At 38.8% G+C, this 143,044-nt stretch overlaps 12 protein-coding genes, 1 non-coding gene and 1 pseudogene across 14 annotated transcripts in view; 8 read left to right on the top strand and 6 right to left on the bottom strand.

Annotated features, from left to right (window-relative positions):
• The window catches only part of LOC102700605, a 9,237-nt gene extending 6,822 nt beyond the window's left edge, over positions 1-2,415 (bottom strand). The window contains exons 1-3 of the mRNA XM_006650222.3: positions 2,078-2,415; positions 1,055-1,289; positions 720-889 (exon numbers count right to left, since the gene is read on the bottom strand). Of these exons, the coding sequence (XP_006650285.1) occupies positions 720-889; positions 1,055-1,289; positions 2,078-2,301 (629 nt within the window). The 5' untranslated portion in view covers positions 2,302-2,415. The remainder of the gene's footprint in view (positions 1-719; positions 890-1,054; positions 1,290-2,077) is intronic.
• A 5,845-nt stretch (positions 2,416-8,260) lies between these two features.
• Positions 8,261-13,018, top strand: LOC102708324 (peptidyl-prolyl cis-trans isomerase E). The gene is made up of 3 exons (XM_006651520.3): positions 8,261-8,600; positions 8,834-9,097; positions 12,575-13,018. Exons 1-3 carry the CDS (start codon positions 8,561-8,563, stop codon positions 12,787-12,789), a joined length of 519 nt encoding a protein of 172 aa, XP_006651583.1. The 5' UTR covers positions 8,261-8,560; the 3' UTR covers positions 12,790-13,018.
• A 17,230-nt stretch (positions 13,019-30,248) lies between these two features.
• On the top strand, positions 30,249-32,721 carry LOC102700879 (UDP-arabinopyranose mutase 1). Its single transcript, XM_006650223.3, has 4 exons — positions 30,249-30,682; positions 31,524-31,774; positions 31,869-32,037; positions 32,146-32,721. The coding sequence occupies exons 1-4, from the start codon at positions 30,341-30,343 to the stop codon at positions 32,476-32,478; spliced, it is 1,095 nt and encodes a 364-aa protein (XP_006650286.1). The 5' UTR covers positions 30,249-30,340; the 3' UTR covers positions 32,479-32,721.
• Positions 32,722-33,527: 806 nt separating this feature from the next.
• On the bottom strand, positions 33,528-33,599 carry TRNAD-GUC. Its single transcript has one exon. It is a non-coding gene; the product is annotated as a tRNA-Asp (tRNA).
• A 119-nt stretch (positions 33,600-33,718) lies between these two features.
• On the bottom strand, positions 33,719-41,422 carry LOC102701153 (ultraviolet-B receptor UVR8). Its single transcript, XM_006650224.3, has 9 exons — positions 41,156-41,422; positions 40,429-40,699; positions 39,734-39,927; positions 39,601-39,648; positions 36,617-36,689; positions 36,189-36,360; positions 34,805-35,236; positions 34,477-34,668; positions 33,719-34,170 (listed from the first exon to the last, which is right to left on the bottom strand). Exons 2-9 carry the CDS (start codon positions 40,679-40,681, stop codon positions 34,095-34,097), a joined length of 1,440 nt encoding a protein of 479 aa, XP_006650287.1. The 5' UTR covers positions 40,682-40,699; positions 41,156-41,422; the 3' UTR covers positions 33,719-34,094.
• A 238-nt stretch (positions 41,423-41,660) lies between these two features.
• Positions 41,661-46,424, top strand: LOC102701428 (uncharacterized protein YwbO). The gene is made up of 8 exons (XM_006650225.3): positions 41,661-41,805; positions 43,969-44,105; positions 44,189-44,311; positions 44,395-44,438; positions 44,516-44,641; positions 45,721-45,805; positions 45,898-45,954; positions 46,082-46,424. The coding sequence occupies exons 2-8, from the start codon at positions 43,974-43,976 to the stop codon at positions 46,169-46,171; spliced, it is 657 nt and encodes a 218-aa protein (XP_006650288.1). The 5' UTR covers positions 41,661-41,805; positions 43,969-43,973; the 3' UTR covers positions 46,172-46,424.
• Positions 46,425-52,454: 6,030 nt separating this feature from the next.
• Positions 52,455-54,200, top strand: LOC102701707 (60S ribosomal protein L15-like). The gene is made up of 4 exons (XM_006650226.3): positions 52,455-52,511; positions 52,617-52,783; positions 53,480-53,677; positions 53,761-54,200. Exons 1-4 carry the CDS (start codon positions 52,508-52,510, stop codon positions 54,004-54,006), a joined length of 615 nt encoding a protein of 204 aa, XP_006650289.1. The 5' UTR covers positions 52,455-52,507; the 3' UTR covers positions 54,007-54,200.
• A 3,046-nt stretch (positions 54,201-57,246) lies between these two features.
• LOC102701988 (E3 ubiquitin-protein ligase At3g02290-like) lies at positions 57,247-60,068 on the bottom strand. The gene is made up of 5 exons (XM_006650227.3): positions 59,857-60,068; positions 59,457-59,752; positions 58,426-58,795; positions 57,975-58,084; positions 57,247-57,854 (listed from the first exon to the last, which is right to left on the bottom strand). Exons 2-5 carry the CDS (start codon positions 59,547-59,549, stop codon positions 57,822-57,824), a joined length of 606 nt encoding a protein of 201 aa, XP_006650290.1. The 5' UTR covers positions 59,550-59,752; positions 59,857-60,068; the 3' UTR covers positions 57,247-57,821.
• A 13,993-nt stretch (positions 60,069-74,061) lies between these two features.
• Positions 74,062-76,478, top strand: LOC107303782. The gene is made up of 2 exons (XM_040522721.1): positions 74,062-74,598; positions 75,902-76,478. The coding sequence occupies exons 1-2, from the start codon at positions 74,062-74,064 to the stop codon at positions 76,196-76,198; spliced, it is 834 nt and encodes a 277-aa protein (XP_040378655.1). The 3' UTR covers positions 76,199-76,478.
• A 4,121-nt stretch (positions 76,479-80,599) lies between these two features.
• LOC102708046 (nucleolar protein 14) lies at positions 80,600-87,147 on the top strand. Its single transcript, XM_006651519.3, has 14 exons — positions 80,600-80,936; positions 81,030-81,164; positions 81,409-81,547; positions 82,375-82,457; positions 82,541-82,600; positions 83,167-83,358; positions 83,770-83,898; positions 84,198-84,854; positions 84,932-85,124; positions 85,210-85,403; positions 85,569-85,673; positions 85,751-85,893; positions 85,975-86,253; positions 86,371-87,147. Exons 1-14 carry the CDS (start codon positions 80,685-80,687, stop codon positions 86,633-86,635), a joined length of 2,826 nt encoding a protein of 941 aa, XP_006651582.1. The 5' UTR covers positions 80,600-80,684; the 3' UTR covers positions 86,636-87,147.
• Positions 87,148-88,161: 1,014 nt separating this feature from the next.
• On the bottom strand, positions 88,162-91,203 carry LOC102702453 (ACT domain-containing protein ACR4-like). Of its 2 annotated transcripts, none has more exons than XM_006650229.3 (8): positions 90,894-91,203; positions 90,440-90,512; positions 90,237-90,282; positions 89,950-90,064; positions 89,764-89,843; positions 89,067-89,666; positions 88,855-88,959; positions 88,162-88,762 (listed from the first exon to the last, which is right to left on the bottom strand). In XM_006650229.3, the coding sequence occupies exons 1-8, from the start codon at positions 90,901-90,903 to the stop codon at positions 88,430-88,432; spliced, it is 1,362 nt and encodes a 453-aa protein (XP_006650292.1). In that variant the 5' UTR covers positions 90,904-91,203; the 3' UTR covers positions 88,162-88,429. The 2 variants fall into 2 exon arrangements, with proteins under 2 accessions (XP_006650292.1, XP_015691101.1); XM_015835615.1 differs by lacking the exon at positions 90,894-91,203 and adding an exon at positions 90,789-90,825.
• A 14,451-nt stretch (positions 91,204-105,654) lies between these two features.
• On the bottom strand, positions 105,655-108,296 carry LOC102707760 (annotated as a pseudogene).
• Positions 108,297-114,094: 5,798 nt separating this feature from the next.
• On the top strand, positions 114,095-118,412 carry LOC102702736 (isoaspartyl peptidase/L-asparaginase 1). Its single transcript, XM_006650230.3, has 4 exons — positions 114,095-114,397; positions 114,483-114,716; positions 115,245-115,331; positions 117,705-118,412. Exons 1-4 carry the CDS (start codon positions 114,236-114,238, stop codon positions 118,191-118,193), a joined length of 972 nt encoding a protein of 323 aa, XP_006650293.1. The 5' UTR covers positions 114,095-114,235; the 3' UTR covers positions 118,194-118,412.
• Positions 118,413-126,285: 7,873 nt separating this feature from the next.
• On the top strand, positions 126,286-135,405 carry LOC102703018 (protein DEK-like). Its single transcript, XM_006650231.2, has 12 exons — positions 126,286-126,411; positions 127,186-128,160; positions 128,249-128,282; positions 130,826-130,902; positions 131,617-131,676; positions 131,783-131,893; positions 132,010-132,087; positions 132,224-132,274; positions 132,511-132,892; positions 133,459-133,568; positions 134,786-134,816; positions 134,919-135,405. The coding sequence occupies exons 2-12, from the start codon at positions 127,210-127,212 to the stop codon at positions 135,083-135,085; spliced, it is 2,052 nt and encodes a 683-aa protein (XP_006650294.1). The 5' UTR covers positions 126,286-126,411; positions 127,186-127,209; the 3' UTR covers positions 135,086-135,405.
• The last annotated feature ends 7,639 nt before the right edge of the window (positions 135,406-143,044 follow it).

Raw genomic sequence — 143,044 nt, 5'->3', positions numbered from 1 at the left:
TCCTGATCTTGTGAAACAAGATCCAACAGAAAGTCATGCTTGTATATCCGATCTTTAGAGAAAAAATAAGAGCATAATCGAGCATAGTTTTGAAATAGTAAAAGTTGGAAAATAAACTATCCCATATTCCCATGCATTTACGTCAGATCTAACTTATGGAATAAGTATAGCGTGAACTGATGGTTAATGTTTTGAAGGGATCCCAATTACTATCCTACTTAAAATACGCATACTAAATTCAGAATATAAACTAACAAGTTAATATTTATTAACTGATAGAACAATGGTATCTCCAAATGAACAAGGATGTAAAGATAGGCAACAGATAACTTGATTGCTACACAACCATTGGACTTGATAACAGAAATTATCCCTCTCTTCTTATATAATAGTATGTAACATGGTGCATTAATCATTCTCCAAACTCGTTTACATACTATGGTACAAACATCTACAGTGATCATGCCACAAATATCACTCCTTGGCCCCTGCATTAGCAGGTACAACTTTGAGCATGTGGAAGAGTAGTTAAGAAGGGGATCTACTACATCAATCTTAACAAAACATGGTGACACTCTGTTCAATGAAAAGTAGAAAGGTAACATTTATTGTAAGGTTGTAACAGGTTAAACATCTGGAAATAAAAGCTACAGTGATCATGTGAATGTCTGAAACAACAGCAAGTAAAATTGAATGGACAGACCAGTAGAGAAAGTGACCTGTCCAATCCTGTAAGGTACTTATCATATACAGGAAATGTAAGCCGACCTCCACTTGAAGATGAAAGTACATCAAACAGATTTGAAAATGTTACCACATCAGCTATTGTTGGAATTGCAGGTGCTATTCTTGAGAAAGCCTCTAAACTAACTGTGCTGTCTACTTCTACCTGCAATGGAAGGAAGATGAGATTCAACATGTAGAAAGATTCTTAAAAACTATTAATATGAGAAAGAAACATGGGACAGATTATTCTAATGCAATCATAACAAATTATATAAGGGTGTAAACAAAGGAAGCTATCTACGAAAGTAAAGAAAGGAAAATGTTCAACCTTGACAGTGAGCTGGCTTGAAGAAGAGGGAACTTCCCAGGCCAACATCATATCAAAAGTCAGGCGATGAAAGCTTTTGTCAGCAAGATACCCTACAACTTGTGAGGCCTGTGCAAGTGCCCTAAAACAACAATATTCCAAAAGATTTCTTGCATAGTTTCTTGGTTGCTTTATGGAATCAGATGCTTGCATATCAAAGTCATTTTGTAGGTCATCTGTGGAAACGCCAAGTATCCTGAAATGTAATTAACACAAAAGGCAACTGATCAGCACCTAAGCAAAGCAAAAGTGGCATTATGTAGTTTTTGCATGAAAAGGGAAATTATTTTACATGACATAACAATATGGAGTAGGAAACATTGCACAACCATGCCTGTGTGCTTAACAAAGCAAGACCAAATGCAAACATCATATTAGTTCCATGAAGCATAGAATTCTCAACATGTTCCCCACCAAACTAATCAAAGAATTACAAGTCATTCACTCGAAGGGCATAAAATATATTAGCTCACACAAGGTATTCCTTTATAAGCAACCAAAAATCTTTAAGAAAACCCAGTTCATGGAGACTTGAAACAGCTCTACGGTTATGATTCTATACTATATGAGTCTGTGGTTCACAAAATTCCCAATAAACTAAGAAGCTACCGTGGGCACAACAAGCTACATCGCGCACAGCAGCTTTGGACTCCATAAACCAAGACCGCCGTTCTAGATCCAGCACGAACTCACAGGCTTTACACGACATCGCTACCACCATACTCTTATTGCTCTTCAAGCAGATTAAGATTGTGAATCATAATAATGTCAGCTACTGATAAAGCCACAAAAAATAATTGCAGATTTTCTGAGAATCGTCACATGCTTTGGATTAGAATCAATTAGCCCATGTAGGAAATAAATTAGGAGCAAATGAAATCCCCATAGGGACAACATTTACCCAGCCCAGAAACTAAGAAATCCCAAGGGGGCGAGGCGGATTGAGCACGAGGCAATTGTAAGGACCCCGCCGCCATCCATTACCGGGAGCAGCTAGAGACGATGACGTTGGCTTTGGGGGAGAGGCCGGGGACGGTGGCCTGCTTGCCGGAGGAGAAGGAGGAGGAGGAGGAGCTGGCGGGGTCATCGGCGTCGTCCGCCGGCGAAGCCCCGGGGGGGCGGGGGAGGCCCCAGTTGAAGGAGCCGTCCCGCACGAGGCCCTCGAATCCCTCCATCAGCAGATCCCGCGTCCGGCTCATCATCGCCATCGTCGCCTCAGCCGCGGGGGTGGGAGGGGGAGATCGCGCGGAGGCAGATCAGATGAGCGTCTCTCCCTCTGCCTTCAACCCTTGCTTGCTGGTGTGGTGTGGTTTCTCTTTCCTTTGCCTTGCCTTTTGGGCGTCCAAGTACGTACGGCCAGTAGAGCATTCTAAAAATAGTGCCAAATTTTCTTTATTAGGAAGAGCTTAAAAATCAGCCAAATTATCTCGTAGTTGTCTAAATTCGAGTTCCAAAAAAATTCAAAATGTGCCTAAGATCAACAGTGTGAACCGTTATCAACTAATTTTTTTATGTTATCATTTAAGTCATCCAGTCACGCACATCACGGATCATTCTTGGTGGACAAGAAATTACCTCCACAGAGGAGGGCTGCGCAAGGTGTGTCTGGTACGTGATTATCCTCGGCTTGGAAACGAGTTCTATTCTTTGAACGTGTCTATTCTCTAGTCATGTTCGTGGATTATCTCTAGCAAAAGAACCAAACAAGCCATCAAGTATGGCATTAATTAAATATTAATTATTTTGAACTTAAAATGGATTGATATGATTTTTAAAATAACATTCATATATCTCTAGTTATTATAAAAATAAACAGTATTTCCATCATCCATCTTCCCACGCGCTCGCTCATGTCTATCAGTACACTCGTCTAATTTGCTTTTACACCTAATTATGTAAGCATAAGTTCAATAGGAATCGCGCTCAACTTGAGCACAAGATGAGCCCGTAGCTCAATGGATAATGTGCTTCGCTACGAAGGCTAGGGTCGTGGGTTTGATCCTAGCAGGTAAGGTTTTTCAGTGACACAATAGTTGTTGCTTAGATCTTTCTGCATTACACGTGAGGTCATGGGTTGCAGACCTTATTGAAAAAATAGCTTTTGTGTTTTTTATCTATACAAAGAACTTTTTTGTATTTGTTTACACATTCTTATTTTTTAAAAAAAAACTTTTTGTATTTTTACACATTCATTCTTATCATTTATGTAGAATTTTTTATTTTGTTACTTTCTCCTTTTCTGTGTTTTCTACCCAATCTCAAATATTTTTTTGGTTTTCTCTATACAGAATAATTTGTGTTGAAACTTTTGTATTTTTTTATAGTCTCATTTTCTGTGTTTCTTGATACAATCTAAATTTTAATTTTTTTGTATTTTCTACGCAATCTCAGTTTCTTTAAGTTTTTCACTACACACAATATTTTGATTTATATTAATTTGTTTGCATCAAAGAAAAAGTCAACGGAAGTAGGACTTATAGAACTTGATTAAAAAAAGGCATAATAGGGTTTAGTACATGTTTCTCAAATCAATTGTTTATTGACCACAGTTTACTATTGCCGACTCGACACACCATTTATTTTCAAATTTTATTTTAGTTCGGGCAAACAAAATTTAGTTGACCCGGTAACGCACGTACATTTTTTCTAGGAGTTCAGGAAATGCGCGAATAAAATTCAAGAAAAGATCTCCATTATTTTAGTGGATTCAACCGCAGCCTATGTTTAGAAAGGATGTGCCTTAAAAACAAGTGTTGAACTAGTTGATTTTATGTATACACAAGTTATATCCATATAGTTCTATCAATTAATTGATTGATTCGTCTATATAACAAGTGCAGATCAAATCAACAAAACCTTACATAAATTGGCAACGATGTTGTTAACCTGAAATTTCCCTATATGCATAGTACCATTGCTAGCTAGACTTATGCATTGCTACTAATGTATCTTTTAGATCGAAGGAGAGCGTATAGGGGGACGGTGGCTTGACGTGACGTGTGACATGAGTCATCATCACTCACTATTCTAACAACTACTAGATGAATCATCGTCTAAAGACAATGATGAATTCATTCTTACCACTGCACAAATCGTGCATAGCATCCCTATGCCAAGAAAAAGTTGGACAAAAAAACCTAGGCTCGAGCCTGACATTTCTAGCAAAATTAGAGCCTGGACTCGGCTCGAGCCCAGGCCTTTTTGGGTTTCGTAGGCTTTCTCGGGCATTTTCAGGTTTTTGGGTTTCAACATCCTAGCCCGGTGCATGGTCGGGCTTGGGCTTTTCAAGTCGGGTCGGGCCGAGCCGACATAGCCGGGCTGAAGTTGAACAGGCCTAATCATTCTCAATCTATCAATGCACCAAAACATGGTGGGTCCATCGTTGGACACAAAGTAGTTAATCGCAGTAGCTTACTTCTGGGATTATCCTATCTAAGGTCCAGTTACTCCAAAGACATGTTTATACTCGAAAATTTTTATTTTATTAATCTTTTGTTGTATATGTATTTCTTATTATACTTGTATATGCAGGTTTAGAATGAGTCAGCATTTGTTTATTCGCACAATGAACATTGTAAAAGCACATGACAAATATTTTGTACCAAAGAGAAATGCCGAAGGTCACTGCAACCATGCATCTGTTATCTTATGGTGTTGCAGGAAATGTTGTAGATGATTATTGTGGTTTTGTAGAAAGTACCGCTATAGAGTTTGACAAGCTTCGTCAAAGTTCATTGAAGTGGTCTAACGACTCGATTACTTAAAATTGTAGAGGAAAGATGGTTTACTGATATGCTTGGTTCCATGGATTGTATGCAATGTAGGTGGAATTACCCGTCTACATGCCAAGGTATGTTCATCGGCTGCTCACACGAACCTACTGTAAATTTAGAAGTAATTGATTATAAAGGTCTTTGTATTGGCACTTTTATTTTGGTCTACTGAGGTCTCATAATAATATTATAACAACTCGCCCTTTAGAACCATGTAGCTTGGGCCAACCTAAAAAGGTGGACCCACTTATACATACCAACTCACTTACACGTTTATTCTCGATTCGTGTAAAAGTATCAATTTGGTAGTGATATGGTTGGAGGAGTGATGCCTTATAATTTGGTTCCACTCTTGTTAAAGTAGCAAAGTGGTATTAAACATGTGCACACAATTCTCATGGGTCAAACATGTCATATCTTAATTGGGTCATGATATCGCAAACATCAGTGTGCTTCACTGTTCCCCACTTGATGCTAAGCTAGCTAAAGGCGAAACTCCTAGAGTGAATTGTAGCAAATGGTCTTGATTATACGATTGATTACTATTTTGCTAATGGCATATACCCATCATGGGCTAACCATTCCGCAAATGCCACTCCGCAAAATTGATTTATTAAAAAGACACTCCCAACCGATGCAAACATGATATTTGCCATTTCACTCAATTTTCAACATTTTTCGCACTTGGGCTAACCAAATTGCCCCTTGCGTTGGGTTAACCAAGTTGAGGGAGAGCGCTCGGCCTTCAACAGAACACCGTCGACGCGTGTATGCGACTTGTCGTCCTCCACCACTCATCCTTGTGTCTCACTCTTCTCCAACCAGCCCGTTGCATCGTCCTTTCTCCTTAATCCAAAAGAGCCAAGGAAACCATAGGAGGAGAGCTATAGTCGCCCTACTCATTTTCTATCTTGTCGCTAACTCGGGAGAAGAAAGAGGTTGCCACTGCATGAGTGGCTCAGAACACGAACCCCACAGTAGTTGCTCCAGAGCAGGGTGGTTGCTCACTGTCGCGAGTTGTGCTTGCGCCCATGTTCCGGCCACCTCGGGTCACCATTGTTCGAACCACCACACGACACCATCTTCACCTTAGCTCCAGGAGAAAGAAACCCCAAGCCCCATGCAATGCTGAGCCATGAGCAAGGAGATCAAAATCCATCTTCTTCCTCTCCGGACAATTTGGTGCATGCATCACGCAACCGCAATTGTTCATCGCTATTGGCAAACTTCAGTCCACCACCAAACCTCGCATGACCGAGAATTGGTTAATCTCATTGATCCCTCCTTTTCTTCTTTTAGTTGTGCCCCCAATTGAGGCCACAAGCGCCACCAACACCAGCGAGATCGCCGTCGATCACGCCATCCCCTGCCTGCTCTGTTCTATCTAGCTCGACGCCTAACGACTCTCCGTTGCTCACTGAAGGGGCATTTTGGTCAACCCAAGCAGAGAAAGAAGAAATGGCAAAATTGGCTAAGCATCGGGTTGATATCGATTGGGAGTGACTTTTTGACGAATCAATTGTGTGAAGTGGTACTCCAGCGAAACCCACTCTTCGGAGTGGCACAATGTCTGATTTCTCCTCCGCCACACGTTGTAGGATACACTGCGAGTTGTAATAGATTCAAAATTTGAAAATTGAAGGGAAAATTTTTGCGAACTCTAGCTCTTCTTTAATTTTTTTAAAAGTTTTACTTTTTAAATCGATCTTTATTTTAAAATCCTCTTGGACCTATGTCCATTTAAGGATGGCAATGGGTAAATACCCATCGGGTATTGCTATCCCATACCCATACCTACTAGTAAAATTTTGTACCATTAAAATACCCATACCTATCATGGGAAGAAAACTTCCCCATACCCATACCCGCTTGGGTAAACCTTACCCGTCGGGTCACCCATATACCCGCAAAAGTTCAAAACAATCTAAATAGCACGGTTTCCATATAGTATATTGCATGGACGCTAGATACTTAGGACATCACACATTCATATAGTGTGGTGAAAAAGGTATGGATGGTTTAAATACCTATGGTTTTGGTTAATTTGATATTAGGCCATGTCATGTATTTAAACTTGCGGGTATTTATTACCCATGGGTAAACGGGTATAGGGATCATAAGAACATTTTCGTACCCGTGTACCCATCGGGTGAAAGTATTTGCCCAATTACTTACCCACGGGTAATATATTTAACCCATACTCATACCCTAATGGAGTAAATACCCATCGGGTTTCGGGTCATGGGTCCCCGTTGCCATCTCTACGTCCATTCATCCATCCATCAATATTCCATTCATTCTATCAATTTTCTATCCACAAATATTCCATTCATCTATCAACTTTCTACCCACAAATATCTCAATTATATATAACTCCTCCAAATAATTTTTCCCCGAATCCTTACACCTCCATAAAGTTAATGAAGTTCCATTTGGAATCTTTTCAAAATTCCGATAAAAGTTAATTAATAAATCCCTTGATTTCCATGCGAATAAATTCATTAAAATTTTATATCCTCCCCTCAAATTCATGTGCACTGTCTGTGTGTGCATGTCGATGTCTCTCTCGGACAGCATAGGCCTAGATATGTAGAGCGCACTACATTGGAGCTTGTCACCATGGATCAAGTGGAGCTATATACCTCTCCGTGTCGGAGCACCACCTACACACTCTTAGTTGTCCTGCTTCTACAGAAGAAGCTCATGCAGGGACTTATGAGGCGCCGTCGTTGCTAGCTTCTTCCAAACTTCATGACTCCACCACGGTTAGCTCTAGCACCGATCTCTAATATACCAATAAAAAATAGGTATGGGAGAGAATGGGTGGAGTGATTGATAGGTGGGCTCTCCTATATATTTTTACTTTCTATTATGACTGCTGCCGCGCAGACACTACTCTAGGAAAAACCACCATCAAAATCGTTTTGCATGGTTTTAATAGTTGAAAGGATCAATTTAGCAGGTTTTACGGGTAAGGGACACGAATCATATCAGACCTATATTTGAGGACGTCTAAGGTCCTGTTTAGTTCCACAAAGTTTTTTCAAAAGCATCCCATCGAATTTTAAACACCTAAATAGAGCATTAAATATACATAAACATTAAAACTAATTACACATTTATGGGGAAATTGTGATCTTTCAATCTAATTGGTACGTGATTAGCCATAAAGTGCTACAGTAACCTGTATGTGCTAATGATGGATTAATTAGGTTTAAAAGATTCGTCTCATAGTTTCTTGATGAAATCTATAATTTATTTTATAATTAAACTATGTTTAATATTTTAAATATGTGTCCGTATATCCGATGTGATGTTTTTTTTAAAAAAAAATCAAACCGCCAATATCGCATAGTGTCTTGGGCCGGACCGGGCGTAGCCGGTCGATGAAAGCCCGTGCCGCAAACAAACATCGATCCTTCGGCCTCCCCGTCGCCCCACCCTCCGTCGACGCTCGTCTCCTTCGCCCGCCGCTTTGCGCCGTCGCGCTCGCGCCGATCTCCGTCACCGCTAGCGGCGGCGCCGGCGTCCTGCTGCTGCTGCTTCCGCCGCATACTCTCGCCTCGCCTCTGCCTCTGACTCCTTGCCCCCAAGTCCATCTCCTCGCCCCCTCGACCTCAACCCCGCTCTCCTCGCGGGTTCGACGGCCGCCTGCGCCGATCTCCATCCCGCTGTCGCCGCCGCTGACGGAGCCATGAGCCAGCAGCCGGTGCAGAAGAACACCCTCTACGTAGGTACGCTTTGGCACAGGCTCCTGCCCCCCGAGCTCCTCTCCCGTTTTCATCTTTCCGCGGCGCGGCGCCCCCCCCCCCCTCCCTCCCCCCACCTGCTCGACGAAATTCCTCGTCCACTGATTATCTCGCCGCAGAGGCGAAAGGCCGGCGGTCTTTCTTGGCGACCGGCGGAGTAGCACCGTAGTGGTGAGCTGAGCTGAACCGGGCTCGTTTCTTGGCTTGCGGTGGCGCAGGTGGGCTGGCGGAGGAGGTGGACGAGAAGATCCTCCACGCGGCGTTCGTCCCGTTCGGTGAGATCAAGGACGTCAAGACGCCGCTCGACCAGGCCACTCAGAAGCACCGCTCCTTCGGCTTCGTCACCTTCCTCGAGCGCGAGGACGCCGCGGCCGCCATGGACAACATGGACGGCGCCGAACTCTTCGGCCGCGTCCTCACCGTCAACTACGCCTTCCCGGAGCGCATCAAGGGAGGCGAGCAGGGATGGGCCGCGCAGCCAAGTATGTCCCGCCTCCTTCTCTGCCATTGCTTCTCTAAACTTATACTGCATTGCTCATCGCTTGCCCGCTTACTCACCTTGCTTAGAACTGCTGACTTTGACTACTTCGTTTTGGCTTAAATGTTTGATTGCAATGTGTTGCAAATGCCGAAATGTGCCATCCAGAGTGTAAAGTGTGAGGAATTGCTACCGAATGTTGATTGTAGAGCTGTGTTTTTCTTGATCTAGTAAGAGTAAACAATGGCTAAGGTTTAGTACTTTATCATGATTCTTCCATTTGCTTCCATTTCTCGTGATTTGTAGGGTGTGAAAATTGAAAAGCTTACACATGTTGAAGGTCCATGTTTCTTCCATAATTTAACCAGTAATCATTTCAGTTCACGATTAGGGTATTGTAAGGGCAGTACACATGTTAAATGGATCACACTAGTCTGGTACTAGTGTGTTACCGTGACTAGTTTTTGGCAAAAAAAAAATGTGTGTGTGTGTTGGGGGGTGGCGGGTTCTGTACGTGTTTTGGTCATGAGACCATGAGTCAGTACGTCATGACGGGAGTCGCATATAGTGGCAGTCAACTCAGGGGAGTAGCACATCCCACATAAATCACTTTTCTGTTGTGCAAGTCTAATGATTTCTTGTGCTGAAATTCAGTCCCTGTAGTCCAGAAAATTGTAGTTCTTACCATGATTTGTATTTGCAAAATTGGTTTTGCTGTACTGAGGTTTGCAATGAACACTTAATATTTGGTAGTACTGGATAGATGAATAAGTGTGTTAGCCTGCTACATGCTGTGCCAAATTTTAGAACCTTGTTTTTTCTAATAGGGTTTGGATGTTTAAAACACTAGCCCTTGCTTGGTTCGGTGGAAATCGCAGTGCTAAATGTCTCAGTTGTAACCTATATCACTACAAGTATTTCACTTTGATTCAACTGTACCTGTGCTGGTGATGATAGAATTGCTGGAGGAGAAAACAAATTAAATTTGTAAAAAGAATATGAGCCTTGTGTCTTCAATCTGTGCAAATTACAAAACTGTATAATGTAAGAAGTTGTTCAGAGCTGGAAAGTTTGGTCTTTGGTTAACATGAGGATATGCTAATAGCCTATTAGATGAAGTAAAACTGATGCAATTCTTTTTTCCTTTTAGTCTATGATACCTTAAGGGATTTTTTTAATAATTTTTTATAAGTCATGTGATGTATTAGCTTAGGATTCTTCGGAGAAAAATTCATAAGATAGTAAAACATCAAGGCTGTTCCTAGAATTTGAAAATTGAAATGACAGATAACAAATGGCTACTTAGCCTTGCCTACTATTGCACTCTATTCAATAGAATAGATTAGGTCGTCAACTGTTTACTGTCTAATGGAAACTGGTAGCATATAAGCATGTTACCTTCATCCATACCAATTGAACCCAACCACCACTAAAACTATCATTGGTATCATAGTTTCATTAAATGGCTTGATAGTATACTGGACTGATTTTAGTGGGTATTACAATTATTTCATAAGTTGCTGTCTACTAATAATTAAGAAAGTGGATACCCTCTCAAAAAAGAAAAAGAAAAGGGAGAGGGGGGGCGGGGAGTGGATACATGATTAGAGATTAGACTGGATTGGAGAAGGCTAAACTTTGTGATTCCTATATAGTGAAAGCACGTCAAACAACTATGAACTATTCCTGTAGTAATTAACTTGATGGTCTTCCTCCAGGACGCACAACCCTTCACATTGCACTGGTGCTACTCTTAGAGACTTAAAAATATTCATAATACAGACACAAATTGTCAAATTGAGATTCTCTGTTTCTCACCATCTGAAGCCATATCATGCAATTTCAGTCCCTTTCAGAACGAAGGGATTTTTTTAGGAAGCCCCAACATCTAGTGAGAGTGGATACTTCTTTCACTATCAAATTACTAGACAGCTGCTATTTTTCAAGAACGGAGCTGAATTTGGCAAGTTTGTTATGAAAATGAAAAGAACAAGAACACCAGTAACTCTAGAATCTATCGTCACTATCTACACTTTGTCTCAGGGATATTTCTGAATCACTGTGTTGGTGTGTCCTTCAAAATAATTTAACAAGCTTGCCACAGAGATTATTGCCATGTGTTTAATCCAACCATCAGTACTTAATGATCAAAACATTGTGCTCACTGAACTGTATTTTGTGTATTTGAATGCTTAGAAGAATTTCCTTTTTCCTCAAACAACACAAGTCATTTTGAGTCCATCACTCTCATCTTTTCACTTCTGCATATGCTTATAAACCAAAATTTGAATTTTCAACCTTAAATTTAGAGTTGATTTTGGGGGTTTTCATCATAGTTTATTTTTCAGCCTTTGCTTTTAGATCGCTAAGAGCACACATATAAAAGTTTTATTTATAAATTATTTTTTTGTTTGCAAATATGCCTCAAACAATCATCCCCCATGTCTTTTAGGTCTTCCATATCTTGCTCTTGATGTTTTCTGAGTCCTAGCTGTACATACTACATACTAGCTGCACTGAAATTCTTTCTTTTCATCTTAATTTTCATTCTTGCATTAGTCCTGTCATGTACCAACCAATAGGCCCATATAGAAGCAGGAATCCTACCTACCATCTAGAGGTCCCTGCTAATGTTCGAACAGGAAGTTAGTCTCTCAACATAAAATTGAATTGTTAGGTATTTCCTTAATTCTAGAAATAATTTTCTTATGGGTCAAGTCACGCCATGCATTATTTATTTCATTAAGCTATAAATAGATAGGAGCCACTAGTATATCCCTCTCCTTGCCCCCCCCCCCCCCCCCGGTCTTGTAGTGTGGGTACCCCAGTGGTCCCCACCAAGCCACCTGGGTCTAAATCACTCTAAACGCCTTAACTATGCAGTCTCTCTTCTTGTTAAGCTATAAATAAATAACAGCATTAGGTATCTCAATTAGGCCTAACAACCCTTATCCCTACCATGCACATTACAATTTCACAGTTTCTATTTAGGAGAACTACTTCAAATCCCTGAAAGCATTCTGCCTATAGCATTTGTTTCTTCAAAGGCTTAACAAATGATTTGTAGTAGAGAAGGAACTAAATTCTGGAGCATGGAATGGTGCTAACTGCTAAGGACTTTAATCATAGTATTATGTTTCATAGATCATACTAAGTCAGAACGCTTTATACATGATTTAGGTATGATTATTATTTGCTTATACACCAGTGAATCCTGTATGCCTGCATTGTGATTTACCTTAGCTAAAAAATCACGAAAAGAGTATAAACATTTTATCACAATATCATTGATATAAACTCTTCTTATCCTGTTAGGTATGAGTCAAACGGACATTTGATATGTCTGAATTACCTGTAAATTTGATAATGTGGTTTGATTCTTATTGTATGTGGATAACCCCTTTGTTGTGTGTGCTTCTGTTAGTAGTGCTAAACATTGATTAATGGTAAAATGCTGACAAATTTATTTGTCTCTTTTCAGTATGGGCTGATGCAGATACTTGGTTCGAGAGGCAGCAGCAGGAAGAAGAAATGCAACGCCTTCAGGCAGAGCAGCGTGCCGCAATGCAGGCAGCAGAGAAGCTGCACAGGGAGAAATTGGCTGCAGAAAAGGAAGGGGAGAAAGAAGAAGATACTGATGCCAATGCAGACCCCATGGCCGCAGCAGAAGCTCAAGCCTTGAAGCAGAGCTCTTAAATCCTGGGGTATTATTGTTAGATCAAGTACTGCAAGCATGTCCATTTGTCAAATGCGTGGTATTCCAAATCCGTCGGTGCAACTAACATGCTATTCTCAGGGGACTTGCAAGCCTAGTTGTTAAGCTGGAGCTAGTCCGATTCTTCTTGCAGAGATGCTTCTGTTCATACTGGCTGTGTACCACTAGTAACATGGATTTAGGGGCTATGATAAAATGGATTTGTGTTTAGCTGTACTGTCACATTTCACAGGTGATTTGCATCTCATCTTATTCTCTGAATATGTATTTTCTCTTGCAACTTCACAAGTAGCAACAATGCCACCGTGTTCTCTTATGCATGTCGCGAAGGGTACTGACATTGAGAATTACCTGCTACCCGTGGAAGTTTCTGCTGCTGCTGGTTTGGGGATTCTTGAAGACTGCATTGTAGTTGTTTATTTCTGTATAAACATAAAAGGCATAGAGCAGCAGTCCTTTTTCCTTTTACCCCACGGCATCCCTAACAGCTTATCTAAATTTGATAATCCATATCTTCATTTGGATGAGCATCTAAAATACTTTTATCCTTCGTATCACTTTGTACTCCAGCAGATCATTTATATATGACATTCTCTATATCTTTTGGAGGATTGGAGAGAGAACATCTAAATATAGAGTTTCTCTCTCCTAATATATAATATAGATGACGTTTAAAAATAGATAATTAGATGGATGTTCTGCTGGAGTTTAACTTTTATCCTTCATCCTCTATTTCTAGGATAGAGGATAGGATGGAGGAGCTGTTGGGGATGCTTTATGTTTTACTTATCTTCATTACTACCGTTCCTTTAGAATGACACCATGCTTTGTGTCTATTTTCAAAAACAAAATCATGATGTTTACATGCATTTTGATAAACCAGGTGCTTATTAGTGTCGAGGGGTAAGATAAACTTTTACACCGATAACGAACGACAACCCACCACCACTGAAGGCGATGGCGAAAAGGGAAAAAATGGCGTTTGACGGCGTAGTATAAAATTGTCTTTGTTGATATTTTTTTAAAAAAAGAATGAACATTTCTCAACAGCACACCATCGTTTTTCCCCCTTTGGACGACTGGGTGTCCAATCATTCAATTTTTTTTTTTTGAAAACGACCAATCATTCAATTTGAACAGTAAGAGGGTATTTTGGCATAAAACATATATGCAGCTACCATTTTTTTTTAAAGAAAATTGGGGCATCATATTTCGCCTTTGCCCCCAAAACCATAAATATAAAAATTTAAATCCTAAATTATATCATCGTTAATGCAAAGAACAATGTATTACCCATAATTGGATTCATTTCTGCCACTTGCATGCATGAACCATATAGGGCCGGGTACCATCTTACTGCCATTTTAAGTGAACAAAATATGCCAGTATGTCCTGACTGGTACTTGTGTGTCTCTTGGAAGTATGGATTGTGACAGCTCAAAAACAATCATGCAGCTTACAGCAGAACCATGACGTTGAGGAAGGAGCAGTGGTTTGAGACCCCCTCCATCTACTATCCTACGCCAACTCGATGGATCCCGGCAACAACCAACATAGATCCCAACTTCCTGCACGGTCGCATCATGGAGCATTAACACATGCAATTCAACTACTCCTGGTAGGTGCTTCCTTCACAACAATAATTTGCACTAGATAACTAATGAACTGTGAGGGCGCGCACAACTGTGCTTATTAGCTGACTTTTTTAATCGTCACGTGCTTATTAGCTGACTCTTTTAATCGTCACGTAAGCAAATTTGGTAACATGGAGGAAAGAGAGTGAAGGAGAGAAAATCTGTTGTCATGTTTGGCAATGGCTTAGAGTCGACTCTTTGCATTTATTAAAGAAAATTTTCTTGCATGAGATGTATAAAAACAAAACTAGCGTAACAAAAAATATTTTATTACATTAATGTAGAAACCACACCTGACTCTACCTTTGTACATATTATTATAAAATAGACTCTTGTTACTGACGTGGCTTGAGATAGATATCATAATGAGCTCTACCATTGAACATGCCCTTAGGGGCTCACAGAGTCACAGTGCAGGTCCAAGGGTGGTTTCTATTTGTATTTATTGCTCTGTCATGTAAGTAATTTACTGATGTGACATGTTATTTATTGAAGATGAGACAAAAATAAAGAAATTGGTTCTAAATTAAGACCTAGTGTCTTCCCATAAAACAAGATTGCATGTGAGAAAGACAAGTGTGTTATGTGATAATAAGATATACACAAGTTGTATTGTGGGAGATAGTTTCAACATGATGTCCTAGAGTAAGTAGTTTCTAGCACTGTGAGTGCCCTTAGGGTGTAAGGGTCTAATTACGGGCTGTGTTACCTCGTCCTCTTGTGGTGAGTGTGGCTATCATGGTAACAATGAAAAGCAGATAAAATTTATCAGAAATTTAAGTTATTTTTAAAATTTATTTGAAGTTGGTGTGGTTACCATGTAGTATTGTCAACCCCACTCAACTGCTAATGCATCTTGTTTTTTTTCCTTTTGCTTGATGATTTACTACATTTTTGTGACCGTTGAATACAAATTTAATCATTTTTTTATAACTTTATATTAGATAGAGTAAGTGTAGTTTTCGAACACAAAAATGGTGATAAAATGCTACAATTCAAAAGGGGAAATTCCTATCCAAAAAATTGAACGATCTATTTAAAAGGAAAGATATTTTCTCAATAAGTACACTAGGAAACATATTTCAGTTTGCTTCACCTTTTTATAGAATACTTAAATCTAACAAGTGAAAAAAAAGTTACGTATTGTTCTAGAGCTTTTTAACTACGATCACTGAATTAATTTTGGTCATGTATGTTGTGGTAAATGTCATGATTTTTGTAAAATTTCCTTCTTTATTACCATTATCATTCATATATTATTTTGCATTTTAACTTAATTAATTAATATTCTCTCCATCCCAAAATATAACAACTTTTAACCTTCAAACTTTATCCAAAAATAAACAACATTCCCATCTATGTTCTCTTCTCAACCTATCACAATCTTTCACCTTTTAATTTCTTCACATACTTTCTCTTTTTAAACAGTCACAGCCTCATGTTGAGTTATACCTATTTTCAACCCTATATCTTTTTATATTTTGATACGGATACAGCAATTAATAGCCAAACCCTGCAAACTAATGGGAAAAAAATAGCATATTGTACTAACGGAATAGTGCAACAAGATGTTTGCATGAATGGAGAACGAGAATAAGATGAATGATCAATCGATGGTCCAAGGCATCTGCATCTCGTAGCTAGCCATATCGGAAATATTCAGAACCAACAAGTGCGCGAATATATAGAGCAATGTGACGACCTACGAGGTATCCACCAAGTCAACTACAACTTAGATGCCGATCAAATTCATTAAGCAGACCAAAATGTGACGTTTCTACACATTCATGTTCATTTGAGTAAGGGTGTGATGGTACTTTTGAAATTTGACTATTAATAAACTTTTGTTGTGAAAATATAGAAGACATGTAGCCTGATAGTTCCCGCGCTTGACTAGCACCTGTAGAGGTGAACAGTACAGTGAATTTGTATTAGTTTTTAATCGTTGGATCAGAAATAGATGGATCAGACCTGACTGCTACAACACTACTACAGCGATAGCACAACACCAAAAAATACTGTAGCTACAGTATTTACATCACTGTTCGTGGAATTTTCTACGGTTCCACTCATATGAACAGTGATGCTCTGCTGTAATGCAGAAGATCTGGACCCTAGATCATGAGTTCATCTTACCACGACGAGTTTTAGACTTGGCAAAAGATGGTACTCGCTAGCCCTCGAAAACACGGGTTAAGAATCGATCTATAGAGAATGGTCCCTTATATATGCAGCTGAGACCTCAATGCATGCACGGCATAGAGTGCGAGTCCGCGTGTGGGGGTCCAAAGTTTGTGCTTTTTCTCGGCTAGTTTGGTTGAGATTTTTTTTTCCTCAATGAAAAACTGTGGAGGCGGTCATCGCTCGTCCGTCAAGTTTTGAAAATAAAATTTAAACTATTTAGTTTTTAAAAAATAGTACATACATACGAGTCAAAAAATATTTCAATAAAATAAATACCTATTTTTATGTATTTAATAGAAGATTACGGTTAAAAATGGATTATTTAAATGGAGGCATGTTTAGGTAGTAGTGCAGCGAGCAGGCCGCGACAACTTGGGATCTATGCTTGCACACGCTCCATGCAGCCTCCCATCGACGAGCCGAGTTTTAATCAAAAGGTGTCGGTTAATATAAAACGAGCTGGTCGTCGGTGTCGGTGGCAATCCATCAATCATGCATGTTCAGCTGCTACTGCTACCGCATCGCTCACTGCAAAGCCAAAAAAAAAATAAATTAATTCATCGCCTCAGCTGTGCGCCTCTACATCGCGACTGCGTGGTTTTTTCCCTAAAAAAGCGGTTTATTTATAAACGAAAAATAATTTATATATAAAAACTTTTACGTGTAATTCTTAGAGATCTAACGAGTGATAAATTTTGATTTAAAAAACCTTTAAAATTAGCTCTAAATTTAATATTAAAAATTTTAGCTTATAAGTACAAGTAGAAGCGAAAAAAGAGATCGAACACGGATCTGCTAGCTAGCAGCATGCAGCAGCTGCTGCGATTATTCCGACGGGTGAATCGATCCATCCACGCTGCTTAATTACCTTACAGCGTGGCCGGAAAAGCGAAAGAAAGAAAGAAAAAGGAGAAAGTTGCCTGCAGATCACCTACCTAGCTTAATCAACTGCCAGCTGATTGATTAATGGAATTAGGGAGTAACATGGCGTGTAATTTTAGGTTAATCTAGCTCATGGCCTCGTCGGAAAGGGGCCGGAGCATGCAGGCACGTGCCGTGACCTGTGAGAGATCAATACCATCTTATCTGTCAATCGGAAGGACGGAGAAGATTAGATGGAGCAGTAGCTAATCATTCAGGCCTCAGCTAGGTTGATCTTATATAAGTATATTATTATGTGGGCAATAATATATCGACATTATTCTTTGTTATTGATAATTAGTCTTCTTCTTCAACCACGTTTATTTCAGTTTAGAATTATTCTAATCTGGAGCGTAGAAATAATCTAAAATAAATAATTAGATTATTCTGTCAGCTTATTATAATTAGCGATGTCGATTATCGGTGCACGTAAAATCGACTAATTAACGAGAAAACTGAAATTGTTCGATACATTACTATCAGGAAAAAAGTCCAATTTCGATATTTATTCTTTCTGTCGACCGTGGGAAGGTGTTTTCTTTCTCTTTTTTTTTCTTTTTTGATTTGTGTCAGCGATTCTCTGAATTTATTTTCTCCCATTGACAGAAACCAAAAAAAAAAAAAACTGAACAAAGAAAGAAAAGGGGCTATGGCCATTAAAGTGTACTATATATCCCCATTCTCTACAGCCAATCAAAGCGAGCATGAAGAATAAGAATTTTGTTCTCTTCGATGTATCCTGTGCCTAATTTCAGAGAGGGGGGATCAATGAGCGTGAGTGAATTAATTGAGAAGGCAGTGGGAATCTAGATACATATATACTATATAGATAGATATAGATCTGTACGTAATTCTTGCACAAGATGGAGAGTGATTTGCTGGAAACGAGCTAACGAGATGCGCGGCGCTACATTACATGACAGAATGCGCGACCTAACTAAACCATCTTAGAACCCAGATGATGATAATAATAATAATAATAATAATAATAATAATAATAATAATAATAATAATAATAATAATAATAATAATAATAATAATTGGTTGAATGATCGCCAAAGGAAAAAGGGTAGAGCTCGCACGCCATGTGGTGTTCCTGTTCATCAGTTATGGAGTAGTCGGCTGCTCTTGTGCAAGCAAATTAAACTAATCGAGCTACTTTTTTTTCTTTGTTTGTTTGGCTGCTCTGGGTCTGGCTAGGTGTGGCGTCTACCAGCGATGGCGATGGCGACGGTACGCACAGGCTGGAAAACGCGGCTGGAAACGGAGCTGCACTTGCATCTGTCGCTGTGCCCCTCAGGCGGTGTGACCGTGTCAGCCTTTCACTTTGCCTGCGTCAGTCAAGGCCACCTCCCGTTTTCTTTGAACGCGTTCGGCAATCTCATTTCCATCCTAGGATTCCGCTCGTTTTTTTTTTCCCGTACACACGTTTTTCGAACGGTTAAACGGTATATTTTATAAAAACTTTTTATAGAGAAATTGTTTTAAAAAATCATATTAATATTTATACTTTGCAGTGTATCCATTTTGCTTTTAGAATGATCATTTATCTTATATAAAAATTATGTGTTAATACTAAAAAATTATAAGCCATACTTTAGGTACCTATAATTATAAAGCAATTGAAACAAAATAAATGATATTATGCGACATCTTAATAAAATACACAATCAAATGTGCATTCAAAAGACAACCACGTTATTTGTATAAAAAATATATAAAATCCATGCATGGAGATGTATGTACCTATCCCGGCAAATTTATTTTTTCAGCCGGAAATGTAACTTCAAAATATACTACTGCGTACTTCCTCTATCTAAAAAACGATTTTCTATATTTAAATATGTACATACGCTGTATACAGATTCAAACCTATTCCAAAGTTTGTTTTTATTTTTTTCAAAATTGGAAAGAGTACTGTAATTATTTACTGCATTAATGTTAGCATAATTTGAAAATAATCCCTTGTATATAAGGCTTGAAACGAGCCATGCCAAGCCCAGCCAAGCTCGGTCACGAGGAGGCTTCGCTTGGCTTGGCTCGGTTACGGAAACGAGCGAAAAAGCCAACTCGGCTCGGCTCGTTTAAAAGCTCAAGCCCGCTTGAGATGGCTTGTTCTGCTAGCAACAAATAAATGAGCGAAAAGCAGTGCACGGAGGAGGCGTCAGGCCGGTGATGCAGGGACTGAGGGCAGGAGTGCCAGGCCTGCCGGTAGCGCACGGGGGAGGCGATAGGCGGCGGCCTGTCGGCGCCGTAACTCTTGGTCCTGGCGGTGCAAGGGATTGAGGGGTGAGGGCAGGGAGGCGGCGGGCGGCGGGTGCTCCGGTGGCACGGGGGAGGCGGCGGCCTGGCGGTGAAGGAGAGGGAGGCATCCCCGCGGCGACGGTGCAAGTCGTTGTCGCCTCGCCTCCTCGCGGCCTCGGCCTTGCCCCTTAGTGCGTGTGACACGGCGACACACAGCCAGGAGTCGGCCGGAGCCAGCAGCCAAGTTAGGGTTTACTATTTTACATGGGGCCAGTTAATGGGCCACCTGGCCCAAGCCATGTTTCTAACTAAACGAGGCTTGGGCTCGGCTCGATTTGGAATCGAGCCATGGAGGCAGCTCGGGCTCGGCTCGTTTAGCTCCCGAGCCGAGCCGAGTCCACGAGACCAAGCTTTTCTTCCAGCCTTACTTGTATACCTCTAAAATTTCCACTAATTATTTCTATGCTCCTAAATTTTGCTTACCTCCTCGTATACCCCCAAATTTTGATATCGTATGAGACTATTAATAGTTATATTATGAGTTTGTTGTGTAATACATTATTTTTGACTAAAATTACTTTAGATAATGAAATAAAAATATGTATTTATTTTATTTTTAAAGTTATAAAAATAGAACCATTCATACAAAGATAGGACTGACAATGCTCATGATATTTTAAGAATGCTTCTGATTAAAAAAAATCTATTGTCCTATTAAATTTCAAATAAAACTTTTAATTTATTGCATTTGTTTTATTTCTAAAATTTGTCAAAACTTTTTCACACTAATTATTTAGTCTCATATTTACATAAAATGTGCATACCTCAAACAAAATTTTCAATTGTTTTTCAAGTTTATATTAAAACCTAAATCATCGAGGGTATTAAAGACATTTATTATAAACTTAACGATGAAATAAAGGAAAATATAGGCAGGGACATAGAAGGAATCACATTGAGATTTCAGGAGTATAGAAGGGATTAGATAAATTTTAGGGGGTAAAAGTTATTAAGTTTTTAAGGATATATAGGGAATTACCCTATAATTTGTGGCCTCTTGTTCATTGGTGATACATAGTGACACTGTTCACTTGATAAGTCTCCCATATGAGTTGAAGGCGTGTTTGTCTGTCTGCAGGTCCAGCTTTGGTCGACCACATACATGAAGGGAAAAAAAAACAGAAAGGAAATTAAAGAGCCATCAAATAAATTCGAATTGGTGATGGGGCTACTGTCAACAAGCCACTGATCTGCATATAAATTCAGCTTCCTACAAGGCTGTTGATGGTGATGATTAGCGGACCACCCGTTGGTGCTATACCTGAATCATCATCACATATCAGTCGACTTAATTAACGAACGAATGGCCATTGGAGGTTAGCAGCAGCAGTCTGCATAGTGGTTAGTTAGATGGGGCTAAACTTTTTACCTCATGTCATATCGGATGTTTAGATACTAATTTGAAATATTAAACATACACTAATAAAAAACTAATTTTATAAATGAGAGCTAATCCGAATTGGTGAATTTTTTTAGCTTAATTAATTCATAAGTAGAAAATATTTACAGTAGCATCACATAACCTAATCATGGATTAATTAGGCTCATTGGATTCGTCTCGCGAATTAGTCTAAGATTATGAATGAGTTTTATTACTAGTATACGTTTACTATTTATAATAAATGTCCAAACATCCAATATACTTTAGTCCCTAGAAACAAACACTCATTAGTTAGGTCCAGCTCCGATAATTTGGCTGCCTGCCCGTTGTGACATTTTTTGTCAGCTCGACCGTTGCCACCCCTCTCCTCCCCAACGTGCGTGCGTTGCCTTTCCTTCCTGTATTTCCTCACGTATTTCTGCGTTGCATCCGTTCGTACTTTTTCTTCGGTGCCCATATTTTGGGGAGATTGTTTGGTTTTTTCAGTGAAAAAAATAAAATGACATATTTACAAACAATTTATTAATAAAACATATATATATATATTTAGCAATATTATATATATGTATTTTTAGCGATATAAAAGTTAAGACTAAAAAATAAACTATAATGAAGAATTCCTAAATCAACTTCAGATTTAATGTTGAAAATTTAAATTTTAGCTTAGATGCATAAGCCTAAAGGCGAAGACTAGGGTGTTACTTCCACCCCACAAGTCCACAGCGAAGCCCCATCCTTCTTGGATAGATGATGGATGGGTCATGAGTACGGTTTGGATTAAAATGGGCGGTGTGTTAATTTGGGTTTGAAGAGGGAACACAGTACGTTAGGCATGGCAATGAGTCAATGGCTATATTATCATATCGTAGTTAGGTCCGGTGAGGCAGAGTCAAGGTTGTTTGGAAATGTTGGACAACGGGGTCACCAAAATCATACTGGATTTTATTCAGCCAATTTTGTCCATGGAAAGTCTTGGAAAGGAGTACTATTACTTTGAGCACATAATATGAGTGAATCGGACATTTCACGGTTGAATAATGTTTTTGAGTAAGTTTGGACCAGGTAACTAACCTTTCGATTCATTTATTATTGTATTTTAGGCCACTCCTTCTCTACCGGTATGTATTAATTTTTAGATAAAGATCTTCGTATACATGTGCAATGTTTAATTTATTACAAAACCCAGTGAGAGGGTTACCGCTACAAAATCCTTAATAAGGGACACCTCGTATATGTCGGTTAATTTAAAACCATCACGTAAAATAGTTTCCACCATCCCGGACTTCATATATGGTTTTAAATATAAAGGAATAAGTCTATATAACCCCCAACATTTTGCCACCTGATCACTTAACCCCCTCACCGAACAAATCAGGTATTTAACCCTCTAATCTATCTAATATCGTTTAGATTACCCCTCACGGTGGTTTTGGTGGTTTTGCTCCTTGTTTTGCCATGCTGGTAGATTTTTTTTTGAACATGAGTTTTTGATATATCGCACTAATTCGGATGAACATGATTGCATATGAACTAATTCGGTAGTTTGTATATTGCACTAATTTTTTGCTACTCTGTTTAATGAATGATTATGGAGTATCCTATTAGCGTCATGTTTAAATGGATTTTCTTCACATTTATATTTGTTAGTACTACTAGAGTATTGGACATGTGACTTATTTCTTGCACAAATATGCAATTCAAGTTTTAATGGTAATGTTGATAAAGGAAAAAATAGTTAAATGGTACTGTTAGCTTTTAGTTTCTGACGATCCGGAAAAAAACTTTCAGTTTTCTAATGCAATGGAACTGTTAGCTTTCAGCTTTCTAGTCCATATAAAATCATGTTCAACATGGCACAAAAAATAGTGCAATATACAAACTACCCGAATTAGTCCATATGCAATCATGTTCACCCGAATTAGTGCAATATACAAGGCATCAAAAAATCATGTTAAAAAAACATCTGCCAACATGGGTAAACAAGGAGCAAAACCACTAAAACCACCGTGAGGGGTAGTCTAAATGGTATTAGATAGATTAGGGATTAAATACCTGGTTTTGGTTTGTTATGTGACGGGTTAAGTGATCAGTGGTAATACGTTGGGGGTTATGTAGACTTATTCCAAATATAAAAATTGGCACCTAAGTTCAAAAAACGACATATAATATAAGTATTGGTTTTTTTATATAATTGATATAAAAAAAAGCTAGGATGGAGATTATATTTTTTCAATTATCCGCCTCATATGGTATTACCTCTTTTTTTATTTTTATTATACTTATAAGCTAAAATTTAAATTTTTAACCTTAAATTTGAAGTTGATTTTATGATTTTTTTTATCGTGGTTCATTTTTCAATCTTAACATTTAACATTTAGTTCGCTAACAACATATATAATATATAAATATAATTTTATTATAAATTACGTTTAGTTGGTAGGCAAACAATCCTCCACGCGAGGGATCTATGAGAAGGAAAGCGAGGGTAGCAAGAGCAGCAGCGAGCGGCGGAAGAAGTCTAGGCGGAGTCACGCGAGCGAGAGGAGAAGCTGCTGCGGCGACTGCGTCCGTGGCAGCTTGTGCGTAACCGCGTGTGCGACCGAACCGCCCGCCAATTACGTCGCGCGGCGCGGTCACTGCCAGTGCCAGGTTGGGTGGGCAGTGTACTGTAGACCACCCGGGATCCAGGAGATCGATGGATCCCTCGCGTGCCCCGCTGACCAGGCCAAACAGCCTGCCATGGAACTTTCCGACTTTTTTCCCACGGCATAGTAAAAAAAAACATACTGGGGCATTGTTTAGTTCTTAAAATTTTTTTCCAAAAACATCACATCGAATTTTTGGACACCTAAATAAAGCATTAAACATAGATGAACCAAAAAACTAATTGCGCAGTTATGGAAGGAATCTTAAGATGAATCTTTTGAGCTTAATTAGCCCATGTTTAGCCATAAGTGCTACAGTAACCAACATGTGCTAATGACGGATTAATTAGGCTCAAAAGATTTGTCTCGCAGTTTCTAGGCTAGCCGTGAAATTCATTTTTTCATTCGTGTCCGAAAACCCATTCCGACATCCGGTCAAACATTTGACGTGACACTTCTCCTAAAAATTTTCTCAATCTAAGGTAGTGTTTAGATTGAGAAAATTTTTGGGAGAAGTGTCACGTCAAATATTTGATCGGATGTCAGAAGAAGTTTTCGGACACGAATGAAAAAACGAATTTCACGGCTAGCATAGAAACCGCGAGACGAATCTTTTGAGCCTAATTAATGTGTCATTAGCATATGTTGGTTATTGCAGCACTTATGGCTAATCATGGGCTAATTAGGCTCAAAAGATTCATCTTAAGATTTCTTCCATAACTGCATAATTAGTTTTTTGGTTCATCTATATTTAATGTAGGTGTCCAAAATTTCAATGTGATGTTTTTGAAAAGAAATTTGGGAACTAAACATGGCCTAAACACCGCCTGGGTTTGAGCCACTCTAGTCATCGGTTCAACGGGTCACCGATCGAATTTTTTAATTTTTAATATTACATAGCCATACCATACAGATAGCACAATTACAAACCGATTTGATTTTATAAAACCACCGTCGATTCACTCCAAAAACCATACGATTCAACTGGCTTGTACCAATTCAATTGCAGAAGGATAGTCTTTGAGCAAAACTGGATCATCAAAGTCAACAATCCGGTTTTTTTGTTCGACCATCAATTAACAATGCACAAGGTAACTAGCACGTAATCTCTCGTCTCGAAATAAAATTATTTCTACCGCCCACTATTTGTTCTAAAATAAAACGATTTCTCCACCTAACTCATCATTTTAACCAATGACAATCATTTTTCATTTAATTTTTCACCTATGTCTTTTACAATCCATTGTATATTTTCTGCCCTCGTTCACACCTACTTTCTTACACTCCATATGTATCTCTATAAATAGTTAATTTTTTTGTATGGCGAGAGTAGTACTTTAGCTAACTCAGCTCAGTCAAATAAAATGATATGTTACTTTTTACTTAGGCGTTCCCAAAATTTTTCTCCAAAAACATCACATCGAATTTTTGGACACCTAAATAAAGCATTAAACATAAATGAACCAAAAAACTAATTACGCAGTTATGAAATAAATCTTGAGACGAATTTTTTGAGCCTAATTAGCCCATGATTAGCCATAAGTGCTACAGTAACCAACATGTGCTAATGATGGATTAATTAGGCTCAAAAGATACGTCTCGCGGTTTCCAGGCTAGTCGTGAAATTCGTTTTTTTATTCGTGTCCAAAAACCCCTTCCGACATCCGGTCAAACATTTGACGTGACACTTCTCTCAAAAACTTTCTCAATCTAAACACCACCTTACTATGGTTACGTAGTTCACGTCGTTCTAGGTAACGATATAGGCTTTAAAACATTTAGGGGTTATTGTTGGGTAGTTTCATTTCGTGGAAAAAACAAACAGCATATTCATAATGAAAAATAATTTATAAATAAAACTTTTATATATATTTTTTTAGCTATCTAAGAGCTAGGGCTAAAACATAAACTTTGGTTAAAAAAACTACAAGATCAACTTCAAATTTAAGTTTAAAAATTTAAATTTTTGCTTATAACTCTAATCAGAAGTGAAAAGATGGAGGTTTTGTAAAAATTTTAAAAGTTCGATCGTGAGCTGGTCCAAACAATATAAAACTAGAGAGAGAAATTACCGTACCTAGATCAGCTCGGCCAAATGAATTCCCACCCTGCTTTTTACTGCTCCGTCCCTAAATATTTGACGCCATTGAATTTTTTATATACGTTTGACTATTCGTCTTATTCAAAATTTTTTATCAAATATGTAAAGCTATATACATACATAAAAGTATATTTAAAAATAAATAAAATAATATAAAAATAATTAATAATTATATAAATTTGTTGAATAAGATAAATAGTGTATAAAAAAATTAACGGCGTCGGAGACTACACCCGAATTTGCTGTGATCGAGCCGACCTATTACGCCAACCTAATCATGGAAGGGTTAGATTTTGGCCTTCTAGAAAATAAGGCGAACATCATATTTATAAAAAATAATTTATAAAGAAAATCTTGTGTACAGTAAATAAACTATGAAAAACTCTAAAATTAAGTTTACACTTAAAGCTAAAATTTTAAATTTTAGATAGGTAGAAATGAAAAGAATACAAGGTGTAAATGAAATTCCACTCGCCAGATCCTTTCGTCCTTTGCCCCTTTTGTTAGGTCGCATCCGTCCAATTTCATCAAAAGATTCTCATGGAATATGCCATATATAAACGAGCATATAATAATTGCTTTCTTTCATGCGCTCTTTTTAATGAAACCCAAAACCACGTATTAGGGGTTGATTGGATGAGAAACTTTTTTATTCACTTGTCACATCGAATATTTAGACGTTAATTAGAAGTACTAAATATATTTGGACGTTAATTAGGAGTACTAAATATAGATTGATAACAAAACTAATTATATAAATAGATGTTATTTTATTAGACAATTTTTTTAAGCGTAATTAATCCACGATTAGCAAAGATTTATTGTAGCATCACATTCGCTAATCATGGACTAATTAGGCTCAATAGATTCGTCTCGTGAAATAGTTTAGAGTACGTGTGGGTTTTATTAGCGGTCTATATTTAATACTTGTCCAAACCTTGCATGCAACAGGAACTTAAAAAAAAAAGTTAGAATGAAAAAAACAGGGTCCTAGTCATTCCCTCCCGGCCGTGTGAGTCTTTTACCAAAAAAACCATCTAGATAACTCAGGTCTGTTTAGTTTCCAAAACAATAATTTTCACGCTGTCACATCGAATATTTAAATATATACACAAAGTATTAAATATAGGCAAAAAAATCAATTACATAGATTGCGTGTAAATTATGAGACACATCTTTTAAGCCTAATTACTCCGTGATTTGACAATGTGATGATACAATAAATATTTGCTAATAACAGATTAATTAGGTTTAATATTTCGTCTCGTAGATTTATGGCGGACTATGTAATTTGTTTTCTTATTAGACTATGTTTAATACTTGAAATATCCAGTGCAACGACCAAATCTATAAATTTTCCCCTACTAAACATGGCATCATAACCACTCACCACTATATTTCAGGTGTGCGTATGTCAAATATCTTTTAGATAACCTTTTAACTTTGTAGTGGATAATGTACCTATTTATAACCTTAAGAATCAAATAATCTTAAGGGATTTTTTAAAAACAAAGTGCAAAAACGCATGAGTTTATATAACATACACACTCACCTATATGAATGCATACACGCACCTCTTAAATGTCTGGGCGCTAGTGGCATTGAAACGACAAACATATTCTAATGCCACGGGCCTAATACTATAAGATTGGGAACTTTAAAGCTATAACCAATTGAAAACGGATGGCTTTCGAGAATATCAATAACATCTATTACATGGTGACCTGTCTTGAAAAAATGATTCTAACCATTTTTTATTTAGTGAAGTGCACATGAGTTACTACCTCCACTCCATATCGTAAGATTTTCTAGTCTTACCTAAATTCATTCATTGATGAGTATATATAATTTATATATGTATCTAGATTCATTAGCATCCATATGAATCTAGGCAATGCTAGAAAGTCTTACATTACGAAACGAAGAGAGTACTAAACTTGTTGTGTTGTATCATGTAGGTTACAAAACTTCCAAAATACAGTTTCAGATCCTATAATTTGTTAAAACGTGTCATCCTAGCTAGGTCCAACATTGTCACATCACTTCTAAGATTATACATGACGCTTACGTGACTACCATCTCCTTTCTTCTCTCTACTCTTTATCATTTTCTTTCTATATCTTTTTGAAGGGTGTGGTCATTCTTCTCTCTATATCGTGGTAATCAAGATCTAGCCGAACATGTCTAGTGAGCTCGCTGGTGCCAAACTCTTCCCTCCCCATTTCCATCGTCAATATTGGAAGGTTCAAGAGATAAAGGAAGTTGATGTCACCACTAACATCCAATCATTGCCGTCACCATGAAGTCAATGATGTTGCATCATCTAGATCCGCTTTGCCGCTGCCTCCTCATCATGGTTGATGCCTAGATCTGCCACTCGTAGAACTTGGAATCTATGAGGATCTAGTCCTCCGCTTACATCCTTGTCCCTATCGAAGCCTCGTCCCCTCCGCCACCCCTCCTCGTCCTCATCGAGATGGTGAGGAGGAGCACTTCCTCCTAGATCTGCTGAGTCGTCAGATAAACACTAGCTAGGCTCCATGTCACCAAACCAATGTCGGGACTTGCCATTCCACTATCAGTCTTCATAAGCCTCCATGCTTCACTTATTGTGTTGGGATCATATGTCAGGAAGGCATGGGTGCATCATCATCATCATCTACCCATCATCACCATCAAGATGTTGACGCCTCATTGGCATACTCTTAATCCTCCTTGTCCCTATCAGTGCCGGCTACTCCGCATTGCCAATTTGATGTTAGATAGAACATTGTCATCAAATCAAATAGGAGGAACCCCTCCTTCTCCTTTATGGCTTCACCTCCTCCTATCCCACCTCGATTGACACTAGCTACGAACATGAGACTATTCGTTTGATGTGCACCACCATATCTTCGCATGCGTATGAGCTTGCTCACCTGTGAGACTCTTGAGAAGATATGGGGGTCAATGACGATGAACTTGTCGAAAGGTGTCAAGTGAGAGACATGAAGATGGGAGGAAGAAGAATTAAGGTGAGTGGAGAGTAAGCCCATGGGTATAGAGAGGAAAAAAAATGAGAGATATGATAGAAGAATTTCCGTCATTGCCATGTTCTATTGCTTTTGGATTGAAAAATAACACTATATAACAATTTACAGGAACTAAATATGTATTCCAAAAGTATGAGTAGCTAGATAACACATGTAAATAAGTTCAAGAACAAAAGTATGAGTAGCTAGATAACACATGTAAACAAGTTCAAGAACAAGTGTTGAACGGTTTTTAAGAGAGTATTTATTTATATTCTAGCTAAAGACAATTTCTTTCCTTGGACAATTGAGATAAGTATGGAGTTTTAAACCACGCCACTGCTATGCATTTCATTTCATCTGTATCAATCAATTACCCCCCTTATTATCTCAAATAAAATTAATTTCCCTCAGCTTAACATATAAACTTTCATCCGCCGCTTGGGAGCTGAAACAAACAAAAAATATTCAAACCTTTTCCACTCGTACACACGCTATCATCCATGCAGCACCGACAGGTCTCTCAGATCCAACCCAAAATATTTTTGGACGCATCATAAAATTCAGCCTAACACTCCTCTGACGCAAACCAAAATAAAGGCTGTGTTGTATGTCACTACGGATCATCAATTTTAGAGGTGTGTTTTTCAGATTCCTAAACAGCGCATTTTGCATAAAACATTCCTATATAAAAGTTCTCTTATCCAACCTTTTTAAAAGTGAGAATTTTTACTTTTTACTAATTAATGCAGTTATTTATATCTTAAATAGTTATCAAAAAATTAAATAATCCAAAAATCTAAAATTTCAATCACTTTCGAACAGGGACAAAACATGCACAAATTAATAGCAATACTAATAATTTAACAACTACTCTCTCCGGTCAAAAATATTTATTACTTATAACAAAATTTGGTTGGACTGCTAAAATCGCAACGAACAATTTTATGTTCAAATAAATTTATAGAACCTAATAAGTTTACATGTTTATGATACTACGATATCGTAACTTTTCGACAAAAATCTATATATAAACTAAATATTTAAGAAACAATCGATGGTCAAAATTTTAGAAATCAGATATAACCTTATCATATACTCCTACGGCAAATATTTCTAAACTGAACGGATATAATTTTGGAAAGGACTTTACAAAATACAAAACAAAAAAGGGAAGAAAAACAAAATAAACAAGTCGTCGTTCCCACGGAGCTCTACTCGTCTCTCGGGTCGGTTATATAAGGCGCCCCTCCAACACCGAAGGCCACACCCCACACACGCGCAAGCACACCAAGACCTCTTCTTCCTCCTCCACCTCCTCTGCTTGCGCGCGCGAGATCCCGGGGGGGCAATGGCGGGGACGGTGACGGTGCCCTCGGCGTCGGTGCCATCGACGCCGCTGCTGAAGGACGAGCTGGACATCGTCATCCCGACGATCCGCAACCTGGACTTCCTGGAGATGTGGCGGCCCTTCTTCCAGCCCTACCACCTCATCATCGTGCAGGACGGGGACCCGGCCAAGACCATCCGCGTCCCCGAGGGCTTCGACTACGAGCTCTACAACCGCAACGACATCAACCGCATCCTCGGCCCCAAGGCCTCCTGCATCTCCTTCAAGGACTCCGCCTGCCGCTGCTTCGGCTACATGGTCTCCAAGAAGAAGTACGTCTTCACCATCGACGACGACTGCTTCGTAAGCCCCTCCTCCTCTCCTCTTCTCTCTCTGAATTCGGTCTGATTGATTGATTGATGCGGAATTCCGCGTGGATCTGGGGGAGGGTTGGGATCTTGGGGCCCCGGATCTGGCTCCGGCTGCTTCGGAATTGGCCAGATCTGACCTCCGTGATGCGCGCCGCGCGTGGATCGGATCTGGATCTGGCCTCCATGTTGGGAGTGTACGGTTCCAGATCTTGATCCTCACTTCGCTTAGCACGAGCGTGTTAGCCCTCTGTGTAGATCGCATTGGTTGGTTGGTTGGTGGAGTTAGTTCGAAAAAAGAAGGATCTTTTTGTTTGGTTTCTGACTTTGTATGTTAACATTATACTATCGTTACTATGCATGCATCTATCTATTTCTCTAATTGATGTTTGATTTTGCCAGTTAGTTGGCTGAGATAGGTCCTTTTCATTTTGATTAGAGAAGTTCGTCCTAGTTTATGCGGTCCTGTCTGGTTCAGATGTGACAAGGTTGAGTTTTGTCATGTATTAACCAAACATAACCGACGGGTTTGGTATCGGTAGATCTGGGATAATTGGCCCAGATCTGATCTGATCCAAGCAGAGGGGTGCATTTCATGTCAATTTATCACTTATTGTACAATTTGGCTAAACCACTGTGAGATCCACAACATTTTCTTATGAACAATAGTAGGAACCAGTTTGATCTTCAATGCATTTTCTAGTGGTGCTATATTGTGATCAAATTTGTTTCATTGGTAATGTTAACTGTGTAGCTTGATGTAGTCAGATTTATCCAACTGGTAACATTGCATTTCAGATCTCCATGTCATACTAACTGGATGACCTGTCCTCTAGGTTGCCAAGGACCCATCTGGCAAGGATATCAATGCTCTTGAGCAGCACATCAAGAACCTCCTCAGTCCATCCACCCCATTCTTCTTCAACACCCTGTACGATCCCTACCGCGAAGGTGCCGACTTTGTCCGTGGGTACCCCTTCAGCCTCAGGGAGGGTGCCAAGACTGCTGTCTCTCACGGCCTGTGGCTTAACATCCCTGACTATGATGCTCCTACCCAGATGGTCAAGCCTCGTGAGAGGAACACCAGGTACTGTCATGTTCTACTTACCGCTGATCTGTTGTTCGGCGGCTAATCTCTTGCATCAAGAAGTTTTGTTGACCCCTGGTTTGCTTTTTTTCAGGTATGTTGATGCTGTCATGACTGTGCCCAAGGGAACCTTGTTCCCCATGTGTGGCATGAACCTTGCTTTCGACCGTGAGCTCATCGGTCCTGCAATGTACTTTGGCCTCATGGGTGATGGCCAGCCTATTGGTCGCTACGACGACATGTGGGCTGGATGGTGCATGAAGGTTTGTGTCTGTCTAAAAATTATTACCATGATTCAATTAGATGATAAGTCTTTTTCATTAGGCAGTTGAACTTTCCGTTTGTAAACTAATATTATTCTTAAACTTCAGGTCATCTGTGACCACCTGAGCCTGGGAGTGAAGACTGGCCTGCCATACATCTGGCACAGCAAGGCTAGCAACCCCTTCGTCAACTTGAAAAAGGAATACAAGGGCATCTTCTGGCAGGAGGAGATCATCCCCTTCTTCCAGAAGGCCACCATCCCCAAGGAGTGCGACACTGTCCAGAAGTGCTACCTCTCCCTTGCAGAGCAGGTCAAGGCGGAACTTGGCAAGGTCGACCCCTACTTTGTTAAGCTCGCTGATGCCATGGTCACCTGGATTGAGGCCTGGGATGAGCTGAACCCCTCGGCTGCTGCTGTCGAGAACGGCAAGGCCAAGTAGATTGATCCTGGGAGCTTGTATCCCATGATGGAATTACCCTTTTAAGTGAACAAGTGTTGCTGTGGCCTAGGCCCCCCCTAGATATAGCTCTTTTTGAGAAGGGAGAGATTACTTAAGCAACTTTATAATTCTTTGTTATGCTGGTTCTTTTGTAGCTGGAAAAGGATTTGTTATCATCATTTACATAATTCAGACAATAATAATTTTATCATGTAATTTTTATAGTCGAGCTTGGTTGCTAAATGGTGGTATTGTCCGAACTGCTGATTGTTCATAGTTTGCAAATCGCTGTATGCTGTTGCTTGTTCTGAGTTTATCTTTTCTGAACTCGGGAGGTTTGAATGCTAGTTTTGCCCTAGAAATGAAGGCCAGAAACGAGTATAAGAACTAGAGAAGCTGCAATGTTTGCATCGATATAAATCGCATTGTCTCTGCAACAATGGTTGAATGAATCATCAAGTATGTGTTTGGTTCGTAGCGAACGCCGAATGCCAACATAGGCAAAGCGGACTCATTTAGATTGAATCTCAAAAAGATAGTAAAACTCGTATAATAAAAGGAGAGTAAACATTGGCGAAGCTGCTTTGTTTTGTTGAGTTGCTACCTAATGGTAGTAGCATCTGGCTATGACCTTTTTGGCATGGCTCACTTGGGACACAAACCAAACGGCCTCAAAATCCTCAGGACACAGAGAAAACACATGATTAACCAAACACTCCATAGCCCCGATTAATTTTCAACTAAAGAAGAGAGTATTATCTCAATAGAATGAACTTTGAAAAGGGTGGTAAAAAAACAGTTGAACTACATAAGAAGAGATTAGTCCCAATACGAGACTAAATTTGAGAAAGATGGTAAAAAAAAATACAAATGAACTACAGAAGAAGATGCGAATACAACGAGACTAAATTTGAGAAAGATGGTAAAAAGACACGAATGAACTACAGAAGAAGAGAGTTGCAAAATAACGAAAAGTGATTAAAATGGTAAAAAAGACACGAATGAAATAAAGAAGATAATGGCAAAAGAACGAAAAGAGATTAAAAAATCGCCGTTGCCGGGGATCGAACCCGGGTCACCCGCGTGACAGGCGGGAATACTCACCACTATACTACAACGACCTTGCTGATTACATATCCTGTGAAACAAACTAATAGAAATTTTTATCTCCCTTTGTATAGATATTAGCATCCAGACCAAAAAAAATCTTCCCTTCTGAAACGGAGGTAGTAAAAGAGACTAAAACATGAACAATATATCCATTACAACACCATTCCCTGGAAACTCTCAAACTTAATGTTAATTTCAGTGAATCCTGAAACACATGCACCAAAGGCAAAGGTGCAGCTGCTCGGTGGCCAAGCATAATTCTGAAGGTTACAATCGGTTCCTAACTGTACTTAGTTCTACAACAATATTCACCTGCCTTTTCATAATGGTACAAACAGTCTCCCAATTCTTTCATACACTTGGGAGACACCAATGAGATTGAGATCTCAGTCCAACACATAATTAATTTAGAGTCCTGAGTCCATACACTACAATCACGACAACCAATGTGACTCGAATGTCAGCACATAAAAGGTGCGATGAATAGTGACTATTCACTAGGGTATTTAGGCTTTTGCCTCAACCTCTTCGATCATTTGATTTTCCAACAGTTCACACTCTCCTTGCTCAACCAAATGCTCCCTGTAGATATGCCAAAGTCAGCAGTAGAGACTAGAGAGGAAGAAACTGAGTTACTAGGCTAACGTCATAAATTAAAACAATGAAAGCAAAGTCAGCATGTACTGTGGATTTTATACTATGCCAGTGATGGAAAGACAACTATGCACTATACAAGATACATGGAAATGCATGGGAGTAGGACCACACTTAAGATAAATTATCTTACCAATGTTTCTAACTGAGCTGGAGGACAGATTGCACGAGGACTAACCATATAGTAAAACACAAGCATTACCAATTGCAAATTTCAGCGTGCGTACTACATACCTTAATTTCTCACACAGACGTGCCAGGGCATCACCACCAGTCCGCGATGCAGCATCTTCTATCAGAAGAGCATTGGACATGTTAACTGTTTCTGCCAGCTTGAACTCACACAGTTCTTTTAGAGAACATGCATCAGTTAAAACAGCTGAATGGCCACCACCTGCAGCAAGTCTCCTCACCTCTCCAACGCACCTATATTATTAACAGAACAGGTTAGGACCGAGAGTTGCAAAATGTACAAAATGAAATGTCCATACCGTACTTTGCTTTGAAAATAATAATAATACAGATGAAAGAGCATTTCTCGTTAGCTCGGTGAGGGACATACCAATCAACTGGAGAGGGGAACCAAGCATAAGTAGATTTTTCATTAGCTGCCTGGCCATAACAATTATAGCCCCATCCATATATGCGACCATCTTTCATAGACACAAGGGTGTGAGAATGGCCACAAGTAACAAGCTGGACTCCTGATGGTATGACCAGGACCGGAATGTTGCGGAGGAGCATGTCCGATCCATTAAGAGCACAGGAAAAGAAACCGCTCTGTGGTCCCAGACCCAGTTGGCCCACATGTCCTCCACCCCAAGCATAGAGCGCTCCATCATCAGTTACAGCACATGAGTGGACCCCACCACATGACACATCCCTGATTACTATTCTGTCAAGAGCAACAACACGCCTTGGGATCAGTTCCTTGTCTCCAGACTGAAGAGAGCAATGCCCAAGCTGTCCCATGCTTCCCAGTCCCCAAGTATATCTGCAAAATCCGGTGATATTTACAAAATTAAACAGAAACAATCATGTTCATGTTAGTCTGTTGGACAATGTTCCAAAATAGAAGGCTGACGATAAGCTGTTGTATCACACATGAATGAAAACAAATTCTCAAAATAATTGTATTACTAACTCTGTTTCCAATAGATTTTTCAGACAATTACATGGACTGCAATACACAGCTTTGACCACTTCTTTTATAAATTATACATTAGTAGAAGTATACAGAATAATGGTATGAAGTAATTTTAATATGTCTGCTAATTCGATTGCCATGTGATGGATCTAAACAAATTAATAAGGTGACATCTAGTTGGAAAAAATAATATTTAGACTAGCAAAACAATTCACCAAACCCATGAACACGCCATTTAACTACAGTAATACCATGCTTTCTTCCTTTTAACTGTTATAAGGGTGTAGAACAGTTTCTGTTCACAGAAGGTGTCTAATAAAAAAAAATCAAGTTCGTGTAAGTGGTATACAGTTATCTTTCTTTAGCAGCCAATCGTGCGTGAAGGAAGTAATATCCATGTCATTCATAGTTTACATGATAACATGACATCAGGAGAAAAAAAACATCAGTTTGACATTTCAATGCTTTTCAAGGAGGATAGTTATCATCTTTTATAAAGGCTTAATGATCCTTTGAGAGATCAGCTTTTGAACTGGATTATGAAACTAATTTTATTTTCTTTTACTTCTACCTTCTTGTTGTCAATTATTCTCTTTTCTATTAATGAAAAGCTAACTGCCATGGCTTCCCCTGCTGTGTCTTGTTCAAAAAACAAAAAGTCGGCTTGCCGGCTTATTTTACAGTTAGCCCTACAGTTACGCATGGTTAGTCCACTATAAATCAATTTGTTCTTTTCTCAGTTGAGAAACCACATAACTGTCACCAACAGCAGAGATCAGCATCCTTTGAGATGACTTACACCTCCCCATTTTCTGATATAGCTGCTGTATGGTACTCTCCACATGATACTCTAATAATCTTCACTAGCTCGGGGGCCTCATCAAGGAACCTTGCATAAACATTTAGTACACGAGCTCCCTGTAGCCCTTCAGAAGTACAACCTCTCCCAAGCTGACCATACTCATTGTAGCCTGGTTAGTAAGAAAAGTAGCATGTATCTTGTTAATAGCTAGAAATGAAGCAGTTTTAAAAAACTGGAGGTGGTACCCTCTTGTTCGTGTTGTGCTACAAGAAATATCATCACGTAACCAGATATCCCGTAGTCTAACGATCTAGCACTATGACTGACCAGTTGTCCATCAAATCAGCAAACATTACAGTTGCTTGAAAGTTCACAATTAGAAAAGTTTACAGAGGATGGAGAAGAGTTTCATTTTTGCACATTACCCCATGCCTGCAGCAGGCCATCTTCAGATAGGGCCATGACATGAACAGCTCCGCAAGAAACCTGACGAACCACCTGAATACATATGAAGGATATTAAGTACATCCAAACACAACACTGTTGGTAGTAAATTTAAATTTGTTCACAGTTGGTCTATAGACAAACATAACTCAAGCAATGCTAAACAGAAGTAGATCAACCAGTATATCCAAGAATAAATTCATGACAAAAATCTCAAGTTAAAGGAAATAGCAAGTAACTGCAATTCATAAGTACACAAATTTCTGCTAGATCGAAAGAAGTGTATCTTAGAAATAGTGAAATAAATGGCACTCTAAGCACACTTAGCAACCTGTTCAGTGTTCACTTCTTTTGAACCAACTGTAGGTATGCACCCAGCATATTTTGGGTTTTCTACTTCAAACCTGTTTCTTTAGAGCTTATAATGCTAGGAGGTACACATTGATGCAGATCGTAGAACCAACAAAGAAGCATACATCTACTTTTCATTAGTGAATGAACAAGTTTGTAGGCCAAAATGAAGACAAGTGAATGACCTAAATCAAAATACACTTTCAGGTATGCGTGAGAACTGAAAAACATGAGATACATGTAAGCGTATATTGCAGAACCTCGAAAGCATAAAAAACACACATCGACTTTTCCTTGAGGTTTTGTTTAGCAAATACCGGAGTTTTTACCAGTTCATTTGGATATTGGGGGCATGTACAGCTATTGGTGAAAAAGCAAAAGGTATCTCCAAAGACATTATGTTTAACCCCCTTAGTGTTAGCACTTCAGTTTGAAATTGGGTTTAGAATCATCAATGGCATTTAGAGATTTGGATAAATTGGTTCTATGCCATCGAAAGATCCTGGTTTTAGATTTTTACCATCGAAGTTCATCAGTACATTTTAAGACCATCCAAAGTTTCCAATCTTTAGATTTTTTTACCATTCCATTAAATTCTATTAGGATTTACATTGTTTTTCTTTCCTTTTATTAAATTTGATAATCTGAATACTGATTTTGCCCCTCCTGTTTCGATCTGTCCATAGCATCAAAGCCTCGTGTTTCCCTGTCCATGATGCTGCCCCTGCATTTGATGACATCTGTCTCGGTCTCTCCCTATAGCAGGCTACACCTCTTCCCCCTCCCCTCCCTCCCCTGGTTAGCATCTAAGGGGCAGTCCCTACTAGTCTGCAGGGAGACAAGGGATTTGAGAGAAAGAAGATGGTGAAAGTTTGGAAATAGGGAATTTCTTGATGGTAACAGATGGATCGAAGATAGAAGAGGAATTGAGGCTGCCATGGCTGCAACAAGCAGGAGGGAAGGGAGATGGGGGGAGATAAGGATTAGGAGGCACACTGGGAGAGGAATCATAGTGGAAGGGGTACCTCAACCAACGAAGGCAGAGGCACTTACTGGAAGCAGACATAACAGCCGAACTGCTCAATTGGACCTGATGCCTATGTGCATCCCTCCAGTGCAATCTCACATATAAGTTTGGTTACTACTTGTTACACTGTTGGACAGTTGGACATTCACTGAATAAAGCCAAGTGATTCCAAAAACTCATGCATGCAAAGATCAGGTGGTTAAGTGAGGGTGCATTTGGATGAGGTGCTTAGGAATCTCAGGGGCAGATATGTCAGCTTTAACGGTTCAATGTGATAGAATGGTAAACAACCGTAGACTGGAAATTTTTATGGTATTAATGTGTATGTACCAGTGAGCATTGGTGGTAAAAATCTAAAGATGGATCTTCCTATGGGATAGAACCAATTTTCCTGAGGAAATTTGGATTATAATTCCTCAGATGCATTGCCTTGTGGATTAGACCAAATGTACTCAAACCATAAAGGTGATTATATATATCTATGCAATGCCAATATGCCATAGAGTAATATCAAATTGAAATCTACAGACTGCTGACATAAATTATTGTGTCTACTTTGTGGCCAATGTAAGAAGGTAGCTGTTATAGGCTAGTAGGAATAGATCAAGGGATGTGTTCTTCCCAGCAGCTGGCAGCAAGGAACTAGAGGCCTGTTTGGAGGAGCTTAAGATTCTGGGAAGCAGCTGGTGAGAAGACAGCTTCTCAGAATCTGGAAAAGTTGGGTTTCCCAGCTTTTGGCTTCTAGTTCATTTTCTGTATTTTACAATTCCAGATTCTCAGAAGTTGAATACTGTTTGGAAGAGCTTATGACTTCTGGAGATTCTGTGAGAATCAGCCGTTACTAGAATCTCCCCAAACAGGTCCTACATCAACAGGGACATCGCATATAGTCAGGAACATATGATAAGGGAGTAGAGATATTCCAAATGTTTGATTGCCTCTATTAACTCAAACAATACATATATATAGGTCCCTTCAACATGCGTATAACAGGGCCCAACTAGGAAACTGAACAAACCCTTATCTCCTTTCCTAAATAACTTAAGGAACTAACCAATAGCTAGGAATCTTAAGGCTATCTTCAATGCTAAGCGCTAATACAAGTGCTTAGAAAACAGAAAAAAAAAACACCTTAGATAAGAGTCTTATATTTCAACACAAGAAGCAAGATGGGAGTTTGATACTTGTTGCATGCATGAGTGTTTGGTGGACTCATGCCGGGAGACGGGCTGCACCACAGTTCCACTGAATATTTTTCCCAATGTGCATGCAATTGATACCAAAGGAAAAAAAACTTTTGTGAATTAAGCAGCGTCGAGGCATTGATGCCAAAGCAAGCGGCAGACTCCTTAGACGGGCATCAACCAGTTTTGGCATGGAAGAAAAAATCTGATTTTTTTTCCACCTGTTTAAGCTCCACATTAAGGATGGCCTAACAGCTATGGACTATGGATTCCTTAAATATGATGACGTTTGAAAAAATCACTAGCATTGATGATCTGCAATATCTGACTAGATAAACATTACATCTCATAGATATCTACTAGAAACATATAAATGAAACAGATCAGTGCAATCCAAATTTACCGTATTTGGTGCAAAAGCTCCCCAGAATAGGCGAGGGTAATCTGAGCCCTGCAAGGATGATGCAAATGCTTAATATTTTATCAAATAAGCTGCTTATCACACATACTACCCAGTAATCATAGAAAAGGCAAACCTGATTTTGTCCCCAAACCCAGAGCCTGCTTCTTGATATAGTGGCATCATTTTCTCGAGGTTCAGCAAGAGCAGCTGTACAATGTGCTCCACAGGACACTGATTTCACAAACTCAGTTTCCAGTGCCATCACCTTTTGGGGTTCCTTTGCACTCTCCTCTGTCCCATCTCCCAACTGACCAAAATCATTTGCGCCTACGTATTTTAAGTTGGATGTGAGTGATTTTCTTCACGCACAAGACCACTGTTCTTTGCAACAGAACTAACTCATCTCACCTCTGGCAATCAAGCACTACCAACTGATAAACTGACTTCACAAACTGACCCTTACTAAACTAAGCACTTTATATCCTAGTGTTGAATTAGATACAACTTTGGGAGTCTTTGCAATCCTTTTAGAAACTACTTACTGATTTTTACTAACTACACATACAACATGGTAATGGCAGAAAAAAGAAAGTTGTAACATCGGTACAACTTATAAATAGTGTGAACACATATAATAGTACTTGCATCACTGAGACTGAGGCAAATGCCTGTACTGACATTACATCGAAGGCAAAAAATAACTCAACTATGACAATTCAATATAAACAATAATGGTATTAATAATTTCATTTGAAGAAACATCCATTCACCTAGCAATTAGCAAATTATTTGAACCTAGTGTGAACAGAAGGAATTTAAAGGACCTACCCCAGGTGTAGAGCGATCCATCAGAAGCGACTGCAGCAGTGTGCTCACGGCCACATGCAACATCAATCCACCTGAGGTTCTTGCCATCCTGCCATTTGAATAGCTTTGGAGGGAGGCTCTTGGGGATCCTTAAGTGGCACTCCTTGCCTTTCCGCGCCGTCTGCCCACTATGGTTATACCCCCATATGTAAATCGCGCTCTTTGTAGGCACTCCGGTAGCACGCAGGCCACCGAGCATTTCATCCACATCCATTGCCTGTTTGTTAAGGACCTATACAGGAACAACTCAATCAAATGGGCCGCGAAACCAGCAAGAAAAGCAACACAATGGTGTGAATGAATTACCAGATGATGCAAATTAAGCTAAAATTGCTAAACTTTGAGCACATTAACTAAAATCAGGGGTGGATTTAACATGGGTGATAGGGCGGGTGTCCCCAATGAGCTTTTACGGAATCATCAATCAACCGCGATCGTTTTCTGAACCATAGGCACACAAATCCCTGGATTGAAATATTTCTTAGGCCTGCTTAAGCTTGGATACTGCCTTAAATTGAATACCGTCTCCAAAACTGATATTTACCAAATTTCTTTCAAAGAATTCCGCATGTTTGGCGATGATAGACACAAAAAATCAAATCAAAAACATGCCAGAACGGTTGAAATGGAAACCAGGAGGGGGCATCGAAATCTAAAGAGAGAGAGAGCAACGAAAATTTGAGACTACCTGACAGGCGATGGCTCTCGATAGCTCGCCGGCGTTTCCCCTGGAGCTTATTAGCGGGTGGCGGCGCTGCTCCCTGAGAGTTCGAGACGCCTTTCCTTCTTCTCCCCCGCCGGGCCACGCGCTCCTAGCAGTTGGGCTCCTCCCCGACGCGCACCGGGTGGCGACGGCGGCGGATTGAAGGCTAGAGTTGGAGATGCGGTTAGGGCGAGGTGGTGGTGGTGGTCGCGAGGACCGGGAGTTTCTCCGGCGGGAGAGGGCCGGCGGTGGGTGTGGGGGGGGGGGGGGTGGTTGCTTCCCTTCCCTCCGGCGATTTCTGACCAAAACGGGCACCGACCACGCCGGAAGCTTCTGGAATCCCGACCTCTCGTAGGTTGGTGGTTGGCTCACATCGCCGCCCCGTGAACCGCGTCCAGAGAGACTACTCGGGGTGACGCTGGTCGCTCCATGGACCAAGCTCACCAAACACCCGCTTCCCTCTTCCTGGCTCACCTACCTCCCTCCCCTGCCGCGGGCTTCCCACCAAAGACATGAAAACGAACCGAACCAAACCCTACGAAATCCGCCGAGATCACGGGGCAGGTCGCCGGCGCCCCACCACCTCTGAATCCGCCGCGTCCTCTCCCTCCCCAAACCCGCACACGGCTTCCCAGGTCCGGATCTTTCTCTCTATTTCTCTCTCTCTCCCGCCACGCTAGTCCTATTTTCTTTCGAGTACATATGCAATCGTGTTCCCAATTACTAGCAGCTTCGCGCCAGGAAAAAAACGGCGGGTCCGAATTTCTTTCGAGGGTAGTTGCTGCTGCTGCTGCTATCTAGAGATGCAAGAAACTGTTCTCCTTTTCTTTTCTTTTTTTCAAATTAATTGATTGATGATTGATATATGCTGGTAGCTTGTTGCTACCTTTTGTGATTCTGTTGCTTGGCTTCATACCTCCAGCGTATGGTAGAGTCCAGTCCCTGCTTCTTGCTAGTTACTGATGCCAACGCTGAGCGCGCTTCTCTTCTTTTCAGAGACTGCGTATCTTCTTTTCAGAGACTGCGTATTGTCGATTTGTTGTTGATGTTGTCCACCGGTTTGTTAGATTAATGCGTCGTTTATGGAAATTAGTAAGGCATGAGTAGACAGGGGAATTTTTTTTATTTTTTAAACCTTTTTAACAAATAATTATAATTTTATTACTAAACCTTCGAGCAAAATTTTTCCAAAACTGAACTTTTTGGCCACGGTAGTGTGGGTGGCGTAGCAAGACAATGCATTCACGCCGCCAAATCGGCGTAGAATGGCGTGACAGTCTTGCCACGCCACCGACAATGGCGTGGCAAGCCGTTTCGCCACGCCAATGTTAGCGGCGTGGCCAAAAGGTTCAGATGCTGGAAATATTTTTTCCGGAGGTTTAATAATAAAATTATTTGTTAAAAAGGTTTAAAAAATAAAAAAATTCTAGACAGGGCCGGCTCTGTAATTTCGCCCTAGGCGAACTCGGTAACTTAAGCCCTTTAGGCTAAATATTTTTCACTTGTAATATATATAGTGTATAATCATTTATACTCTAAATTGACACAAATAAAAATCATTAACATGATAAACCAAGTATTAAGAGTTAACTTGAAATATAGTCTCAGTTCTAAATTTTGATAAATAATGTTAACGCTAAATTGAAAACTAAAATAAAGAAAATGAATGGAAAAATGAAGTGAATCAAAAAATAATTTATAATTAAAACTTTTTTATTTGTGTTGTTAACGGTTAAATGACAATGATTGGGAAAAAAAACTGCAATAAGAACACCTTAAAATCAACTCTAATATTATGTTTCAAAATTCAAAATTTTGTCTATGACAAAAAAGCCAACAAGTAAATGATAGAGCTCCTAATCTTAATTAATAGATAATCATCACCTAAATAGTTTCATAAGTTGATTAATCATCCATTTTTTAGAAATAATAAACATAAAAGTCAAACCACATCAGCATATAAATATAAATTAGATTGCCCCCCCTTCTGGCTGGGGCCCTAGGAGGTCGCCCCTCACGCCTAGTTCATAAGGCCGGTTTGTACTCTCTCTTTTTTGGTGCAGGAAACCTTGAACCACTTTTCATTTTAATTGCCAGAAAAAACAACATCCATGGAAGAAAGGGAGGATCTCTCTTATGCATTTAACATATATAATATAATGTAGACTACAAACACTTGGCTAAGCAGCTAGAATCCATGGCCTAAAACAAAAGGGAAATGCTAGGGTGGTTACAAGGCTGTGGGAGGACGATATAGCATGGAATAAGTCACCAAATTACATCAAATAGTTCAGGTTACATTTGCTCGCTTCCACTTCTTTTAATCAATGTCCTCATTAATAAGAACTACACCTCATGGGCCTCAAGCTCCTCGTTTTAAAAGGTCCTCCTATCACGTTCCTTCCAAATATGCCAACCACTGTATATGAAAACTTCAAGATGGTGATGATCTTCTTCAGAAAATTTCTTGGAGATTCCCCATTGCCAATATGTGTTTTCTTCCACCTCCCTAACTATTTTAAATTTCTGGCAGCCACCCCAGTCGGTGATATTCTCCCACACTTAGCAAATACACAGTTGATCATCAAATGTCTTGCTGATTCTGGTTGCTGATTGCATTGCAAATAAACTGTGTTTTGCGGCCATCTGCAGATCACTAGCTTGTTAGATGTTAGGATCCTAGCCTATATACCAGCAACCATTGAAAATACCTACTTGTTTACAGTTCTTGTTTTCCGATCAATGAGACACTTCGACCCAATTTCTGATTGGCTTCTTTATGACTTATACATATGCAGGATTCATGGCTTCAAACACTGGCAAGAAGCTCATTCAGATCGATGTGAGCTCTGATACGGTGTGCCCATGGTGCTTTGTTGGAAAAAAGAACCTTGAGAAAGCTATGGAGCAGAGCAAGGACAAGTTTGATTTCGAGGTTTCACTTCTTTAAATTATTATTGTGGTCCCGGTTCAGCCGTCATACAGCGTGAAACTAGCGTGTGTCTGCTTGCTGATTAGGTCCATTGGCATCCATTCTTTCTAAATCCGGATGCACCTAAAGAAGGCATCAAGAAATCTGATTTCTACAGGATGAAGTTTGGCCCTATTCAGTTTGAGCATGCCACTTCTCGTATGACAGAGGTTAATATGTCTGAACAATGCAAACGCAGAGTTTGTTCACATTGCATATAACGTATTCAGCCTTTTCTATGCTCCTTTTGCAGATATTTAGAGGACTTGGGATGGAATATGACATGTCTGGGTTGACGTAAGCTCATAGTTTTTCTGTTCCTTTTTTGAATGCATCATATTGTGTAGTGCACTGATACATATACTATAATACAGTGGAGATACAATGGACAGCCATAGGCTCATAACTCTTGCTCAGCACCAAGGTTATGACAAACAAAATGCTCTTGTTGAAGAATTATTCCAAAGTTACTTTTGCCAGGGAAAGTTTATCGGTGATCGGTGAGTGTGTATTCAAGACTATAAGCATGGATTTATAATCTTATTGCACTTTATTTTCTATCAATTTTGCACACTGTCATATACTCCGTCCATCCCATAATATAAGGCGCGACTACCACTAACACAAAGACCAAGAAAGAGTTATAACCACTTCCTCATTTAAATTAACTAGTTGCATGTATCATGTATGCATGCATGTAATGTGGTTGGACGTTTTGATGGTGAAGAATTTAAAATAAATCAAATTTAGAGATAATATATGTGATTAATGCAGCATGCATGCTTATATTATGGGACAAAGAAAAAAAGTAATTATGCCTTATATTATAAGATGGAGGGAGTATATTTGTGCTAGACTAGTATTGGTTTAGCACATGTGAGTAATGGGGCAACATGGAAATCACATAAATCAGCCATAGTTCATCCTTTTGTATGTATGAGGATTCAGCATAGATGGATAATACATCGTTCCTGTTGGTGATGGTACATTGAAGGGTGTGGTTTTTTACTTTCTGTACTATATTACCCCTTGAGACAAACTTGCAAATAAACATATTCATTTTATGTTGCTAAAATGAAGAACGGTGGATGAAATACTGAAAAGAAATACGCTGGATCTTTTTGTATTGGAATCATTATATAGATTATCACCGTCTACTCTCAATGCTAGTTATTTAGAATGTTAAAACTAAAGTAGGTAACATGTCATGCATTTTTCCGTTGTTACATGTGCTGCATCAGTATTGGCAAAGGAAAATAACCAGCCAATGCTTCATTCTTGTGTATTAGGGTTGTGAATAATTTCTCAGCATTGACTATACTGGCAAAGTTTTTTTCCTAGAAGTCCCTCATTTTTCAGGCACCTTTCTTTATGCAAAGTTGCAGTCTGAAATTATTACATGCTACCTATCAATTATAAATTTATTAAGAGTTTTGATGTTTGGGCAAGAAAAGTAGCTTTTATCTTCTTAATTTGCTTCAGCAAAACATGTCCACCTGCCAACCTAGCTAACCACCCTGCTTATGCTTTTATGTTGACAATAAGTGGTTTTATACAATAATTTTCCAAATTCTTGAAGGCAAGTTCTGCTGGATGCTGCAAGAAAGGTGGGTATAGAAGGAGCAGAGGAATTTCTTCAAGATCCTAACAGAGGAGTTGACGAGGTACATTTCCACTGATTTTACTTCTAGTGGCCATCTTTTGGTGATAGATGCAATCGAATCAAACATCCTAACATTTCTTTTGGGGCTAAAAGGTCAAGGAAGAACTCAGCAAATACTCCTCTGGAATTTCCGGTGTTCCCAACTTTGTGGTATGAGCGACTAATTGAATGATTATATCGGTCGTCTCTCAAACCTTTTATGATTTACCTGGTCAGTGATTGGCAACCTGTCCATGATAATCCAAACTACTGTGTTTTTTCTTCTCTTTCTTTTCAGATAAATGGGAAATATCAGCTCAGCGGTGGCCAGCCGCCAAATACATTCATAAGGGCTTTTGACGTTGCTGCAAAAGATGGGGCTCAGTGATTGTGCGTGTGGGAAACACCACTTGTTACTTAAGCCATGTACAAAATAGAATAAAAGCTGATTTACAGGAAAGAAAAATAGTTGGTGGTTTACAATTGCTGCATGAAAGATACAGCATGGTTGCTTGAACCTCCTGTAATTTGATTATGATAATATTATACACTTTCAACAGCTGCATGTAGCCATGAAAAAGGAAAAGAAAACACCATGTGAAGAAAATACATGTCGCAAGTTTATGCGGCGCACGTGTGTCTGTTCCAATGTGCATATTGCTCTTGTGTAACAATTTCAACAAAGGTACTTGACCTTTTTGTTATTGCTGTTGGAGTGAATTGCATTATTATTACCAAAGCTTCACTTTGTTCTATGCCATATAAAAAACGGGGAGGGGAGAGATGGAGAAGGCAGCTGGCCTAACTGCAAACTTCCAAAGGCACCTGACCCCCCCCCCCCACCCCCACCCCAAACGCATAACAAAATCCGAAGACATTATCAAAAGCAATTAGAAATGAGTAATTTTTTAATGAAGAAATGCAAACTTGGCGACTAAACTATCAATTCACAGTAATGTTAGCGATTCATTTCATTTTATTGCACTGTTGTTGGCCGAAATTAGTTTCCTAGGAAACTGTAACTCCGTTACGATTGTGACGATTCTTAGGGCATTCTCAGTGAATGGTTTTAATGTGTGATTTTTTGACCTTATAATGTCATTAAACATAATTAAACATATTTTTTAGAACATAATTAAACATATTTGAGTGGATAAGTGAAGCAAGTTCTGTCAATATAAAACTTAACTTTATGATTTAGTAGGATAACATATCACTTAAATAGTGTATTAAGTTACTCACGAGAGGTGATTAAATGGATGGAGATAAAACGAATTGCTCTCATTGTATGTTTCAATCATATATTATATTCTACGTAATTGTGTATATTATTGTTTATATATGTTATTTAATAAGATTAAAATCATCATAAAATTTATGTTGAGAATGACTTTACATATGTAAACGGCACGATATGTTACGGCGGCACAACAAAGACTTCGGTTGTGCAGCATGATAGGTAGGCTGCAAGGTCATTGCAGCTTGGGCAGCAAATCAAGGCAGTTGTTTTCTCTGTCGTTATAGTTTTCACGTCTCAAACATTTTCTAACATTTATTGTTATTGAGTATTTGACATTTTAATATTTGCAATTTACTGCACAACAAAAGTACAGTAAGCACTAAGCACCTGTAAAATTTACAAAAACAATAGAGGGCTGGAGAATATTGTATTTATATGTTTTCTGAATTCATATGTAAGTTATTTGGTACAGCACAACTGTTTTCTAAGTGTAAGTTGCTTGAAATACTAAGTAAATGCTATTTCTCTCATAAAACATACTAACACTACCTTCGTTGCTACTCTCTCCAACAAAAATAGATATACCATCCTTTGGACAATACCAGATTAATTTTTTAAAAAACTTTCACTCTCGAGGAATTTTATAGCAACTAGTTTGAAAACATAAAAATGGTATTCATAGTTTTAACTTTAAAAGTAATTTCATATTCTGATAAACTTAATTTTGATAATATTGTTCTAATAAAAAGTTGTGTTTAAATTTACATCTAGAAAACATTAAAGAAAAACCAAATAACATTTTTTAATCAAAATGTGTACACTATATAAAGATAAATTCATCAATTGTTCATAGGATTCAACGAAAAAGTAATCTTGAAAATAAAAGGAAAAATGGTAGCGGGATTAATTCCATATAAAAAATACAAGTTAGGATTGAAGTAGCGGTTACTCTTATCACTGAAAGCGATTAAAGTAACTGTACTCTTGTGGCATGTGCATTAAGCCACACATGAGTCTCCTCTAACTCACTGCCCTCTGACATAGATCACTAATATACGAGTCCATGTCTCCATGAGTGTGGGCCTGTCAGTCACTTAGATTTAGAAGACAATAAATTAAAGGATTTGTTTTCACCGGCCACACTTAGATGCTTAGCAACAGTTTCATCATCTTTTTGCCGCACTAGAGAATACCATGTAGGAGTGGCTTCTTCACCAAGCATCTGGCACATACTGCTAAGCATATATGGTTAAAAGTGGCTTATAAGAGCAATCACAGTACAAAACACTAGTTGTAAATTTTATATCTTCAATGTCACGAATAAACTACTGCTAAATTAAACTTTTAGTATAATTGCTGCTAATTTATATTTGAATTTCATGCTATTTATTCCTCATTATATTTTCACCCACCACCCTTAGATGCTTAGCGGTAAATATTGCCACTAATGGAATGTTGAATAGAAACCATGTCGTATACCAGATATGATTGTCTTCTATTTATTTATTTATTCACCTATCACATTATATTTTGTTCTTGTGATAATAATTATATAAAAACATACTAGGCATTGTATTAGGAATGCTTAAACGTTTAAACACTACTTCCGTCGGAAAATAGTGCTATTGTACTGGCGCTCGCTAACTTATTCCCACCATCTCATATTATGTGTAATTCAAGCAACAACAGGACACAATAAATGTTACTAACAATAACTTTAGGCATTGTTCGGTAGCGCTTTCCAACCCTATCTTTTTCATTTTTCTTGCGAACGTTTTACGAACTACTAAACAATATGTTTTGTAAAAAAATAATATACAAGAAAGTAGTTTTAGAAAATCATATAATATCCCTTTAAAGGTTTTTTATAATGCTTGATTAATCATGCGCTGATTTATCGTTCTATTCTGTGTGACATCGAAAGAAGTTCCCAACCCCTGATAAACACAATCTTAGATGTAACTCACTTAATGGGTATAATGTTAGAGGTAAGATGGAGAAAAAACAATTGAAAGGAAGTGGTTGGAGGGAAAATAATATAAGAATGCACTTACTTTGGAACAAAGCCTTGAGCATAGAAATGCGCTTATTTAGGAATTGAAAGTGTATCTGGGCCTCACTGATATGACAAAATATTGCAGGGGACTAACTCATGTGTTGAACTTAAGAACATAAAATTAGTCCCCTCATGATGTAGTGACAAAAGATGAATCTTATGCAAGGACAAGTAAGAATGACGAAGGACGGAAGAATAAACAATATCTTTTTATTTCTTGATTCCTTAGGTTCGTCATACTATTAGGAGAGGTTCAAAATAAAGGTCGCAAGCAAATCCAATTGCTCCCATTAGATTCTAAGTCTCTTTTGATTTCTTTGAGTGAAATATTTTGCACCGCACATACTTGGGGTTTTCTTTTGATCTTAGAATTACCTCTGAAGTGTCTGTGAGTGCTATCGAAACCCACGACAAGCTGGCTGTATGAGACTAATAGCTCATAACGTAGTATCTGGTCTTAATGATTGGAGTATCCGATAGAAACTCTATATCTGGCAGAGAAAGCACACCGGATACTAATTGTCATCGGACACTCTCGTGGGTGTCTCTGCTAGAGTAAATAGATGCTATCGAAGTCTTTGGTGGCTTCCACCAGAGTGTGGGCTAGAAAGATAAGGCTATGGTTTCCATTGAAGACACATAGGATTATTACTATTGGAGATGTGCATCCTAGCGGGTTAGGCATTGTCTGTGAGAATCTCATGTGTGATTTGCCTGAGAAATTTGTAGAGTCTTCCTCGCCCAGCAACGAAACCAGATAATATAGTGGATATCAGACTCACCTATATGAGTTTGTTTAGTAGAGCAAGTCTCACTGAATAAGAGTAGTGTGTTGCTTGGATTAGATCTCCGGTGGTCACCCAAAAATGGCTCACCTTAGTGATGGCTTGAAGACCAAGATATACTCGTAAGAGTGAGCTTTGTGAGGCAAGGGATCAGGAGAGATTTGAGTCGATTAAGCTTATCAACGGAGAGTAGGATTAAGAAATACGGTAAAAATCATTGTGTCCTTGTTATCTATTTGTGTTTAATTTGTGTTGAATTTGTGTTGCTATCACTTTGGCATCTCAAGACCACACTCTTGAAAGAGTGGGTTTTGGGACACTGGAATATCTGGTAATTTTTTCCGATCAAGATGGATAACATACACCAGAGACTCTAGTGATTGGAATTGGAACTCCATTGAGAATTTCACTTTCGCTGTTGAGTGTTTTTCATGTGCATATTCACCCTATCTATGCGACACTTCTTTCCTTCAAGAATATCCTCTATTTAAAACATCCTTGTGTAGAATACCTATACTAGGGTATCCATAGACTATACATATATATACTAGGAAAGCAGTCATATCTGTACCAAATCAATTAGGAGCTTGGTATTGTCCGGATTGCATGTTGCATGCACCAGGTCCAGCCGTATCCTTAGGATAGATTTTAGTCTTATTAGATTATGACTCTACTATATCTGTAAGCACTATCCCCCACTATATAAGGGGGAGAGGAGCACCCCTCATGAGGGCAGGTCATATTGAGATCGGCTATTCTCTAGTTGATCTGTTCACAATCGAATACAATCACCAAGCAGGAGAAGGGTATTATCTTGCTAGCCAAAAGTCTGAACCTAGGTAACCTCGTGTCTCCATCTAACCATCGATCTTTACGCCTCGCTAGCCACCCCATATATATTGCCAATCCAGATCATCGACACCTTGTATTGCACATGCCATTAGGATATGTCTGCGACATATTTTAGTCAGCAAAGGATGTTGTTGACTTATATTTGACAATTTCTCTTATTGAAAAATATATTTATAAATATAAAAAATATAGTAACGGTTAAACATATTAGGAGTAAATTGTATTTTGGGTCGTCTTTTACTGACTAAGTTTTGTTTTGGACCACGCTTAAACCACCTTTACACTTTGGACAAAGTAAGTTTATCATTGCTATGATTTGGATCACTCCAAATAACCTTTTTAGCCGTATCTACCTTCTATTTAGGTAAATATACATGGAATTTCATCAGTGTACCAAGCTGACGTGTTTGAGGTCCTTAATGTGTACTTGAAAAAGATGTTCGGGGTACTCCAGATCCCAATAATAATAATTTAGCTGGTCTAAAGTTAAAAAGATAGGTCTAAGGTGGTCCTAGTGAAACTTATTTACTAATAAAAGGTGGTCTAAAAGATAATTTACTCAAATATACTTGATGACTAGTCATCGTGCACGTGCAAGGCATGATAAGGCCATTACACATTAAATTGAAAACACACACTTTAATTTCAACGTTACAAGAGGACATACTTTTTTATATTTTATATACCATACTAATAATGGTAGTAGAAAAATATAATCCTAAGCTCTAGGATATTTCTAGAAAAAAATTAACTTCATGAGTAAAACAAACTGCAACTGAAGTTGGAGTGTTGGACTAACGATTGAGGATTCACTTAAACACCTTCATGTAAAAAATAGAGAGAATCCACAGCCAAATAAGAACTTGTTGCTAATTGTTTAAGACGAAATCAAATAGTAAAGTGGAAGGGTAGAGATCCAACCAAAACAAAAGAAATTTTTGGTGCCGGCACCGGTCGGGAGAGCGGGCGCGGTGGCGATGGCCTGCGCTGGGGCGCCGAAGGGGGGCGCCGGCCGGTCGGAGTGGGGCGGGCGACGGTGGGAAGCAGTGGCGGCGGCCTGCGTTGAGGCGCCAGTCGGTCAGAGGTTGGAGGCAGTCGCCGACCGGTGGGGGGCAGACGCTGGTACCGGGGTTGGCTAGGGGAGAGGGCATGGTGGCAGCTTGTGCCCGACTACGCTGGGCGGCTTGCTGGCATTCGGGAGAGCGTCGCGATTTTGGTGGTGGAGTCATGGGTGGAGGAGTCATGGGAGGAGTTAGAGGAGTTAGAGGCGATTTTAGTGGAGCAGTCAGGAGGTGTGTCCTATGTAGGATTGCAAGAGAGAGTTGTTTCAGATCATCCTGGACCATTGGATACGTACATCTAACGGTGGAACAAGAATTGAGTAAATCATGTGTACATTTATTGATGTGACCATAAAAAAATTACAACTCTTCCTTTTTATATTAGTATAGATAAAACTAATCCCACAAAAAGAATTACTAATAATTATCGTGCTTGGCCGCCTAGGAGTGGGAAGTGTGGTTCCCCTTTCCGGGAGGCCTGATGGACCTAACTCAAGAGTACCCTGCCTCCATCCAGGCCCACTTCCAAGCGCGTAGAGCCCAAGCCCATCAGTGACCCATTCCCCCGTTGCAAAGCATCCAACGCACCACAAAAACCCTAGCCCCATCCGACGGCCACCGCGCTCCCTGCTCCTGTATATATTCTCTCACACAGCGCGTCCGCCCAAACCCTAGGCTACGCCACCGCTCCACCTCTCCGCCGCCCCCGCACGCAGCCGCCGCCGCCGCCATGGGTGAGCTCCTCCCTCCGCCTCCTCGTTCTTCCTCCTCCCTCCCCACCCAACCCTCGGCGTCCTCTGCCGTCATCTTCTGATGCGTCGTCTGCTGCTGCGGTGCAGGTGCGTACAAGTACATTTCGGAGCTATGGAGGAGGAAGCAGTCGGACGTGATGAGGTTCGTGCAGCGCGTGCGGTGCTGGGAGTACCGCCAGCAGCCGGCCATCGTGCGCCTCACCCGCCCCACCCGCCCCGACAAGGCCCGCCGCCTCGGGTACAAGGCCAAGCAGGTCGGCTCCCCTTCATTCAGATCCCCCTCTTCGCTGTCACAAGCTATATCCATGGATGGATTTGGGTGGGTTTGCCCGCGGTTGATGGAGTTGACCTCGTGGTTTTCAGGTTTTGGCAGATCGTTGGTTATAGGGTTTGCTTATATCCATGTTAGAACAGAATGCGGTTTTCGTTTAATTTAGGTCGAATGACTGCCTATCTATTCCGTAGAAATGGAAGTTTTGTATTTGTACTGAGATCTAGAGTGCTAGGATATTCTTCTTCTCTAGTTTTGTTGTGCTGTTGATTTATTCCAACATGTTCCTGCTGAACTGTTACCAGAGTATCAAGTTAAATCTTTTTTACCTGTTTACTTTGCATCGTTATTTGTATAGATTTAGGTCATGTAGCTCTACAAGTTTTGCTGTTACTTTGCTTGGGGGTTGGCTTGGTACATTTGGTTGTGTAATTTACTGCATTAATTATGTACTGTTTATTAATTTTTTGGCGTTGTTGATGAGCTATATGTAGAGTATTTTCAAAATTAGTTTATCAATGATGCACTTCATGCACATGCTACTGTCTGGATCGAATTTGAAAATTTGTATGGTTCCCATTTCTTAACCAACATGCTTCATGTACATGCTGCTGTCTGGATCAAAATTTTGGCTCTGTAATCTAAATGTTGGTCTTAACTATTTGTTACTTTCCTTCAGGGGTATGTGGTTTACCGTGTCCGTGTCAGGCGTGGTGGCAGGAAGAGGCCAGTGCCCAAGGGTATTGTCTATGGCAAGCCCAAGCACCAGGGTATCACCCAGCTCAAGTTCCAGAGGAACAAGAGGTCAGTTGCTGAGGAGAGAGCTGGACGCAAGCTGGGTGGACTCAGGGTGCTCAACTCCTACTGGGTGAATGAGGTATGCTCGAGTTTACTGGGTGTCTTGCAAAGATGACATCAACATTATTTGTTTTTCATTGATGCCACTTTCGCTTATTGCAGGACTCCACCTACAAGTACTTCGAGATCATCCTTGTGGATGTTGCTCACAGCGCTATCCGCAACGACCCAAGGATCAACTGGCTCTGCAAGCCTGTGCACAAGCACCGTGAGCTCCGTGGTCTCACCTCTGCTGGTAAGAAGTACCGTGGTCTGCGCGGCAAGGGCCACACTCACCACAAGGCCAGGCCATCCCGCAGGGCTACCTGGAAGCGCAACCAGACCGTCTCTCTTCGTCGCTACCGTTAAGCTTATGTGCTTTGATGTTTCGTTGCTGCGGAATCCGTCCCTTGCAGACTTCTATAATGTCTGTTTGCACTTTGAAATTTTGGTACTTGTGAAAGCAGTGAACTTTGTAGAAGCAATGTTGCCAACTATTCTATATTTGCCTGTGATGAAACAGAAGATTGAGTTATCCAATGTTCTGTGAGTTAGTTTTTATAGTTTCTGAGTTTGCTCAAGTCATTACCTCTTGAGGAGTGCTATTTTCAATGTGTTATCTCTTAGATATGATAGATGGGAAAAACAGTATTTAAGTTAAAAAAGAACAAATATTTTCTTTACAGATAAGCTCTATATAGCCTAATTGAAGTTTTTAGTTATAGAGATAACATTTTCTTCTCAAAAAAAGGCAGGCAATGAGGTTAAGAAAGTAAAGAGTCGGATCCTCTGTAGCTTCCTCCAGAATGGGTAGCGTTGTTCCAACTACTGTTCACATTTTCAGGGGTTTCTTGACATCGGATCTAAATTATCCTCGGCGTGCTGTCTGCTCTGTGGTTTCACTCGTCCTGCCTGAAATTCAGTTGAGAACATGATATATACGGATGAATGTCGTCGTCATGTTTATACAGTTATATTGGAATCATGAAAGCTGCCACACCATGTTTGGTCAGTGTAGGATAATTTTTAGATCTCAATTCAGAATACATATTAGATGTCGAATAAGGTGCTCATAAAAAACATTACATGTAATAAGTAGTCAGGTATGCTAAGATAATGAACTAACCCTTTGAATAGGGAAAATTATGAAGCTTGAGACCAATCTGAAGACCGAGGAAATACTCGACTCAACACAAACAAATTAGATAGAAGCAATCTATTAATGATGTGAATTGGATTCACGACACCTACATAGCTGAAAAAAAAAACTAAAGGGAAGCTTGCTGGTTAAATGCATAAATACGAAGTGTGTGGTCCAAATGTTGTGTTTATCTTCCGATTTAGTAGAATGCAACTCTCAGATTTTTGTTCAAGCAAAGAGCGAATAGCCTGTGCAACTTTGAGCCTTTGTTTCAATCAATAATCAAGATAGCACGGGCGACTATTGCAATTTGCAAGTCTTTGGAGTTGAGAGCTTCATTCAATTTGAGAATATCGCACAATAGGTCTTTCACATTTGTCTCATCTTCCTTGTTAATGCCTCTAACATTCCCTTTTTAACAGATTTAGGAGTGTGATCAAAGTAACTGTGGTGTGGTTTAATAGTTGCTATGCACCAAATGGAACGCATTAGAATGTATCACAGTAACAAATCTGAATTTGACCCTCACTATGTGAGTACAACTATAAGTTGAATGTGGGTTACTTCTTCCACATCATTATATGGCTTCTGCATAACTGAAATGATTTTAAACACTTCAACCATGACCAGCAGAGATGAATTTGGATGATATATAGGGGTGTTAACGGAGTGGATTTAGACGGATAGTGACTATACCATATCCTAAGCCATAATTTTTAAGTGGATAAGGATATTTTTAGATACGGATGCGGATTGCTGTGGATGTCAGAAATGGTGTGGAGTCGGCTCAGAAACAGATTACTATAACCGGATGCGATAAGTACATACAATCAATACATTTTCATTCAATATTACATGAAAAATACTTAGGCTATTGATGTGCTTTTGATCGAGTGCTTATGGGCTAAAAACTCAAGATTATCTGCCAAAATGACTATTGGATAATCCGGTAAGAAAATCGGATAATCCGCATCCACCGGGTATTAACGATACCACATCCATATCCGAATCCACACCTCAGTATCCGAATCCGACTCCATATCCGTCAGATAGTTGCAAACCCCTACCACGTCCTCAATTCGAGCGGATTCGGATAGGATCGGATATTATCCGATCCATTAACACCCCTAATGATATGTGACTAAGAAACAAAGTTTAGAAATGAACATGTTTGAGGGTAATATCCTATACAATTACATCTGCATTCATATTATATTTCAATTCCATCCGATGCATTTGATTAAGTCAAATATAGATGATTGACAAGCCAGTTGAGGGAAAAGATAATAACCATATTCGTCCGTTCTCATTCCTATCCACCCCACGTAAAAACCATCATTTCAAAATTCAAGTAATTTCTTTTAAGAAAAACGTTTCTTTTGTATGGGCACATATAGTTCATCATCAACTTATATGGATCTAATGCAATAAAGAATACTGAATATAGAACACAGAACATTGTCAAGTTCATTTCTAGTCTTAGGAGCAGGTAGTATGATGTCACTTTATTCATTAGTTGAAAGTATATTCTGATATTCATCGTTGTAATGCTCATAATTATTTGGCTCAGATTTGCATATGTACGGCTTGTTTTTTTTTTCTTCTAACCTAATAATTGGTTGTAAATTTGCATGTATCGGCTTATTCGCTACTACCTCCATTTTATATTATAAGACTTTTTAGGTTTGGCTAAATTCATCTATGTGTCAATGTATATGTTTTTTATATCTGTTTAGATTTATTAGCATACATATGAATCTAGGTAAGATCGAAAGTTTTATAATATGGAACAGAGTGAATAGTTTGATTTCCGGCCATCTATGTTCTTCTATTTCTTTTCTCTTTGGCTATGAATGTCATCCCAAATGGGAAAGAATCACAGGTCCAGGTTCAAGTATGTACTCTGTAATAGAAAATGTTGTCTTTCAAAAAAGAAAAAAAAAGAAAACAAAATTGTTGTGGGCTGGGCTCTCTTTATAGAAAGCTTTGCAGAAAGTGTTTTAGTTAGAGAAAAACAAAAGAGGAGTTTTTATAGCATTTTCAACAACTTTCAATTCTAGACAATTTTTCATCGGTTGACCCTTTCGGAAGTTTAGAATACCAAAAATATTTACACCTTTTTATTTGGAATAATTGTACAAAAATTGAAGTGAAAACTTGTGTTAGTATACTGGGAAAATTATCTTTGCGATTACTTTTTAATTAAAGCAAAGTATCGGAAAACTTCCGAAGCACACTTGAACTAGTTTTCACATAAAAGCATTTTCCCAAATCCCCAAATCTGTCTTTTTTCTAAATTAGTAACACTTGAAGTTGCGATAATTCTCTTTTTTAGAGGTAAAGAGAGCAAGCAGGCGCAATATATTTCTGTAATGTAAAATGCAGAATGTTAGATGTCTACAGCGTAATTGATGGCAACAGTAGAAATTTTTCTCGGAGAACTTTTCTTGAGAAAACGTCCACTAAGCTTTGCCTCATCAACTAGAATCCTACCTAAAAGTACATTGAACTCCACCTAAAGAATCTATAATTAACAGACCCAATACCTATGAAGAGTTTACCAGTGTTTGATACATCATTGAACATGCATATAAAAAATCCTAGCATTTTTCTTCACTTATGATACATAATGACATGCAACTCCTCACATAATAATTATGAAGAGTTTACCAGTGTTTGATACATAATGACAGCAATAACCACAAATCTGTCTCTCCTCTTCATTTCAACAGCAAGCACATGTCCAGGCGCTAGTGGTTTTCAGAAAATTTCATGTTTCAGCATCAGAGGTAAATGCAATCACTCATACGCGCATCTGTAACACTTTTTAAATGTGAGGTTCGGATTAACACAAGCTAGCAACTTTTGCGAGAAAAGAGAAACAGAATTATCTGCTCTATAGAATCAATAAAAAAAAAAAAAAATCTTCGCGCCGCTGGAAGTTTCAGCAAACAATCTAGCGACTTAATATTCCTCAACCTATATACACAATCTACATGATCCAGTCCTCGTGGGTATCCACCATCGCAGAAATGTTGCAGCATCATGATCGTGCATCCTCCTGGAATAACATTACCTGCAGAGAAAAGTTATCATAAATGTGACAAATTATCTTTCAACAACTTAAGATAGCATGCTGATCGAGTCAAGCTAACGCTTCACTTCTCAGGTGAAGTTAAAAAAGTTAGGCAAGTACCTTCGCACAAACTGGGCAAGTTTGACTTCTCTCCATCCACTCATAAATACAACCAAGATGGTAATTGTGGTTGCATTGCAATGTGATCTTTGGATTCTCATAATGGTACTCTGCAACACTAAAAAAACACTTTAGGACACAATAACTAAAATCACGCAAGCACATAGACCTGAGGATAATTTAGTTTTTTTTTTATGATGCCACTATGACATTATGGCAACAGACTAGTCACAATGTAGTGATCCACCACAATTAAGGATTGTACATTAGCTAGAATGATGCAAACAAAATAATTGTGTATCTTCTGCAACAGCATAAGAACGTTTGAATGCTCCCCCACTTTGCTGTTTTAATATTTGCATTACAGACTTTTAAATTGTAAACATTGTATCTGCTGAGAAAAAGATAATCGTACTGTGAACCACAGAGTAGTCGTAATGTTTTCGCTAACCTTCTAGACATATTGGACATTCATCCTCAAAGTCGACAGGATCATTTACTTGTGCTTCGGCAATGTCCAGACCTCCTGAATGGTATTTTACTGACGACTCATTGTCCTTCACAGCTATGGAATTTGATATGCTATCAACATTCTTGCTTTCTTCAAGGCTACCAGATTCGTCGGATGTTGTTGAAGCTTTGTCATGCCCTACTAGTGGCTGATGCTCTGTTTGATGGCTGAATTGAGGATCATCATAATGCAATGGCATTGGTGGGCAGCGGAAAGTATCCATTGATTCCTGCTGTGTTGGAGCGGTGAGACTAATTCTTCCTTGCTCAGGTGCAACTCGACTATCCCCTCTTTGATGACCAATGAAGCCCTGTAAGAAAGCATTTAGAACAGAGTGTATGTATAGTAACATTGTTGAAAGATCAAGCATAGAGAGAACATCTAAAATAATTAACAAAGATGACAAATTGATGTATCATACTTATTTCAGGAAAAAAAAATCTAGTGCAGCATCTGGGGAATATTTACTCCAGAACATGCAGTATCTTAATTATTCAGACCCCAATTGTCTAGTTCCAATTTCTAAAAACAGCAGCCATCAACTGGTAGTATCGGCGATTTACGGATTGATGGGTTAAGGTAGTAATGCACCCAAAATTGCAAGAAACTATCCAACTAACATGCAAACAACAACCAACCCTTTCTTTGTTACACACCAACCACTACTTCCCTTCCCACCATAATAACAATGCAATGCAACTCTACCAAAAGCCACAATTTCACACACTTTGCGAAGCACATCTCAGCAATGAGGCCTGAGAACAACTGGAACACGCCCAACGCGCGCAAGATTCAAGATCACAACGCGGATTACGCACAAACCCATCACGCATACACACATGCAGAAAAAAGAAACAAAATTTTGCGCAGATTATGCCTCATCATCGTTGCTGACAGTCTGAACAAGATCGCACCCGCGATTTTCGGCGAAAGTAAACAGCCCAATGCGAGGCAAGCGGCAAGAATCATACCGTGCTGTGACCGGCGTTGAAGAGAGGCCATGGCAGGCAGAAGCAGCCGTCGCGGCGGCCGTCGTCGACCAAGCAGCACAGGACCGAACCCATCTCCTCCCCCAAAACCTTGTTCCAGCAGCACCTGAGCTCGTTCGCCGCCGGCGCTAGGAAATAAAGAAAGCGAGAGAGAAACCAAAGAACCCTGCTTCCGCCGACCCCCGATCGCAAGATTATTTAAAGCTCGATCCGCCGCTCCGAGTCCGCAATGGTTTCATTCCTTCCTTTCTCCTGACCTTCCCTATCCGCTCCCGAATCTGCAAGAACAGTCCGAGTCGCCATGATTCTCCCAATCCCCTCCACAAAAAGAAGTCGGAATAAAAGGAATACAATACAAAAAAAAGAGAAAAAGCTTTTAAACCTCGCCGCCGGCGAGTGCGCCGCGCCAGCGCCGGTGCGCTTGCGAGTTGCGACTCGAGATTAGTTTTTTTTTTCTTTTCCTTTTACCGCGAGTTCTTGGCCGGCGTCAGGGGAAAGATAAACCCCGCGGGGATCGGCGGCGCTGGTAGTAGCAGAACCAGGCTACTAGCACTAGCACTAGCAGAAGTCAAGTCACGGAAGAGGAAGAGGAGGAGAAGCCGGGAGAATCGGAGAAGGATGGAGCCGGACGGGGGCTGGGATATCTGAATTTGGACGGGTTTAGGAGGAGGCGGAGGAAGCGGAGGAGATCGGAGCTCGCACGCAACGCAACGCATCGCGGATCGATTTGCTGTTGCACCCAACAAACAATAAAAAGAGAGAGAGATAGAAAGAGAGAAAAAAAAAAGTTTAAAAGAGGCGGTGAGATTCTTCGGCGCGGCCTTTTCGGCTTCCCCCGGTTTCCAATTCCACCTCCACCCAACTGGAGTGGAGTGGAGTTACCGTGGTGTCGGCGGCCGCCCGTCGCGGCGGCGCTGCCGTGCGTGCAGCCGTCGTCGTCGTCGCGGCCACCTGGCTCGCGTCGCCCTTCCACGCCACCCAACGCCGCCCGCGGCGCAGGCAGAGCGTCGCCGGCGCCTGCGGTGGAAAAGAGAAGGTGAGCCGGGGTGAACTAGGCCGAATATTGATGGGCCTAGTTATGTTGGGTTTTCTCGGCCCATATACCTGATTATGTTGGGTTTTCTCGGACCATGGTTTCTAATGATAATTCCAACGTGAAAAACTTAGTAATAAATTAATATATGATCAATTAATTAATAGTTATAAAAATTATAAACTATATTAATATATATTTTTTAAACAACCTTCCTATAGAAAGTTTTCAAAAAAATAAATCGTTTAGCGGTCCGTGATGTCTGCGCGCAAAAAAAAAGTCTAGGTTAATAAGGGGAACAAACGAGGCCTTTGCAGTGGATACGGGTCGGTCCACCAGTTGCTGACTACTCTCATTTATTAGGTGAACTAGAGTCGATAACATATTTTATATGAATCGATCCGTGCTCATCCCTAGTTATGATACTTACGCAAAAGCAATTAAAAAAAACCATGAAACCGAACGATCCCTCTAGGTTTATGTTTGGTTTATACCACTATCATTTTAACCCTTGTTTGACGCGGCTCTAGATATATATCCATGCTAGATTTAGAGTTCAGAAGTTAAATAAAAGTGATATAAAATCTCATATTTCACTCAAATAGAAACAAAATAATTCGTCAATCCGGATCAATGATTTGTGAAGCTACCAATACCTAGCTCCAAGAATTCTTTGATTCGGATCCATAATATAAGAGATTTTGGACTTGTCTATATTCATATGAATGCTAATGAATTTAGATAAATATATAAATCATATATATTGATTAATGAATTAATGTAAGAACAATCAGAAAGTCTTATTATAATATGAGGTATGGAATAGAGGGTGTATATAACTTGTTAACTACTACTAAACATGATTTGTTTTTCAAATTAACTCATGGAAACACTATGACAAATAATAATTATTTAATTATATAGTCCACTGCATATAAATGAACTGGTTGACGTGGATAACTGCTCTTTAGTACGAATAATCAAAGTGTGAAATATGGGATTGAATTGAAACAACCACCAATAAATGGTTTCCCATGATACAAAAGAAGACGGTTCCCTACAAAAAAAAATCACAACGTACAAGATTGCTATTCTTTTGCTTAGTATTCGATTAATTGTCTTACTATAAAACAGCAGCTTTATAAGCATTTAAATTAGAATAAAGATGTTCTTGTGCTACCATAAACACAAGCAACACTAGTTCAATTCTTTTATACCACAATGTCGGAATCTCCCAATTTAAAAAACAAATGTATAAAATTGTCAAAAAAAATTTCTTTCCGTTGTGTCCAAAATAAACTTTGTGCACAGTGATGCTGGCGTTGAGTCATGGGAAAAGTTCTAACACCATTCCTTCTAATATAAATTAATTAATTAGGGCATCAAGAAAGTTGGCGTTGACGGCCCCATATAAAAGAAAAGGTGAAGCACCAATGGAAGAAAAGATTGGTCGGATTGGAACTGTTTCGATTGATTAATGCCCTGATTAGTAGTCGCACCTTTCAGGCTTCTATCTTCTCGCTTTTTCTTATTTTTATAAACCAAAATTTGAATATTCAGTTTAGATTTTTAGGGTTTTTTTATCAAAGCTTTTTTCCATTACTAAGAACCCATATAAAAGTTTTATTCGAATTATTTTCCGTTTGTAAATATATTGTTTGATTTTTTAAACAAAAGGTGAAAAAATAACCCACCTAGCTTACTTAATAAATGGTGAACCCTTCAGAATGCTCAGCCAAACCTGCAGGTAAGTGACAAGTGGGCCATTTGATATAACAGCCATGCTTCAGAAAATGATATGTCAACTCGATATTAAGGTGGTGTTTAGATTGAGAAAATTTTTGGAAGAAGTGTCACGTTAAATGTTTGACCAGATGTCGAAAGAAGTTTTCGGACACGAATAAAAAACGAATTTCACGCCTAGCCTAGAAACCGCGAGACGAATCTTTTGAGCCTAATTAATCCGTCATTAGCACATGTTGGTTACTGTAGCACTTATGGCTAATCATGGACTAATTACTCAAAAGATTCGTCTTAAGATTTCTTTCGTAACTGTGCAATTAGTTTTTTGGTTCATCTATATTTAATGCTTTATTTAGGTATCCAAAGATTTGATGTGATGTTTTTGGAAAAAAAATTTGAGAACTAAACAAGGCCTAATTCCTTCGTGCTTCATTAACCAGATTAGTAACTGACAGCTGGACCAAGTGATGTATCAACTGAATGCATATTCTTTTTTTTCTTGAGGAAAACCTCCAAGTGCTATAATTTATAGCTAGCATGCGCATTGTTGAGCTATGGCTGATAAGAAAATAAAAAGGTCATAATAGAATAATTAGAAATAATTTATGAATAAAACTTTTATAACTACATTATCCACAGTTAAAGAAGCCTAGACTGAAAATAGATTACGATAAAAAAAAACTTTTAAAATCATCCCTAAGAGTTAAGTCCCAAAATTCAAATTTACGAGCTTATACCTTTGAGATGCCAAACCATTATTTGTCATTGCTAGTACGTATTTTGTTCACCACACACAAGCCTACTCCTCGTACTTCAGTATATTGCAACTCGCCTATAGTAAAGCTAGCATCAATAATTAATCTCTCATTAAAAGGATAATCTTCTTTATTAAATATCACCACAATCAAAAGAAGAATCGATACGTAACTCAACCAATTCTCATACTGTTAATGTCTCCCGGAATAAACAAAGAACAGTTTGTTTGCTGGGCAGCTTCCATGTTACATTGTCCATCTTATTTGTTGAGACTATATAAAAATATATATGGTGATTAACTTGCCCTACTCAATTGCTCTTCTATTAAAAAAATGTCACCGTAGAGTGTTCAGATAATCAGATGCCTAATCTAATCCCATTTGGTACATTTTAGTACTCTAGTAGTGGACTATATCCACCAATCATGGCAATGAACACCTAGCTAATTAAACATACATATGCTGCTCCCCACTTAAGACCAGAGAAGAATGTCTTTGTCAGCATGCTCATAATCCACAAATATATTTCTCCCCTGTAGTATTTGTCTGCCACCCACAGTCTCCATCAATTAACTACAGACAAGTCAGGGAGGTTAATTAGACTGCGTATTAGTTCTCTCAGGCCACTAATTAACATATAGGAGAATAATTGTTTAAGAAAAGACAAGCTGCTTTCTCAGTGAACTACAACTAGCAGGTACAATGATCTGCAGTTAGAATATGTATAGTGTTGTGTATGATTCAAGTCGAGGGTTAATTGAACTTAACGCAAAGAGGCCAATATCTTAGCTTGCTAGATGCGTGCGTAGTTCAAGTGTCTTGTGAAATACCATCAAGAGTATATATCAAATTTTATTATCATTGCATATTTGCTGATCACTAGGTAGGCGAATGCACATACTCGGCCATCTCATACTCTATCTATAAAATAGATAACAAATAGTAAAAGTGTGGTTCATCGATCGATTCATTCATTATATTCTCTAATTTTAGCCATTATCCATAGAAACTCCAAATTTGGAGTTTTCTAAGTAGTATATGATTAAGGAAAAATAAGAAATTGATATATATATATATATATATATTAATAAAATAAATCTAGGCATGTGAAACACAGCTGTAATATGGATGGTTTGTTGGAGTACCAACAAATATGAAGAGATCTTAGTTGGATGTTCATTCAAATATTGATATGAATGATCAAATTTAGATTAGCTGCTAAACTTGCTCTCACATCCCAGATGTACATAACATCAATTTTTTTTGGGTTGGTCTTTTTTTTCCGCTCTTGCGTTGTGCACAAATAGTAGGAGACAATGGAGAGAGAGAGAGGGGGTTTCCGTTTTTACACTAAAAGGGATAATTTTATAGGATTTTAACATGAATCAATTTAATTCCTATAAAACTCCTCCAAAAATTCTCCCCAAAATCCACCATTCCAAATGAGTTCCTAGTAAATGTCTGGGTTTCACTTTGAGCGGTACTAACTATGAATGATCGTATATACGTACGTTGGTGAAGTATTAACTGTCGGTACTGTTTCCTCTCGTGGTTGTAACTGTAAATGTGTCCCCTAATTAATGCAAATGATTTGTTTTTTCCATCGTAGAAAACATTCTGAGGAGACTGAAAATTAGCAGCCCTGTTTAACAAAAAACAATAATGCACGATAATACTTCCACATTGCCTAAAAAGCTTGTAGGCGGTGAATAAAGTACATTAGTACATACTCCCTCCGTTCCATAATACAAGGTATAATTAATTTTTGTTGTCCCATAATATAAGACGTGTATATAAACATGTATTAACCAGCATATTTTTCATCATCAAAACATCCAACCACATTATATGCATGCATATATGTACCTAGGTAGTCCAAACGGAAAAGTTGTTATAACTTTTTCTTAGTCTTTGAGTTAATGGTGGTTGTGTCTTATATTATGGAACGGAGGGAGTTGCATGCTAGGGTTTAATTAATTACTACTTGATTTCCTATGAGCATCGGGGGGCATATTTGCAAACAAAATAATTTATGAATAAAACTTTTATATACGTATTCTTAGAGATCTAAAAAAACAAGTATGGAAAATAAACTCCGGTGAAAAAAACCATATAATCAACTTCAAATTTAAAGTTAAAAATTTAAATTTGACTTATAAGCATAAGAGAAGTGTTGGAAATATAGTCACATCTAACAACATGCTTAATATATAGTAAGCATAAACCATCATTTGATCATCATATAGCAATAAAACCATTGCTAATAGGCAGGTTAAATATAAAAACAGAAAGAACGAGAGAGCAACGATATAACCTGAGAATGGCCCTCCGCTAGTGTTTGAGGCAGTACTGGCTCCGCTACTGTTGTTGTGCGCACCGTCGTCGTTGTTATGCGTATCGTCGCTGTGCGCACCACCGTTGCCGCCATCGGAAGACATGACGAGGATGTGCAGCGAGGAGTCATGCAAGTGCACTCCCCAAAAACCTTAGCACCCGCCTACCCCGTGCAAGTATTCTGGTTAGTGGGGTTCCGGAGGCATGTCCTCCCGAACACTCGTGCGCGCAAGTGAACAGGACCGGGGAAACTACAAGAATAGCTTCAGAACTCGTGAACCAGAGAGGAGCAAAAAGAATAGAGGAGAGAGATCGCTTTTGGCCTCGGGAGGAAGAAGAATAATAAGGAAACTGAAATCACACAATTATCGTTACGGACATTACAGGAGGCAATCACGGAAATTCTAATATCATTTCCTTAAATTTCCAGTCGTTACAAAAGAAAAGCAATGGCCTACACCGCGCCACATCCCGGACCGGCTGTCTCGGCGTGCGTGTGGCGGTCTTACTACCATTTCAACCAGTCAACAAAGAGTCTCTACTAACTCTCTATTTAAGTTGAGACTCTCCACCTTAAATCTCCAAGGTGGTATTATTGTCTCTACCATTTATTGTGGGCTAATGAGATTTTAATTAAACTTAATTAGGCCTAGCCCATTACATCAAACAGAAGTAGAACCAAAAGATTAAGGTGATTATCTATGAATGGATAGTTTCCTTTTTTTTTTCTTCTTTGACATCCATCAGAATATTGTTGCCTGCCCGTGCAATTCAATCCAATCTTATCTTAGATTAGGATTTATTGCGACCGATATGTGAAGGACCGTGGAAGAAATTTATGGTTGAGAATTAAACTAATCAGAACGGTTTGTTAATCAAAAGGTAAGTAGCTTTCAGATAACAATAGCAGTATGTAACATCATTCTATCATCTGTGATAAAAGAACGATATGCATTATTAGGATATAATTAATAATCAGGATAAATCTCTATTTCGGTAGTCAAGACTTGACGTGCCCGGCACCTAACCTGATGAAAGAAAGCGACCTAATTTGGCGGTGGCCCCTAATTAATTAATTTGGTGGTTAAGTTAATTGGATGGTTTCGTTCATGAATTTTTGCCCGTTTGAGACGATCAACCTCGTATGGACCAGTGGATGTTCTTCAGATACCGCTGGATATTTGAAGTATAAAGTTTTGATATACAACTATACAAGCATAAAACACATTTTACAACTATATGGATATGAGGAGGTAGGGGTGGGGAAAAAATGACCGATCTGAGAACAGACAAAAAGGATCGGTCATCAACTCTACTAACCGAATTTAATATGGTTCTATCGGAGATAATCCTTTGTTAACTAAAATGGCCAAATGAAGTGAAAATTTTCTCAAAGCCCAATATAAAACCACCAGCCCAAGTGCTAATGGTCTAATCAATCCTCTCTCCCCTCTTCACTAGGGTGTGATCATTCTTCCTTATAGCCATGCCGGTATCTCACCCTAGCTACAGCGGTGCACCACTGCCTGCGCGGATAGCCATACCTCTACATGGCTATTTTGTGTTGGCATCCTAGTTGTGTTGTCCACCACCCAATATTATACCGCACAATCGCATGTAGACTATAAAGGTGGCCACCATCTGTACTCTACCTTTGATAGTTGTAAAGATATCCTCCACCTTTAACCTTTCCAACGGACTCCTCTCCTAGCATCTCCACCACCGACTAGCCACCATGCACCACTAGCACCATACCACACCACGTAGCCATGGAGCCGTCTATCGGTCAATAGCATACAACTATGGCCACCACCTTCACTTCGTCTCTAGTGACTGGCAATATCGCCTTCTCTGCTCTCTCCTTCGTCAATCTCTTCTTGCATCTCTGTCACCCATCTTTATTATCTATAGTTTGTATCTATTGGTTTGTTTTTCTTATATTGACAAATGTCCACACAAAAGTATGATTTTTCAATTGTATTAAGTTAAAAATAGCCATGTAGATGATAGAGGACGTTGCAGCGAGTAAAAAAAGGTCGGTAGATAAGAAATTATCATTCACTTGATAAACAGATGTTCACGAACAAAGTAGTTGCGATGTCTATCGTGCGATTACTTTGCTACCATCTCCATGAAAATATTTTTAGTTTAGTTACATCTTTTACGGTGTATTTTAGTGGTGTTTGGTGACACATGGATGGTTTATATTTCAGAAATACTGCAAAATAGGGTCTCGTTTAAACGAGATAAGTTATGTTGATGAAATTATGATCATGCTAGTACCATACTTACGTATGGTACCTTTGGGTGAAAACAGGATGGGTATTTCCCCATCTTATCCGAGGCTCCTAAGAATAACATGAGAGAGAAAAACAGATACCCGATAATTCAAAACTGAGTCCATTAAAAATATGGGCTAAGATATGGGAAGAGCTATATCACCCTCATGTCCCGTATATTAAATATATAATAAAATATATTATGAGTCCATATATAAACATGAAAATATATTATGAGTCCATATATAATCATGACTAAAATTAGTTAATCACCATTTTATGAGTTCATGGGTAATATTTTATATTTCCCTTAAAGTATCAATTTTAAATTCTATTCTTACCATTAAGAACTGTTGTTCACGGGTTATATATATATATATATATGGATTAGAGATGCAAATAAATACCCATTTCTGATAAAAAAAATCTGGTGAGATTAAAGACCGAAGAATTCAGAATAAATTTCCCTGGCTGTTCTTACCATTAAGAACTGTTGTTCATTAATTCATGAACGATCATGAGATAACTTGTTTCACCAACCCGGATTTGCTAGTACGATAATGAGCCATTTTACTGTCTATAAAAAAGTAATGGAAGATAACATATTTTAATAGTGTGGTTTAAAAAACATATTTTCTAGTGTAAAATTTAGTACTATTAGTTACTTTGCACGTTGAAGTACCAAAATTTTGACGCATCAAGATACTCTCAAAAATTGTAAAATCGCCCTGCCATAATACAGGAATTGTCGAAAAGCATGGATAAAAAAACTCAACTTTGCAAAGTAATATTCCCCTAAAAAAACTTTGGAAAACAAAATAAGTAACTGAAACATGACACTGGCGGCTTGTTTTTTTTTCTTATTTTCTTCTTCTCTGCCTAAATGATTGAGGTTATCATGGGGCAATAGAAAGCCATCTCAATACATAGCAGCACTAGGGAAAAAAGTATAAAAAGGACGAAACATTTGTCTAACGAGATCAGAATCAGATCATTGTCGGTTCCGTGATTGTGGGCTTGCAGCTGTCTCTGATATTAATCTTGCAATTAAAATTAATATCTCCTTTTCCAAGCAATAACAATTTCAAATTTGTTAGTCACCAATTCCTTAAAATTTTCATCGCATCAATTATATTGATTGTTACTCTACTTCCTGGCTCAGGGAAGAATTAATCATATCGAACAAGGTAGTATTTATACTCCTTTAAAACAAACTGGAAGTGGTGACAATAATTCGTCCACCTTATCTACTCCTATTGCAAATTTTATAAATTACCTAGCAAGCTTCTTAAAATTTAAAAGTAATCAAATATATAATATATAGCCACAAATAAAATCAAATTAAGAGGAGTATTTTCTATAACATAATGGCAGCCAATATATTTTTATTTATTTTAAATAATATTATAATATTTTTTATTCGTACGAACATTTAACTAGTGTAGCATATATATGGAAACCAATAGCTAGCTATCGCGTGGAGGGATATCATTGGATGCAAAACAAACAGTACAAACCAACGCAATTGACTGTAGCAAAAATACCGTAGTGCATGATATTTTTCGCACCTTTACTATAAATCAATTTAAATTGTTGATCATTGTAATAAATGCCAAAACTTTGTACAGTTCTTTTAACTTAGGTCATTCTTAGTGGTACTTTCATTTGGCATTAATTAGATGGCATATTCATTTGGCATTAATTAGATGGCATATCAGATTTTTTTGGATAATATGACAAGAATTTAATTAGGCAAGAGAACATAACCATTTCATCCTAATGAAAGGCTCACGGCGTTGTTTCCCAGCAAATGAGAGTCAATGGCGGACGCCAAGTGTGCTGAGCACTCAAATTTAATATTTAGCGTATTACTAATGTATAATTAAGTAAATTTTTTTATCATACTAACCATCCTAATGCCCCCACTCGATTTTTGGGCTAGGTCCATCCATAATGAAAGTCCATTGAGATCAACCTTTCTTTCATCTAGATCCCATACGGATCCACCTCCTATTTTTCTCTCATACAGCAATTACTCTCATGCAAAAATTTAAATAATCTATCAAGTCTATAAAATTATGAAATTAAATATACCACTGAGGCCGGTCTCAATGTATATTTCATAGGGATATCATTCGTATTAAATAGGGTGTCACATCAGCAAAATTGCTGACTTAGCAGAATCATTAAATAAGGGAGTTTCATGAGATAAGAGAGAAAACTCATCTGGCTCGGTTACCTAATTTATAATCATGGTAACTACGTTATGGAACTGTGCACTGAGACTGGTCTGAGAGATGCTCTTTCATTTCACAGACAAAAACTAAAACGTTCACGTTTAGAAACTGTGAAATAAAAGAGACTACTGAAAATGAAAATGACCGAACAACTTACGATCACGGCTGTGACAGGATGTGATGTAGAACTTAAAAAGTGTTAGCAGGAAGGAGACAGGGTGATTCGAAGAATTTCAAACATCACTCATCATCACTAATCAACTAGAATCTTCTATAATGTGTAATGTAATCATCCAGATAAGGGAGGGTTAGGCTGGCATGCATTATGTTACTTACAATTAGGGATATAAGTGGGCCAGCCCACGAATCTATTTATAGGCTAATTAAGTGGATAATTTGATAGACAATCTATTTAATTGGCTTATAAGCGGGTTGACAGACCGGCCTACTTATACCCTTACTTACAATCATTTATGCTCCGGTGAGAGCATGACACGTTTTCCATCCACCGACCATGAAACTTTTCAGCACTATGTCGTGTATCTTTCTTTCCATGTGTCCTTCACATAAGGAGCAAGGGCCATGTTCCTATCGGCGTTTAGATTATTATAATATAGTTTATTATTAGTAAGATAATATATATATATATTGTTTTTAGATGATGGATAATTATAATCCAATAAACTCACTAAGGGAGCTTATAAGACTTGTCTTTTTGCTTTTTTCTAATGCTTATAAACAAAAAATTTGACATTTTTATCTTAAATTTTCTTAAATTTAGAATTGATTTTATAGTTTTTCATCGGAGTTTATTTTCTATCATTGACTTTCAAATTTCTAAGAGCACGTACATAAAAATTTTATTTATAGATTATTTTTACCAATATACCGTCAAACCATTACCCCTAATACCTCGATCGGTGTAAACCTAATCTATCGTCAGTATGATAACGATCCGGTGAATCCGGCCCGATTTATGCAATCGGATATATAGCAGCGAGCATTTTATTGTAAGTACGTACGTCGTACTTGCGAGAGCCGGTGTTGACCAAACTAAACTGATGGAACTGCTGATAATGGTACTGGACAGTGGGTACAGATCGATGTGGGCAATTATTGAGAATCGATCGACATGATCACGCACGCTGATTTCCAAAGATCGGCCGTGCGTACGTGCAGCTAGTGGTTGTTGACACACGGATCTTATACTCGAGATTGCTATAACTAATTTATAGCTACATTAATTCAGCTTTTTCATTTGACATAATTGATTTTTAAATATATGTCTAATTATTTGTTTTATTTAATATTTATTAAATACACAAAATTAAAAACTATGGTTAGAGAGTCTTTTAGTAATAAATCAAACACAACATAACAACAACAACAACAATATAATAATAATATAAATATTTTGAATAATACGAATAATCAAACATAGACCTAAAATCCGATGACGTTAAATAAAAAAAGTGAAGGGAATACTTTGTACTGCTATTTTCCTTCTGAAATAGTCAAATATATATATATATATTATTTAATACTGTATTTGTTATAAAATAAGTTTATTTTTCAAGTTTAAATTTGATTCGAATTGGGAATATGAACTTCTTCCATAACGGAGGAACTACGACTCATTTCATTCCTGAATATAGGCATTAAGTTTAGGTTAGAAATTAAGTTCAAGCAAAAAGAATATGGTGTCCCTCGTTAAATAAAGGGTGGAATTAATGGTGGTTAAAAGGTAAAATGACAAGGGCTCATCCATCCCATTCTCCATCCTAGAAATAGAGGACGAAAAGTAAAATTTGAGCTCCAACAGATCATTTATCTCATCATCTATTTTTGAATGTCATCTATATTAGGAGAGAGAAACTCTATATTTAGATGCTCTCTCTCCAATCCTCCAAATAGATATAGAGGATGCCATATATAGATGATTTTCTAGAGTACAAAGGGATATGAAGGATGTAAGTGTTTTAGATGATCATCCAAATAAAGATATGGATGACCAAATTTAGATGAGCTGTTGGGGATGCTCTAATGGAAAAAACAGTAGTACTTCAATTTTTTATATCACATAGGTTTCACCTAGATCGAGACAAACTAGATGCAAGGCTGACCTTTGGGACGAGGAATATTTGCATTCAGATGCAATAGCACTCATTGTTTGTCTAAGACATTGTTTAGTTGCAAAAAAGTTTTGGTAAAAAAGTCACGTTAAATGTTTGACCGGATGTCGAAAGAAGTTTTTGGATATGAATGAAAAAACAAATTTCAGATACTGTATGGAAACCGCGAGACAAATCTTTTAAGTCTAATTAATCATTAGCACATGTTGGTTACTGTAGCACTTATGGCTAATTATGTCCTAATTAGGCTCAAAAAGTCTTTCTCACGATTTCCTTCATAACTTCATAACTGTGTAGTTAGTTTTAATGTTCATGTATATTTAATGCTTCATTTAGATGTATAAAGATTCGATGTGATGTTTTTGAAAAAAAAAATTTAGGAACTAAACAGGGCCTTGTAAAATTTGGAAAAAAAAGAATTGCATTAATTGTGATGTTCTAAGTCTACACAAAAATATGTGAGTCTAGATTTGCTCTATAGCTAAAGAAAAAAAAATCAAACAGCAAATAGTACCTGCAGAGCGTGTAAATAAGATTTGTTATTTTTATTTCTTGGTGTGTAGATTCAATTTAGAATTACATCAGTGTAGTGGCTTATAACATCATAGCTTAACTTGTCAAATTTTATTAGATTTTTTATAACTATTTAAGTTACATGCGCATACATGGATCTAGAAAAAAACTTTCTAGGCTTCGTACAAAAAAGCGTCTGGGTAGAGAGGTAATGTTCATGTGAGGTGAACAATCAATAAATGCTATGAACAGTATTTACGTACTTAGCAGCAGTGGATCCAAAATATTGTTCAGTACTATACTAAATAATATAGCGTTGAATCTCAGCCATCTGTTTTGATACCATGATTACGAGATATATCAAATTCACTATAGGACTGCAAGGGATCTCGATCGGAAAAAAAGGACATATTGCTTTGGTTGCAGATGACAATTGGGTCATGTTTAGTTCCTAAAAACTTTTTTCAAAAACATCACATCGAATCTTTGGATACCTAAATGAAACACTAAATATATATGAACATTAAAACTAATTACACAGTTACGGGGGAAATCGTGAAACGAATCTTTTGAGCCTAATTAGGACGTGATTAGCCATAAGTGCTACAGTAATCAACATGTGCTAATGACGGATTAATTAGACTCAAAAGATTCGTCTCGTGGTTTCCAGGCGGAATCTGAAATTTATTTTATAATTAGACTGCGTTTAATACTTCAAATGTGTGTCTAAAAACTTGATGTGATGTTTTTGCAAAAAAATTTTGCAAACTAAACAAGGCCTTGTATGCATATGCGTGTTGGAATAATGGCGGTTGGCTGATTGGCAATTAACCAGACCTACATACGTACACAAATGCTCATAACATGTATGACATACTACCATACAATTATGCCTTTTCAAACATTCACATATATTTAAATCGTACTCACGAACAATGTATATTACCATAGGGGCTGCCGGCCGGCCACTCTCTACCACCATCTGCGAATAAAGATAGCAACACTTATCTAAGTTAAGGTTAAATCTTGACACACTTTTTAAAGTAATCGATGAAGATACATAGAGCTTAGTTTACTGGAAGAGAATCTATCTCATCATAACTGTGACAGTAACCAAATGGGTAGTTATCAAATTTGCCTAACAATAGGCGTGGCAAGATATGGTAAAGTATGGTTAGCAACTACAAATTTTTGTAGATGTTATTTTTACATTATCTACAAAAAATAGACGATCCTTAACACATCCTAACTTCCGTATAGGTATTGTGATCGATGACCTAACACGTAATAACAACAACCCTTCTACATGCCCTGCACGTCTGGATTCGTCTTAGGGGAGTTGAGTTGATTTGCCACTGTTTTTAGCATAATTTAAATGTTCTCGAGCATAGCTAAGCGAATTGTCTTTAATTTAATTTCGCGCGCACTTTGCATATAAGTGTGCGGCCACACCGGCGCCAAAAAAGGGCAGAGGCCGGCCACCACTGCAGCCACCGTCTTGTGCTTCTCCTTCTCGATCCATTCTTTAAATCCTAGCTAGCTAGCTGCGGCGCGCCGGAGAATGGCTGGGAGGAGGCTGCCGGCGTTCTGCCGCGGCGGTTGGTCGACGGCGGCGGCGGCGGCGACGACGCCGAGGGTGATCAGGAAGCGCGTGCAGCGGGTGGCGGCCGGCTACCACCACCACCACCACCACCACCACGGCGGCGCCTCCTCCAAGCTGCCAGCGGCGGCGAGCTTGGGCGGAAGGACTTGTGATGAAGGCGGGTGGTGGTGGTGGTACGGCGTCGGCGGTGCGGACGTGGTCGGCGCCGCAGCCGGCGCGGACGGCGGCGATAGGAAGGACGGTGGCGGCGGGCGGCGCCTGGTGATGGTCGTGGCGGACGGGCGCGCGGAGGCGGCCGGCGCGCTGCAGTGGGCGCTGTCGCAGGCCGTCCGGCGCAACGACGCCGTCCTCCTCCTCGCCGTCGTCAAGCCGCCGCCGCCGGCGGCGTCGTCAGCGGGCGACGGCGGTGAGTCCTTCTGCGTGAACATGTCAAGGACAAGGTGCTACCAACAGCTCGACGCCATGAGGAGCTTGTGTGAATCAGCCAGACCAGAGGTAATTAAACATAAAGTAAACTTAAACAGCTTTCCTTAATCCTTAATTGCTACTACTAGCGTTAGGACATGTTAAAGGGCAGAACTCACTACGAATTCTTATCTAATCTAATTTAGTAATAAGAATATATTTTATAATGATACATATAAAGGTAAAATCAGATATGATTTTTTATTAATACAATAAAATATTTTTTATTACGCTATTTTTTATCCATCCACGTGCAATAAAATTTTCTTTAATAAATACTAAGAGTTGTCATGCATGACGACATTTTTCTTTCTTTTTCCACCTCTTTCCTTAATTAATAGAGAGTCAGCTAATAAACATTTTTGTGCGTGCCCTAACAATAATAACAATGGTACATATTGTAAATTTGAAATGGTGCCAATTTGCCTAATTATTTATGTGTCCAACCAAATCCTCCATATGTATCTATCTAGAACCTGTTTCAGGTGTAAATCTTGTCCGGTCATTCATTCGATCGCGAGATGCTTTGTCAGTTTAATTAGGCTTCTTAGGGTATTTCTAACCCATAACAGTAGATATAGTTTTTATAAACTTCACATCATCAAGAAAGTAGTACTAGACACTGCTCTTTCAATACAAACTACGCTATTCATAATTTAATTTAATGCCACTTATCTCACATAATATTTTGAATGTTGTATAGAAACCATGTCTAATGTGGTTTCATTCTCTTTCTCATTTATTCACTTGACACATTATCTTTTATATTAGATGATAACTTATTTAATGTTATGGACATCATCCTAGTCATTGGGTTGGGAATGCTCTTACCAAATGCAGGACTATAATGTCACAGTAATTTGAGACGGATTTGACAAGAAACAGTGATCCAAAACATGCACTAATTAGAAGTAAGGGGTAAATCTTCTCTTCAATTCAACCACGTGCCGATTGGACGGCTTTACCATTAATTGCGGTTACATGTAGTTCAGTTGATAGTTTACTAGCCAACATTATATAAAAGTTAATTTTTTATTAAAAAAATACAAAGTATGCATGATAGACAGTGATCCACTTAGCACATTTCGCGGAATGGCGGCGTCAAAAGCTATTCTGTTTCTAATTAATCAGCAGCCTGCAAATTAATATATTTCTTTGTCGTCCTCTGTCCCTTTGAAAGAAAAGAACTTTATAAACTTTTTTTTCCCGAATTTCAATCCAAAAATAATAATCTTCAGAATTTCAATTAAAAAACTTAATTTTTTTATAGTTTTTGTACACTTCAAAATTTATTTACTAGACACCACATGTGCATTTGCTGGATGGGATGCAGGTGAAGGTGGAGGTGTGTGTGGTGGAGGCGGCAGGGCGGGAGCGCGCGCCGGCGGTGGTGGAGGCGGCGAGGCGCCACGGCGCGTCGCTGCTCGTGCTGGGCCAGCGCCGGCGGCGGGCGGCCGCGCGGTGGCTGCTGGCGCTCCGGCGGCGGAGGGGCGGGATGAGGAGGACGACGGTGGAGTACTGCATCGAGCACGCGCCGGCGCCGTGCGTCGCGCTGGGCGTCCGGCGGCGGAGCTCCGGCGGCTACCTCGTCTCCAGCAAGCGGCACAAGGACTTCTGGCTCCTCGCTTAATTAATTAATTATGGTTTCTAGTATTACTAGTAGCTAATTAATTTCTGGATCGGTCGATTAGTAATTCACATGCACGATGCTTGATCAAGGAAGGTGTCAACTGTGTCAAGTGCTGAGGATGATCGAGTTTCAAACATTAGACGGTGAAACCTACGAATCAAAAAAACAGGAAATGCGATTCTGCATGTTTTTGACATTATATACCCATGTAGCTATTATGTAACAGAATTGCAATAAATATATCATACGTTCTAAACTTTAGAAGTTCTACATATTTGTCCACAAAACATGTATGCTGTGATAAACCATTATTGTCAGAATTAGTTCAGCAAATGTTTGGATAATAGTAACTGACGGACGATTTTGAATTTTTAGAACGTACTATTAGGATGGGTGGGAAAACTCTTTCAAATACATTTTTTAACTGTAAAAAGCATAAAAAAGCTAAATTAATTACTAGATTTAAACTTCTTAACTACATCATTCTTTAATGTGGTAGTGGAATGTTGTTGAGCTCGTTTGCCATAGCATGAGCAGGGTAACCCTACCACAGCTGTTTAAACGAGTCTACCTATCTTTCGTTCATATAAAAAGTCAAATAATCGTCCACCTATATCTTTCATGTAAACGGATCTTATGAGGGGGTCTGAGGGTGAATAAGCCCATTTAAAAAGTAACCTAAAGCGAAACAACAGGTAATATAGATATTCTATTAATCAGAAATGAAACTTTCCTTGAACAGAATTTTCGTTGATTCCTACCAGAATATCTAACAGGCATGTAAAACACTTCTCAACAAGACATGCAATAGATGTACCACGAGTTAAATGCACATTTAGTGTCCAGTTACATAGCGGCCACAAAAGCTAAGCGATAAAAGAGAAAGGAAATATCACCGTGAGGAACCAAAAGTTTTTTTTTCAAAGTTCAAGTCCTAAGAAGATTCTACTCTCCATTGAGGTGGTTACAAAGAGCTAAGTCTCTTTCAACCCTATTCTCTAGATATTGCATAAATACACCTATCTTTTCACTCTAGTATATCTTTCCTTGCGGAAGCGAGATCCAATGGCCTTCGCAAACTTCTCCTAGTATACAATAAGCGAATCATTTGCTCAGGAGTGACACCTAGTCGTCTAAGAGTACTTAACCTCCAAAAATAAAAGATGCACAACAAAATCCTTTAGGAGAAAGACTAGCACTCAAAAAAACAATGCAAGGACGCATAAGCACCAACACCTCCAAGAACCAACACTGACTCGTACAAGATTTAAAAGATTGAAGCACAAGTGAAAAATTCTTGAAACAAGGGTTCAAATGTGATGAGAGCAAATTTAAACCCTAGGCTTAAGAGTATTTAATAGCACAAGCAACGTTTATCGTGGGGTAGGTGGAGGCTATTTATAGCACCTCTCAAAATCTATCCGTTGGGAGTAAAGATTCCACGGAATCTCAATATTCACGACCCCAAACACCAGTCCAGAAAATACAATACATAACGGAATCTTCGTTACACAATATGTTAATTTTCAAATAGAACCAAAATTGATGGAACTAGTGAACTAACAGAACTTCCATTAAGAACTATAATAACTTCCATTAATTTTTCCAATAGAACAAAAAATGATTGGACTAGTGAAGTAACGGAACTTCCGTTAAGAAGTAACGAAACCTCCGTTAATTTTTCTAATAGAAACTAAATTGATTGGATTAGTGAACTAACCAAACTTCCGTTAAGAACTAACGAAACTTCCGTTAATTTTACCAACAAAAATGTCTTGGATCATAATGGAATTTCGACAAGTACTGATGGAATCTCCGGTATGCTAATCCACAGAACCAAGGACCATTGATCCAGGAGTATAACGCAACTTCCGTTAGAATTTTTTCTATTTTTAAACATTTTTAATAAATAATTTTATTACTACCTCTGGAAAAATATTTTCACCGTATGAACCTTTTGGCCACGCCACCAACATTGACGTGGTGAAACAGCTTGTCACGCCATTATCGGATTATCGATGGCATGGTAACATTGTCTTGCCACGTCACTGACATTGACGTGGCAAGACTGTCACGCCATGCCATCCGACTAGGTTGTGTGGTAACGTTTGTCTTATCACACCACTAACACTGGCATGGTCAAAAGGTTTAGTTTTGGAAAATTTTTGCCTGATGGTTTAGTAATAAAATTACTTTCTAAAAATGTTTATTTAATAAAAAAATCCTTCAGTTACTATTTAATAGAACCCAACTGAGCGATTTTGGCTCTTATTGTAATATCCATCGCTACCCATAGAAAATACCATTAAACACATAAAAACCATATTTCAATTATAGATGAAGGGAATAAATCACACAAACCACTTAGAGCACCTGCATTTTCCTTAGATTTCAGATAGACATCGCCTTAAATAGTATGGCTTTTCCTATGACTCAAGATCAAGATAAAAAATACTTATACCATCTTAATAGCCGTCTTCTCTTGAGTCTTAAACGAACACGCTCCATACCTTTCCATGCATACGTTCTTGTTGAAAGACCAAATTTTGCAACAACCTTTAATAAACATTAGTCCTTCCTAATTAATTGTCATTAAACATCAAAATACAAAAGGAGACCCTAGATGCACTTTCACCATGTGGTTTTTTAATACTAAAACCACACAAATAGAAATATAATATATTTGTAGTGTAATTATAATATTGACTAACATGTAGTTACAAATATAATTGTAATATATACCCCTCCTCTCTAAATATAAGCATTTCTATAATTCAAATTTTATACCACAATATAAATATTTTTACTAATTCACATGATTTCAATCATTTCGATGATTCCAAAGCCAATCAGATGCTTAGAAAGAAAATATAGTCAATTTAAAATTTTAAAATTAACCACTGAATTGATTAAAGGGATTCATCTACGCTAAACAACCAAGAAATAATTATATTTTTGAACATAGGTAATAAGTAGTATGAAATTCCCACATAACTAAAAAGTACTTATTACTCAATGCTAGTTACATTATAATATATACTAGTTACAGTGTAATTATATATTATGTTATAATTACATTCATATGATTTTTGTGAAAAAAGATCACATGAGAGATTTTTAGCAAAACTCTTGTTAAAAGTTTAACCAAGCTTGAGAAGCACAAACTACATCAGCTTCTCCCTCCCTCTTGCCCTCTCTCTTTACCCTCTCATATCTCCTTTCTTTACTCCGTATGCGTTAGCAACAAGTATGATCGGATGCAATCACTATCGCCATGCTCGCCACTCCATCCCATTGATGCAATTTCATCGGATCTATGCCTTCACCGCCTCCAAGCCACCTCAATGCTCCTCTCCTTGTTTCCCTCCACCCATCTACAAGGAGCCAAAAGGGCAACTCCTGTCTTGGTAGTGCACCATGGCAACAACCATAGTGTATGCACCGGACCACTTGTCACACGCCTCGCTAATGTCGGCCACTGCCCACACGCTTAATTTTGCCACACTAGTTGAGGTTGAGGTCGGTGACTCGGTTGCTCATGTATGAAACCATGGATGACGACGAGAGGAAGTTGGAGGGAAGTTGATATGGCATTGACAGTGGTGTCCATGATATGCGTACCTCGCGGCTGATGGGTTCAGGGGGTGGCATGCTCCGAGCAATGCGGTCTCGGCGGTGAGCTTCGCTCGACCTCACCTTCACCTTCTCTCTCCAATCTTCTCTCCCCATGAGGCTATTGAACCCCACGTGATCTCGAGCTCACTCGCTCGTGCACGTGGATGAGACGGGGAGTGCTGCTGGCTAGCCTCCACCAGATCTTGCCATCCTCCATCACCATTGAGGGCTATCATTGATGTCCGCCACCGTTCGACCTCAGCCTCTACTACCGGTGAGGTCACCACCACTTTGGTCTTCACTTCTGTTGCAACTTCTCCTATGACGAGATCGACACCGTTGTCACTCTTGTAGACTTGAGAGGAGCCTTTCATACGACGCTGAGAGTTGAGATTGGAGTGTGAGGAAGAGAGGAGAGGGGGAGGAAGAATACAGTGGCACTGGCACGTGAGTCACACGTGAATTTATTATTTTTATTTTTTGCTAACTATGATTCCATGTAGGCGTCATATCGGACGAGAACTGCGTCAATATACCACATAGGCGCCACATCAATCGAAACCGCCATTCAAACCATCTAGTAATTTGATTTGCATTGGTTTTCATAGTTAGAGGATGCTCTAATCCGATTTTATACAATTTAGGTATGCGGATGAAACTCGACCTATAGTTGAGGGGCCTAGAATGACATCCCATGGCTAAAATTGCTTTTGGGCCTGCAAATTCAAACGGGCCTAATAAGCCCATCAGCAACAGCAAAGTTTAGCCAGAGGAGGCGTGGGGGAAAGATAGGTAGACGGCGGCGGCGGCGGCTGCTGGAGAAACCTCCACTAAAACCCTAGCTTCCTCGCGGCTCCTCTCCGCCGCGGCCATGGCGAAGACGAAGCCCATGGCTGCTGCTGCGGCGGCGGAAAAGAGGCAGGACAAAAAGAAGGGGAAGGGCAAGAAGAAGGGGAGGAACGGCCCCGCGGCCGTCGCGATGAAGGCCCGCGGCGCGGCGACGGCGGCGAGCAACAACCCCTTCGAGGCCATCTGGTCGCGCCGCAAGTTCGACGTGCTGGGCAAGAAGCGCAAGGGCGAGGAGCAGCGCGTCGGCCGCGCCCGCTCGGAGGCCATCCACAAGGTAACAACACAACGGCAAACAGCGAGTGGCGCCATGCCACCCGCCGCGGCTGGTTGATTGGCTGCTGATTGGGTTGGTTTGGCGATGTTGCAGAGGGAGAACACGCTGCTCAAGGAGTTCGAGCAGAGCGGCAAGTCGTCGGTGTTCCACGACCGGCGGATCGGGGAGAGGGACGAGACGCTGCCCGAGTTCGACAAAGCTATTCTCCGCCAGCAGCGTGAGCACATGGTACGCTTCTGCTGTACGACTTCACAGTTCACCATTCAACAGCGATTGTTGGGCCAAATAATAGTGAACAAACTTGATGGATTGCAGTTACTTGTTAAAATGAAGTAATTCAGAGAGGTTTTTTTTAATGCTACTGTCCATGTAACGGAACCACATTGTTAGTAATGAATAATGATGATAGCACTAAAAATGCTATGCTTTATTACTATAGTTTGTTGAGTTCCCCTTTGTCGATGCTATCTAGGCAAAGCTGAAACGACAAAGCAAATACAATCTATCTGATGATGAGGAAGATGTGGTTGATGCTCACCGTCCTCACCCACTTTCGGGCAAAGATGATTTTGATGAAGAAGTACATCTTGATGATGATAGTGATGAAGAAGGTTTGTTTTGTACTCTGCCTTAGTGTCTCAGCTTGGTGTATAATCATTATATATCCTGCCTCCTAGATTCCTATTGATCCTGCTGTGCTGTTTAAGTATATATGTTAGACATGTGTATGGTACAATTTTGAATTTGTAAGCTAATGTTCTGTTTGCTCGCTCAAATGATGAATTTTTATTACGTAAGTGTCGTGCTGGTCTTCTGCGAGAAGAAACAGTAACTGTTGATGGTCTGCAAAACTGTCTGTCTGTTGATCATTTGTGCGGTTGAGGACATAGCCTTATTAAGCTCAGCTTTAGTTGATACTGACAGGCCATTTTTTCCCCTTACATATAGAATTTAGGTATGGATTATTTTAATGGTTCATTATCTAAAAAGTGAGTCCTGTTTTGCCTATATTTTGTAATAAACAGCTTTCCTGTGATAGGCTCGTAGACATACACTGTAGTTTTTCTCCATCATTTTATCTGTTAACATCACCATTGAGAAATTAAGATGGCAATATTACATGAAATGTGTCTGGTATCATAGTAGTCTTCAAAATGAACCTATTCACACGAAGCAATGTGCTTAGTCTATGGATTATTTCGATGGTTCATTATCTAAAAATTGAGTCCCTGTTTTGCCTATATTTTGTAATAAACAGCTTTTTGTGATAGGCTCATGACATACACTGATTTTAGTTTTTCTCCATCACTTTATTTGTTAACCTCACCATTGAGAAATTAAGATGACACTATTACATGAAATGTTTCTGGTATCATAGTAGTCCCCAAAATGAACCTATTCACATGAATCAATGAGCTTAGTCTGTTTTAATTTTCAGGCCAAATGATCCTATCGAAGAACCGCATATCTCTCCAAAGTGGTGTCGTTCTTTCAGAAACTGATCTTTCTGAAGAAACTAATGTAAGTTTTGATAGGATGATATTTTGATCCAAACTTAATCAATCTGTATCCTAAGATCTCAATTTATTTACAACTGTTGGCAGGTTCACAAGAGCAAAAAGGAAGTTATGTCAGAGATCATTTTAAAGAGTAAATTTTACAAGGTGCAGCATCTTCTGTGATTAGAGACCATTACTGTTACTCTGTTACCTGTAATTTGTTCTTGTGTAATCATTCAGGACATTCTTTGTTCTAATATTAGGTAGATCAATCCTAATGCCATTCAGCTGTTTTTTTGGTATTTGTTTCACTACGAATTTAACAAAAAATAATTTGAATTCAGTCCAGTACGTACTATTATTTTAATACATTATGCTTTATCCCTTTTTTTAGCTCATGCCTCCATGCTTTTTGTGAACTATTCTTGTAAACAGGACAGTAAAACCTGTTTTTAGATTTGTATCTATGTATTTTGTCACAGGAAAGTATTCTTGATTGTTTCTAGTAATGCTCTGTTGGTCATTTAGTATTCTGGGGGCATGTGCTATGTAATATACTCCTGTTACTTTCTGGATACTCATTAGATCTACGTTGCTGTTCCTTGGACAGTACCATACATGATTTGAATACACTATAATTGCTGTATTTTTCTCATATTCCCTGAATATTTGTGTGTGACTCGAAGAGTTTGAAGCTGTAACTTCAAACACAATTTGTCTTCCTTGTGCAGGCCCAAAAGGCCAAGGAGAGGGAAGAGGATGAACATCTTGTAGACAAGTTGGATAGTGACTTTGCAATGCTAGCACAGACACAGGCTCTATTGTCCTTGACTCGATCAGCTAGAATGGATGCAAATAAAAGTAGTTCAAGTGCGGTCCAGAAAGATTCATCTGGTTTGACAGCGAAGGAGATTTTTAATAAGGTATGGTCTCAATGCTTATTCTCCATTAGCAGAATGGGTTGGTATTTGGTGTTATGGATTTAACAGTGGGTTAGTATTATAGCTTTTGCATGCATGTCCATAAGATGGGCAATGATTAGAATAGCTTAAGTTTAATGGTTAACATTGTTAGCTGTTAATATATTTTTCAATAAATGTTGTGCTGTACACCTTATGAGTCTAGATATGTTACTATAACATGTGGGGTTTATTTTTCTTTGCATAAACTCATTTTGTACTAGAGATTATGGGCTTTTGTCTTCTTGCTCCCCTTTTATGTTAACAGACTCTCATTTTTTGGCTGTGGGGAAATTCGCACATTCTATGTGATATAATTGATGTATTTTTATTGATTTTATGATGATAAAGTTAAATTGTTATTTTTGTTGCCAGGACAAACCAGATGCATATGACAAATTAGTCAAAGAAATGGTGATGGATCAACGTGCTCGTCCATCAGACAGGACAAAAACTCCAGAAGAAATAGCTCAGGAAGAAAAAGAACGTCTTGAAAAGTTGGAGGTTTGTTTGATATTACTTTGGCATTGAATACAACTATTTTATTCATGCTTATTCAAAATTTGTCCCACAAAATTTTGCGCTGGATGCAATTGTCTTTCCTAAAACTTCTTATACCAACTTGGTGTTGGAGGCCATATTCTTTTAACATTTTATTTATGCAAACACTGCTGCAACATTTGTTTTGTGATTTAATCTAGCATATCATTAAATTTGCTCTTATAACTCTACCACATCACAAGTGTTTTTTGATTGTGAAGTACTGATGTTGAATCTCTCTCTGATGCTGGATGGTCTTCCAGGAAGAGCGTCAGAAACGAATGCTTGGAACTGCTGACTCTGATGAAGATGATGATGATGACGATGAAAAGGGTGACCGCAGCAGGAAGCTGGACAGTTCAAAACCTATATCCGGTGATGATCTTGGTGATTCCTTTTCTTTGGATGAGCCAGCAAGAAAGGAAAAGGGCTGGGTTGATGAAATTTATGAAAGAGAGGGTAAAGAGATTGGAGAAGATGCTGTAGGATCAGACGATGAAGAATCTGATGATGATGATGGTGATGATGATGATGCTGAGGATGATGCTGGTGATGAAGAAGATTCTGGCGATGAAGAGGATTTAAGTGATAATGACTTCGGTAATATGTCTGCTAGAGACTGGGAGCAAAGCGATGATGATGAGGTTGCTGTGGAAGATGAAATGGAAGGTCTCAAAGAGGAGAAAAAGATCAGTGGTAAAGTGGTGAAAAAAGATCAACAAACTTTAAAGAAAGTGTCTAATGCAAAGCCACAAGTCAAGGATGACAATCTTCCATTTGTGATAGAAGCACCAAGTAACTTGAAAGATCTATGCTTCTTGTTGGATGGTCGCTCAGAAACTGAAATTGTTGAGATTATTAGTCGAATACGCACTTGCAATTCAATAAGGCTTGCAGCTGAAAATAGAAAGAAGATGCAAGTATGTTTGTTAAATATCATACAATTTATATTGCATTTGTTAAATGTATCCTCAAGTATTCTGATCTCTTTTGGCAGGTTTTCTATGGTGTTCTCCTTCAGTACTTTGCAGTTTTAGCTACTCAGAGTCCAGTGAGATTCAAACTGATTGACACCCTTGTTAAACCTTTAATTGAGATGAGTGGGGAGACTCCATATTTTGCTGCCATCTGTGCAAGGCAACGACTTATCCACACACGTACTCATCTATGTGAAGATATCAAGGTTCCAGGTTTGTGAGCTGATAACTTGGATTTTATAGGAAATTGATTTTACTGTCATTAAGTTGTGTGATTGTTCTTAAATAAATCTTATAGGAAAAAGCTGTTGGCCAAGTTTGAAAACATCACTTCTTCTGAGGCTATGGTCTCTTATATTTCCCTGCTCTGACTTCCGCCATGTGGTAGCAACTCCAATGCTTTTGCTTATGTGTGAATATTTGATGCGTTGCCCCATACAATCTGGTCGGGATGCAGCTGTTGGTTCTTTCTTGTGTTCCATGGTGCTTGTGGTATGTTCTGCAACTCTAAATTCTTGTTCCATTAAATTTTTATGTGAATGATGAAGAACTGCTAGATAAATTTCTTCCTCTATCTCTGTCTCAGACATGAATGTCCTTTTCTCTCCTCTCTTTCGTCTGCTTATAGTCATTGTCTGCACAAAAATTTAATTGCAGGCCACTAAAGAATCTAAGAAGTTCTGTCCTGAAGCTATTGTATTTCTGCAATCCCTTTTGGTAACATCTCTTGGAGGAAATCTGGGACCTCATCTACGAAAACAGGTAAATTTTAGTTTCTGGCATTGAACATTGTTTGCCCTATGCTTGATATGAAAGCGGAATATATCCCCTTTGTATAGATCAATGATCAATTTTTGGAGCTCAAGACAATGAAACCATGGCTTCATATTCATGAAAAAGTGCATGAAGTGAATACAGTGAATATCCTGGAAGTCATGAGCATGGATTCTGACGATCCTTATTTAGCCTCTGATAAGTTCAAGTAAGGATGTGTTTTGTCTGGCAATATGAATATTGTTATTTTAGTTTTCACATCATCTTACATCCATACATTTTCTGACAGGGCTGGTCTACTTCTAGCTGTGGCTGAATGTCTAAGGGGCTTTGTTATTATACATGAAGAATTATGTTCGTTCCCTGAAATTTTTTTGCCAATCTCTTGTTTGATGAAAGAAATTATGGATAAATCAGACTTGCCTGGCTTGGTACAAGACATTTTCCATGAAGTTATTGAGTTGATTAAAAACAGAAGTGATGAAGTCCATGCATCAAGGGAGCCACTCCAAATGCGAAAGCAGAAGCCTGAACCAATCAGGCAGTTGAATCCAAAATTTGAAGAGAAGTATGTATTTCTTGGTGTTCTATCATGTGTTATCAGCATGTTGTGTTCTGCCTGATTACTTTGCGAACGTTGTTATTCAGTTGTTTCTTATTGACTTCATTTCTTCTCTTTCTGCAGTTACATTAAAGGCCTTGATTATGATCCTGACCGAGAAAGGGCACAAATGAAGAAACTGAAGAAACGCCTTAAGAGTGAGAAGAAGGGTGCAGTGCGTGAGCTCCGTAAAGATAATTATTTCTTATCTGCTGTGAAGGAGAAGGATAGGATGAAACAAGAGCAAGAGAGAGCTGAAAAGTATGGAAAAGCCATGGCTTTCCTTCAGGAGCAGGAGAATGCTTTTAAATCTGGTCAGCTAGGGAAAGGCAGGAAAAGGAGGCGGTAACATTTTCTCCCTATTTAGTGAGTGTAAATATTTTGACTATATTCGTCTCTGTTCGGTTCATTGTCATTCTTCGGTACTGAAGATCTAGAAACAGCGAATGGTACATGCCCCATTTTAACTGCCTTTTGTAACTTGGTGGACGCACCGAACTGCAAAAGTACATGGCCAGAACTCTACTATTAGCGATATGGAACATCTCTTGCATGAAAGCTACATTGGAAGAAAGTTTATCCGTCTGCAATCTCAACAAACCAACAAGGGAAAAAAGGGTTTTATTTCTCCTATATCAAGAATGGGTTGCTCTACTGTGTTATGACTAGTGCTAGCAATTTTGATGTAGCACAGCTAAGAGTTTTTGATGTATTCCCTTTCTTTTTGCACTCATCAGGTGTACTGGAATGTAAACCAAAGGACTCCTTATGTAATATTACTTAAATTTGTAGCCATTACTTGTCATGTAGTTCACTGTTTCTGAAGTTTGCTCATATTGCAACGGAAGCATTGTGTTTACCTCTCTTGCTATTGTTTTTGGTGATGATGTTCTTCTGCATCACAGAAGATAAAGATAAATTAGGCTGGACCTTTAGATCTGTTCAAATGCTGATCTGCTGTGAAGTCTGAACTGGGATGGCTTCCATGTGGAGAGCAACATCACCATCAGCACCTGCCTAGGTCTTGATGCTTACATATGCCTAATTGCCCATCATCAATCAGAGGCCACTTGTGTCCATCCACTTTGCTTACCCAATTCATGGAGAAGAGGCGCATGCGCCTAATGGCAGGCGCATGCATACACGCACCCAATTATACATTCTTTCTCTGTGCAAAGCATGAACAAAAGCTGCTTTACTGTTTGCTAATGTGATAATGTCCTGCTGTTGAAGGCTCTAGTTCTGACCTAAGCCTGCATTATTTGCAGTGTTTCCTACTACCTTTTTCATGCCTTGCACTCTAGACCAGATGTCACCAATCAAAGCAGCAATATGTGCCTCCAATCAATCATCACCACAGCCAAAAGCATCACTAGTGATGGGCATAGAGATCCCCGAAGGTGAGAAACATTCCAAACTAACTCTAATGGTACCTATTTCTTGATTCTTATTCTAGCTGATCTTTTTAAGCTAACAGGGCTCCACGTCTGCAGGTTGCTGCTGCAAAGCAAGGTGCGCTGAGGTCAGCGGAAACGACAGCGCCACGTCATCAAACGAAGAATGCATGTTAACAGCTAATGTGATGAATGACAGCGTTGCAGGTTAGTCAAGGAGGTTGATTTGCTTTTGATGCATCATTATCAGAATCAGGCTATGTGGTATTGCTCGATGCAATATCTCTTTATCAGCAAAGCTTCAGGTAAGAAGATAATAAGCATGCTTTTGTCCACTGACTTGCATCTGCTTGCCCTCCACAGAATTTGAAGCAGCCATTGCTGTCATGAAGATTCCAGTTGAAGGTGAGAGGTGAGCTACAATAATTCAAAAGCAATGGCCAAAATTGCTGCTTTTCACATGAATTTCTAAGGAGAAATATTTTTTAAATCTAACACATTTTCTCTTTATAAAACCTTATCTTCCACGGTTATATTTACATGCTTTATCTACAATATATGTACAAGGCGAATTCAAGTATATTTACACATGATGATGATCTACAAACAACCCCTACTCTACTCCAATACTGCGCCACACCACTGGAAGCCTGGAACAGAATGAAGGACCTCTCTCTTGTATTCCGAATTCTAGGGCGTCTTCATCAGCTAAGAATTTGCAGTGCTGTTTTCGGGATCAGTTCATGAGATCAGCGCATGAACATCCCGAAACTGTAGAGAGATCTCGGTCGAAACAGATTGGCGAAGAGGAACCATGTGGGTGACTCTTTCTTCTGCTGATCTGATGGCTCAGGCTGGTTTTTCACCTGAATGTTTTGGCCTATGGCTTGCCTGATGGAGTCTATGGTCTTCTGATCAACTGTCCCTCCCGCAGAATCGCGAACATAGAATGTGTTGACAGCCATCCTTCCTCTGGTGCTCACCTCTGCCCTTGTGACTGTCAGGCTGTTCTCACGGAAGATGCGGGTAACCTCTGACAGGAGGCCGACCTTGTCATTAGTGCACAGCTCAAGTTTCACACCCTGAAACAACCCAGCTGTTAGGAATGGTTCTTGAATGAAAATCAGTTCTTGAATTCTACTTTGAGACAGTGATTTTATTCAGTTATTATTACCTCAGATGCTCTCCGTTCGATAGCAGCTTCAAGGCACTGGATTACTCGCAACCTGTCAGCTTCGGTGTTCATTGGAGATCCATTGACATGTCTCACATAGAATTCCTACAAAAGAGCACCAAAGCCACATGTTTTCTTAGACTTCCATCTCATGAGAATTCTACAGGATGATTATGAGTAACCAAGGTATTTTTGGTTCAGCATATACTCACCTGGTAAGCCTGATTGTCCTTGGCATCAATGTTGGCATGGAAAACAACATAATGCAAGTCTGTCAAAGTGCAAACCGTGTCGAAAAGAAGCTTCGGACGGTCCTTACATCGGATGGTCACCACTGAGTAGTCCTTATCATTCCAATTGCTCACCGTGACATTGGGCCTCTGGGATTGATTTGGAGGATGCCGATGAAGCTGCTCATGGTCGCCATCATCAAGCATCATCTGGTGCAGCCTCCTATCGGTGTGCGTGGTGGAGGCCCCCGTGGACACCGCCATGGCCGCACCACGCGAGACGTTGCCTCCTCGGAGAAGATAGGACAGCTTATCCCGGATCCTCTCGAGCCTGCCAGTGTCCGTGACGGCCAAGCCGGTGTCCTCGTCGGTGACTCGCATCACGGCAGCAGCCCTGGTGTTATGGGTCCAAATCTCAGCACTGACAACGTTGCACTTGAGGCTTGCGAGAACCGCGCTCACTTCGGACAGGAGACCTGGCCGGTCTGTCCCTGTCAGCTCAATCACATTGTGATCACTTGAAGCAGCAACATCTACTGATCTCCTGCGAGAAGGTATGTATCTTGAATCTGCACCCAATGACTGTATATGTTCAGAACAAAAAATGATAGGTTGTCAGTCCAATTTGGGTGCTCATTCAGTAATCAATACAGAAGACTGCAAGGGATGATTATTGCACCTTACAAATGTAGTCTTCAATTCGTGCGATGGTAGCCTTGTCTTTAAGCTTCTGCCCTTCTTTATCAGTTATGTTGAAGACTGAAACCAAATAAGAGTTTGGTTAAAATAAATCAAGAAATGAAGTGAAAATGCAGGTGTAAATAATTAGTAACTATCTGGGTCTTTTTTATAGTAAGTACTTTACCGTCCATGAACCATCCACCATCTGAGGTTATATAAGCCTTGCTTATCACAAGATTCAGATCAATCAGAACTTGGATTACTTCAAGGAGTATTCCATACTCATTTGCACTGTCAACCTATACAATTACCACCAAAACCGAATCAGTAAAAGAAGAAAAATCCGTATCACAGCCATCATGAATTCTCATGAAAGAAATGGATTAGGAGTTCCCATTAAAGAAATGGGTTCAGAATCTTCATGAAGAAACTGGAATAAGAATCCTGCAAAAGATAACATAGGACCAATACCCTGACAATCGTGGCGTCGCTGCATGAATCATTATCAATCTCGATCCTGCAATCAAAAGAAAAGAAACAACCAGGTTGAAGAATCGAGAATTTATAACACTAGAGATCATCTCCTAAAAATTGAATTGTGCATGCAGGAGAGGAGCGGTATGTATGAATATATATATATATTTTGCAGGAAGCAGAAGAGCACGTGAATGCACCTTGGCGGGTTCATCTTGCGTATGAAGTTGTCGTACTCGTCGTCGCTGTCCCAGGTAGGGCCATACCCTTCATCTGTCCACATGCAACCATTAAATTTCAGTACAGTTTGTGATGAACAGCAAGAAACATGCCGATTTTTTTTTCAATAAAAGGTTAAAACTAATGAACAGTACATGAAAAAAAAGCAGATTTTTGTATCTCCAATATGTGAATAAGGAAGAGCCATAAATTTTTTTTAACAAAACGAATTGGTGGCATGTTATAAAAGAAATCAAGAACGGAGAAGAAAGAATCCTTCCCAACAAACACTGTTAAATGAAATCAAAAGGAGAGGAAGGACAGAGGTACAAGAAGTAGCTGGCCAGTCCATCAAAGAACCAAACTTTACATTCAGAGGAAACCTGGAACAAGAAAAAGAGAGGGAGAAAGAAGCCTGGATGGATGGATGGATACCCATGGACATGGCAGAGGAAGCCAAGAAACCCCCCCCCCCCCTCTCTCTCTCTCTCTCTCTCTCGGATGAACAAATGCTTCTCCTGTCCCTCTCTCTCTCTCTACTCTTGTTCCTCCTCCTCCTCCTAGGCTCTTATTTGTGGCAGCAAAAAAGGGTCGGATGGATGTGCGTGCTCCGGTGGAGGGCGGCGATCCTAGAGAGAAGGGAGGAGAGAGAGAGAACAGAGTAGGTGGTGGAGAAGAGAAGAATGGCTCTCTCTCTCTCTCTCTCTCACTTCCTCCCCGGATGTGATGCAGTGCGGCTCTCTGCTCCCCCCAAAATCTTGGCTGGGATTGGCCTGCGGGTTGTTTTACATGCGTGCAACTTTTGCATGCGCACCGCTGGTTGTTTTGGTATTTGCGTTGGAGGTGTCCAGCTCACCAAACCCGGGCAGAATCTTGAGAATTGTTTGGTTCTCTAGGGTGGAGGCTGTCCGTCATTTTGCTGGACTTTTAATATTTTGCCATTCTTCACCACATCAACTTAATTCCTCTCACAGTTATTATAGTGAGAGAGAAGTGGCAAAATTATCATAGTAAGAGAGAAGTGGCAAAAGATTTGTCACTCACTAGGTAAAAGTGATAAATAGTTAAATTTTCCTAATTAAATTTCCCTCATTTTGCCTCTTCATTCACACTGGGATGCCATTGGACGTGGTTCCTCTAGTTTAAGGTTTCCCTAAATTTAAAAATTTTAAATTTAATTTTAATTTGATTTGTGGATTTTCTATGGTAGTTTGTTTTATATTATTTTCTTTTAGATTGATGATGAGACATATATAAAGCATTTAACCATAAATTATTTTTATAGTTGTTAATAAGTCATTTCTATTTTTTGCTCCAAAAAGTGAACCGATGGAAGCGCAAGTTACCTGATTTTATTTTTTGGGTTCACATGTAAGTACTTCTAAATTTCTTAAATTAGACGATCTTGATATTAATGTTCTTCTCTTTAAACTTTGTGCTTGGAGAGCCGATATTTTTCTGGATTGTTTTTTGTGTTTGACCCTTTTAAATATGACTTTTTTAAAAAAATAATCCCTCATACACTTCATTTTAAATAAACCTTTTCTTTGGAACAAATTGCTACTCGAAGAATACGGTAGCAACGCAATGCAGATGCAATGCTGCAGCCGAAAGGTTTAATTTGTAAAGTAATTAAATTCGAATTTAGTTAAAAGTTAACATTAGGGGGGTGTTTTTCAAATTTACTAAGAAACTTCAGAGAATAATAAAAAAAACTTTCCTGATTTATATATGGCAGTTAAATTGATTCTCGTCAAGTTTGTCTTCAAATGCAATAAACATAGCAACTCTAAATCTTCTTAGATGAAAATGATTGGCCACATTAATTGATTTTCTGCCAACAATTATAAAGATTATGTTGATCTAAAATTTGCACAGGGTGAACAGATGGAAGAGGCACACAAAATAGGAAGTGAGTGAATGTGGCCACGAGAATCAGGGCAAAATAATCAATCGGCAACGTTTTTTTTTTTTTGGCATGTCACGATTTACTTCGTTTCATCCATGTACCATCACGTAGGATATGTCGATATTTCGATATATATGCCTTTTTGCCAATGTTTTTACACCCAAATGTGTGTCATACGAAAAGGAAATTGCTTCATCTGATTGGAGTGCAATCGGTCGGCCAGGAACACACTGAGCGAGAAAGCTTATGTAAAGGCATTCCCAACCCAATGACTAAGATGGTGTCCATAACATTAAATAAGTTGTCATCTAGGATGAAAAATGATGGCAAGTGAATAAATGAGGAAAGAGAATGAAACCATGTCTCATGCGAGACATAGTTTCTACACAACATTCAAGGTATCATGTGAGATAAGTAGCATTAAATTAAAGTATGGAATAGTGGTGTTTGCATTGGAAGAGTAGTTTCTAGTACTAGTTTCTTGATGATGTGGAGTTGATAAAAACTATATCTAGTGTTATGGGTTGAAATGCCCTAAGTGGGCCACCATGTCAGTGATCTTTCAAATTACTCCAATTTGGATATTGTTTTCATCAAAAATATAGTCAATGTTTAGTCTGATCCAATGGTCAATTTCGTTAGTTTTTCCGTCCTGTTGATGTAAGTATGTTTTCTTTAGTTATTATATATGTATATTTCAGCATATCCTCTGCAAGCAAATGTGTGTGTATTATTCTAGCGAAAACGACTTCTATTAACAAATTACACACACACAAAAAAAAATGTTGCTTCCATAGCTAACCAAAACAAGTGGGAGGACAAAATATTTTGATGACATATGTACGTCCCTTTTCCTAGTAAATGGCATGTAGGTCATGTTTCCAGCTTAATTAGCATACCCCTCTTGTTTCGACAACCTTGTTAAATTGCTACTCGAAGCTAGAAATATACCAAAAGACTTTCAGATCCTACGTAATCCAAAGCAGAACAATCAGATCACTTAAAAAGTATAGTATAAGGTGGAGCGGTATTTTCGTCGTACTCCACTGTGAGGGTGAATCTAAATCCCTACTAAATAGAAACCCATACGTGACAAACACCATCATGGTCATCTTTTGGCCTTTTAGAAAAAACCAAACAATATATTTATAAACGAAAATAATTTATGAATACAGATTTTATATACATATTTTTAACGATATAAAAGAAAAGATCGAAAAATAAACTACGATGAAAAAAATGTCAAAATCAACACTAAATTTAAAGTTAAAAAAATCAAACTTTGACTCATAAGCATAAGCAAAACAAAAAAGATAGGCCAAATAGCTAATCATCTAGGCTATCAAACACACAAGATGCAACGGATCGGGGGATTAATATTTGCAAACAATCTTTTTTTTTCTTATGTCACGCAGAAATGCAACTAAATCCTTTATTATCATAATCTTTTGAGTAACACCTGAGTCAGAATGCAGTCTCAGTCATCTCCCCAAACGTTCTACCCAAGCTAGTTAGATTCATTCAAGTGAGCTCAGCTGATTGCCGAACTAATTAAGACAGGTACGTATCAAAAAGAGCAGGAAATGATTCGGATACTTTCACTACGACAAAGCCGATGGCACGATATGCATGACCAGCCCATGGAGTAATCACAAATCAGTCGTATCATTAGCAGCAAAAGCCAAAAAAAAAAAAGGCTGCATCTTAATTTCCCCTCTCCCTTTTGGTACGTACTTGCCAAGGAATATTCAGGTTGACTTTTCCTTGACAAGTTGTTTAGCAATAATTAATTAGTTAATTCATCTAGGGTAGGTTGCTCGATGACAAATAACATCGTTGTCTTCTGCTAATTTAACTTGGTGGTTTTAAGTTGTTAGTGTGCCTCAGCCTCACGCTGGATTAAGCTGTTTGCTGTATTGAGATGTCTTTATTGCAAATTTTCTAACTTACTATCATGCTGTGACACATGCGCCACTCGGATTAGTTTTATCTCTCCTCTTAATAATATTTTCTGTCACTAATGGTCAAGCCATGCTGACCAACGGAAATGACGTCTTTTTAATAATCAGAAACGTCACTCAGGTAGTATTGCATATGAAAACGTCGAAGCCATTAATTGCAAAAAAATAACTTCAGGATATTTAAATACTTTAATTAAGATTTAAAAAACCCTTTATTGATCTTATCTTAGGATGTAAACGGTCTATAATTATTAAACAAAAATAAGAAAAATAGGAACACCATTGTAACGTCGGGATAGTAGCAACATGTTTTTTCATAACGCAGGTGTAGGATCTTGTATTTGTATTTTTCGTTACCAAATTAATCCACTAATCTATATATTGCATATCCACAGAAAGTATATTCCCAATTGCAACTAAGCTTAAACAATAATCAAACAAGTGGAGGAACAACTAACTAACTAAAATTCGACTTTAACAGGTTGTGTTTAGGAGTTGCAGCACGTAGGATGGAAGTTTCGTGCCCAGCTTCCACCTGTCATCAACTGGGGTGATGATGTGTATCCTATATGGTCAAGTCATAAAGTTCCTTCGATGGAGACACCATGTGAAATATTTATGATGGCCCATTAAAACGAGCGTTCTTAATTTGTCGCATGTGGCATCCTCGTCTCTCGTCTTTTTCGATTACGCTAATGCTTATAAACTAAAATTTAAATTTTTAATTCTAAGTTTAGGATGATTTTAAAGTTTTTTTATTATATTTTTTTTCTTGACTTTTAATATGTAAAAACACATATATAAAATTTTATTTATAAATTATTTTTTTTACAGATATAACGTTTCACTTATTCATGAAATAAGTGAAAAGATGGGCACACGTAATAAACGACATGTTTCTTAGCAAATTGCTCCATTTTAAACAAGTAGGTGCATACAGTTAATGTTTAATTAATTATTTCCATTATTACTAATTACAGAAAGATAAGAACCGGTAACAGTGATGTATTATAAATTTACGGGGTTGGTACACAAGAGTCAATAGACAAAAAAACAAAAATTACTGGCCATAAATCCATGATTGAAGAAAATAGTAACAGTGGTGTATTATCTTTAACTAGTCTTATCAAATGAAGATTTAGCTACTTCTTGAATAAGATCTTTGAAATATTCGGGTTCGGGCAAACAATATTAAAATTAGATTTTTTTTCTTTGCTTTCAATATTCTAGGCTGCCACAGAGACGATTTCTAAGAAACAATTTACAGCAAGATCCAAAAAATGATTCTATATTTTGCTTAAAATATAATTTCTAGATATTGAAATGCTTTTCAGAATGTAGGTGAAGACTTTGAGAACATTTGCTCATCTAAATTTGATCATCCATATTACTATTTAGGTGACCATCTAAAAAAATTCCCTATTTATATTAGTTATGACCCCAACATAACATTCATATTACATCCTGCATATATATTTTATTAATATTTTACAACCACCTCCTCTCATATTATTTTTACTCGCTCCTCTTGAAATTGGATGTTGAGATATAGTGAGGAGAGATGAACTCCAAATACATAGTTTTTCTTCCTAATATAAATGATGCTATATTTTTAGAAGATATGATGAAATATCTAATGGAGCAACATCTTTTTCCCGTATATTCTATTTTCAAGATGAATAATAGGATGGGCGATCTACTTGAAATGCTCTTAGGTGATGATCATTTGGTTTTTTAAGGGGAAAAAGCGAAATATATATATATATATGAAAAATAATTTGTGAATTAAACTTTTACATATGTGTTCTTGGTGATTTAAAAACAAATACCGTAAACTAAACTATAATGAAAAAACTATAAAATCAACCCTAATTATAAGGTTGAAAATTTAAATTTTGATTTGCCGGCATAAGTAGAAGCGAAACGCTGAGACCCACCTGTCATTCAGAGCCAAGCCCACTCATTAATCCACATATATACATCATCAACACACATGAATTTCTATAGTATAATTTTCGGTTTATAATATAAGGGATTTTGATTATTTTTAAGGTAGAGGTAGTAGCTAAGTTGTAGCAGTAAACACAAAGTGGAGGAATACGAGCAAAATTCGACTTTAACAAGTGATGTTTTGGATTGGCATGCATCACGATAGAAGTTTCGTGCCAACTTCCACATATGACGAACTTTTTTTCGTCGTGTACGTGCAGTATATATGCAAAGTTGCAGACACTAATTTGATTGATATGGTTTTAGAACACATGGGGTCAAACTGTAAAGTTTTTTACTACTAGCATAATGCATTTACGGGATTAAGAAATCTCATGGACGCATCAAATAAAACTATTTAGAACTTATTTTAAAAATTAATAAGGTTTTTTTATTCCTGTTATTCCTCGACGACGCCGTTGACTTTTTGATACACGTTTGATTATTCGTTTTATTATAAAAAACTTACGTAATTATCTTTTATTTTATTGTGTCTAGATTTATTATTAAAATAATTTAATCATAACTTAAATTTTTGTATATATGCAACTCATATATTTGCCAAGAGATGTTAGGTATAGTGAGAAAAGTTATGAGTGGTCAAACCATGGCAAAATTAGCCTATCCAAGGTGAAAAAAAATAGGTTTAAAAGTGGTACATAATGAAACTTAGATAATAAAAGAAAGTCCAAAGCACAATTTACTCGATAAACAGCCAAACATTATTAGATATTAACCGCATCACATATTTAAAAGGGGAATTTTATATTTATTTTGAGAAAGTGCATTAAGACAGTAAATTTTTATTGTACGTCTCTAGCACCTATTACCTTAGCTACCGAAGTAATACGCTAAAAACGTTATCTCAAGATATGTTTTAATGATAGTAAAATGATCTTATTTAAGAAGAGAGACAATAGGAGTATATGTTTAGGCAGCCCTACCTTGCCATCAACTCTGAGACACGATTGATCTTGGAAATGATGTTTCAAAGCGTAATTCATCGGCCGGTCAACCAATGCAAAATCATCGAAGAAAAACCGGCAGGTCAGGTCCTTTCCCTTGTCATTGTGTGAAGAATATAGACAACGATTTATCACTGTAAGAAGGGTTGGGAAGCAATTAATTAAGCATGCTTAGGAAGATCTATTGAACTCTATGTCTAGTCAAATCCATATAGGAGGATGCTACCATTAGGGATGAAAACCAACTGAGCATCATTTGTCATAAAAATGGTTAAATTAGCAGTTATCTAACTTCCAGACCCATCCAGAATCATTTCTGCGGAAATGATATTGTCTTAATATTATTTATGACAATTTTCATCTCTAGTCATCGCACTTATCTTTTCGTTTACGCTTTTGCTTATAAGCCAAAGTTTGAATTTTCAATCATAAATTTAGGATTGATTTTAAGGTTTTTCAACGTAGTTTATTTTGTAGCATTGGCTTTTAAGATATCTAAGGAAAGACACATACACCCACACACATATATATATATATATATCATAAATTGTTTTTTAATTGTAAATATACCGTTTTGCTTATCTTTACTACCATAAAAAGCCTCGAGTGGTGGTGGTAGAATCTGCCACCACCACCTACTCCCATTATATTTTTACCATTTAAAAATCAATCAAATCTAGATGGATATCCATATAAAATCAAATTGATATGGATATTTTCTATATAAAAAAGATGGTCACATATTTTATGAAAAATATTTTTCTATTTGTTTTAGAAATAACATAATATATTTTTATCCTTTGCAAAGCACAGACATTCAACCGGTCACTCCATAAACCAAAACATGGACACCGAAGTCCACACTGAAATATACTATTTGACCATTCCTTTCACATCTAGATAAGCTCTAATTGGGGCTCTTAAACCTTGCTAAATAGAAATATTTGTTAACATAAAAGAGCAATAAGAAGAGACATCGTTGTTACAGTTAATAATGACTCTTATTCTCTATAAAATAGAAATTTTGCTGCATGAGGATGAAAAAAGAAGAGAAAATAATAGCAATAAGAAATTATTTTTGGAACAAAATTTAGTCTTTATTATCCTTATCTTAACCTTTGTAAGCATCTAGGTTCTAAATAAATAAATAAACATACATGTATCTTCTAGGAGCCTACTGAACTCAACCTTTAAGCATGCACTCGTGTGGCCTGAAATGACGTGCATGCATGAGCAATATTTATCATGCATGATTAATTGATTAATTATCTGTTACCATGGCTAACTTTATCATCCATGTTGTGGTTGTAGACAACTTTAACTTCTGTTATAACTTTTGAGTGAACCTTGACAGGAAAGCACTTACCCGTTGCTTGCACACTCTCTTGATTTGGAAGAATCTGTGCCTGTTTTTAATTGCTTTTTTGCTTAATCTGTTAGGCACCATTCTGTGTGCCAAGATCACAGATATGATACTGCAAGAAAATAAAAGAGAACTTGGGCTACACGTGCAAGTGGATCAGACCAAGCCACTGATTAGTGATGGCTGATCGGATCTAAGAGAGGTTGCATGCATGCACACTTCTACTCTAGCTCTGTCATATCTTAATCCCTAGATAGCTACACTACAAAACATGTGTATGTTTATGGTCAATTAAGCCATGCAATGGATACATATCAAGTTTGTGTTGGGAGACCAGAAGTAAGAGATGAGCATCTGCATCTGCAAATTGGCTTTGGTCGGTCTGTGCATGTTTGAGCTCTGCAGTTGTTAGTTACCATGCCTGCTTCTTTTCTTAATTGCTTCGAAAATATTTAATATTTATGAAAAGATCGATTTTGTTTTAAAATTTCAATTATTAATATTTTATTACGATGAATATATAAAATGTAATAAGTTACATTAAGATAATATATACATCTCGATGCAAATTTACGTATGCCATTCTTTTGTCTCTAAACTAAGTATTTGAAATATTATCTATGGTAGGAATTTTAGAAGTTTAACTGAATTGTGCGTTGACGTCAAATATCTTTACTGGAGACCGGGAGTACAGAACGTCAAATATTTTAACCCTTTTTCCTATCATTATCCATCTGTGATAGCTCTTCAGTTGCGGGAGCACACCGAATTAAATTCAAATGCCATAGTTTCTCCTTCTGATGAAATCAGTTTTTTTTTGATAGGGTCCTTTTGAAGGAATTATTACTTATTTCTTAAGACGGATACAATATTGTCAATTTTTTTCAGAATGGAGTATTTTTTTTAAAAAAAACATTAGTTCCGGATTTAGGTATTTTTCCAATGAGCCTGGATAAAGCTCCAGATTGTGTTTTTTTTTTTAAAACGAGGCCCTTGATAATAGGAAAAACAACTATGTATATATGGGCTAGCTAGAATTTAGTTGAAATAGTGACAGGCCCAAGTGAATGGGCCATCCTGCATTCTCGTAATCGACACACACACACACAGAGCCCATGTATTTATCTCTAAGACTAGTTATATCCCTGATTAGAGAGTAATTAAGCTTAACATACTCAATCCCCTTCAGCTTCATTTAGGTGAAGGGTCGGTCGGATTAGGCTCTCTCATATCTAACGCACATTTTGTAATCGGAATCATCTTATCTAACCTGCATTTTATAATTGGAATCGGGTCGGACACACATGTAATATTGAATACGAATACAATCATGAATAATATTGGGAACAAATACAAAATGAATATGTACCAAGATGGATACATTCACTTCACGTTACTAATACTTATGCGGATGTCAAGTCAAAACAACAACCATATATATCGCATAGAGAAAAGCTATTCAATTATTCTAGATTGTCATATAAGCAACGAAATGAATACAATTGAATGAGCATCACATGTGTTAAAATATATAGGGGCAACATGATAAAATGATTCAGAGCATAACTCCATAAGTCCATAACTTCATAAGTAATGGCATCAAAATCAAACACTAATAGTGACATCAAACAATTAATGTTAAATCTTATTGAGTTTAGGCCTTTGGGGATATTTTACATGGGCTACACAACCTGGATATCCAGGTAATATGTGGATACATATATGGGTGATATCCATCTAAATTATCGAATATTCCATATCCATCGGGCAATGCTTTTCTGAACCTGATCTTGCATTGTTAAAAATACATGTACTCGGCTCAATATCCGTGTAAAATCTCTAGATACCTAGATTTTTTACTCGAATTCATCTCAAATCAAAATGGGTGGTCGGGCTATCAGGAAAGACCAGTCGTGTTTTCACCCCTAATTTGGTGGCTAGAGATCAGGAATGAGATCGAGGCCCCACGATAGCCCTAGCCCCACCGTGGCAGCTGCTAATTCGTGCCACCATCGTGAACCTAGAGGCTTGCTTACAAGAAGGCATTCTCGCGGTTTGGGAGGTTGGAGGAAGGATGGTGCCCTGCAGGTGTTTGATGGATTGTGTGCTAGGCATGAGATATGTTGTCTGATTTCTTTTATTAGCATAAACTCGTGGTGATTGTAGACTCTATATACTCCTATGTTGTTTCTTGAAATGTTTTATGATTATATCTAATGTTAAGGTTATTTGGTACTACTAGCATGTGTGTTCTGTGATCCAAATAGTGCTAGGCAAGTAGGCAGATTGACCAAAACTGTCAACGAGCCTTAACAAGGTGAGGATAACAGGTGAACGTTCGTACGTCCATTAATCTACACGAATACTTCAGATATATAAACTTTACATATATAAACTTTCTATCGCCATGTGCATCGCCGTTCCCTAAGCCATCGCCGTGTGCATCGCCTCCATCATTGCCTTCATTGTCTTCTTCTCCGTCGGCCTCTCGGCCCAATCACCTGGGTGTACAGCTCCGAGATCTTCCCACTGCACCTCCGCGCTCTCGGCTGCATGCTCGGCCTCAGCCTAAACCGTGTCACCAGCGGCTTGATCTCCGTGGCCTTCCTCTCCCTCTCCAAGGGCAACACCATCGGCAGGAGCTTCTTCCTCTATGCCGGCATCGCCATCTTGGCTTGGGTCTTCTTTTTCACGTACCTTCCCGAGACTTGTGGGTGCATGCTTGAGCAGATGGGTGACCTCTTCGGCATCCCGAACATGGCCGGTGACGACTACCGGTCCCCAGCACCAGAGAAGGAGAAGAACAACGTCGACATGGCGTAGTCGTCGACTGCCATAGCCAGCCATATGCAAATTAAGGAGTGATGGAAATTAAATTAATTACTCCTATATATACAAAGAATCTTGTACCCCCTCTATTTCAGATTATTCGAAGTTTTAACTTTGATCAAAGTCAAACTGCCCTAAGTTTGACAAAGTTTGTAAACAAATATATTAATATTTACAACACCAAATTAGTTTCAGTGAATCTATAATTAAATATATATCCATAACATGTTTCTTTTGGGTTAAAAATACTTCTACTTTTTTCTATAGATTTAGTCAAATTTGAAGCAGTTTGACTTTGACTAAAACGAAAACGACTTAAAATCTGAAATGGAGGGAGTACTATATATGTGTTTCTAATTAATTTGTGGGAAAAACCATTGATGATGCGATGAAAGAGATGGACAAGATGTGGCGAGGAGTAAGACTTTAGCGGTTAATTTATTAGTAGTAGAGGAAGAAGAAGATAAGAGATGACTTTCATTAATATTTTGGCATTTTGGTTTTGTCTCGTACGTGTATATCAACGTGTTTCTTTCATTAATATGTTGTACTATTGATTTGAGTCAAAGCAAGACAACATAATATATATCAACGGTTGCTAAGCATGTTTGATTCCTAGCTTGCTGCATGCTGAACTACTAGAGAAAATATATTGGTCAAGAGGGCAAAACAATGCATGAGAAAGATATACGTGTTATATATATGTGCATGCGTGCGTGCATATGTAGGTTGCAGGGGCTACTTCATGTGCACTAATATACGATTGGGCATCTCAATAGTGCATATACTTAATTTTGTACTGATGTGTTAGGTTTGACTTATGTATATCGGTTCCATGTGTAAGTACATTATTGTATTGTATGTTCGCTTGCAAGGATGATGACCATATTTATTGAGATAAGCACGGATCGAACTTAATTGAACAATAGTTGGTGTTGTTTATGCATAAATTGTTCCAACACACATGAAGGCTTGAGTGTCGGAGAGTGAATTTCTCAAGTAGGAGATCGTAGGACCTCTTTTTGTGTTTGGCCTAGGGAGTACGAGAGATATCGTTGGTTCAAATGTGATGGGTGATGTTGTAGCTAATTCGTAAAAGAGCAAGTATACAGGTTCAGGCCACACGAATGTGTAAAATCCTACTCCTATGGATGTTCTTTTGGATTGTTTGTATGTAATATAATTGACGAGAATTAAAGAAGCTCTAACAATGGTTGGAAGTTTGCTTCTTCCATAAGTCCTAAACATTTCTAATGAGAGGTTCCTACTAGCTACCTTCTCTTCTATTTGTTTTTCTTAGCTCTGATTGGTTTATCCTTGTTCACTCAGTTTCGTGCTCCTTTTATAGTGTTAAAGGGATACCATAGTAGATCGGTTTTAGCCGAAGAACCTGCATCTACACGGACTCATTTCCCTCGTCTTGCACCTTCAAGGACTGGTAGCCCCCTACACATCGTTGAATATTTGACCGTTGGTCTCTACCTGCCGATGAGGATGAACGACAGGTGGCCATTAAGCATCGTTGATATTGTTTGTCAACCATTGTGAACTGTGGTGATGATGACGATGACAAGATTGAGGAGACCTAACAAGGGATGCTCCTATTTTCCATGCCTACCCAAAACATCGAGCGCTTTCCTGCCGAACTTAATGCTATGATGCACGTAGAGTGTCAGGTGCCACGTGTGAGCATTGCGTGCATCCGACATTAAATGTGGTAGGTGAATGGTCCCTTCACCTTGAAGCATTACCTCGGTGGGACCCCTCCACTGGCCTTCACTAGTATACCACATTGGCAAGCTTTGCGCATTGGGATGTCTTGACAACCATTTGCTCCTCGAGCGGAGGGATTGGGACAATCCGACCCCTACTAGCTAGAATGTGGACAGGTCTTATGGTGTCGCGAGCCAACTAGTGGGGGAATTTGGTTCTCATATCACTGACAATAGCCCACGACCTTCGCTTTAGACCATTATCTCTTGGGAGGGGTCAGAGTGAAGGCCCCACTACCTTGCTAAGGCGACCCCCACGTTTCATATCCAGTGGGCAAGACGGTTCATATTATGGTAAATAAAGGAGTGAATAAAGGAGTGTCGCATTCAATGTGACGTGTGTGCATCATGATGAGGGTGGTTTCCTCTCCGCAAGAAATGTTGGATGTGGTTAGATGAAGTATTGGTTGCATTACCTATGGAATTAAGGCGCTGCTCCTCAAGTGGTGTGCGTAGTGGCCCGCCTCCTAGAGTGGGTGTTGAGGGTGAGTGGATCTTGAGATATCCAGAAGTGTGGGTGTCGAGGGGGTGAAACTATAAGGAACCAGTTCGTCTCTTAGTTTGCCACATGCTCTCATAACTCTTGCATCCTTGCCTCCGTGCACCTAGATTCCCTTTTGGGTTGTTGCTTGCAACTTACTAGCCATCACCGGCCATGGGGCACCGTCTTGTCCCTCAATCAGACAATTTTCTGTTGACCACGCATTCGTTATTCCTCAATGTGTTTCATTCAGATGGTCAAGGTATTCGGTAATTCTGCTAGAATGGGAGAGGGGAGGCGTGGCATATATGTTTGTTGGAAATATAGTACTGCATGAATTCATTCTTCTTCTCCTACCTGAGATGGTTTTATAGGCAATTAATAGCTTTTATTTCTTAAGATAATTAATTACAGCTGGTGTTTGGGTTATTGGGTATGAGTGTTCTAGGATCCCCAACAGTGGCTACCAGATCAACCAAAGCTGTCAATGAGCCTCAACATGCAGAGGATGCTTGGACTTGGTAGTTGAGTATGTTAAGTATTAAAGTAACTATTTTGTCTATTCCTCTTTCTTTCTTGCACAATTTACAGGTTCTTGAGTGTGTGGTTCATAATTTCATATGCATTTTCTTCTTTTGCTGTGAAACAAATATTATACATGGTGCTGAAAGTGGTAACGAACATACTTAAAATGTGTAGTTCAAAGATAATTTAGACTTAATGTTCTTTTATATAAACAACTAGTTAAATGTTTTCCAACTTATAAATGTCACCATATGGTAAAATAATGAGGATAATATTATGCTAGCAGGACAAGCTTTGAGTGAATATAGCAAAAGTTGTTAGTTATCAGTATGACCAGAAAGTTACTAAACAAACTAACTTTAACTTATAAGGAATGGACTCAATGGAGCATATATCTTTGAAAGTACATAACAATAAATAATTAAAACATGAGTAGCAAACCTCAGTTTGGAAAACATGTGTAACTACTAGTTAGTTGCACACAAACAATGAAATCAGAGACAGATAACTCCATAGGTCATAAGTGGTTTAGATTGCATCTTGTGGCAAACCGTTCTTTGTAGTCAAGTGAATAGCTATAAAATATGAGATTATTAATCTCCATGGTCTGAATCACTTGGTTTCCATGTGGATATTGCATAGATTATTCTTCCCTTCCATCCCAACACTAACCATTGATCTTCCTCATCGACAAGAAAGTCTTTGTGAAAACCCTTTCTCACCATATCTTGTGTTTCTTTGGAGATGGCTAGATTCAATGGAATCTGCACCAGCCCTGCCTTGAGATTTCTTACCTTCCACTTCTTGTAATTCTCTGGCCTCTCAGTCCTTTCCGATCCTTCACATGCAATGACATTGAGAATCATATATTGGAATAGTTCTCTCTCTATTATCGTTCTTGTCTCATTGTCTCGTGGAATAGTTTTGTCAAGCATATCAAATAATGAAGTGAAGTGGTACATAACCTCTTTAAATCTTGTTAAAAAGAAGGGGACACCATAAGATCCATTCAAGACTCCATGGATAAATATTTTGGGCTTCATCATTCTAATTGTATTGAGCACCTTATCCCTTGCACTGTTAACTGATATTGTCTCATCACCAAGATTCTTCATTCTATAAATACAATTGATTATGAGCACTTCATCTTTCTCAATATTAAAATCTTCAAGGGAGATAGTTTCCCATTTATTTGATGAGATATGTTGATATTCAAAGGGTATGTTGAACATGCTAGCATAGTCAGCTAATCGTAGCCCTATATTTTTACTCGCAGTGTGTGGTCGAAAGCCTGGCTCAAGTAATTCTATACCAGTAATCCGAACCTTACGTGATCCATCTTCTACATTTGCGAGTTGTTCCAATAGTGATGGCCATTGAAACCCAAAGCAAATGCCAAAATCTATAATATGCACCTGTGATTTTCCCTTTGAGGCCTCAAGGATAGTTCTGTTAGAGAAATAGTATGATGCCCTCAAGAAAGGGCATGTTGCGATACACAAATGGAATACCTTCAAAATGTCCACTGCGTTCCTCCGTTTGGTGATGAACTTGTGGTATGTCTGACTTCCAGTTCCAGATAATCGTGCATCAAGGCTGTTTGCTAAGCAAAGTGCTACCCTTTGGGTATCATCCCCAGTAGGTGAAGCATGGTGTCTTATTATCTTCAGTATGTCACTAGCTAGGCTATGGTTGCTCGCAGCTACTGCTTGTGCACAATGGATAAGAAGGGTTCTTAGATCCACAACATCTCTCTTTTGTGTCCTTTTACCCCTTGTCTTTCGACAAGCTGATGTTTGGCCAATTTGTGAAGACTTGGTTGTATTGCTTGTCATGGCTTTGCTCAAACTAATGCCTTCATCTAGAGACTTATTATTAGAACTGAGCAGAACTTTGTCAAACATCTCATCTCGAATCGACTCATCGGAGTAAATGGCATACTGCTTATTACTCCTTCCCTCTAACAAATCAAGATCTTCAATACATGGATAATTGTTTCTATTACCAACCTCATATAGTGGATGCTTCCTTATGTATCTCGCATCAATTTGAAGTGAACAATTGTCTTGTCTAGGCTTTTCTGAAATGGAAAATTCATCCACTTTTAGACCAACATCCATTCGATTTGAGTCATGATAGAATTGTTCTGCCTCTCTAGTAAGGGTAGCCAAACTCCATGGATATTTAAATCCTTGAAAATTGTCACTGCAATTCATACTTGAGCTTATGTTTGTCGTTCTAGTTATGGAGCAGATATTGCATGATTTACCATTGGACTTGTCTATGTTGGCACTAAGGTTCTGCAGGTGATAACATCCATAAAGTGGTTGTTGCTGAGGCAATACCGGATACTTTTGTCCAAGAAGTTCATAGAAGGGCTCCTCCATAGCTTGAAGGGAGGTATCTTGTATAAGCATCTTGTCTATGTAGCTGAGAGTTATATCTGAATTGATGCTACTTTCCTGACGATCGCCTCCTGCACTAGTTTGGCACCAATCTGTTGTGGCATCTCCATTGTCTTCGTATGATTGGGGGTGGTAGAGCTTGCTACAAATGTTCAGTGCAACATGATCATCCTTTTTAGAGACAGCTGATTGCAGATCACAGTAGTTCATGGGGATTGGTGGGTTTAAAAATAACTCTGAATTGTTGGACCTATTTGCTGGATTCCTCATTGGAGCAGGTATTGCTTCCTTGCCCATTTGCCATAATCACATGAAAATTGTCAAATATTGTCTTGTCACTTGAGCCAATGATTTGATCTTGCAACCATCCTAGGAAGGCTCAAGTAGTTTGCGCAAGATTCTTCTGAGCTCCGGTATAAACAGCTCACTTAATATGTGAAAGAAACAAGCAAAAGGGTCTTAGAGAAGAAAAAACATAAATCAATATAACTTTGGTTGTCAGAAACTTACACATGACTAAAAATGTCATGATTCATCTAAGAAGGACCAAAGCAAATATAACCATGCCATGTGGCATGAAAAGTTAACAGGAGAACCAGGCTTAATATTAAGTTGCAAAATTATTAAACACCATTGGATTTTTCACATTGTTTTATTGGTAAAATTACATTCGAATTGAACAAAGTTGCATACTGTGGACTAATTACTGCAATTAATGATAAATAATATTTTTTAAGTTTAACGTTCTATAGAAAATAATAGTTTAGCCATCATTTAAATGTGAAATTAAACTTCACCCTAGACTGTCAAAAGGTTGTAAGAAAATCTTCATAAACTGAATGATGATAGGGAGTGCAACTTTCATCACATTAGCATCAATCATGTTTTATACCCAACCTTTGAGGTTAGAGTTATGAGGAAATAACATTTCTAGCATAACAATGCCAAACAGTAAGGGTTCAACTGATTACTGATGCAGATTTCTGACCATTTACGTGCTCTTTGATGCACTTAACTGGAAGTTTGTAAGGTTCAAGGTTCAAATACCATAAGTTAACGTTCAATTCAGCTTATTGATCCTATATCCAAGATTATCATAAGACCATTTAAGATGATAGTAATAAGTAGGAAAAGATCTTTCATATTTCCTTCATGACAGCTCGTACTTTTTTTGTCTAGTGAACAATATGGAAATGGACATTTCTCTCTTTTTTTGGAACAGTATAAGTACAATTTTCAAACCACAACCTTTGTAAATTATTTCTACAGAAGTGAGACAACAATATTGGTTATGTAGGTTACAAACTATGCATGCAGGGACGGAGCTAGAACAAAATACAAAGAGGTGTTACTCACTTGTTTTTAGTGTTTTGAAAAGGATTTAGGCTACTGCGGATGCCTGAATTTGGATTGAGAGGGTGCATACATGGTGAAAATAGATAAATTCTACTTAAAAAACTTTTTGATCTGGGTGGCTGGGAACCTCAGGCACCATATAGCTCCGCCCCTGATGCATGGCATTAATGCTTTTAGAAATTATGATAGCCACACATCCCAGGATACCAGAGTGATCTTTTGTAACAGGATGGTATTCAGCCAAACTGAAATGCTGACCTATTGATGCCCCAACAGAAACCATGTCATTTACCCTAGAGCTGTATAACCAGAATGATAGGACATAAACAGAGCCTTACCGCTGATCTGTTGCAGGGACCACACAGAATTCAGATAGAAGATGGCAACTCGGCAAGGCGGACACACAGCTCAGCTGTATGAAACTCTTAAGACGAACAGAAAACAGAGGGCACAAGCCGAGAGAAATCCACACACAAGCAATTTAACTGCAGGATCTTCAGATTAGCATAGATCAATTAAGCTGGCCTGGCCCTTAAAAGTAGCAGCTTGTCACAAAAAAAGCTTAGCTAGCTTGCTGTTTCAGCCGTTCTGAGGAAATTAAGCACAAATACTGGTGAGTTTAACAAGGCAGGGGCGTGGATATCTGCGATGGAAATTCGTCTTATCCTGCTGCTTCCTGTCAGGATGGAAACGTCAAACAGAACAGGCTGCAGAGACATGCTGGAGAATATATACTAGTATATGACAGAGAGTATTAGAGATGTATGTTGCAGTTGTCGCCATTGCTGGATGATTCCGAAGGTTTATTGCAAGCGACGAGGCTGCAGCCTAGGATTCTTAGCAGGTTTAGAACATTTCTCCATCTTACATGGCTTCTTCAGTTTGTTCTATAATCTCTCCGTTTCATATTACAAAGGCATTTTAGATTTGTTATAAGTTGAATATCTTTAAATTTGATCAAATCTATGTAAAATTTAATAACATCCACAATACTAAGTTAGTTTTGTTAAATTCACCATTGAATATATTTATATTATATTGATTTTGTGTTGAAAATGTTGCTATATTTTTTTAATAAATTTAACTACATTTGAAGAGGTTTGATTTATGATAAATCCATGGTATTTTATAATACAAGACAGGGAAATTGTATCTTAACCAGCAATGCTATGTATGGTATGAATAATTCGCATATAAGCTTTGATTCATTGGCAATGCTGATTCAATCGCTGGTAGAATCCATCTTTTCCTGTCCATAATCAATGCCATTTGTGTGACTCATCTGATCAGCCTATATCATTGGTATGTTTTACTATTTTTTATATTAAGAATAAAATATACTGCTCTACTTATCCGTAAATATTAGCATCTCTAAGGGTTTTAGCAAGAGCAATAACTAGCGGTAGTAGTGTGTATTTTTAATAAGTATATTAAAAAAATTATTTGAAACTTTGGTAATATATATTTACCGATTCATCTATTTTAACATTATATATGATACACAAATTTATAGCAATGTTATATATTTTAGTTCTTATTTTGCCTCTATAAGATTTCTACTACACCTTCTACCGGTGTAGTATAATATAATTAGAGTCCTTGGATCTAAAACAACGAACGGCTCACAATTGTTTGAGGGTGTGTTAAAAAAATCCTTTATCAAAGATCAAAATTAGGGATAAAATCTCCTTGGTGCCGCTGCAGTTTATCTTATTGGGGAAAAATCATGTCAAACAATGCAACAACACATGTAGGGAATCACAAGGTGGTTGGTCGGTAAAGTAACACATGGGAATATTTATATTGTGAATAAATTTCAAACACTAAAAATTTTTATATACATGTGCCATTTAGGGGTAACAAATAGGCTCGCAAGCTCAATTCGGGTTTGCTTGAGCCCATATAGCTTGGATTGGCTTGAAAGCCAGACGAGCCAAGCCCGAGCCTCATTTTCGGCTCATTTTTAAAACAAGCCAAGCCTGAGCTGGTTCGCAAACTGTTTGTTTGGCTTTGAGCCTAAACTGTTATGTGGTCATGTGGGCTGTCTTATTGTCTTGTGAAGTTGTTATTTGTTAACTTATAATTGTCATGTAAATTATGAGGATCAGTTTCTTCTATTTTATGTACTAGTATACTATTTATGGTTTTTTTCCTACCTGTAAGTTATATAGGAAGAGATATTTTTTACTATAAAGCTCGTGAGCCGGCTCAAGCCAAGCCAAGCTCATTTTTTAGCTTGCTTGCCTAACCAAACCAAGCCAAGTAGCCTATATCCATATGAGCTTTCACGAGCCGAGCCTAGTTCGGCCTATGGACGAAGGAGGTATACGACATGCAATCCCCAAATGGTTAGCTACCACTTGAATTAAAATACCCATGGTATACTAATAAAATACTTCTCCACATGTTTTGTACTATGGGGGATTGTTTAGTTTTTTCATGAAAAAAAGGCCAAACAACATATTTGCGAATAAAAAATAATTTAAGAATACAATTTTATATACGTATTTTTGGCGAGTCAAAGCCAATGCTTAAAAAAAACTTTGATGAAAAAATTTCAAAATAAACTCCAAATTTAAGGTCAATAATTCAAATTTTGGTTTATAAGTATAAGTAGAAGCGAAAAGATATAGGTGTTATAAGTTATCTTGGATTTATTTTAAGTAGAACTTCTAAAACTTAGAATTAGGGAATGACTTAATATATCAATTAATAAATAGGAAGAATTGAGGTTTTGAACCCAGGCTGGCTAGCCCACCACCTTGCGTAACTAGCCGGAAGACCTGGGCGTTTCTCAGTAGAACTTCTTCAAACATAATTAAATTTAGAGGAAAATATTATAGCACTTTTCACACAAAATAAATATACTACGTACAGGATACTTAATGGTGGATTATTTGTACTAATGTGGTGTTGTTACATTACAGGTTGAAGTCAATCAATCCCAAACCCGGGTATAAAGCTTCCGTCGATTATGACAACAAACACCTGCCCAAGAAGCAGCAGCGCAGTGGGTATACTCATCAAATTTGATGGCATCAAAGCGGCTCGGGTTGGCGAGCGGCGAGTAGGGCACCGTCGCGGGTGTTGGAGGGATCAGGATCACATGTAGCAGGCAGTGTGACTGCAACTTATGCAGTTCACTCTCAACCGTTAGATTCAAATTTCAGGGCTAAAATTCATCATGGGACTGTAGCATGTACAGAGGTGTACTGTAGCTCACGATCTGAAACAATCGTCCCAAAATTGGACGGACTATAGTACGTGCAGTAGCTTAGCGTGCGGTCCATGTTGGTACTTTAAGTGATCCCAATCCGTGTTGGAGAGGATGGAGTGAGGGCTGATGGTAGGTAGCAGCCGAGTAGTCGACGGTATTCGATGGAATAGGCTGGTCACATTGTCTTAAGGGCCCATTGTTTGGGTTTTTTAATGAGAAAAAGTTAAACGATATATTTATAAATAAAAATAATTTATTAATAAAAAATTTATATAATTATTCATATTGATATAAAAGTCAGTGCTAGAAAATAAACTATAATTAAAAAAATCATGAAATCAACTTCAAAATTAAAATTAAAATTTTAAATTTCGACCGCCCATCTCTCTCTCCTGCGGCCTGCCATGCTGCTGCTTCTTTCCGGAACATCAAGCCCAATTCATGTATTTTCATATGGACATAGAGAGGGCGACGGGGACGAAGAGGAACAGTGAGGGGATAAGAAATGGGTCTGGTTCTTCTTTTTTTTTTTCTCTCTTTCTGATTTTATCATCATTTGGCAACCCGGCTAGGATGGGATATGGTCGGTCAAATGCCAGCCATAGCATCGTCACTGTGGTTAAAACCATCCAAATTTGATCCAGGGACCGTTCTCAAAGTTGTGGTGTGCTTTGCTGCACTGAACTTGTATGATGTAAGTAAACATGAAGTTTGCTTTGTTGTTAAATCGTACGGTGCTAAGAATATTAAGATAATGTTTCTTCCCAGAGATTTGCTTCGATACCTCGAGGTACCAAATCATTTCTGATCGTTGGATCTAACGGTGCACATCCTATTCAGCTAGATCCAATGGTGAAAAACGATTTGGTACTTCGAGATACTTTTTGTTGGATCAGAGCAAATCTTTTTCCTAAGAGCGCAAATGGTACAAATAATGATTGAGATGACACTAAAAAATGCTGCGAATTGATTGGATAAGATGGTGTGCATAGCTAGAGAGCGTAGACAATTTGCAACACACATGAATGATTCAAAAGCTACATACAATTGAGGTGATATGGTTTCATGGAGGAATAGAGAACTAGCAATAACTACATTATGTGGGGATGAACTTTACTGGTATAAAGGATTACGATTTTGGGGGCGTTCGACTGAGTGAGATTGAGGGAAAATGTTCCTCATTTTCTCCATATACTTTCCTAACTGCCAAATAATATGTTCTTTTAATATATGTATAGAAAAGTTGCTTTAGAAAATTATATTAATCTATTTTTTATTTTTTGAAACAATTAATAATCATCTAATCATATGTTAATGATTTTATCTTGTCTTTCACATTCTCATTTTGTCTTCTCTCAAACTCAGTCTAGGGAGTAATATCGGTCTCATTTATAACTAGGGTTTACAAAGCCGCTATTGGATTTGTTACCTTTGCCCACCTGTCATGTAGTTAATGTGCAGTAACCACTAAAACCATGACAAATTTGTTCAAACAATTTGAATTCAAACTCCACGGTCTTCGTGGTTTCTTCACGGTTTTCCTGACAAAACCACGTGATTTTAGGCGATTATTGTGCGGTTATGGCTCAAAAGCATGACATGTTTGGTCCAATAAAAATATAAATAAAAAAGTCCTAAAATTTTCAAAAAAAATATGAAAAATAGGAAATAAATATTATGGTGTACTTGGTACATGTAGAATACATTAATTGATAAATTAGAAAAAAAATTCGGCATAAGGTTTGTTAATTGACATTCAAAATAATTACAAATGGTAATTCCCAATTGACAATGAATATATAACGCAATTGAAATTTAAAATTAATGCATAAACTATTATAAATTGCTTTAGTGCATTGGCTATAAAACGTAGCTTTCAGACTATAGATTTTGAGTGCAATTCCAATCAACAAAGGGTTTTCCCCTTCTTTTTCTCATATATTATCTTGCCATGTGTAAGATAATATGTGGTGTTTTTATCTTGTCTATAGATTATATATGTTGTATTTTTATACCAAATGGTTTTGATATAATCAATATTATTTTCTGAATTTGGACCTGAATGGTGTCATTCCTAGAACTTTTAGCATGTTTACCATACTTAATCGGTTCTGCCTTATATTTATCGTAGAAACGTACCAAACTGCTCCCACAACTCTATATTTATTACCATAATGTTTTGTGAATTTTTTCACAGAATTTTTCATTTTTTTAAATTTAATCAAAATTTTATTCGAATCAAATCGTCGGTAACCACAGCTGCACCGCGGCGGTTTGACTGGCTATAGCGGTGAGCGTGGCAGCTAGCAGCGGTTTCAAAAACCCTAGTTACAACTGAGAGCAGGTACAATAGCAGGTTATAATCCAGTTATAAATATATTTTAAGGAGATAATAGAGAAGAGCAGTAAGTTAGAGATTTATAGTTAGCTGTAGCACAAATTTCAAGACACAACGTATGAATGACACGCGGATATATATTAATATATGTTTTATAGGTAGTTATTGTATATTAGATTAAATAAGTAAATTATAACTTGCAGTTGGCTGTAACGGAGATTGGAATGGGCTTTCTTTAAGGAAAAGAAAAGTAGGACCAGCCGTCCAAGGTGGACCCCACCCAACCCAACGAACAGAGCCTCCGGCCACGTCACGTCGTGCCACACCTTCGGGCTGGTCGTCTGACGGCTCAGCTCAGGTCGGGTCGTCTCTCTCTCGGCGCGTCCCTATCCAACGGCGCGTGATCCCATCCGATTCATCACCCCCGTCGCCGATCCTCCGCACCGGCCACCGCCAAACCACGTGCCCCCCCCCCCCCCCCGCCGTCGTCACCTCACCCCACCGCCCACAAGCCAATCGAGTCAGTGGCCGGCCGGCCACTAGGGCACTAACTAGTGGCGGCAGTTGGCGTGACGTCATCCATCGAGCATATACTACTAGTTTTTGTTGGCTCAGCTCGCTCGCTGCTGCGCCGCGCACTCACTCTATCGATCCATCCATCGGATCCATGGGGTGGGCGATCGCGCTGCACGGCGGCGCCGGGGACATCCCGCGCTCGCTGCCGCCCCACCGGAGGGACCCCCGCCTCGCCACGCTCCGCCGCTGCCTCGACCTCGGCACCGCCGCCCTCCGCGCCGGCCACCCCGCCCTCGACGTCGTCGAGCTCGTCGTGCGTGCACATCACACACTACCTCCTCCTCTCGATCTCGCTCGCTCGCTCGATGATGATCCATGGTGGTTCATATGCGGCGCAGGTGAGGGAGATGGAGGACTGCCCGCACTTCAACGCCGGCGTGGGCTCCGTGCTCACCACCGACGGCACCGTCGAGATGGAGGCCTGCGTCATGGACGGCAACACCATGCGCTGCGGCGCCGTCTCCGGCCTCTCCACCGTCGTCAACGCCGTCTCGCTGGCCAGGCTCGTCATGGAGAAGACGCCCCACATCTACCTCGCCTTCCACGGCGCCGAGGCCTTCGCCAGGGAGCAGGTGCCAATCTCAATCTGCACACTGAACACTCTATTGCAGTTACAGTTTTACAAAAAATGAAGATTCAGATTGGAGTATGTGCTTGAGCTCATCACTACTTTCTTTGCTCTGATTATCTTTTCGAAAAGTGATCGGTAAATCACTAATCAACGTGCTTCAGTTCAACTCCACATTATGTTCCTTTGATCTTCCTTATGCTCTGTTTAGAAATGGCAAATGTGAAGGGAAAATGCCTCCTAAACTGGTTACATTTGAGTAAATTTATGTTTTCCAAAACGAATGGAATTAGCGCAATTAGTACATAATGGTTGATCATATATTCATATTAATACTACCTAGAGACAACTGACTGGAGTTCATTCATTCAGGCGTGTTGCATGAATGGAAATTATGGAGTGTCACACATATCCTGTGCACCACTTAGCTTATGAGAACTTCCAAGTTTTGATACTACATGAAATTTCCTTATGCATTTATTTCGAAAAAAAAAGGAAGAAGAAGAATTTTACTATGGTGATAACTTGTCAGGGCGTGGAGACTAGGGACCCAAGCCACTTTATCACGGAGGAAAACAAAGAGAGGCTCAGACAAGCAAGAGAAGCCAACAGGGTGCAGGTACTGCCACGGCTTTATCTCTCTCTCTGCTAAGCTTTGGGGTAGCACATGTCCTAAGTCCTAACTACCAGGTGATTGGATTAGGTATCGTATCCCTATTCTGTTCAAATTTCAAAGTGATTTACATGTGGTTCTGTTGGCGCTGAAAATAACAATCAACGGTCACACACATAGGTTTAGGAATCAATCTTAGACCCTTCCAGTGCAGGACCTAATTCTTAAAAATATTGCGTGTGTCAGTCAGTTTGATCCTGTAACTGACAAGATATAACATGAAAAATAGTTAACCCCGAAACCGCTATCGGCTGGATAGTCGATACCGCTCCAGGACCCTAGCCGATAGACTAGACGATCGGCTTTACAGGAATTTTATGATAACAATTATAAAACATGCCCAATCGGCTGAATCAAAAGCAGGATAAACACTAAATAGGCCAAGCAACCGATTAATCTTAAAAGATCAGAACTAACTGAGACAGTCTTAAGATTAATTGGTCGATCGGACCACTTCGGTATTTATCGCACTTGTATTTACCAGCCAATACGGAACTAAACGTGGAAATACACGTATACTAGAATGCTATACTAATTATCAACATAAAACAATAACAACTAATGACATGCATGCCTATACCAAATCTAGAATATTGAACCTAATCGAGACAGTACAGATCTAAGCATAACCACGCATAGCATCAGGTGAATATTGTAACATGCGTGTAACGAGATAGCAAAACAGCGTAATCCATCAACCAATTCGTTAAACTCAGCCGATCGGACAGATCTCTATGGACAGACCGCACGAGACATACATAGATCAGACCTAACCGAGACAATATGCAATCTAGCATGATATAATCATAGAAATATAAGATCAATGAGACTAACAAATCACTCAATAGATTACTTGAGGTAATGTCGGCTAGGACTCCGGCAATAAGCCCTCGCAAGCCCCCAATCTAATCCAATAACATGAACCTGGCAAACCCAATTGATCGGACCGAACCAAGACAGAATCAGATCAGCAAGACTCATGTGAACAGATCAGACAGAAGAACTCACAAGGACTTGATCGAGAACTACCACTACCTTAAGCTAAAACAAATTAAAATAATAGTAGAACTCAGGCCACCGATCACCCAGGCAGAAGATCGGTTTTAACCGAGACAGTTTTGTCTAAGTTGATCGACGGGTTTGACGAACTAGAACTTATATTGCGAAGCAGACAAACCCCGCGCCGAGAGCTCAAGCAAGTCGAAGATTTAAGGCGATGCGCCAAGTTGAATTGATCTAGAGATAATTTACAAGGACCCCGGACACATATATTTATAGCCCCGAGAATAACTAACCGTATAAGAATCTACTACTAACTAATTTTACTGTCCGGACTCTAATTAAATAACAAAATCCTAAATAAACTTCAAGATAAACCCTAATTAATCTCCACAGACTCACAGTTAAATATCGAACTTATCTCCAAGCTTTGGCTTAATCAGACTTCCATCTTTGTTCGATTTGGACTCTATCGGCTGCAATCCCTTTGCATCCAACTTCCTGCCTCCAGCCGATTCGCGCCTCATTATCCGATTCGGTCTTTCACCGCGTTTCAATCACTAACAACTATTTGCAAAAATCTGGCATTAACAGGTTCATAGATGGTGTAGTAGTATACTACTAGTATGTAAGAAGATAAGGCATTCTCAACCTATAACACTAGATATGATTTCTATAAACTTCCCAATATCAAGAAACTAGTACTAGACACTACTCTTCCAATACAAACATCACTATTTCACACTTAAATTTAATGTTACTTATCTCACATGATATCTTGGATGTTGTGTAGAAACCATATCTTATGCAAGACATGATTTCATTCTCTTTCCTCATTTATTCACTTGCCACATTATTTTTCATCCTATGTGGCAATTTATTTAATGTTATGGACACCATCCTAGTCATCGGGTTAGAAATGCCCTAAGCATACAGTTTGCAGTTATTCCTCTGTCACCGGTTAATTGCAGGCGAGCAGTACATACAGAATCCCCTCTCTACTCTGCCATATCAAGTTGTATAATGAAATGTCTCGGAAATAACAATATAGATCTGATTCAAAATTTGATTAAAACCTCGAATTGTACAGTTTAGAAATAATGTATTGCTTAGAGAGAACCAAACAAGAAACGTCATAGTGTATATATGTTAAAAACAGTGAACATTACAAAACTGCAATTGTATTTCAATAAAACTACTGTAAAACTATAAGTTTGAGTTATAATATTGCAAACCTACACAAATTTACTACCGAAATAACTACAGAATTTTCCTGCATGAAGAGGCCTTTGAACCTTCTTGCTTCTTGCTTGTTATCAGATCGACTACACCGAACCAATTAAAGGCCAAGAAGCCCAAGCCCCTCCCGAGGACGACAACAGCCGGATCGGCACGGTGGGCTGCGTGGCCATCGACTCCGCCGGCAACCTGGCGACGGCGACGTCCACCGGCGGGCTGGTGAACAAGATGGTCGGCAGGATCGGGGACACCCCGGTGATCGGCGCCGGGACGTACGCCAACCGGCTGTGCGCCGTCTCCGCCACGGGCAAGGGCGAGGCCATCATCCGGCACACGGTGGCGCGGGACGTGGCGGCCGTGATGGAGCACGCGGGCCTCTCCCTCCAGGACGCCGCCGCGCGCGTGGTGGCCGGCGTGCCGCCGGGCAACGTCGGGCTGGTGGCCGTGTCGGCCGCCGGCGAGGTGAGCATGGTGTACAACACCACCGGCATGTTCAGGGCGTGCGCCACGGAGGGCGGTCGCTCCGAGGTGGGCATCTGGCCTGACGACGACGACGACGGTGCTCGTTAGTGTCAGCGAGACGACCATTTGAGTGTGCTTGATTTGATGATTACGTGTTCTCCAATCTTCATTGGGCAATTTGAAGCAGGAAGCTATCTTTCCATTTGTGTGCTACTAATTTGTGCGATGTTTCAGTTTTTGAGTTGGTTTAGGACATTTCGATTGGGGCTGGATTTGGTGTGTCAGACAATCAGCTCAATTTATAACCAAAGTACCATTTTGTGTTGCGTGACTTGTGTTCGATGACGACGGTACTGTTGGTAGTCATGGGTAGTGAACCGGAGAGCCCGATATGCTCTTTTTTTTTTTTCCGGTGATGCAAAGAGGCGATGAATTTGTGACACTATTTGTCTTATCTTTTTTCTTCCGCTTATGATTATAAACCAAAATTTTAATTTTTAGTTGTTTTTAGGTGTTTTTTACTATAGTTTTATGTTTACTCTTCACTTTTAAATCTTCGCTGAAAAAGTCAAAATGATCATCCGTATGAAATAAAAGTAGAGTATGTCACCACAAGTCTAACAGGCAAGTCATTAAGCTCTGGATAAATGAGTTTGGTGGACAGTTTCACAATATGCAACGGTAATTTCTGATGACAAGCACATTACGATGGCAGACTAAAGTAGTCCTTTCAGAACTAAGCAGGAGTAATACCGGACCAACAGCAGGAAAGTAATTTGCAGGAAAATCAATAGACATATGTATTATATCTATACTATTATAAAAAACGGTAATGATTCTGTTGGGAATTTTCATCCGTTCGCGTCATGGGCCGTTTGTGCGTCGAGCTGTGCGTCGCGCTCGCCATCAGTCCGTGCGGCCCACTCACGCGCGCTCACCGTCGGCCCGCTCAACTCGCGCTCGCCGTCAGGCCGTCGGCCCACGCGTCGTTTGCGTCATCTGCGCCGTATCGTATCTGGATAGAGAGATGCTATACATACGATTTCCCTCGTACGATACGAATGTCATCGTATGTATAGTATTTTTTTTTATCCGGATATGCAGCCGCGCGTCGTCCAACAGATTGGGCATGGCATGCGAGGTCATTGGAGGAGAACAGATATGTGATCGAGCAACAACGTCTTTCATGGCCAAACGAGGAGAGCATGTTTGGGCTGTGGTTTGTTTGGCACATCTTTTTCTTTTTGTGAACTGTTTTCGATTCTTTGTTTTTTTTAAGGTAAATTCGATTCTTTGATTGGGATGTGGTTAAATTGTTTGGCACATTCTCATGTGACGGGAATATTGGATCCACGTATCGGTGCTTATTCACTGTGAGCATGAAGAGTTTATATTTGGTATCAGTTAAAATTTTAAACTGTTGATGAAACAAAGGACAATTTATTTCTGTATTTGGGAATTTGAGCTAACTACTAATTCACTTCACACGTTCTTGAATTTTGACTTGTGCAAACAAGTAATGCATAGCAATCGAAATTCATATAGTGTTTTTTGTCCAAAGAGGATAGAAAGCTTAATATCTCTTAAATATTTCTTCCAGCACAGTTGATTTTAAATCATGTCACCGCATGATGTATAATTTTTCCCGTTGCAACGCATGGGCACTATTTCTAGTAGAACACTAAATAAGACCAACTTATCACCAGACTATAAAAATATATATCTGCTGGGAGATTTCAAAACCTAAAATTGTGCGATAGATACTTTTGTAATTAGCCATCCAAGCACCGGTACTCAATACATCTTTAATCAATAATAAATTGTTTCGCACTTTCACTTGTACTCAATTTTAACGAGACAAATGACGATGTCCTTTACTAACAAAACAAGAATGCAGATGTTTGGGCTCCAAGCATCCAACATATGCAGATCCAAACAAGGCCTAAGAGAAAGGGCCCAACAAGTGCACATCCACTCCCTTTCTAATATTAAAATACCCATATGTTGCTGCGAATCCTTGTCTCACATCAAATAAAGTAGTGAAATTTATAATTGTGGGCATTTGATATTTCACTGTATTTTACATATAATAGTATGCCAAGATGACAAACGCAGGAGTGCAATATCCTCAAGTTCCTCGCTATCCAGGGTAAGGCCCCCTTTGATTCAAAGAAATTTCATAGAAATTTTAGATGATTTTATTTCTATAGGAATTTTTCATACAAAACCCTTTGAATCAAAGGAATGAACCCTATTGAATCCTATGAAATTCCTATGGAACACTTCTTCCTATACAAGTTTTGAAGGAAATTTAACAAGAGATTGAACCTCATGGAAAAAATCCTTTTGAGTCTATCTCTCTCCTCAAATTCCTGTGGTCCAATCAAACGGTCGTTCCTACATTTTCTCTGTGCTTTGCAATACTCTGTTTTACACCTACATTCCTGTCAGAATCCTATATTTCTTTTATTCCTCCATTTTTTCATTCATGTGATTCAAAGGTGCCCTTAACTTTTATCAGTTTTAGAGAGTGGGTTTGATCCCTCTCACAAACCTCTATAAGAGGAATGGGAAAAATCGATTGTTAAATTTTCCGTCCAGCCAGATGTACACCCTCCCATCAAATTAACTAACATACAGATTTTTTCACCTTTTAAGTTAAGTTGCTGAGTTTACGATGAGTGAATAGGCTGGAGCATCCCCACCATAAATTGTGTTGCTAAAAGAAAAGCTGACACGTAATAGAAAATAAACTCTTACAGATGGCAAGGCCAATACCAATCCTCTGTTCCCTTCGAGCTGAGATTGAACATACATCGAAAATAAATGATAGAACTCAAGGGCTAATGTCATGGATCATGATCCTCGTCTTTTTACTTATGCTTATACTTATAAGTTAATTTTTTAAAACTTAAATTTAGAATTGATTTTATTTCTCATAGTTCATTTTTCATCATTTTCTTTTAGATCTCTAATAAAATGTATATATTTTTACCTACAATTTTTTAATTATTAATAAGTGTTTTTGTTTATTCTTTCTAGAAGCAAAACGATGAGGTTGCATATCTTAAATCTACAATAGAAACAACAATATAAATTTGGTAAACAAATACCTGTTGTGTTCTTATTTTTTACCAATAAAACACAAAACTATTGTGTGGTTAACTGGCTATGACATGCCATGATACGCTAGCAAAGAAGTCAACTTAACTATTACGAAATCTGGTATCAGTTAAACCATAACTTTTAGGGTATGCTCGATAGTACACTTCTTCAACTTCTACTCTCTCGGTTTTGTTTAAAAAATATATAAAGAAAAGTGCTTTAAAAACATATTAGTCAAATTTTTCATGTTTTTTAGCTAATACTTATTTAATCATGCACTAATGAGGCATTTCGTTTTGCATGTATATAAAAGAAGTTCTCAACCCAACATTGGCTATTATTTCACCAAATCCACAGTATCAACTCTCAGGGATCCTAGCTTGAGAGATTAAGTCCTATGAGACTAGATTTTTTGGATATAAGTAGAAGATGGGTTGAGGCTTTAAAATCATAACTTTTACTAAAGAAAGAAAAGATAGAGTTTAATTTTAAGAGAGAGGAGTGTTCTATATATAGGCTTTTTTGGACGCAGCTTGATGTAATATGGCTGATCTATAGTTTCATCAAGTTATATTTTTTTATCTATGGATAGTTACATCGGCGGCATGACAATATAGTAGCGGATGGACCGACGGGTAAGAAGGTGGTTGAACCGGCGATATCCAAAGAGTACATTGTGACTTCATCTAGATCAAAGGTATTCGTTTATTCTTAAAAAAAGAATATATGTAGTTTTTGGTGATTCTACCGTTCACCACTCTCCAGTTGCCCTACTTGATTACCTGCTGATAAGTGATAACGGACAGAGGTTGAGACAAAAGCAAACAAGCCAACACGGTGCAGCTAGGCAGGTACTGCCACATATTTGTCTCTTTTTGCCTAGTTTTGGTACAGCACATTTGTACTATTATGTGATTGGATCAGGTCATGAGGTATATCGTCCCTCAATCTCTAAATGTTTGATGCCGCTGACTTTTTTATACATGTTTGACTACTCGTCTTGTTTAAAAATTTACATAATTATTAATTATTTTTATCATTTATTGTTAAATATACTTTTATGTATATATATAGTTTTACATATTTGATAAAAAAATTAAATAAGATAAATAGTCAAACATATATAAAAAAGTCAACGTCGCCAAATATTTAGGGACGGAGCTAGTATCTCGTATCCCCCGATATTGTTCACACTTCAAAATGATGCACAATTTCACATGGCCTTGACAAAATCAAGCAACACAGGGAGATGATTACATACTTATGAGGGTTTTTTCAAGATGATGGATGGTTAGCATGAATGTGCTTTGGCACGGCTCCAAACACATGTAGTGAGTTGCACCGCATGTGTCAACTGAAAGAACGTAGTATTATCTCAATTTGTTCAAAAACACTAAATCTTCAAAATGAGGAAATCCTCATACAAATCACAAATATCAGTTTTAACTCTATATGGACTAGAATACTCACCATGAATGGCTACATACTGTCTTAATCAGCATGTAACTCGGGAAAATCAGCTCTAATGTGCCATCGTGACCTTAGTTCACACTTACGTACTACAAAAATACATATACTAAAATAAAATAGAGTTTCACAAGTTTATGCACAAGATTTCACTTATCTAGCAAGTTCATGTACCACCGGCGCAATTTACTCATTAAATATCGTCAATGATTTACAAGTCGTAAGAGCATCCCCAACAGCTCATCTAAATTTGTTCATCCATATCTTCATTTGGATGATCATCTAAACTAGTTTTATCCTTCATATCTTTATGTACTCCAATAGATCATCCATATATGACATCCTCTATATCTCTTTGGAGGATGGAGAGAGATCATTCAAATATGAAGGTCCTTTCTCCTAATATGGATGACATCTAAAAATAGATAATAGGATAGCCGTTTTATTGGAGCTCAATTTGTAGTTTTCATCCTCTATTTTTAGGATAGAGAATAAGATAGATGAGCTGTTGGGGATGCTCTAATGCAATTACATCAAAAGAAAAATGATAGAGGGTTTCTATACACGGTCCCAACCACCAAATATAGAACATATACTGCAGCCGTGTTCTTTCTCACGTTTTTCACACACATGTTTTCTGAACTACTAAATAATGTATTTTTTAAAAAATCATACTAATCTATTTTATAATTTTTATAATTCATAATTAATTAATCATGTACTATACTAATATATTATTACGTTTTCCATGCCGGATAACATACGTAAGCCGAATGCGGCCTACTTACCTTTAACATCAGTTAATTAGTCCTCTGCTACCGTTTCATTGCAGACGTAAGTAGCCATGATCTTCACATGAATTCGTATGATGAACTAGTGCCTCAGAAATGACTGTACAGATCCGAGTATTGTTTTTCTGCAAAAAGAATTTTGGTATTTTGCATCATGCACCTTTTTCCCATACACTCCCTCACTCTGGTTTATTTGTACAGCCAGGTGGCTGATTTGTCCAAATTAATCAGTCTTAAAATGCACATAGTAGACTCACCGTTTCATTAATCTATTTCTTAAGAAGAATAAAAAAGAAACATCATTTAAAAGAGTAGAATTCATAAAACTACAAATCTTCTCAAAACTATCCCAACACATCATATTCAAATCACATCAAACTATAAGGTTTACTGCTGATCCTCCTTTTTTTTTTCTTTTTACAAAACAACATCGTGAGCAGGACCTTGAACTTTATTGCCTGTTATCAGATCGATTACACCGATCCAACCAAAAAGGCCGAGAAATCCACTGCCTCATCTTTTCACTTATATTTGTACATTTAAACTAAATTTTAAATTTTAAAACTTAAATTTAGAGTTAATTTTAAGGTAATTTTATCATAATTTATTTTCGTCTTTGCTTTTAGATCGTTAAATATGTGTATAAAAGTTTTACTTACAAGTTATTTTTTATATTTTAATAAATTGTTTCGCTCATTTTTAATATAAGTCTAAAGATACGGTCACCAATGACAACAATGTTGGTTGATTTATCGGTTAGCCGATATTTAGGAAAGGTATATAACCACCGTAATCCTATCCATACTCTATCTCTATCTCTAAATTCATAACCCTTTTACGGACCATAACTGTGATCGGTGGTTACGGGCCGAAATCGGATTAGAAAAAGCTCCCGAGACCCACTAGTGCGATATAAAAGAAGAGAAACCCACGGGGACGCTCGTGCGGCTATTCACGTACTCAAAATTCGTAACTAGAGCTCTCTCGATCGGAGGACGCGCTGGAAGGGCTTCGTGCGGCGATTCCAGGACAGTGCGCCAGTGCCGTTGGAGACCCGAAGGCCGGAGGTTCAGAATAGATCACTGGCGATCTAATCTCGCCGAAGACGAAGGAAAAAAGACAAAAATCAAGGAAAGGAAAGAAGACAATCATATGGCTTCATCTGTAGGTTTATTTAATTTTCCGTATTTAAAATTAATCTCTGATCATGTATAGATTAGGGTTTAAATTCGTAATTTGTTATTTATGGATGAATTGAATTATCTAACGAGCAATAGCTGGATCGCCACGGCGGTCTGCACTGATGGCTATGGCTATCGACGCCTCCGATAGCCTCACAATTGGTGGAGGGTACAGTAGATGGAGATGTCAAGAGGAACCCAGCATCCATAGAAATGAATATAGGCGGACACATGTACTCTCTCATTCCTTGAATATTTGACACCATTAACTTTTTAACACATGTTTGATCATTTGTTCTATTTAATTTTTTTAAAAGTATGTAAAGCTATATATATACATAAAAATATATTTAATAATAAATAAAATAATATAAAAATAATTAATAATTATGTAAATTTTTTGAATAAGACGAATAATCAAACGTGTATAAAAAAGTTAACGGCGTCAAATATTTAGGAAAATATTTAGGACGGAGGGAGTGTGTGATAGTATAAGAGATATAAAATGTGAGAAAAGTGGTTGTGAATGAGGCTGAAGGAAGGGAATGATCGAAAGGCATAGCTGATGGTTTAGGATGTTAAGGGCCTATTTGTTTTGGAGCAAATACAAAGGATTAGATTTTTTTCTAAGGAAAAACAAAGAAATTTTTTTCTTTCCTACATATTATAGAAAGAAGATATAGAAAGATTTCCATTCAGTCGGATATGTTGAAAAAATTTCTTGGATTAACATGAACATACATTTGTATTGCTACACCTTTTTCTATTTCTACGTGTTAAAATCCTTCCGAATAGACCCTAAGATGGGGTGAAGGGAGCTGTAGGGCTAGCAGGACAAAGACAGAGCACACGGGTTAAATTGTTATTCATATTATGGTTTTGGTTGTGCTATGGATTACAATTCAAATCAATCTTAGAACTAGGGGTATTTTTGACTCAACACCCACACCCCAAATTATGGTTTTGGTTCTGCTGGTTTTGGCACATGCCTCGCTTGAATTTCGTTAAAAGTCACTAATCATTGGCTTCAATCCAAACAATTGAAAGTAGTGGCATCGAAATTGCCCAAATAATTTAGTAAGGGAACAAATTGGTAGAAATCCAAAATGCCCCGTAACCATAATACTTTCTCTGTTTTTTTATTTAAAGCCATCGCCTTTTGGATTTTACATTTAACAATTCATCTTATACAACATTTTTTTATAAAAATATATAAAATTATAAGTCATGCTTAAATATCTGTAATAACAAAATAAATTACAAAACAATTAATGAGTACGTAATTTTTTAATAGAAAAATAATTAAACATATATCGAAAAATTATCCCTCTCATAGGAGAGGAGAGAATTTAATTTGCGGACAAACTCAAACCGATCAGAATCCGGCAGCTCTTTCCTTCCCCGTGGGCCCAAAGGCCCACAGCGCGAGAAGGGCAAAGGCCCACCTGCGTCATAGGACTCGCGTCGCGTGAACTAACCCAACCCTAGGTCCGACTCCGACCCGACCGACTAGCTCGCGGCTCGACTCCACCAAACCGCTCCTCGCTCCCGCGACCGCGACGGTACAAAATGGAGTAAGAAAAAAAAAAAGAAACCCTACTATACTACTAGTTGTACTTGTACCACAGAAAATAAAATAAAATAAAAATAAATATCCCGAAATAGTTCCCCGTCTCTCTCGCAGTCACCGCAGGAGCGAGGAGAGGAGAGGCGGAGCGGGAGGAAGACGAGGAGGCGACGCGACTAGCTGCTGCTGCCGCTGCTGCTCCGCCCGCTCCCAAGGTGAGGAAGCCAAGCCCAATCTCTCTCTCTCTCGCGCGCGCGCGCGCTCCTGCTTGCGCTGCTTGGTTTGCGCTCCGCCCGTTGGCCGCGCGGGGAGCAGCACGAGCTCTCTGGGGGATTGCTAGGGTTTGGGCATGTGAGGGTTTTGGTGGAGGGGCTGTTGCGCCTTTTGCTTTGCTCGTGGCTCCAAGAGGGGGTGGGGTGGGGTGGGGTGGTGGTTCTTGAGTTGTGGGAGGCGTCAAAGGTGCTGGGATTTTTGTTTTGGGTGCCCTAGCCGCTCAATTGCCGCTACGACTGCGTTCGATTTGGGGTTTCTGCCTCTCCGCTGAAGGTGGAGCATCTGCTCGGTTGGTGTTGGTATGCTTGGTCGAGATCGAGGGAAGGAGGTGGAATTTCGTCGTTAGGTCTGCAAGCGCAGCGTTTACTGTGCTGTGTGAGCGTGTCATTATAGTGGCTGTGTGAAAGCTCCTGGAGCAAAAATGGCCTAGGGACCATAATTTGGTCTCGTCGTCTGCTGTCCTTGTTTTCCGTGGCTACTTTCTACCATTTCTCCATAGCAAAACCACGAGGCCACATTTTTAAGAACTAGTACCTGTTCATTTACTGCCTTGTTCTGGATGATGGTAGTACAGGTTTTTAAGTCTTTGTGTATAATGGCTATGTAGTAGTTCTTGGGTGCAATGAGATGCTGTGTGCCCTTCACCTGCCGATTATGTTCTTTTAGCTTCTAAAAACTAAGTATGTGCCTTTACTTGGGTAATTGTTTATTTGCAGTTCGTGAAATAAGGGTCTCTCGGGATGCCGGAGGAAGACCCAGCACCACCAATGGAGGAGACTGCTGTAGCGAATGGAGGAGCAGCCACTGACGTTGCCACTCCTGATAAGGACAATGGCAATAAGGAAAAAGCTGGCAAGGGCAATGATGTAGTAGTAGTGAATAAGAATGCTGAAGAAGAAGAACAAAATAAAGGCTCAGCAAATGGTACCAAGGGCCCATTGGATGGAGATGTTGAGATGGCGGAGGCTGAGACTGCACAGGAAGACGATGTGGGTTCTGCGAAGCAGTTGGACACTGAGGATGTCAAGATGGATGGTGAACAGGTTGCAGATGCAAATGAAGGAAATAATACCAAGGATGCAGAAGTTGAAGATGTCAAAATGGCTGAGGTAGGAAATGTGGATTCCAAGGATACAGTAGAGAAGGAAGATAAAGATGAGAACACCGATACGGACAAAAATGAATTGGAAGATGCAAAAGAAGGTGGTACTGAGAAGCAGGAGGAATTGAAGGAGCAAGATAAAAGTGATTCAGCTGAGCATGAGGAAAAGAAAGCAGAGGAAGCGGGTGGTGCTGAGAAGCAAGGGGAAGAGGAAGCAGAGGAAAAGGGCTCTGCTGATGATGACAAAGAGGAAGGAGACAAGAATACCAATGATGAAAATCTGAAAAAAGATGGTGGAAAGGATGAGGAAAACAAAGATGAAGCAGAAGAAGAGGAGGTCAGTGAAACAGAGAAGAAGGTAGAAGAGAGTAAGGAGGAAACACCAAAGAACAAGAAGGCAAGGAGTGCAAGGGATAGAAGCCAGGGAAAGGATAAAAAACTGGATGGGTCCAAATCCAGGGAAGCGAAGAGCTTACTGAACACTGCCAGCCCTTATGGTACGGATCGCCCTCAGCGTGAGAGGAAAACAGTGGAGAGGTTGGTTGAAGTGATTGAGAAGGAGCCAAACAGGAACTTCGTGGTTGAGAAGGTTTGTTGTTTGCATTCATTTTGTAACACACTAACACTTCATTTTACTCTGGCAATTCAATAAACATTGTCAAATGTTTTCATTTCAGGGTCGTGGTACTCCGTTGAAAGATATACCAAGTGGTATGACTGTTTCTTATTATTTGGTTTACCCTTTCAAATTCCCTTTTTCATTTGTTCATCATCTGGATTGGTAATTTGCTATGAAGAACAATTCTAAACCTTTAAGACCTGTTTTAGGAACCCAGAATCCCTTTCCCACTAAAAGGCTGTCCCTTCCACAGGGTGGACCCATGAGGTCTCCCAAAACTTGCTTAACTCTAACTTCAAATGAAATTTCTCCATCACCTTAGTCTCGATCTATCAGTTAAACTAATAAGTCCTTATTTCCTGTATGATGAGATAGCATGTTTGTATTTGGCAAAATTTCTTGTTTTTTTTTTTAAAAAAATTATCGATGCAATATTGCTGCATATCACATATTTAGAGCTCAACTGAGCACTTACTCAGGTCTCCCAGTTCTGATAGCTGCTAGTTCAAAGAACTATTTATTCCACATTTTAAGGAACTCAGTGGATGTTTGTTCTTTTTCCAGGGATAAGTTCTGTGAACAAAGTAGGTGTTGGCATCTATGTTTTCAACTTTAGATTAGGATGGTAAATATTTTTTAGCTTTTCTGTACTGAGTGCGATTAGTTATCTAAAGTAGTAGTTCTTAAGGCAATATAATCCTGAGAATGCACCAAGCTATTAATGAAACTCAACTATAAGTGAACTAAATTGGATTTTAATGTTCTATAAAAAGGTTGAAAAGTCTGCATATACATAATGGGCCTCAGTTTTGTACTTCTTGGGCCACATAAGTGGTCGGTTATGCCATATAAGCGATACAAGGTGGGCAACTAGAGTATGGCATACCTGTTTTTGAAGCTTGTTAGATGCACAACCAGGTTTCCCCTTACCATTTTTCCCGCGAAAACCGCAGTACCGTGCTCCCGCAGATCCTGCAAGGTAACCGCAAAAACCGCAACGAATTTAAAAACAAAAAATTTGAATTCAAAACCGCGCGGTAAACGCGGTTACCATGCGGTTTTGCACGGTTACCGCGCGGTAACCGTGGTAAGTACGTGATGAAATAGCGCATGAGAACGGCGGAAACCGTGGTTTCCCGCGCGGTTTTTGCAGCTGAAACCGCGGTTACCGCGAGGAAAACATGGGTGTGATGTCAAATGCAAAAAAACATTAAAAAAATCTTGAAAAATACATGAAAAATAGAAAAATATTTTGTGACTATATTTGTGAGTTGTGACATAGGAAAAATAGGAAAATATAACATGTTTTAGGGAAAACAAGAAAATTTTCATATGACCTTTTCTAAATTCTTGATTGCAATACAAACATACACCGTCATATGACTCATATCACCCTTCACCAAATAATTCACACCAATAACGAGTAACAACTTCATTTTGATTGTTGTGTCACAACTATACCTACTACCAATTGTTACTAACGTGCACGTATAATTTTTCTCCATACATATTTTTCATATATCCATCGTTGTATATTTGTATTTCAACATTATGTACCCTAGTTTCTAGTGTAAATTAATAATGACTTAACAACAAAATATTCTTAACCATCTTCCTATGAAATATTATTTGCAATAGGCTATTTTTTAATTTTGTTTCCTGAAATTCTCGTTTATGATTTTTAATTACGCCGGAAATACATTTTTTTCATAAATTTCTTTGACAAAACTACACTATATATCAACATATACAACATATATTTTTTTTATTAAATTTCCTCATTTTTTTAAAATTTTCCTCAAATTTAAACTCGGTTACTGCGGCTTACCGAAACCGTGCCTCCGTGGAGGGCGCGGTTACCGCAGTTACCGCCGCGATAACCGCGGTTTTGGTAACCCTGTGCACAACTATGGTTTCTGAGTGCCATCCACCAGTAAGAGGAGGCCAAAAGGCTCTGGTGATTCTTTTTTTTTTACATTACAACTTTTGATGAGGCCATGAGGGGTATATTCATTTCGGCAATGTTAAAACTCTTATCTGATCTCTTTGTCAGAATTTGAGTGAAAACAAATATTTGGATCATTGATGGACTATAATCTTAACTTATGGTACAAGTGAGATTTGATTTATATTTTGATGAACTGTAACCTAATTTACTGCATTAGTGATATTTAATTTGCATTTAACAAAGATGACATGTCTGGTGCAGCATAATCTTTTGAGTAGATGAAAATGATATTTGACAAGAAACGTTGTTTTCTTATTTCCCTTGATGTTTGTGCAGTCATCTTCATTTTATGAGTGCAAATTTATCGTCATCTTTGTCGATGAGTATTAATGAACTTTTCGGCAGCACTATGGATTAGTTCTGTAATGACGTTACTTTCTTTTCTCCCTGACTTTTGTTGCATTATCATCTAACTGCTCAAGAATGGTCTACTTTGATCACAATCTGGTTCACAAAACTGACTGCACTGCATTTAGTATTCATAGCATGCTGATATAAACAAAGAACTGTGCATATATCAATTTTTATGGTTTTGGTTCATGGTGCAGTCTCTAAACTTCTTTCTCTTTTTTTGTGCCATATTGAATGCTTTACTTTGACTTATTTGGTTTTGAAACTTATTTGTAGTGGCACACAGAATATCAAGGAAAAAGCCCGCTGATCTTAAGTTTCTTCACAGTGTTCTTTTTGGGAGGAAAGGCAAGGTAAAATATGGCATGTGAAAATGTTTATTTTGGCATAACTGATGCAGTTATGTACTAGTAGCTTTTATCACTTATAAAATGTCCATTTCAGATGAACTAAAAAAATATGCAAGCAACTTCTGTATTCAACTTCATTAGAAACATCCGATCCTCCAAATAGGTTTCAATATAATAACTTGTCAGCACTGAAGAATGACATTTAAAATGGCAAGGTGTATATGCCATACTGGTACATCGCTATGTTTTGACTCCAGTGCATATGCTGTTTTGCGTCAAAGAAGTGAACCCATAAGCCATAAAATAATGCAACCCTAACTTTTAGCATGCTGTTTCAACTTTCAAGTTACAAATGATGATAAAAAGAAAAGTGGAAATTTCTCAGTGTGTAAAGCCTTGCAGCCAATGTGATGGCTTATCAAAATACCATAGAAGCAGCATAGGCAGGATACTATTCAAAGATAAATTCACTTTACGTTTGTGATGGACATCTTAAGATAAATTCACTTTATGTTTGTGATGGACATCATAAGTTTCTAAACTTTTAGGTGACCATAAGATAACCAGTTGTTGGAGCAAAAATATTGTGTATGATACTATGATTTACATTTCCTTTGTTTATAATAATTTTGAATCTGACCACTGTAGTTCTCTTTCTCTAGCTCTTGTATCTTTAGTACACTTACATTGACAAGTACTGTTTGTGTAATGTATCAGACTGTTGATTTTAAAGGTCATATACTCCAGTTCTCTGGTTTTGTTTGGCATGAGAGTGATGTAAGCTTCTTCGATACCTCCAAACTTTTAATGAATTTAAGTCAATTATGTTTAGCTGATAGTAATGGTTTAATACTTAAAGAGCCCTATTATTATCTATTTGTAGGAAAAGCAGAGGGCAAAGGCTAAGGAGAAGCTTGACAAATGTGTGAAAGACATGTTGTTGGATCTCTGTTGGATCCTTGCTATTCCGGTTCCAAAAGCAAACATCAGAAAGGTTATTTAATGTTTTGTTCCCAATTGCTTTTTTTTTTTGGTTAGAACAGAGATGCAATGCAAGACCTTAATTATTAGTGCCTTGCTAGTTGCTAATATAGTTCATAACTCATGTAGGAAGATATTGTGGGAAAGCTGTTGGATTTCATTGCTGAACCTCATGCTATTTCTGATTCTGGGCATTCAGATGATCAGGCAAGAACAGGATGTGATAACTTTATGTTATATCCCTATCTTTACATTGTCTGCCCCTTACCATTTGCTGTTAGTTTGTGTATGATTGGGAATTTACCATATTTCTCTCTCTGCGCTGTTTTCTCCTGCTCTCTAGGGGTCAAATTCTCGGAAACGCAAGAGAGGTACACCGAAGAGTTCTAACAAGGTATGGTGCCAAGTTTGTCAGATCCAACCTGCTGACAGCATTTTCTTAAATTGGATTTTTTAAAATGACTTATTAATATATGCAATCTTTAAAAGCATGGTCTTTTGGCTGATTATATGCTTGTACTCATAATTGAAGTTTTGCTAGTATCTTCCAAGATGTACTGTGATGGTCTATTATGTTGGCACATTAATGTTGTGGTTTTTCTTATGACCTTGTTTGCATTGTTGTTGCAGAAATTTGATGATGACATAACTCCAAGTAAAAAGCGGAGTAAAGCTCTGGAATACGATACTGATGAAGATGAGGATGATGCAGATCCCATGAAGTCAGATAGTGAGGAAGATGACTATGATTCTGAGAAAGAGAAGGCAAAGAAGAAGTCCTCAGATGCAAAAGATATTGCTAATAAAAAGAAGGCTGCAACTGGGAGCAGCCATAAGACAGGTCCTCCGAGAACAATAAGCAAGAGTCCAAGCAAAACATCATCTTCAAAAGTTTCCAAGGAAAAGGAAAGCCCTGAGAACAGTGCAAAGGTCTTCTCTAGGAAGAAGAAATCTGTCACACCAAAGCGTCCTTCAAGCTCTGAAAAGGAGATAAAAGACAAGAAGTCATCAGGTAATTTGTCCTTAAACTGTAATTTCTTCATATTAGTTTACATGCAACACTGTATAAGACTCTAAAGGTTCCTGTTTCTTTGATGTTTGGTGACTATCAGTTTATTTCTGTTGGCCTTATGGAGATTAGATTCTTCTCCTAGATGTAACATAGTAAAATTCCATTTTCTCTGTTGTTTTGTTTGGTACTCAGGTGTCTCAATTCTAACTGAATGGAACTTACATTTCAGTTTATTTTTTGGGTTTATGTTATAATTTGCAGTTTATTTGCCAGTACTAAATTAGCTGATTGGTTTACATAGTTAGTTCTCACAGTATATTTTCTGATTTGGAATTTACATTACTATGTTTAGGATCTTGATAAATTTATCTCTAGTTCTCTACTAAAGCATACTTGATGGACAAGTGCAATGATGCAGTACTTGTTTGCCATGCCATTACTTGTTCTTCATGCGGATATCATATTTTTCCTATCTCATAGTCACAAATGCCTTCACTTTAATTTTTTTAAAGGGACATATGTGGTGTTAACTTGGGAGAGTAATCATGGCATTCTGATTCCTGTAGGTAAAAAGGTGACAAAGGGTAAAGGAGAATCGGCAGAAGCAGGTTTACCCAGTAAGGACGAGCTGAGGAAAACCATAACTGAAATCCTTAAAAAAGTTGATTTCAATACGGTGAGTTACACATTGTTTTATATAGGACTGAGAATATAACTCACTTAATATCACCATTGACTGCTTGCTATCAATTTATTTGAATTTTGACCTTTAACAACACTTAAAAGTATCTTGAGTGGCTTGCTTAAAAAAACATATTTCTAGTCAGAATCGTCCTTGTTGATCTATAAAGGAATCGTGTGCAAGAGTCTTAGTGAGAATTTTTAAGTATTGTGTGCAAGAGTCTTAGTGAGAATTTTTAAGTTCATTAAGGGACACAAACTATTTAGGCAGAAAAACGAAATAGTCTTATACTGTTGGCTTTGCTTGATGGATAACCAGCACTATTCTAAACTGATCTATTCCTTTCTTTGGAGATGCCAAAGATAGCTTCCTGCTATCAAAGATGGTTTTACTTTTACAGTGATGATTCTGGATAGTCCAGCTGGTAAGGATTATGAGTTCATGACCGCCTGTCCTGGATGCACTTATGTTTGTGACTATTTTGGATAGATCCACCACTTCAAAATGGAGATCCCATATAGTACCGAATTACAGATGTCCAACCCATTGGCTAAAACATAAGTACGAGTGAGCCTGGGAAACTATGTTAGGGCACTTGCCTTTGGCTGTCTGACTGGTAGATCTTCCTCTTTACTGTCAAGACTGATGCTTATTGAAGAAGATAGGAAGACTTGAAACCTTTGCTTATTTTTACCTTTCCAAAGTGTAGACATCCTTTTGAAATAGGACTAGGACCAAGGATAGTAATTATGGAAGGTCCGTCTAGTCAAAGTACAGTACATGCATACAAACCATATATTGAGATAAGCAATCGCATGAACTGCTGCTACTGAGATGTGCTTCTCAGCACTACCCAAATCCTTATGAGCTGTTGATGCTTCACAAAGCCTCTTCACTGCCCACATCGTATGGTTTCATGCCATAGCATTCTGGAACACAGTAAATACATTTGCATTCAAGATTTACTAAAATATGAAAAGCCTACCAATGACTGATAGTGTGTGATAGCTAATATCAAGTGTCCTTCTCTTGACACAATATGACAGGCATTTCTACAGTTACTCCGTTGTAGCTTGCAGTTTATAGCTTATATCCTCCCCTCCATTCTCCTTTTGTTTTGACTGCTCTGGTGTGTAGTTGCTCCAATGCTCCTTATCTTGTTATTTAGTTTTCACAGAAACGCTAACATGTTTGGCAATCTGATTTTGCAGGCTACTTTCAGTGACATTCTTAAAAAGCTTGGTAAGCCTTTTAAACATGCTTGTCTTCTATTCTTCTTGGTGAAGTCATGGATTTTGCCACAACTGTAGTTTTAATAGTACATTAACAAACTTCATCTTATAGAGGATCGCTACAAGATTGATCTGACTCCACGAAAGTCAGCTATCAAAATTATGATCCAAGAGGAGCTGACCAGGCTGTCGAAAGAAGACGACGATGAGGATGAGGATGGAAATGAAGATGCCGACAAGGAAAAAACACAACATCAAGGCAAGGAGGTGGTGGCCTGAGCATTGTTGAAACCTCGTAGGTGTAGCAGACCCGCTGTTAATTATTATTTTGTACCTGCATGTATGACCCTTCTGCCTGCCTGCGTCATGGCAGGCAGACCCATGTTAATTATTGTTAATCCGTGTCCACAAATCGCCAAAACCTTATCCCTGCTTGGTATGTTAAAAAAAAAGGTTCGTTAGGCAGCCCGACACCTGTAGCTGACTTGGGAGGCAATTTCTAGGTGATGTCCAAAAACTCTGCAGTGGGATGTGGCAGAGCTTGTAATGAATCATGTTCGTCATAGGTTTGAATAACATGTGGACGTATTAGGCTGTAACTGTCTCCTTGTGTTTGCTGCAATCTAATGTTAACTGTCTGTATCGCCTGCCGTTTGTGCCTCACGAAATGTACCTTTGATTTTCCTTTGTGCAGCTTGCTGTTACAGCCTGTGCTGTCCAAATGTAGTCATTATCATGGTCATTTCAACCTATGTGAATTAGCAGTGTGATCATTTACTAAGGCTAAAGAAATAACTGCACTTCATAATATATTATTCCTGTTTTATTATATAAGACTTTCTAACCTTGTCTAGATTACTATAGATGCTAATAAATCTAGACTTGGGAATTCCATGTTTGGATGGGCCGAAATCTTGTCCATCTGCATCTATGGGCTGGTGTTTAGTTCAACGACCTGACCTAGCATACAGCTAATTACATTTTGCATTCGGAGCACACAAAACATATGCATCCGATTTTTAAATTTTAGGCTCATCAAAAACAAGGTGCGCCTTTTGAGTCGCTATATGTACAATATACACGACTAAAATATTTTCAGCCTTGTTTTAGACTGGTTTATGTAGCAACGTACATGCAGTTGCTGCTTTTGTTGCTCTTTTACAGTCACCTAGGACTAGGAGGTTTGTGATCTTTTTTTTTTATGAGGACTCATTCAGTTACAATTTTATGAAGCTTGGTCAACTTATTGAGATTACTGTGTTTTCATTTGAACTCTGAGTACTAACTATTTTGATTCGTCAATTTTACGATCATTGAGAAAGTACCAATATGTAATATGTTTTCTAGTGTATCACTTGGATACTTTGAGGTACTAGTACTTGAAAGTTAAAAATTTGGTACACTGATATACTTTCTCAAACATTAGTAATTTTTTATATTCTGATAAACTATAGGAATTGCCTATTTTACGCGACTGGTCAGTTATCGTGGGGGAGTCAAACGAGGATGATAGGGCATATGCTCACATAAATTAATCCAAGGAGGTTGAAGTAGCAGCTAGTGAACTTGATAGTTTTAATCCCAGCTGTTAATTATCTTGTACTTAGCTAATGGTTACATAGTTGCAGGCAGTCCTCTTTTATAATTGCCTGTTTTGGAATTTGGATTTGCTGCAAGTTTGCTGATGAACCTTCTTTCATATTGTTGGATCAGAACATCAATAGTTTTAGAAATATTGTATGGTTTAATCATATATACTGTTTGCAGTTTTTTCACGAGTTATTTCCTTTTCTGTTAATCTTTTGTATAATTGTGTAGAAAGTGCAGGCCCGTATGCAGATATGCTGACCTCATTTCCTGTGATGTCTAGCTGACTGCACTGCTATTGAGGTACTTCTATAAACTCTCTAAAATGCAAATTTGGAACTTGTGAGGATTGACTGCAGTGTCATGATACTCTTGTGAAAATGAGCTTATTATTCTTCACTGAATATTGCATACAAAAAGATGACATCACCACACCACAAGCAATCTCTAGCAGTAGAGTTGCTGGGTTAATGCTAAAATAATTACAATAAAAGGGAAAAAAAAAGCAAAACAAAAAAAAAATCTCATCTCAACCAGTAGTCATCAAGATCTAGGTGATGACAACAAGAGCCTAGAGGAGAATTACATCAAACTCCTCTGAAATGGTGCTGTACTGTTTCCTTTTGGCTGCTACTGCAATCCAGCCTCCTCTTCCCATTTATTTCTTCTGCTCTTGATGAATTCATCGAATTTCTTGTTCAGCTCATCGATCCCCAACTTCTCCAGCTCCTGAGCAGCTGCACCACAGGTTGGTTCCTCGATGACAACCTTCTCCTGGATGACGCTGTTCACCTCTCCTCCATCAAGCATGAACACTTCCGGTTGCGACGGCATTGCCATTGCCTCACGAGCCATCTGTTCCCCTGGTAGCATTTCATCATCAGGTGCTCTCACATTATTAAGATGATCTTGTTTGTCTAGGACACCAGTTTGTTCACGAGCTGTGAATTCAGCTGTGGATGGGGACGACAAGCTGAAGAAGCAGCGGTAGTAATCGGCCGCGAGGAAGAGGAAGATGGCGTTGGAGAGGACGAACAGCGCCTTCTTGCTCATGACAAAGCTGCCAACCGCATGGAGCTGGGCAGACATGGTGTGCTGCACGGAGGAAGGCGAAACCAAGGAGACGACGGCAATGGCAGCAAGTATGAACGCGACCTGCGAAACACCACCGCTCCTGACCCTTACACTGCAGCCTGGGTTGCAATGCTTCAGGTCATGGAATTCTATCTGCATCGTGTGATGACGATCCATATATCCTCTGTTGTGTTCTTGCAGGCTGCAAACCAGCTGTGAGAAGAAACAGATGGGAAGAAGAGAAGGGTTTGGTTTGGTCTGAAGTCTGATACATGCAGAGACAGGTTAGCTATGAGCTATTTATACTCGCTTGAAAGCTTGAAACCTTGCAACTCTGCAAGCAATCATAGATGGCTGGTTTCTAGGGCACAAACAAAGAGCAGTTTCAGATGCGTGTAGTTGTACTTTCCTTGCTATAATTTAAGCAGCGTTGCCACCTAATGATAAAGTAAAGCTTATCATGTCTTTCAACAGGGAAGTGTCATGGAACCTGCTCATGCCTTGGCCTGAAATTAAACATTGCAGACAATGCAGGAAAACAGATGGAACACTTTGCACGCAAATCTTTCAGCATAGACAGCGACTCTATTTTTTAAGATAATGGAAAAAGTGTATGACGCCTCCGGCCTGTGCTGACAGCGACTCTGTTATACCTAATTACTCTGTAATGTCAAGTTAACGTCGTCATGAAGATCATGCTACGTAGTATATTCTTTCTTCTTAGCAATCGGCAGTACTTTCAGAGTTTCAGTGACACTGACAAAATTCTTGTTCACATAATCATGTCTGAACAATTCCCTCAGGGAAAAAAGGAAGCTTGAAGCCATCTGAGCAACACAAGGACCATGAAACTTCAGAGAACATTCAGATCAACAACCAGCAGCAGAACAAAGCAAACAGGCTGCAACAAAACAAACGACTGCCCGATTAAAATCCGAGTGCCAGACAGGCTACGACGGACAACAGACAAAAACCACATGTGATGTCTGCTAAATGATGCAGAGAAGTGTCAGTTTGATGGAAGCTGCATCAGGATGGATCTGCAAGGATAATCTAGATGCAAACCATTATCTTAATAGCTGTGAGCACTGAGTCTGTCACCCAACTGCTCGCTAACTTGGCACCAGACTTTTTGGAGAGGTTCAGGTTTTGCCTGATCCTTTGCATTGCAGTGGGGTCTGTGACACGTGGACGAATCACGTCGGCCGTGCCCGCGAACCGAGACAGACATTGGTGCGTCGAAGAAGTGAGCTTTCAAGATTCTCTGTACGATCATCATTGTGGATGCAGGGTTTTGTGAAGACACTGAGACGGAGCAAACTGGACAGCCGATGATCCGTGTGTTGCGATCTTGTCCCGGTGTAGGCCTGATAAAGTCACATTAGCCTGCTTGGAATCATGATCTTTGTTGAATACTTTTTGCATCTCGATCTGTGACTTAAAAAAGAAAAACCGAGTGTGCGTGTGTGTGTGTGAGAGAGAGAGAAGTTTGTCTGCCGCGACAAATACTGTTGTGTTATGTTGACATCTGTCAAATCTGAAATTCTGGAGAGTGGAGAGTCCACTGCTATAACGAGTTTTGTTCCTTTCAGAAGTACATACAATGGAGGTGCAGAATCTCTTGCGATGCTAGCATTTCGTACAGTAATTTAGACTAGTTTTGAACTTCTAAGGAGATCTAATACCCCCATAACGTTGAAGTGGTTGATTATAAAATGATAATTTTGGTCGAGGAGGGAAGTGAGTACTGAGTAGGTCTTTGGATCGGAAGAGAATTCGCTAGGACTGAAGTCCTATGCTCCTCCGAAGGATGTTGTCTCCCGTACGACACGTGTCCTGTCATAATCTCAAAGCAAACCTGCCTCCGTCCTCTCAGATTGTATTTACTTGATGCCATTAGGAACAAAGTAAATAGGGATTTGCTCTCGAAGACACTGTAAGTCGTGGCTGCGGAGGCTCGTATGGTGATTAGATAAATTGAGATTTAAGATATTTCCTTCATTTTACATTATACGATTTTCTGTCTTTGACATTATAAGATTTTCTGTTTTTGACAAGATTTACATGTGTGCTAATGAATTTAGACATATATATAAAAAACATATGTATTAATATTTCAATTAATCTAGTTAAACCTAAATAGTTTTATACTAATATGGAAGCCACGCTCTAAGAGTGAAACGGTACATGGAGAACCACCTTGAGTACTTGTACAAAATTTTCATCAAATTAGAAGATAAGGTCTTAATATCCATCTACAGTAAGCCAAAATAACCCGACAACAAAACTTGCAACGTTGATGAAAGTAGTGGAAACTCAAACCTTGTAAATAATGGCAAAATATTCGATCATCAGTCTTGATATGTCGATACATTTAAATCTTAATTGTCAAAATCTTAACACCGAGAAGCTGATGGTGCTGTAGTAGTTTCTTGACAAGCATAGCACACGTGTCCCTACAGGTAACAACGTCCTTCGTACAAGCACAAGCGGAGGACCTCAGTCCTACCAAATTTTTTTCCCTTTGGATCAAGATAATAAATAGATGAGGAAACCGTTAGTTTCCGTTCCACACGTTCTGAAGACGAGCAAACTCAGAGAATGGATACATACGAGAGAGCATAATTTTTAGATTACCTTTAACATAGAGATTTTTTTACAACATGCCTGTTGTTTGTTCTGCAGTATTAACAAGTGTATGTTTGGAATTTACCCAAAAATGCTACTTACTCCAATAAAAAATATTTATCTTTTAGATAAGATTTGTTCAAACTTCTAAAATTCTTACAAGTAATTTGTATCAAAAAATAATAAAACCTAATAAGTTTATATATATACTAGCAAAATGCTCATGCGTTGCAATGGGCTTAAACAAAATTGGAAAGTTATAAAGATGCTCGATTGACCTATGCTTGTTTAAAGATTATAACTAACATGTAATTTCTCTTTTTTTGATTTTGTATTTAAACTTGAATTTTTTAACATGGAAAACAGACAGGAAACTGGACGGAAATAACACTATTATTTTATTTTATGAAGAATTCAACTATTTAGTGCCAAATTCTAAAGTAGATAAAATACATCATAAAAAGCAGAAACACAAGAGAAGACGACGACTTACCTGTCACGAACCGAAGTTAAGAAAGACAAGACCGGCATCACAGTTTCCTCAAGATATTGTAGCTAAGTTGTAATACATGTGTGTTCAAATATGGTTTTTTCGACAACAATTAATAGGAGGTGTAAAAAAACTCAACTTTTCATTCCTCGAATCGATGATCGGAGACCGTGCACGCGTTGGGTTCATCGAGTAGTGCAAAATAGACTTTAAGTTTGTATTAATCATGGTCTGGATGAATTGATAGTGATCGAATAAATTTGGATAGTTGGATATATATATTAATATCATCTATTTAAGCAATAAAAAAATCGACGATCGGAGACCGTGGACGCGTAGGGTTCGTCGAGTAGTACAAAATAGAGTTTAAGCTTATATTAATCAGAGCCTGGATGAATTGATAGTGATTAAATAAATTTGGAACGTCGAATTTTCATTACTGTCATCTATTTAAGCAACAAAAAAGAGAAATAGAGATCGATTGGATCGATCTACCAGCCTCCTCAGCCAGTGGGCCACGCATGCAGTGGCATCGCTCGTCCTCGTTTCCGTCCACGACGCCCAGAGAAAATGACCCGATCGGCCCACGCACGTCTGGTTGGTCCAAGTAGACGACGTACCAATATCGTAGGCAAACAAGGCCGGGAGAAAGCGCTCAGCCCACGTGCGGCGGCCCACGCGCGACTGATCGGCCCAGGTGGATGACGGACGAAAAACTCTGGCAGAATCGTTACCGCTTTTTATAATAGTATAGATATATATATATATATAAAGCATTTAAGAAATTTGGAATTTAACCAAATCTTATCCAAAATAAAAATATTTTGACCATTCAGAATATTTTAGTGATCTCATGATCCAACATTGAAATTTGTGGACACCCCGAGTATTATATCATCCAGTGCCCAACGTGATCACTACATACTATTAGAGGACTGGGATCCACCAGCATAAATAACCACTCGTTCTCAATGTGTCCATGACCCCGGTTGACACCTTCTGCTAATAACTGAAATACCGAGTAGTGAGAACAAGAGATAACCATAAGATAGCTTGCCAATCCATCATGTCATATGCACGTCAAACCGCATGAAGGAAGCGACTAGAAACGATACATACTCCAGTGGACTCAGACCAAAGTGCTATCCCCTATTATCTCAAGTGATCAAAACCTGTTACTCATGCTTAGCTAGTTACCAGGAATGCGACTAGCCTCGCACTTCCATCGCAAGTAGTTGGATCATTATCAAAAGTGCAAAAATCTTGAACGAACCTATATTTGCCCAATGGATACAATCGACTCATGGTAAGACGACATATGGGTTCGACATACTCTTATCTTCAACGAGCAGTCCCGCTTTCAATGAATACGGTGCAACAAGGTACATACGACATAACAAGTCCAAAGTCCCGACATACAACACAAAAGTAGCAGTGGAAATCTCAAATAATAAACACATAAGCATAAAGTAAAATTGGTGGTGCCATAACCACTACTAGGGCAAACCGACCGATCAAGAGCCTGAAAGTGCATCTAGCCCCTAAACGAAGTTTTGGATGATTAATGACAATGCTAGCCAAGCATGTGCGCACTAATGAGTTGTGATTGCAGAGAAGATAAGAGATCATTTTGATTGAAGGATTACTTGATCAAACTTAGAGCATGTGTGACCCGAAGCGACGGGCTCTACGAAGACGAAGGCGCTCGAAGGCGTATTTTATTATTTTCCTTTTGAGTCGTAGGAACTCCGTACTACTAAGAGGGGTCACTGGAATCTCTGTATGCATCCTGGAGGTAAGCCTAACCCGAGTGGAGTAAGTTTAGGTCTAGTTGTAGCCTATGTTGTTTTTCCTGAAGCAGGGACAGGACGGTCCGGTCCTTGGTCCGGCCCTTGGTCCGGTGACAGGACGGTCCGGTCCTTGGTCCTTCCCCTGCTCAAGTCGAGTGTGTGGACGGTCCGGCCCCAAGCCGGACAGTCCGGTGGCAGGACGGTCTTAGAGAGAGTGTTAAGGTTAATGAGTGATAGAGTGTTCATTCTCGGGCGTTGATGGATGCATGTGGAGTCAAGGTGGCCTATTACTCTTGGAGATTGATCTCTTAGACGGTTAGGCGTCGCCCGCGAGCCTCCGATTCATGTGGATCGCCCGGGAGCAAGTTGTGAAGGTTGGTGCCTAACCTCCCCAAGGGAATAGGTAAGATTGATAGTGGATTGTTGTGCTTTCTCATAGAAGGCTGCAGGGTAGAGCGAATTGCAATCTAGGGCTGGGCAAGCCGCCTTAATCTTGATCTTCGTGGTCGATCAAAGGGGTTGCTAGTCCCTAGGTGTGAATTCGGAGACCCGTGTTGGCCTTGTGGGAGAAAGCCAAGAGAGGGAAAGGATCGAGAGAGATCCTGCTCGCAGGAGCGCCTCAACGGAGAGTAGGATCGAAAGATCTGAACTTCGGGATAAATCTCTCGT

Source organism: Oryza brachyantha, chromosome 3, assembly GCF_000231095.2.
Source record: "Oryza brachyantha chromosome 3, ObraRS2, whole genome shotgun sequence".
In the NCBI taxonomy this organism is placed as follows: Eukaryota; Viridiplantae; Streptophyta; class Magnoliopsida; order Poales; family Poaceae; genus Oryza; species Oryza brachyantha.
The sequence above is the reverse complement of the archived record's forward strand: the minus strand, read 5'-3'. Positions and strand labels throughout refer to the sequence as shown.

Coding starts and splice junctions, on each gene's coding strand:
- LOC102708324 (XM_006651520.3), top strand. CDS start 8,561: ATGAGCCAGCAGCCGGTGCAGAAGAACACCCTCTACGTAG. Junction 8,601..8,833: donor GAAGAACACCCTCTACGTAG/GTACGCTTTGGC, acceptor GCGGTGGCGCAG/GTGGGCTGGCGGAGGAGGTG. Junction 9,098..12,574: donor GGGATGGGCCGCGCAGCCAA/GTATGTCCCGCC, acceptor GTCTCTTTTCAG/TATGGGCTGATGCAGATACT.
- LOC102700879 (XM_006650223.3), top strand. CDS start 30,341: ATGGCGGGGACGGTGACGGTGCCCTCGGCGTCGGTGCCATCGACGCCG. Junction 30,683..31,523: donor CCATCGACGACGACTGCTTC/GTAAGCCCCTCC, acceptor CCTGTCCTCTAG/GTTGCCAAGGACCCATCTGG. Junction 31,775..31,868: donor CCTCGTGAGAGGAACACCAG/GTACTGTCATGT, acceptor GCTTTTTTTCAG/GTATGTTGATGCTGTCATGA.
- LOC102701153 (XM_006650224.3), bottom strand. CDS start 40,681: ATGGATGTGGATGAAATGCTCGGTGGCCTGCGTGCTACCGGAGTGCCT. Junction 39,649..39,733: donor GGGTTTGGGGACAAAATCAG/GTTTGCCTTTTC, acceptor TCATCCTTGCAG/GGCTCAGATTACCCTCGCCT. Junction 34,669..34,804: donor TTCCCCTCTCCAGTTGATTG/GTATGTCCCTCA, acceptor TTAATAATATAG/GTGCGTTGGAGAGGTGAGGA.
- LOC102701428 (XM_006650225.3), top strand. CDS start 43,974: ATGGCTTCAAACACTGGCAAGAAGCTCATTCAGATCGATGTGAGCTCT. Junction 44,312..44,394: donor CCACTTCTCGTATGACAGAG/GTTAATATGTCT, acceptor CTCCTTTTGCAG/ATATTTAGAGGACTTGGGAT. Junction 44,439..44,515: donor TATGACATGTCTGGGTTGAC/GTAAGCTCATAG, acceptor ACTATAATACAG/TGGAGATACAATGGACAGCC.
- LOC102701707 (XM_006650226.3), top strand. Junction 52,784..53,479: donor TCGGGTACAAGGCCAAGCAG/GTCGGCTCCCCT, acceptor ACTTTCCTTCAG/GGGTATGTGGTTTACCGTGT. Junction 53,678..53,760: donor ACTCCTACTGGGTGAATGAG/GTATGCTCGAGT, acceptor CGCTTATTGCAG/GACTCCACCTACAAGTACTT.
- LOC102701988 (XM_006650227.3), bottom strand. CDS start 59,549: ATGGGTTCGGTCCTGTGCTGCTTGGTCGACGACGGCCGCCGCGACGGC. Junction 58,085..58,425: donor ATGTCCAATATGTCTAGAAG/GTTAGCGAAAAC, acceptor TTAGTGTTGCAG/AGTACCATTATGAGAATCCA. Junction 57,855..57,974: donor CTTGCCCAGTTTGTGCGAAG/GTACTTGCCTAA, acceptor TTTTCTCTGCAG/GTAATGTTATTCCAGGAGGA.
- LOC107303782 (XM_040522721.1), top strand. CDS start 74,062: ATGGCTGGGAGGAGGCTGCCGGCGTTCTGCCGCGGCGGTTGGTCGACG. Junction 74,599..75,901: donor GTGAATCAGCCAGACCAGAG/GTAATTAAACAT, acceptor GATGGGATGCAG/GTGAAGGTGGAGGTGTGTGT.
- LOC102708046 (XM_006651519.3), top strand. CDS start 80,685: ATGGCGAAGACGAAGCCCATGGCTGCTGCTGCGGCGGCGGAAAAGAGG. Junction 82,458..82,540: donor ATCTTTCTGAAGAAACTAAT/GTAAGTTTTGAT, acceptor AACTGTTGGCAG/GTTCACAAGAGCAAAAAGGA. Junction 85,404..85,568: donor TGTGTTCCATGGTGCTTGTG/GTATGTTCTGCA, acceptor ATTTAATTGCAG/GCCACTAAAGAATCTAAGAA.
- LOC102702453 (XM_015835615.1), bottom strand. CDS start 90,810: ATGGACTGGCCAGCTACTTCTT. Junction 89,844..89,949: donor TGGTGGATGGTTCATGGACG/GTAAAGTACTTA, acceptor ATTTGGTTTCAG/TCTTCAACATAACTGATAAA. Junction 88,960..89,066: donor AGGACAATCAGGCTTACCAG/GTGAGTATATGC, acceptor GCTCTTTTGTAG/GAATTCTATGTGAGACATGT.
- LOC102702736 (XM_006650230.3), top strand. CDS start 114,236: ATGGGGTGGGCGATCGCGCTGCACGGCGGCGCCGGGGACATCCCGCGC. Junction 114,398..114,482: donor TCGACGTCGTCGAGCTCGTC/GTGCGTGCACAT, acceptor TATGCGGCGCAG/GTGAGGGAGATGGAGGACTG. Junction 115,332..117,704: donor GAGAAGCCAACAGGGTGCAG/GTACTGCCACGG, acceptor GCTTGTTATCAG/ATCGACTACACCGAACCAAT.
- LOC102703018 (XM_006650231.2), top strand. CDS start 127,210: ATGCCGGAGGAAGACCCAGCACCACCAATGGAGGAGACTGCTGTAGCG. Junction 128,283..130,825: donor GTTGAAAGATATACCAAGTG/GTATGACTGTTT, acceptor ACTTATTTGTAG/TGGCACACAGAATATCAAGG. Junction 134,817..134,918: donor TGACATTCTTAAAAAGCTTG/GTAAGCCTTTTA, acceptor TTCATCTTATAG/AGGATCGCTACAAGATTGAT.